Genomic DNA, 116,166 nt, shown 5'->3' on the forward strand with positions numbered 1-116,166 from the left:
CTGAAAATGGTGGGCAATGCATGTAGTGAGTCGCAGTGATCTAGTGGAAAAGTATAATCAAACGCTAACAACGATGGAGGAAGAACTAAGAGCCCTATTCAGAACTGTAGCAAAGGAAAACCCGTGGCAAATAGCACTCAATACTTCTTAATTCTTGGTTAAATTGATTATCTGATGTCCCATGATTAATAGCCATTTTCTTTAAGTATTTTTAATAAGTTTGTACATAATTCTTGAAGTTGAGTCAAGAATTCACTTCAATTGTTTATTGTAAAAGTTGTATTCTGGATCAAGATCACTAGCCTAGTCGATTTGGCCATGTCCGTATGTTTTTCCGTATGAGCATCGAGATTTCCATGCAGCGCACCCAAAATTTAAATCGTTAAAATCTACCTAGTTGATTAACTTATTAATATTTATCTACATGTGCCAAAATGACTAAAGCAATAAAATTCTGCGTGAATATCTCCATATCATTACACAGTATCCAATAGTCGCGTCCCTTGCAGTATAATAAACAATTAAGCTTTCTTATCTGTGCAATATTGGTGCAATGTGTACTCTCCAGTAATAATCTAATTGCAGAGTTTGATTTTTTACTTTTCCTTTTGTTCGGTTGAATGTACTCCGCGTGTGCTGCTGGTTGCAGTTTTCCAAGCGGAAAATTTGTCATTGTTGCCATTGCGTTTATTAATTAATTTGTCCGACTGTCTGTCTGGCGGCTGTGTGTGCGGGTAATAAAATATTTGCACATGACTGAAATTGAATAGTTTCTTGCTGTTTTGGCTGAATTTCTGCATAATTTGCAATTGCCATGGCATCGTTTACTGAATTATACATGGAGGGGTCGAGGTTTTTTAGGCTGGCTGAGCACGGCACTAAAGGGATGTGCATAATTTAATCAGAGCTGCAAGTCAACAGGGTTTGCTGCATCGCAGGACACTAATTGAAAGTCCTGCCTGCTCCGCCATCAGGCCTGTCTGCCAATCGAAAGTCAACAACCTATTAAGTCACATTGCTGCCAACTGTGGACAATGATCGCTGTTGTCATGTCATCAAAACTTGCACCGCACACATGCCAAAAATCTTCCTTCGTTCTCTCAGCATTTTTTTGCGAACGGAATGGAAGGGACCGCAAAGCAGAATACAACTAGTATCCTTGGAGTCTAGAAGTTTTCCCCGGTCCGTTCCCAGCGCCCAGCCCCATTTCCCCCTCTCTCCCCGACCGTGCGAATTGCAAACAAGCCTTTTGTTACACGAGAAGCCCCAGACACATGGTAAACATGTCAAATTGACGGCCTGCGAAGTGAAAGCGACGTCAGCCAGCCCCCGGTGGCAAAGGATCCGGTGGCCGTCCGTCGCAGGACCCGCCTCCTGCCGGTCTGCTTTCCATTTTTTAACCCATTTTTTCCACTGCCACCGCTCGAGTGTCCCCTTTGTCTTTGGGTGTGAATTATTAAAAGCCACAGAGCACAACGTCTAAATTAGCAGGACGGGGCTGCTGCTCTCAGCTGTTTCACTTTCAGCGAACGCAATCATCGCCATCCACCCCGGCGTAATTATCGTCATCAGAGCCGTGATTATCATGGTCATAGGCTGCTGGGATCCGCATCCTGCCATCCTGGCATCCCCATGTCCTTTCGCCTGTCACTCATTCGCATAAACAGTTAATTATGCATAATATGCATTTTGCTGTCATGTTGTGCAATTTTCGCTCCCCACTGGGGTCCTCCCTGCACTTTTATTACTCGCCAGCTCCGTCGTCTTTGTTGTTGCAGTCGCCCAGCGCGGTAATGTTTTTAAATGCGCTCATTTGTGTTGCTGTTGCCATTGCTGCGGGTGTTGCTGCTGCTGCTGATGCAGTATCTGTGTGCGCCCGCTTATCTATGGCCGTGTTTGTGTGCTTTGGGTGCGATAGCTAATTGGCAGCCGGTAATTTAATGTGCGACCGAGCAGCAGGAGGAGCAGCACGATTATAGTTAAAGGAGTTGCCGGCTTAATTGGAAGTGAGCAGTGCACAAAAGAGCGAAGCACATGTGATTAGAAAGAGCGATAATCGAACTCGGAGCCATCACGGATCCGAGGATCCTCCCAGAATCATTTCATATGCCAACACGCCGAAAATATCCGGCGAAAAATTCAATTTGCACTGCTATTTGCCGAAGAGGGAGCGGATACAGACGCTCGTGTTAGCATAAAATTCACTTTGGCATTTCCGATGGTTGACAATTTTTTGCGTGGACTGCGTTTAACTTGCACCGCAAAACTGCTGCTGACAATTATTACATCCGCAGGACATTCGCCAGAAATGGGGGAATGGACGCCGGAAGAGGGAGAGGAGCGGGTGATACGCCCACACATGCATATGCACACAGCGGAAGTGGAGGAACGGAAAGGAATAGCAAGGAAGAAGGTCCTGCTGACACGATATGACACTACCCCCGAAAAGCGGCATTGAAGTGGGACGAGCACATTAAATAGGAAAAGGAAGAGCATAAAAAATGGAGACGATTGAATTTAAATGCCCGACCACTTGAGCCCGGATTCGGCTCCGTCCAGACTGTCCACATGCGGGTGAAGTCCATTTCCCATCCTGCCAATGGCCATTTGAGTAAGTCACGAGCTGCGACAGCCGGCGCCCAGATTTCCATAGCTCCGGCTCGGCCATTTGGGTTGCCTGGCATTACGTGAAAGTAGGTTGTTAATATGCATGGCCTTATGCTTTCTTTTGGGAGGAAATGGGGGATGGTGGATCCCGTCGGAAGAGCGATTCCTCAAGGCACTATATTCCCATCTGCTTCTGTTTCGAGGAGTACCTCACGAATAAACCAGTCCCAATTAGAACTATGTCAAAGCAAACATGTGCTCGCACTTCCACTTTCTACGCGCTGGGGCCAATCAAGGACCGCACCGAATCAAGGTCCTTCTGCTGCTGCCCCCTCTTTCGGGGCCTTTCATTTAGTGTCGGAAAGTTTTGCCTTTTGGTCATTTCTCGTTCAGCTCGTTCAGTTCCTTTCTGTTTCAGTATTTCAGTATTTCGGTGTTTTTCTTGTTCCATTTGCATACATCGAGGGAAGTTTGAGCTGCCTGAAAGCCAATGAAAGCCAAAGGAGTGCTGCTTGAATAGATCGCACATGGAACTCAGCTCAACCTTGGCCGGACAATGCCGGCCGTGTGCGTTGGTGTGGGAGAGGCCATTGTATGAATGACTGAAGAGACATTGAATTAAATTTATTTGAAAACGCCAAGCGAAGTCTCCGAAAACTAAAGTTTTGCCTCCACTTTGTTCGCCCCGCCTGATTTTCCCTTTGGCCGCCAGCAAAAGTTGGACCATTGCTTCGACTTTTAGCCGGGATCCATACCCATACCCATACCACATCATCCGTCCTCCGTGCTTACCAAATGTGTGATGTTGTGTGCATGCCTGTCTCGGTATTTTACGGATGCAGTTTCTCGGCTTCTACTGTTGCATATTTGATGTTTTTGTTGTTGCTTGCCTGCCGTCGCCCAAACAAAATTAACTTTGACAATTTTAATTAAATTTTTTCAACATTTTGCTTAGCAGCTACAAATTCAAGAAATATTAGCCGGACATGGACAGCAGAAAAGAGCATTTGTCCCCAGAAGGTGGATAGCCCACTTTAAGAATACTTCCCGGCATTCCTGTAGGGTCCCCATCTCCTAGGTGACCCAGATTCGATCAAAATGCTAGCCGCCCGCGTCGGCAATCTAATTAACTCGTAGAAAGCCGTCGGAGATCATTGGGAGCTGCATGAAGGCTGGAAAAAGAAAATTCCCACTCTCATTTCCATAATCAGCTCAAAGTTGAAGGGCTCCAAGCAGCTCTCCTCCCCATATGTAATTTCATTACTTTGCCTAAGAAGGAAGCCAATGCGACTAGCCATCAGGAATATGGGAAGGAACTGGAGGAGGGGCTGTGGAAAGGTCTCAGTAATGGAGAAATAAAAAATATGTTGCATAATTTTGAGCTTTGTTCCGACTTAGTACCAGAGAACTGCAGCCCGCCACTCGCACTCTACGTCCACCCGATAAACACTCGGTACTCTAGGCACCCCGTGTTTTTTGACACCCTACTTGCGGCAACACAAAATACTCGAGTGTTTTACCAACGTGGTGTTATTGTTACGAGTAAAAAAACCACCCGAGGCCTGCTGCGCAATAACCATTTGGGTGAGTCGACGCACAGTCAACGATCGGCCGCACGTCATTTTTTGTATGCGGGCTGCAGTTCTCTGGTCATTTTTTGTACGCCTAAAATTTGTATGGGTGGAAGCGTGACGGGTATAAGAAATGAAGGGTAAAAGGGAATACCCAAGAAAAATTTCGTGCTCATGTCTTTGCTCTTCAATGGGTGCCACCCGTTTCGAATCATTGCCTTATTAATTTTTCACACGTCGCTAGCTGAATACTCTACTGACAAATAATCTTACATAAAGTCATTTTTGAAATGAATTTTGTGACATTATGTACATAGATTCGGCTATTAGCATTATTACTATTACTATTATTTTTACTAGAATCTATATTTAAATAATAATAACGTTAATAATATATAATAATATTTAATAAAATATATATAAGATATAATAATATATATATATATAATAATTAAATTACATATATATATATATATATTAATAATATATAATATAATAAAATATAATATAATATATATAATTATAATAATATATAATAATAAGATGAAGGGCATATTTTACAAAGTATTCGACAAAGTCTAGAGCCACGCCGAAAGTATAGTGTGTAAACGTATGGAGTGTAAAACGTATGGAGTTACGCATCTTGTCTGTGACTCGACTACCTACGAGACCACTCGAGTATTTTTGGAAACACCCGAGTATTTTTGGAAACACCCATGTGTTTAACGGTAAACCCATAAGTGTTTTTCTCACTCATCCCTTTTTAGGCAGTGTGTGATCGGCACCCGCGACGCAGAGCACCGTATTGATTCGGGTGCGCGCACAACGGGGTGTCTTGTCTGCATGTTCAGATTTATACTGTGTGTTTGTAAGTACCCGCGATGTGCGTGGCGGGTAGCACCCGCACACAAAATTGTAGGGTGTGAGTCGAGTGGTAAAAAAGTGCCACCCTTGCAGTTCTCTGCTTAGTACCTTTTCGCACACACACACACACGCAAACTCTGGCCTGAAGGCAGATCCTGGAGATCCTTTTGCGTCAACTTAACAGCATTGAAATATCCAAGGCAACAATAAGAACAATAGTTCTCCTGGGAGCATTGAGTCCCAGAGTCCTGGTAAAAAGGCAAATGGAGCTCACCCAGACACACTCGCCCACACAGATACACGCATGTAAATCCTTTTGCCTGCCAGCTGCGCTTCTTCTCCTGGCTTTTTATTTATTTCTCATCTTTTTGTTTCTTAACATTTTTATTTTATTTTCACGACGCCTTTTGTAAGCGCCTTTTGGCCTCTACTCGTGGTACGCCTTAGCGCCATCTTTTCAATTTTTCATACCCAGCACACAGTGGGCCAAGCGTCATAAGATCCTTGTTAATTTAGTATATCCCATGGCCAATAATAGTATACTTCTAAAGGTGTAAAGGTTCTGTTTTTGAGCTGAATTTCAATTTAAAGTTGTGTTAATCCGCCAGACTCCAGAGAAAATAGTGTTAGACTTTAACCGAACTTCATTCTCAATGCAAAGATGTTCAGAATTAGGTACGTTTATCGGAATAGACGCCCTTCTACCCACTGTGCGCTTCGGAAACGAATAACATTCTACATATTTGCCCTACCTTTAATAATAATTTTGCCAGCGTTTTCCCGTTCGCTTTACTCTGAACCCGCTAACTTGAAACGGAATTCGAATGTATATTTAAATGCGAGAGACGGGCTACAACACATGCGACGAGATGGGAAGTGGAAGTAAACTGCAAGGCAGACGACGACGCAGCCCAGACAAAGAAAAGGCAAGTGGCAGAAGGAAGAGAAGACAATCTCTAAAGCAACATCTCATTCGTGGCTGCGGCCATCACCGCTTCCCCAGGAGGAGGAGGAGCAGGACCCACTACTGCCTTCCCGGCCTGATGATTTCCTTACCCTATGCAAATCGCATGTGTGCTTCTGCCCAGGTTCTCCTTCCACCCGGCCAGCTTAGGCGTGCGTATGAATACGTCTTCATGTGGGTTTTGTACATTTAATATGCGAGCGAATAAAGCGAAATAAAATAGAAGAGTGCGAGCTGCAAAATTGAAAAATTCCGACCGGGCATCGCCTTCAGTTACCATTCCCACGTTGAATTGAGATAGCCCTTCCAGTTGGCGAAAAGGTGAGGAAAATAGTTCGAGAGCTCCGGTTGACCAACTAAGTCTACAACTAGATATAGGATATAGTACTAAAGTTACTAGCCAAATTCCGTCAAGCTTTCTTTGGTTAACTTCGTACTTGTCGGGACTCAGGCCGCATTTATAAGTAATGAGCAGCATGAGGCCTTTCAAAACAATAGAGGCAAAAATGCAAATGCCCACAGAATGAAAAGCGAGAGGCAAAGGACCTCCTTCGCTGTGCGGACGGGGCGTATGTGTAATATGATTATCATAACGTCTCTCCAGTCGTTTGCTGCATGGTTTCTTGAATTTATCGTACGACTATTTCCCCCATTCGACAACAAAGGAGCATCCTAGAGAATCCACCGCCAGGAAACCCATTGCCACCCGGCCAGGACTCAGACCAGAGCCAAGTACCAGGCTTCCCATCCTGCTCCGGATGTTTTCTTTCGTTCTCCAGCGTTTGCTTTCTTTTTGTTTTCAGCTGCATTATTGATAAAATATTTGCAAGTATTTTCTCGTATTTTCTTTTAATATATAATAGGACCAAAGGAATCCTGCAGCTGCAATCATTTTGCGTCCGGGCAGATGCGTTAAAAGCCTTCACATTCCGTTTGGCATTTGGATTCATATACGTTTTTTTTTCCCGTATGCAACAAGTGAGCCAATATGTCCGGAATCCGAATGGTTTCTTTCAGTAATTTTTAGAGTTCTCCCTTTTGAGATGATATGAAAAGGAATAAGTATGATTAGCTCACTTACCTTTTGGACAGTCAATTTCATTGTGCATTTAGTCTGCGACACTAACACAAGTGCAAATCAATGATTAGCGGGGACTGAAAACGCAATTGACTTTTAACTGGTTTATTATTGAAAAGACTATTGTTTTTGTTTAGATACTAGTGCTGTGAGGAACGTTATAACGCTTTTTCCACATTTAGCCATATACTTGTTAACTTGAACTGAGTCCGAATTGCGGCTATTTTATTATTTGCACTGCACTCACGTGAATTTACAGCCCTTCTTAGCATGAAAAGCCCTATTCAGTTTGTTTACTAATTCGAATTTCGGCAAATAATCGCGCTCCGCCGTCGGCTGTTTTGGCACAATGTTTGTGTTGTTTTAGTTTTCAAGTATTTCGGCCCACCAAGTGCCAGAATTCGCGGTCTAACTGCTTATCCTCGCGGAGAAGAAGCTTGCGGCTTCCTGTTTTATAAGGGAGATGCGATTTACTCGCAGTTGGCCACGTGAGCTGATTTAATTTACACTTTGCGTAAAGCTATCGCCGGAGATACATTTGCGGAAGTGCTCTTGAGTTTATTAACTAGCAGCCGCTTGAATTATTTAATTACATGCTGCGAAATTAGTTATGTGGCCAATGGGCTTAACGATGCTCTCTGTTGAAAACGTTTCGTATACGCAGTGTTGTAATCCAGTGACGTAAGGTCTGTGTATCAGATAATGAGACTCATTCATTAGGCAGCCAATAAGGGTTATTTAAAGGAATAATTCGGTAAGCGCACTGCGAATACGCACTGATTTGACATTTATTATAGCCCAGGGAGCTTTGCTATATCGTTAGTAAATTGCTGAATGCCAATGTAGTAGGCTTACCAGCTATGGCCGGAGGCATCCGAGAGCAGTTAGCAGTGCCAACTGTCCAGTGGACAGAGTTTTTCTAGCCACATGCTTGCCAAGTTGATACACAAACTCGCACACACACTCACACTTGCAGATGCGTGTCGAACTTTTTGGCGCCAAAATGTAATAATTTTGCCTTTCTTTTCACATTTGTTCATTGAACTGGACTAGAGTTGCTGCCGGTGGCACACTGGCTTTTAAATTGCGATTGCCAAAGCCCACAACTAAGCTGCAGTTGGGCTTCTGGGCCAGGGCAGCAAATAAAATTAATGCAAAATTGCATACACACGACACGACGAGCGACTGCGACTGCGATTGCGACTAGGACAATTTCGAAGGATACAGCGATGAGCAGCAGGAGCAACAGCGGCGGCAGAAGCAGCTCATTGTTGCGCTTGCCACATTGAATGCGTTGCGTTTTATGGCGGCGTTAGCCAGATGCGACGATGCGACTACCGGCCGCATTGCCAGCTCCAGCTTTCAGGACACGTCCGCAGGACGCAGATACACGCACACACACACACTCTGGCACGGTGCACGGACAATGGCGTCGTCGGGAGATGAGCAACAGTCGGCTACGAGCGAGTCCACTTCCGCGTTCTGCTCTCGTCGGCTCCTCGCGCTCGGCTCGTCGGCGCTCTTCGCCCGAATTCGGCCAGCTGTGTTTTCAACAATAAAAGTTATGCAAAAGCCGAAATAGCAGCGCAGCGCCAAAAAGTGTGCAGCAAGAGTGTAAAAGCCATCGCTCATTGTGTAAGTCCTCGGTCGACTGCGGCGTCTGCGTCGCAGCAGCCATTAATGAGCATCAGTCGGGAGTCCTGCGGAGCAGCCCTCTGCAGAGATTCCATCCTCCCTCCGAGGAGCTTTTGGTCAGCTTTGCTGTTGAGTCTCCCCTAAAGGACCTCTGCTAATAACAGGGAGCTTAGGCCTGTTGGTGAACTTTCGAAGCTTTTGGGACTAGGGGTCTAGGCTCCGTTGGAATGGAAGAGAAGGGATGTAGACAGTGGGATTATTTTACTTCTGCCAGTAAAATCTGTCTACATTTCACAATTGGCATTTATTTATGCCTTATTATTAAATAATTTTTAAATTTCTTACACTTTAAGAAAACGCTGTAAATCACTTTATGAGATTGTCGTATTTAACAGAGTTTAGAGACTATATTCTGAATTAAAAGGGTCTACCATTTCTACATTTCATTTACAGAAAGCGTCGCATACCATTCGAAAGGACTTATGCACAATAAGGGCTCGCAGGGGTTGCAATGTTAACAGAATTTATCTAACTACCCCTGAGCAGGCAGGGGAAAAGAAAACTTGACGAAGTTTCTGCAAGAGCAAATAGGGGAAGCTAACAGACGTCCAGAGAGAGTGAACATTCGGAGGAGTTGAAAGAGCAGAGCTACAACCCCTTTTGGCAAGCGAACTACAGCAGATAATTCCGAACAACATTGCCATTTCCAAACAGGCGTACGAATAACTTGCTCTTCTCTATAAATAAACAATGGGCTTTTTAAATCCACAAAAATCAGAGATGCCGAGAGAATGGTAGTTAAATGTGCGCAGATAATTTACTGGGGCTAATTTGAACTTAAACGGGAGCAGTCTTCCACTACTGCTGTTAACTGACATTGTGATTGGGATGCTTTCAGTCTTTTACGACTCAGCTTTTTCAACAACACCACCTAGAGGAGCGAAGCTTTAGCGAGCCCCAATTGCAACTATCGTAAAACGCTCGTTTTATAGCCGAAACTTGCACCATAAAGTGCACTATAACGGAAGTTGTACTGAACTATATTAGAATCCCCTTAGGGAGGAACGCTGCATGCTTTCCGAGGTCTTGGGAATCCTATCAAGGAATACCTGTGCACTCACTGGGTCAAACCTATCCTATCCTTGTTCCACGCTTTTCGCGCGCTAAGCACATTTCTTTCGCCAGACCCTTAATTTCCTAGCATTCGCTCGACGCTTTTATGGTATTCATGACTCCTCGGGCTCCCCCACTCATTCTGAGATGTCCTACATCCTCGCAGGTGGCCGTGCGAGCAGCTCACGTATAAATATTTTACGACGTCCTTCAGTCATTTACTTTTATTGCAATATTTGCTCACTCAACGTTTATGATGATCATTTTAAGCCATTTTTATGGCCAGCTGCTGCCGTTGCTGCTCTGCATGAATCACAGTCGAGTGGAAGAGATGAACAGAGGGACGCAGGAGCCATGTGAGTGCCCCGAGTCCTTCCATTTGTGTGTCTGTCTGCGGAGAGAAAGTCCACCGACGTTGCTAAATATTTGTCTGCCCCCAGCCCCTGGTTCCCGACTGTCGACTGCCGACTACCGGCACTTGGCTACTTTGCTCCTTTTTATATAAATGGCAGCTCATTAAATTGCTAGCATCGTTTTCGCCAGCCGAGGGGTCAAGAGCGCAAATTGGCCAGGTGTGTTGGGTGTCGAGGGTCATGCGTGGGGCTTCGGACCCATCGCATCTTTTATCTGCTCACTTAAAGTACATAGGGCGCAAGGATTCTAATTTGCACACAACACTGGTGGTCAGAAACTTCTCACCCCGTTTGGGCTGCTGGCCACGTAATGAGCTGCAACTTTCGCACTTGGACGTGCCTGGTCCACCGAGAACTATGTCAACGGCCGGTCCCGAATTGTAGCCCAGCAAAGCTCATAACTAAAGTCGAAAAGTGTGTTAAAGTTTTCGGCCCTTAACTTAACGCTGGATTGCTTTGCCCCGAGCACTTTTGTCCTTTAACTGGGTCTTGAGTGCAGGCAGGGCAGCCCAGTCGAAAGTGAAGGATGGGATGGCCCAAATTGCACTTCATTTGATTTAAATTGATACGTTGTCAGCTTGCATTTCATTTGCAAAATGGAAGGACTAAGAAGTGGATTGAAGCAGTCCCAGTTATAAGTTATAATGGCCTGACCACAACATCCCACTTGACGTCGACCGAAAGACCTGCTCAAGTGCTTGGCCAGCAGTTGAAAGCAAAATTTTGTCATCTCAATGGAGATTGAAAAGTCACTTTGTGCAGTTCCCGCCCCTTTTCCAGCTTGGTCCTTTTGCCCTGAGTGTGTGTGGCCTGCTTGAGATTACCAAATTACAGTTGCACAATATTTGAGGCATACACTTAGGCGCACTGAGGGCAAGAAGCCACTTTCGGTTATCAATAACCATCTACATCTACGGAGAGCTTTTCCACCGCCGCCCGTTTGGCGCGCACTCTGAGTCGGCCGAGCGCCTAAAAGGCGGCTGCACTTTTTGTCTATTACTTTCGGTGCATCAAACTGCCATTTTGTTTGTTTGCCAGCCGTGGGCGGCTGTGCTCCAGTAGACTTTGCCGATTCGACAAAAGCAAAAACGCTGGCGAAGTAACACATGATTGGAGATTGCCGTGGTTGGATGGCAAGCCAGAAAACTTGTGCGAAAGTTTGGTAGAGAGAAATAGGGCTTACTTTCTAATTCAATTTGTCAAGCGGCTCTGTTGCCGTTATCGTCCTCCAAAGTTCATTCCAAACTGTCCTCAATAATCCGAAATTGACTAACCAAATAGAAATCTCGCACAGCAGAAAAGGCAATGAAGCGTTTATCCCATGTTATTCAATTGAACATTTGCGAAAAATTAAACACAGTCTGCAGTCTGGACACAAACAAATGCAAAATGCCCCCCTGCACGCCTGTAATGTCCCTGCACCCCAAACCTCCTCACTCCTACCGCCCACGACCAACCCTCCGTGGGTTCAGTCAACAACAATTGCAATTGCAGGTCTCCCAAACAGAGAGCACTGAGCACCGGACCCGGGACAAAAGAACACGGAATGAAAAACACAGTCCATTGCACACATCGACAATGACAAGTACATGGGCATAATAAAGTCTTGGAATTTATTTTTATGTGCATATAATAGAGGGCTGCACCCTTGTCCCTGTCCCCATCCTCGCATGGCGGTCCATGGTCCCCCAGAGACGCATTTCATCTGCAAATGCGGAACGTTTTATGAGCCCAAAAAAAACACACTCTGCAAGGACTTCCCCTCGTGACCGATGCGTTTTGACCCGGGCCTAGTCCGCATCGAATCTTCGAAATTTGCCAATATTTGCTTAGTCATTTGGAGATTATCCTAATTGAGAATCTCGGCGTTAAGCTTGGGGGATTGATGGCTGGCAAGGGTGATGCCCCATCGATAAGACAGGATGGATAGATGTGTCTCTTCCAGGCACCGTCCTGCAAATAAGGCGGAACCATGAAATTGTCGCTATCACAAGTGCAGGGTATCTTTTGTGTATCTTTCTGAACTAGAGCGGATTCATCTGGGGGTGACCTGTAGTCCTCCCCCTGGCCACGGGCAAATGAAACCCAAACAAAGTCACATCTTGACCACTTGCTCCCCCATCTGCCACTCTCCTGTCACAATTCATTACGAGTCTTCAATGCTGGGCAAAGCAAACATAAATAAACTTTTTGTTTTAGATTTCGTGACAAATGTATAGAAATAGCAATTTCCATCAAACCCCCCAGTCCCGCAACGGAATTATCGCTGGAAAGAAAATATTTGCACAGGCGAAAGGTTCAAAGATTCTGGACGGACGAACCGGCGGGCGGACAAGTGACTGGGCCCACGCAGGAAGCCGAATGTCGGGGCTGAAAAGGATTACTTATCGCATATTTTGACATAAGTTAAGTTCATCAGTGAAATACGAGAGTCAATTGTTCGTTTCGACAGGCTGGAGTGAAAGGGGAAGGAAGGGGGGCCTTAAACCAATGTCCAGACAGACAGCAGGCCAAAGGCGTGTGATGGGTCAATTGTGATAAGCCGAGTGGCCGAGCCACCCCTGACTGCTCCTTTGTTCTAGACCCACTTTGGCCGGCGTTTATTTGCATTTGCCTTTGTGTTTGCAGTGAAATCGAGGCAGGACGACTGTAAAATTGGTAAATATCTATCGAACAATTGACAGTTTAGGGGCGGATCCCGGCAAAAAGCCCTACAATTGACGGACAGCCTTCTGGACATATGCAATGTTCCAATCCCAGCTTTGGTTATTTACGATGTGAGCGGAAAATAATGCCAAGATTTGACTGCAAAAAAAGGGTTTAGCGTCGGCTTTACTTCTGGCTTCCTGCGTTCCTTTTGTGCCAATCAACCAAAAAATCAAAGAGTTTCCTGAAATCTTTTGTTAAAGGCCAAATTGAAATGTGCTGAATACCCGTAAGTGTGGTGCTGATTATATTCTATTAATTGGATGACATGCTCTTTAAGGCCAGCTCCAACTAGTTTAAAACTGGAAAACATATGTCCTGTAGCCGAGCTAGTCAGCCAAGGGCAGTCGCCCCCAAGTCAAAACAAAACACGCCAAGCAACAACAGTCGGCCACTCATCTGGGAATATACCAAGGATACAGCGACGGGAGCATCTTTGTCTGCTCATCCACAGCCGCGCCTGGTTGTAAAGATATAAAGTCAGACAACTGCAACAACGGAAAAGAGTCGGGCAGAAGGAGCAGCCACCGCACCAAGGAAGCCAAAGGACAGGCGGTAGTTGCGTCCTGGTCCTCCGGGTTGTCAGCTGCAGCGGTGGCGATTTGTAGCGCCACAAGGATAATCACACTTTTAATCGTGATTTAAGTTTATGGCGCTGGGCGCTCGTTTAGTTTTCTGTTACTTGTTACTAGTTCCTCGTTACGAGGACGATGCATCTCGCAGCGCCTGCCATGATTTTTTCAATTCCTTTCTCACGGCTCTATCGGATCCGTCCTTCGCAGGACGAGGGGGCGGGGCAGCTGTCTGCTTGTTAAGTTGGCCGCATTCATTTTTATATTTTTTAATGATTTTTATTGCATAACTGGCGGCGTCTGTTCGACCTACGCCTCATTCCTGGCCTGCCAGGCAATTGCACTTTGCCACATTTTATGGCCCCCCTAAGGAGCGGAGCAAACAATGGCAGGAATACGATGCTGGTTCTCGGAAGTTGAGCAAACGTTGAGAGATCTGGCAGGAGTACCTTCTGCTTTCAGGATGGCTTTAAGCGGAAGATACCTCCATTACCTCCGATTGGAGTACACGTACTGAGCCGGGCGATGATTCAATTCCCGGATATCATCATCATGGCGATGATCCCGATTCCCTCCGTCGCTAACTGCACCCACATAAATCTCAGGACCGCACTCCTTTTCGAAGCGCTTCCTGCGTAATTTGTTGCTAAACAAACTCTCGTTTACCTCTTGCTCTGACGGGGTCCGCTCTCCGGTTCGTTTACTTTTACAAATTATAAGCACTCACATAAATTTCACTTACTGCCGCCGGACTGGGCGCCAAGTTAGAGCCATGTTCCGGCTCCTGAGACTGAAGCTGCCTTGAGCTACGGCCACCGAGCACTTTTTGTGAGACGTAATTAGAAGGAGCGCCGCCCGGCCACTGGCCAACTTGAGGTGATGCGAGCAGGGTGGGTGGGGAATTGGCCACTTGAAATGCAAATTGCGTGCAAATTATGGCAAGCTGGCATCCAACCGGGCAGGTGAACAAGTTCCTCCGACCGCTGCCTCTGATTCATTGCGAAGGTTCCGGAAAAGGAAATATTACTTGGCAGTTCCGGAAAGTTGTGTTTTTAATTGCACGAGTCCTAATTCAATTTGCAGCCCTGCATTTTATGCAACCATCCAACCAGGCAGTTCTCAATTTCTAAATTTCCTCCAAGATCGTGGAAATAAACTTTTAACTTGCTGTTCTGCATAAAATTTGTAAATAATGTTTAAAAAAAATGTACAAGTCTTTTCCAAATCATCGAGACTAATCCTATGTGACTATGTTGCATAAGTAGCGTTTAAAATTTAAACTCTTAATGGCACTTACTAAGTTATCTGCGTTTCGACAGCTGTTATCTTATTTAGTTATCTTATTAGTTGAATATCTTCAATAGCTTTTAACGAATAATTAATTAACACCCAGTATAAAGTCCATTCCCCATTAGAGACTCACCGTTATTATGAGTTAGGAAGGCGTTTTCCGCTTCCGACGAGGATGATCCCTGGTGCTCATTGTTGGCGTTGGAGGAGGACGATGAGTTGGAGAAGTCGTAGGGATGGGTCAGGCTGTTGGTGCCGCCAGCGGAGGCAGCTAGCGCCTTGAACAGGTGGGCGGTGCGCTGCTGCGTCTGCTGCTGCAGCCGTTGCTGCTGTTGCTGCTGCTGCTGCTGCTGCGGCGGAATATAGGGGTTGTTGTAGATGTTGCGACTGTCATTCGATGGCTGCAGGTTGTATTGGTTCTGCTGCTGCTGCTGGAGCGTGTTATTGGCACTCAGAAGACCGTTGACCGTGAAATGGCGGGACTTGGCTGAAAGAAGAAAAGAGTAAAGGTATAACGGGGCCTGATGGATGTTTTAGAAGGTCGGTAAGGATGGTTGAACTTTTTTCCACGTCAAGGCAGTTGCTGCCTGCTAAACTCCACCCCACCCACACCACCGCCTCCTTGCGCCTAATTGCATGCATTGAAATATGCAAATGAGCGCCGTGGTGTGTGAGTGACTGTGCGTGTCTGTGTGTCTGTGAGGGTTCGCTTCAATTAAAGCATTTTCGCAGTTAGCTCACAAAGGTTTGAGGTTTTCACTTTTCCTCCGCTCATTGTCGTCGCCTATTGTTGCTTTTCTCATATGAATTATGCATGGCAATAACAAAAACAACAACTCTGATATACCACCCCCACCCCAACCGCCCAGTGTTGCTGTTTTGCGGAAATAATGTTGACGCGGAAGCTGTGATAATGAAGCAGGCAAAAGCAAAGTGTCGCCCGGCCTAAGCCCCGTCCCCTCCGATGCCCGCAAAAAAATTATGCTAACCCTTTCAATTTTCCACGAGCAACTCGCTCGGAAAAGTTGCTCCTTGCCGGCTGCTCCTGCCATTGTGGCTGTTGTTGTAGTGGTTGTTGCCGCTCTTTGCATATTAATTATGCATGTTTTGGTTGGTGTGAAGGCATCAACACATTGTTTGAATTTTAAGCAACACAAGCGACAAAATTAGGGGTAAACTGCGCGTTGGGAGGGGTTGGCCTCCTTTTGGTCCTTTTCGGTTGGCTTTTACACTGATTTCAGTTCAGCTTTTGGGAGCCAACTGTGTAAGTATAAAGTGCAAAAGATAACGAGCTAATAACTCTGTTCACTCGGTGTTAATATGTGTGAGTTTGGTTGTTCTGAGTGGACGAATCCAAGACAGCACTAGTTGTGGTACATTTGACTGATTTGAAGCGATTCGATGAGCCACAAACTAAAACCTATTGCTACTCTACGCCCCCATCAAACGATTACATCCGAACAATTACCCATTCGCTGAACATATCCCGCTTTAAAGGTCAGTTCCACTCGCTCGTCGCCAAGCCATCAATGTCAATTTCCTGGAGATAAAAATTCAGCGGCAGCACGCGTCGCGGTTTAAAAAGCAATGCCAATAAATTTTCACTAGATCGAATTTATTGGTAAATCCCCACCGTAGGCGGCTTTATGACAGAAGCCAGGCCAACTGGAATCAACCCGATGAGACCGGGCCAAATCTGCGACGCGTCTAAATGTCAATAAAAAACACATTCGGCCACCCAGCGACTTCAGATGCGAGGAGGCGAATTTGCCTCGTTTAGCGAGGGAATAATGACACAAATCGCATAATTCGACGAGGCAGAAAGGGTTCGACTTTGGGTCGAGACGACGAGGGTCGGGGGGCAACAACAAAGAAGCCAAATTGTCGGCCCAGTGAAAGGCAAGGAAGCTTCACCCAAATGGCCTGATTCAGTAGACGCTTGGGGCACCAACTCCACTGGGGCAACAAAGTATGGGCAACAACAAAGGAATAAAGCATTTGCGTCTCCATGTGGCGAGGGAAAACTAGCGCCAGAGAACTGCAAGGGTGGCACTTTTTTACCACTCGACTCACACCCTACAATTTTGTGTGCGGGTGCTACCCGCCACGCACATCGCGGGTACTTACAAACACACAGTATAAATCTGAACATGCAGACAAGACACCCCGTTGTGCGCGCACCCGAATCAATACGGTGCTCTGCGTCGCGGGTGCCGATCACACACTGCCTAAAAAGGGATGAGTGAGAAAAACACTTATGGGTTTACCGTTAAACACATGGGTGTTTCCAAAAATACTCGGGTGTTTCCAAAAATACTCGAGTGGTCTCGTAGGTAGTCGAGTCACAGACAAGATGCGTAACTCCATACGTTTTACACTCCATACGTTTACACACTATACTTTCGGCGTGGCTCTAGACTTTGTCGAATACTTTGTAAAATATGCCCTTCATCTTATTATTATATATTATTATAATTATATATATTATATTATATTTTATTATATTATATATTATTAATATATATATATATATATGTAATTTAATTATTATATATATATATATTATTATATCTTATATATATTTTATTAAATATTATTATATATTATTAACGTTATTATTATTTAAATATAGATTCTAGTAAAAATAATAGTAATAGTAATAATGCTAATAGCCGAATCTATGTACATAATGTCACAAAATTCATTTCAAAAATGACTTTATGTAAGATTATTTGTCAGTAGAGTATTCAGCTAGCGACGTGTGAAAAATTAATAAGGCAATGATTCGAAACGGGTGGCACCCATTGAAGAGCAAAGACATGAGCACGAAATTTTTCTTGGGTATTCCCTTTTACCCTTCATTTCTTATACCCGTCACGCTTCCACCCATACAAATTTTAGGCGTACAAAAAATGACCAGAGAACTGCAGCCCGCATACAAAAAATGACGTGCGGCCGATCGTTGACTGTGCGTCGACTCACCCAAATGGTTATTGCGCAGCAGGCCTCGGGTGGTTTTTTTACTCGTAACAATAACACCACGTTGGTAAAACACTCGAGTATTTTGTGTTGCCGCAAGTAGGGTGTCAAAAAACACGGGGTGCCTAGAGTACCGAGTGTTTATCGGGTGGACGTAGAGTGCGAGTGGCGGGCTGCAGTTCTCTGACTAGCGCCAACAAAAACAAAATAAATGTGTAAAAATTGTGTGGCAATAAAATTTGCGTAAATAGTCCAATTTGCATTGAATGTTGCCCTTATTTATGGGGCCATGGCGCAATCAGGCTGCCCTGTAAGTGGGACGGGAATCGCAATCGGAATTGGATGGTCGGCCGTTGTGGATGTGCTGTTGTTGTTTGCTGCCGTGGCAGCGAAGTGTAAATTTGCCAAATTTTGTTAAAAGCAAAATAAATAAAAATCGTATAAACGCGCAATGGCTGGAAACGAGACTGGGAATGGGCCTGTTGGGGATCTGGGGACAGTGGCAGTGAATAGGGTTCTATTTTTCAGGATTATCAACGGAACATTTTCGAGCAGAAATGGGGCATAACTCATGGGGCGGGCGGAGTGTGGTGTGTGTGGAGGAAAACTTCAAGCTAAGTTGGTTGCTGGGGATGATGAGATGCTGCCACGGGGGATTATGTAATCTTGCGCAATCCACGTAATTAATTCACCAACCAATCAATCCGCTGGCGAGGCTCCCTTTGTTTCGCCACAAACTTTCGCCAGACGAAAGCACTCGAAACTTTTCACTCACAATGCCCCAATCAGGTACCCACCAACAACAACTGGAACAATTAACAATCGATGCAGCCAATTAACAATTAACAGCGAACTGCGAGCCCGAAATGGAAGCCAAGGAAAGTTGCTGGGGAAAAAACTTTGTATAAAAAAATAAAGCCCTGCGTGGGTACAACTTTTTAAACCGATTAACCCATGCCCAAAGTATTTTATAAATAAATGACAAATCCCGCATAAATATTTGATGTCCTCCGAAATCAATATTCCAGGGACACTCGCATCAATTGATCCTCATCAACGATTCATGAATACCACTTGGTATTGACACGCACGACCCAATCGATACCAACTAATAATAGTCACACTTCCTAAATTGTTTTAAATTGGACATTCAAATGGTAGCAATTATGGGAAATTAGGGGGAGGATGGGAGTGAATCACCGGGTCACAGTTCCTTAAGTTCCGTGGCACTTAGACACGCTTTCAGAACTAAGCGCATTAAAATCGCTTGAGGATTGGGACTGATCCTAAAACACTTGAACAGATGTCCTGGCATTTGAAATTCACAAAACTAAAAGCACTGGGGAAATGCGAATGCCAGTTTGAGTGCGAATGTGAATGCCGCTGACTCATCCTTTCCGTTTGGGCAATCGCAGCCAACCTAGGGCCGCAAACACCTTGTTGTCCTGGCTGATGGCAGTGAAGCTGTCAGTGACAGTTGGTTGTTGTCACCCCGACGAATCCTCCGCCGCCAGGAAATTCGCACAGCTGAGCGAAGACGGCGCAGAAGTTATCCGCCTGAATAATTCCGACCGGGATTAGAGGTGGAGGAGAAGGAGGTCCGCTGGCCTCTAATGCATGTTTGGCATTTACATAATTTCCACTGGAGCGTCAGGGGTGCACTTGACTCTCACCAGTCTGAGCCTGGAAGCCCAGCCAAGCCAAATATCAATTACATCCACGCAATCCGAACAACACTCGCAAAGGATCGGAAATGACACAACAAGCGAATTAATTGAAATCAATGCAAATGCCCAGGCAGGACCTGGCAGGACTCGACTTAAGGGTTGCATCCCTCCGCCGACGGTTTGGGTTTTTCAATTTTCATAGGCAATCGCATTTGTCAGCGGCTTAAGGCGCCCCTCCCGCACTCGCCCTTGGTTCACCATTGTTGTCAAACATGTCAAAGCAACTGCAAACATTCGGGCCCCCTTTCTTCATTTATTAGCGAGAGTTGAATCAGTTCTCTTTTTTCACCCGTCCGCTGATCTATGGATTCGATTTCGCGGTTTGCTGAGCACCGGCAGCGGGCAGATAACGCTCTGATAAATAGAGTCCTGCTCATCAGTTCGTCCTTGCCAGCGGCAACGCTCATTGTAACCCATTGGATAAGTAACCCACTTGGACGGCGGCCTCTCCCTTTGTGCAATATGTCAGCGTGTTTCCGGTGGCCTTTGCGGTCATTCAGTGCCTCTGCGGGGCATATTGCATCGAAGGGGTCCTTGAACACATGTTTCAATTATGTGTGCCCCTTTAAAAAAGGAATATGCAAACTCCATTCAGTGTTCATCTTATGCAAAAAGATTGGGAGAATATTTCAGTGTTACCAATTCCGTCAGTGGCAACACTTACGAGGTAAAACTCTTATCATCGGACACTTAATTGAGTTAATGAAGTTGTAAACAAGTCACGGAGGATAGTTATTTTCAGCAACTTACTCGAGTATTGCCATCTGTCATATAAAATGCGCTTTTAAATGAATTTGGATTTTTAAAGAATCGTACTGGATACATGTTTTTATTGTTCATTATTGACTATCGGGTGAAACTTAACTTTTAAAATTTTGCATTTTAAGGCAACAGATTTGGTTTCGCAACGGCATTTATAGAAACTGCTAGACCCACCCATACTCTTTAGATAGTTTTCTAATATAAATTCTCTTATTTTATTTTTATTAATAAGACGACAAAACAAGCAGGGCAAACAAATCCTGTTTAAATCATCTAGTGAGGAAACAATTTTTTTGTAAAAATTTACAGAACTAAACACCAAACCACAACATCTCTTAGCAAGGTAAAAACAAGTGACGTTCGCACTTTTAACATACAAAAGATTGGAAATAAGCTTTTGTGACAACATAAATTTTAAATTTTATTTTATTAATACTTTAGGATATGCGCATGTTCAAAAGATTATAAGAAAATCGTATATATTTAAAATAAAAAATAACTTCAACCAAATAGTTCCTTTTATTTTCCTGTAATATTTTGCAATTGGCTAAAATACATTATAAAAGCATAGATATTATTTAAAAAAGCCTTTTCTACGACACATGACACAAGTCTTTTAGCATCAGGGTTTTGAATTCTAATTATTATATTAATTACTGTTTTCCAGTAAACTACGAGGTATTCTGTGCTCGAGGGGTCAATCAATGCAGGGTCAATCGATGCATATGTTTAACAGGAATTTGTTTATATTTTCTTGTGGGTGTTATTACTCCCCACCAGTCCCATTTATCGCATAATTTCTAGGTGTTACTTTTAAGCTACCACCTCTACAGTGATTATTTAGTGATCTTTTGTTAAACAACAAGTAACACAAATATTTAGGATTCTATTCTCAACTATACTTCTTTTAATATATATTCCATTCTGTTCTTTCACATCATTTGTAATCTCGCCTTCGGCCGCCTCACCACTGAAAGTTCGCTTTCTTCTCAATGTTTCATTTTCCGTTTACCAAATATTTTGCGTAATTTCGAAATGCTAATGACCGCATTGCTGCCCCTGCCAGCCGCACGGCATCCATTGACATATTCAACTCATTAAACCAACATTCACCGATGCCCGAACACAATAGCTGCCAACTCGACAGGAACTAAAAAGGCTCGAAAAGGATCGCCGGCTGGCGTTTCGACTTCGGCGTGCGGATGTATTTGCCAGGCTAATAATAAACACCCATCCACAAAAGGTGATGCGGGAAAAAACCGAGCCACGCAAATGATGAATGCGGTGCGCGGAGAGCAGTGTGCGAACAATGGCCACAATGGGTAACAGGATCAAAAATCAGAAACCAGAGAGCCGCCACTACGAAGTTCGGGGTGCGCCTTCATTAAAACTGCGTCTCGCCTGGGACGCACACGGGGTGTGCTGCTTCTCGGTCCAGGATGAACTAGAACTACCCCGGAGCGGAGATCAAAGCGAGCTGCAACTGCCATCAGCACGAGCATGTTCCTTCTTTTTACGGCCAGAGACTTATTACAGAAGTTGACATTGTGTCAAACACGGCGTAACGAGCGCGCCACACCTTTCGGCAATCCCAACTCGAATCGCCATCGGAGCTACGAATCCCACCGAGCGTCGTGCGGTTCTCAGTCGCAATTATTGCGTTTGAATTGTCAACACCCCCGTGGAGAGATGGCAGTGGGAATGGGAATGCTATTCGGAATCGGAATGGAATGGAATGGAAGTTGCAACAGGAGGGGACGGTGGTCAAAACCGAAATACGCCACGGGTCATGTCGAACCACCGAACCAACGACGCCCGCAATCAACTCGGGTGTACATATATGTGTGTTTTTAACGCGCTGGGTGTCGATTGTAACAATAACATTGCCCAGAGCGCAGATTTGCGCCTCTAGCGACGATGGTGATGATGACATCGTCGATGGGTTGCTCGCATCCCTGATTCAGGTCCGGAGCTGACCCCAAGGAGGTGTGGGAAATGTGTCATTATCTCTAACAATTTTACTGCGTCCGTGTGGCTCGTAGCACCTTCTGTAATTTATGACCACGCTTTGATGGCAACTGATGGAACTAGCTGACGATAATTGACCGAAGCCAACCGGGCTCCTAATGGGAGTCAGGAGGCTATTGGCGGAAAACCAACTAGGAGTATCTGTTGACTTATACCCACATCGATTTCCATTCATGCATGATACCCCGCCGAAGTTGGTACCATTTATCAGCTTTTAATCCCACACTTTGCGTCAACTTCCTGGAATTGATAGAGCCGCAGAGTAAACCTCCGATGCACACAGAGAAAAATCCGAGCTTAAAACGTAAATGAAGAGAGGCAGCTATACGCGGACAAGCGCGGTGGTTGGAGAAGGGCAGCCAATAAATCTGATTTATTGGTTTTCAAAACAGATTTTCGGAGCGCACGGAACAGAAACCACAATGCGAGTAAAACGAAATGAATGCATCCGCCACTCGTCCCGATGTTCGCCATGACACTTGTGGCCATATGGCCATATGGCCAGAATGCCGGTCCCCGATGTCCGAGCGGCAACTATGGCTGAAAATCCATCACAAGTGGAGGACGGAGAACTCGCGCCGATGGCACAAAGCGTGGAAGGATTAAGCCGCCGCCGTGCCGGCGAGGGACAATGGAAGTTCATCATGGCCAGAGGATGATGACGACACTTGGTCCATGCTCGTCGGCAATTTGTCGCTCGTTTAGTTGAGTTGTGCGACAAAAATAGAATAAATGGCACAGATAATGGAAAAAATGGACAGCTGGATGGGAAGGGATGAGCATAAACCGCTGCCCCGGGCAGCAGCCACGTCCAGAGTCCTGCAGCTCCTGGTAATCCGACGATTAATTAAAAACGTTGGCCCTGGTAAAGGGCTTAAAAATTGAAATTGATTGCCGGCGCAGCTCGTTCGGCTTATGCAAAGTTTTTCCGCGACCCCCTCGCTTTCGCTTTTCTTTTGCAATTTCAGGAATCTTCCACCGGTAAATAACAATAAATACAAATACAATCGCAGTTATTACTGGCAAATACTCCTGGGAGCCGAAAGTCATCAGCAGGGAACAAGACGACATCATTTTCATCGTCATCACCACCTGAGCATGCGGAAAGTCGCTTAACAAGCTCCCGAGAAATCCCTGGGGCCAGTTGCCAGTTGCCAAGCATGAAAGTAAGAACAAAAGCAAAGCGAAATTAAGGAAATCCATTTAGAAAAGAAAAGTTCACAAAAGCTACACGCAATTACCTCCGCCAGTTTTTAGTTCTTATCAAATTTCCCTTCCTTGGCTGGCGAATATGGTCATTCGCTAATGGGGAAAATTCACATGCAAATCATCCTGAATCGCGAACCACCCTTCGCGGAAAGCACACGCTCACGCACTCGTCGGGCATGATTTCCAGCGAGTCAACCCCCACGTGGAATAGAATCTGGGAACTATCGAGGACCAGGCACCAGACCTTTCTCATATCAATTAGTTACGAGCGAGTACACTTGATTCATTAGCGTGATAATTACGGGCAGACGAGCCTGGGCAGTCAAAAGAACGATGCTGATGAGAGTTCGACATGTTCCTAGCGAAGATTCCCACGAAGGCGCCGAAAACAAAGCAACGGCCAAGCCAAGCCAAACATATTATGTCACGATGAGTGGGTGAAAGCCAGAAAGGCGCAGATGGAGACGACATTCAGGACTCAGCGAACGACAAAAAATAATGTCAACCATTTTGAGCAGCGAAAGTCGAGGAATTAAAGCGTTGGGTTGAAAGTGCAAGCAGCGGCAAAGGAGAAAATAAGTAAAGGAAGCTGGGTTCCGGCAAGGGGAAAAGTGAAATGACAAAGTCAACAGCCGCGACAACAAATTGCCAAACGAGCGGAGCGTGAAACTCGACTCGGATTTTCAGGTGGGACGATGCGGCGAATCGCCTGGATGGCGGACGGTCGAGCCACTGCGAATGGAAGTAATTCCTGAGCCAGAGCCCAAGCCATCCGACAATGAAGTGAATCCTTTCGGCACAAACCCTTTTAATTGGCGCACAAAGGGAAGGCTGCGAAATCCGGTCGCTTTAAAGCGCGCAATATTGCACAATGGGATTGCCGTGTCTGTTGCCAAGACAATTGATTTCAGCAGCCCCATAACTCAGCGCCCCGATCAGTCCATCCCCTAACCCGTTGACTCTCCTCAAATTTCCGCATGTCTCGGAGTTTTTGCTCGTTCGTTCCCGAATTCGTCACGCGATTTCCCTTTGATTTCCATTGAATTATACCTTACGCTCCGATCAAAATCCGCCCAAGCTCGATCCAACCCTGGTCGAGTCTCTGCACAATGGTCATGTTTACCCCTGCGTAATTGCAGTTTGTTCAGAGGATGAGGCTTTGAGTATTTGCTCAGCGGATTCTGTTGACTGGTTCCCGGTGCGTTGATGATGTGAAGTGATCCAAATTGAAATGTAATTTTGTGCCCAAGCAGGAAGCTGGATAATCCCCTTGGCAAACAGCAAGGCCAGATGAATTCGATTCCCATAGATGCGCCACCTTTGGCCCACATTGCGGCTAAGTTCTGGTGCAGATCGATAGAATCGCTATACCCAATTATCACATAACAATTTCCGCTGCAGCTCAAAGAGGGCTCATTTCCCCCCACTCAATGTTTAATTTCCTTTCAATTTATGCTGGGAATCGAGGTCGCCTCCCGATAAAAGAGCCATCCAGCCAATTGGCCCAGCTCAGGAAAAGCCGTATGTGTACCTAGAGATGGCTCCCCGGCAGTGGAGTTATGTACGGGTGCTTATTAGATGAAGCCTGGCCTCGACGTCGCTCAGAGTCGAGTGCTCAGGACGCATATCAATGGCCCCTGAGATGCGGGTGCGGGCAGGGAGTTGGATGTGGAGCAGCATCAGCAAACAGCAAACAGCAGGAGAAAAAACGCTTCAAGTGTCAATCAGTGACAACACAGACACCACACACGATGAAGCACGGGCTGATAGAAGCTAATCGATTTATGCTGTAATATTCAAAAAGTTTCCCATAAGGACCTGGCCCGGAGGACGACCTAATCCAGTGCGACTCCCTTGTGTGCCACCGCCGCCGTAATTTTCCAGTCACCGCCCCCATGTACACCCCAGTTCGGGCCACGTGTTCCGAGGTGGAGGATGCGCGTCCTGGTCGGGGCCAGGGGCTTCGGGCCATGTGTGTGCTCGAAGCTGTCGTCTGTTTATCTGCCTGCATTTGTCGCATTAAAATTGAAAAAAAAATCAATCTCAATTCTAGCATAATTTGATTCTTGCCTTCGATTATCGGAGCGGGAATGCCGTGCGATGAACTGGGGGCAAATGAAAAGCAGAATGCAGGGAAACAGAAAATAAATAAATGATAATCTGTAAAGGCCTTTGCCTGTTCGACGGAGATATTTATGTGGCAACTTTTTGGGGCCGAGAGGAGAAATGCTGCTTCTGAGGAGCAGCCATCCCCCTTTATATTTCCATCCCCCCGCTGATGCTTCTTCTTCGAGTGCATTAGCAATCCACTTTTTACTGGCATCGAATCTCTTACTTGAGCTTAGCACCAAATTCACTTGGCTCAAAGTTTATCCCTCCACTGGCTCTAACCCCACTGCCACATGTGAGGAAGCTCGCAGGACTGTTATCTGCCGCGATCCTTCGGCTCCTTCGAGGGCTGCGCTTATTCCAATGCATTTAATAAAGTGTTTATTTCGGTTGCAACAAATTTGCCAGCTCAGTGCGGCGAGCGGAAACAATGCCAACTGGAAACCTGTGCACGACACAAAGGAAAATTGCTTTTCCGCCGCGCAGACACAGCGGCAGCCACATCCGCACATGGGCGAAATACCTCTCACGCTTGATGGCGGCGAAAATATGTGGCCATTCCTATCCGTAAGGAAGACAAGGAGACACGCGCTCCTGGCCAAGCCATCGAAGTTTTTCCCGATGACGTATGGCCCTGGCCCGCTCCTAGAGATGCGTCCGTGCCACGACGAGTCTTTCCCGGGGTTATCCAACCGTAGTTATTGGTGCCTCACGACGCCGTCTCGGAAAAACTTTTCGCTCCCTCCGCCAGCATAGTTTTGTTTTCTTCCCAACTTCCCTTTTACTTTTCTTTGCTTTTCTATTTGTCTTTCGGTGGATTCAACTGCGATTCCTTGGGCTGAGGGGAGGGGCGGGCGATTCGGTTTGAGTGGCACATTATTTGATGATGCTTTTCGCGATTTTTTCGCACTTGAATGCCTGATTTTTATTAGTTGAATTCTTTACGGTTTTGCTGCGTTCCGCCTGCCAGCGAAAAGTTTCAGTTCCTTTGCTTTTCCGCCACTGTCTGCGAGGGAAAAGTTTTACGTACAGAGATTTGAAATATGGCCGGAGAATCGGCCGCCACAAGTCGATAATCGAAAGTGCCTTTGTCTGCGCTCCTGGCCAGTTGATCACTTTTTGCCCGCGATTGGCCAGTGTGAGTCAGTCGATGGACACAATCACTTCTCGGAGAAATGCGCGACACTCGCCAAAAAGCGCAAAATCCTGATGAAGAATGCCAAAAGTAAAACAAACGAACCACCCGACGAACAAACGGAAATGAAAGTCAATTTGAATACATTACCAATTCTAATTACGATTTTCAAGTACAACGAACGATGGCGGCGGACAGATGGGTGATCCGAGGGGGAGTGCGATTGCGATGGCTTGAATAATATAATATTGGCTGCTGCGAAAGACGTCCTTAGCCAAAGCCCTCCTCCACTAACAGCCACGAAAACCACGAAGCATTCAAATTGGAAATTTAAAAAGCGAATGGACAGCAGGGCTACTGTCGTCCAAGGGGAAGAGGGGGGTGCTCGCTGACCAACAGATTAGCCGGGAAACCAGAAGGGAGGAAAAGCTGTGAAGTTTCACAGCCAGTGACAGGAAAATGGCGGCCACGAATCGTATTTGAATACATCAGCATTGCCGAGTAGCCGGGAGCCATGGAAAGGAATCCTGCATGGAGCAGGGTATCCGCCATTCACCACGGCGCCTTCTTGTCTAGGTCTGGCGAGGAGTGGGAGCCCTTGTTCGCTGAGATCCGCATTTCGTTATATTAAAAATTCAAATACTTTGCGTTATCGCTTTAGACGCAGCTTAAGCCACCTGCCAGAATCTACACCCAGCTACCCAGCTACCCAGCCACCCAGCCAATCAGTCCCCCAAACACTTGACTTTGGGCCACAAACAGAAAAGTTTGGCTGCGAGCCTCGCTTATTATGCAGCAGGCTCTTTCCTATTCCTACTCCTCCCCAATGCCAAGGTCTTGGTATCGGTCCGCTCGTCCTCGTCCTGGGAAGCCATATCATATGGCACTTGGGGAAGGGAGAGTAGCGAATTAGAAATGAAAATTAAGTAAATATTATAATATGTTGCCACCTGGCTGGGAGTGGAGGCCGCTCCCCCACTACGGTTTCGGTTTGGCAAATAAATGATAAGCATTACATTTGATATTCATTATTTGATAACGTGTAGCGTGGAATAAAAATGAAAACGCCAGCGGAAATGAAAATATAGCCCCGTGTTTGCTTTCAGGACGTGGTCTGTGCACAGGCGGAGTTCAGAGGGCCAGACAAGATGCCGGGGATTAAATGTTTGCCTAAGTGAAATATGTTAAATGCTATAATATGTGCGGTTGCCCTTGGCGCTGCTCGACTCCTTCGACTCCCTCGATTTCATGATTTATGACATTAAAGATGGGTTTTTGTGCCTACAGAATGACTTGCAGCTCATCTCCGCCCATGAGCTCCACGGATAATTATGAAGGGTTCAGTAGACTTCAGCCGCATCCATTTATCACATTAGCCGGCTAGACTAATTCTGTTAAAAGCATATAAGCTCCCCAAAAATGAATCCATTCAATGGCCACGAGCATGCAATGAGTTTCTTTTTTTCATCTGTTTCTGACCCGTCGAAAGTCAAATCGCAACATTCATCAGAATGTAATAAAGACAACAGCCAAGTGGCGGGATTCGAGGTAGAAACTTTTTCTGATATATGTATCTACTTGGCCAGAGGGAATCGATGGATTTCCCACATAAGACATTCGTTGATTCTCTTTTTAGTTTTGGTTGGGGCAAGCGAATCCGCATGTATCGAATCACGAAGAATGGTCAACCAAATCAAAAGGGGCAGACTTCAATGGAGCTCTCAGCGACTCCGCACTCAACTTTATTGCATTTCAGCAATACCTCCGGCGTCTCCACTGCAAAGTCTGTGATTCCATCAGCACGAGGGCGCAGACAAGTGCCGGGAAAAGTGAGGTGCCAGTCGCTCCGGTGAAAGCCAAGAGCAGGCCCAGGACCCACAAGGAGGCGTGTGTGCTCGCTTAGCGTGAAATTATGAGCGCTTTTAGAGCACAAACAGCAGCACGGGCGAATGTCAACGACAAGCTTAAGCTGCTTAAAACAAGCCATTGCCTCAAGTGGAGGAGGGGTGGGGCTGGGAAAGGTGGGTGCGCTGGGGGTGGGCAACTGAAAGTGAAAATGAAAGTATCAAGGATGCGGCAAGCGTTTCATAGCCAAATTAAATTGCTCCCTGGAAGGAGTCAAGCGAGAAGGGGGAGCGGAGTGCCAAAGTGAAAGGATAATGCGAACATAAAAACATTTTTAATGAAATCGAGACGACGACTTCCAACGGAGAAGGCATCGTCTAAGACAGTAGCAAGTGTGTTTTAATTTAAACCTCGGATTTACCTTGCACAACCCGTTCGTCTTTGCTGGCAAAGGAGAGGAGATATTCCCCTCGGCTGCGCATTAATTTCATCCCGCTTGAAAATTTTAATTAATTTTCAGCTTGATTGCGTTTTAAAGAGCCGCTTGGTTTATGTTTTGAGGGGCTTGCTGATGTGTTGTGGCTGCCTTGGGCCTGGGAATTTATAGTTATTGCGGCGAGCAGCGGGGAGGGCTAAAGTTTGTGGGTCGGACCTTTGTTTCGGTCGCTTTGAGGGGCAGAAGAAATTTCGGTTTGTAACCATCACAGACTACTTACATCTCCAGTGGCTTCTTAATTAATTTTTGATCGGAGTGCAATGCTAAACGGAAACTCACCTTTACTGGTGTGCCTGTCCAAGTTTGGATCCTTGAGACCTGCAAGATTAAAAAGGCATTCTGTTACTTTCTAGTTACCGATCTGTAGATATAATATACTGTGGAGATTAAATGCGCTGACCTCTTAAAGAAAAATTCTCAAATTGACAATAAAGCCTACTTAGTTGGGAATATGCAAAACATGGTTCATAAAAAAGGGAAGGTTCATTTGAAGAAGAATTCATTTGACTATGGATTTGGGCTCCAAAACCATTACTCATAAGTTATTATAAGCTTAAAAAGAAGGCCAAATAATGTTATTTGGGCCTTTTTCTATGGGCAATCGTATCGTTTTGAGTACTTAGTAAGCAGCTTTTGGCATTTTCATTTTAATTTCATTCGCCGCGACATTTAATTAATTTGCAGCTATCACCACCAAGGCAGTCGTCAGCTCTTTGTTCACTTGGAGTACTCATTCTGCCATCTATTAGTAGATGTCTAGCCAATGTAGAGAAAAGCCACAAAATGTAACGCTCTCAGAATCGTCGGATCTTTTAATGCCCTCACAGTATGGTAAATTTATAAAGGGATCAAAACATTTCTTTGTACAGTGATATACATATAAAATATATAAGATACCTTTTTCATATTTTACCTATATTATTTATGAAAAACAAATATATATACTTAAAAAATAAAGTATAATATGGATAGTTTTTATTATTTATTTATTGCATATAAACCCCTTTACTTATCCAGCAAAGGTAAAGACCAATAAGCAATATATTAACGTGGATCTCCCACGGAAGGGTATCTTAGCCAAATGCTGATGTGCTCCTTTAAATAATTCGCTGGACAAAATTGCAGTCTTATGGGAAAATTCCCCACATGCCGCAGACTTTGCGGTATTGGTCGACCGAAAGCGAAAAACTTGTAATGGGGCTGTTGGAAGACGAGGAGACGGAGATAATGTGGTTAGGGTTTAATTGCAGTTCAGCTGCTGGGTTCAGACAGGTCTGGAAAAAGGAAATAAGCGGGGAAAAGTGGCAAATAAATAGAATGAACGCTTAAAAAAAAAGAGTGCAGTCAGGAGAGGATTAGGCAGGCATCTTAGGAAAACATCGAGATATCATAAAAGTCAAGTTGAGTTAATATTCATCAGAAGTTGCTCAAGTTTTATGAGCCCTTACTCTCTGCAAATCTCGATTAATTATGGCCTAGACATCATAAAATTTGATGTTTTCATCTTGTAATCTTGTAAACTGTCTCCGGAGCGTGTTGCCAATAGAGGGGCTGTTAAGTAAATTATCACGTCATGTGGCAAGAATGGGCGAGCGAGTGGAGGGCACCACTAGATCCATGTGAAAGTTTTATGTCAGCTACGTGCTCATAAATTTCGCAGCATTTTTCGCCCTGAAACATTTGTGGCCTGAATCGTTTTATTGGCGTCTGAAATTAGCAGCAACTGCGAATGAGAGGCGCACGCCAAAGGGGGCACGCAACTCGGATGGAAATGGGGATGGAGTGGCTGTTGTTGCTGGGTTAATTAGAAAAGTTGCCAATGCTCGAGTTCCACTCCGTCCGGGAGTTCATCGAACTGAGCAGAAGCTTTGGCAGGTTCGCCATTAGCTGCAAGTCCTTCAACAAACTTTAAATATGCATTGGCCTCGCCGGAGAAGCGAGCTGTGCTCACCCAGATTTTACAATCAGCTCATCTCAATTGCAATCACTTAATTCCTGGCGCCCTCCGCATCCTCCTGTGCCGCCGAATCCGCACCAAAACCAGGCAACGGGCCCTGGGCAAACATTTTTGAGAGAGCTCTCGCAATCCGCACACTTAAAATATTTACGCAATCAAAATTAATGCAACTGTCATGTTTTCCCTCCCGCAGGCGGAATCCACCCCTTATTCCCCCTTCGCTCCCCTCGTCAACCCTGTCGGAATGCATTTAGCGTTGAATGCAAATACACTTTAGAACTGTAGGCGACCGCTGGCAATCCCGATTCCCGCTCCTCCTTCCTCCGAGCACGTTTAAATTTAAACAGTAAAACCAAACTCATTACCAACAACAAGCGCAGGATCAGCCACCAGTGGTGGAATGGGCTCTGTGCGGTTATAAGGCGCCAATTAGCATCACATTACTTACTGAATAATGTGTATCCAACTACCATAAAAAGTAGGTACGACTTGGAAGTTTGATTATTTCACCCCCTAGAAGGCTAGTGAATATAGGGAATATATCTCGCGATATTATAAAGTCCTTCAGCTGTGCAAACTATATGCAACAGGCCTAAAACCTCGGGAGATTCGAGTCCGCTCCTGACTTGGGAGGATGACATCGTTGAAATTACCAAAATGTCCTTTTGCGAAATTTTGTGGACATTGAAAATCGCTTTGATTGAACCGCATGCCGGGCAGACAACAGATACAGTTGCACGTCGATGGGCGCTGGACAATTGCCACACATAAAACAAACACGAGCCCCTTAGTCCTGCGGATCCTGACCACAAGCCACCTCCACCGCTCCATCCCTCCCCAACGGGCCGTGGCTGCAGGAACAAGTCCGAAATCCACTCGGCAATTGCAGCTGCAAATGCGCTTCACTGCACTTACAATGCACATCGTGAGAGGGGAGTAGGTGTGGTGGAGTGGAGGAGGGTCGCACAGTCCGTAAATTGTCCAGCGAATGCGGATTGGGAATTGGTTTTATGTCGCTTGCGCCTCAATGGAGATGCATTTTACACTGCCCTGCTAATCTCCGAGCGTGGCGAAAGCGAAAGCCGGCCTGCTCCTCCCACAGGACTCCCGTCCTCGGCGCTCCATCTCCATCTCTATCTCCACACCCTGTCCATTCCCCCTCCGACACTGGAGGACGCCAGTTGACTTTGAAAATCAATTAACAACATCAAACAGAAGCCGGATGCTGACGTGGACAGCTGTCGGCCAGCCCCAGAGCACCTCCTCCATCCCTAGCCGAGATCCTGGTTTTGGTTGTTTCTGGTTCTGGTTCTGGTCCTCCTGCTGCTGAAGTGCGTAAATTGCAACTGTAAATCAAATATGACAACGCGAACGGCGGCAAAATCTGCATGTGTGTCAGTCCCATTAATTGTCCACGCCCCCTTTCCCGGCGCCGGTGGCGGGTGGGCGTGGGCGGGGCGATTGTACTTTATTGTTGTGTTAATGAGTGTGCATAGGCAGCCCGGTGGATGGATGTGCAGCGGATTGCAATGCGCTGATGTGACATAAAAATATGTTACAGTGGGCGGCCAGGGTTGAACATTTAATTAATTGTATAGAAAAGTTGCACAAAATATCGAATATTAATTGGATATTAATAACGTAAATAATTAAGGCTCCCTTCCCGGTTGCTTTTCCTCCGATCGATGACGTTTTCGCCTGGCAACATTTTTATTTCAGCCCCAGTTCGAACAGGACTCCGGTCTTCAGCGAAGGAAAACTCCGGAGTCGAGACGCGACAACAAACAGAAAGGGAAAGACAAACAAGTGACGAGGAAAAGCAGGGAAATGCTTTTAAATCGTGCAGCACGAGCACAGTAAAATATTCCTGCTTGTTAACTTTCGCCAGATACTGATGCAATGTCAACCGGGCGATCAATAATCGGTAAAAGCCCAAGCGGAGAAGAACTGCTCCTCTAATTTTCCATTTACCGACAAATGCAAATTTATGTCGCAATTGAGACTTAAGACCCCGTGGTGGAGCACACCCCACCCCCTGGATTCTTCCTAGATTTTATATCAATATTTGGGCGAGCAGCTTGCCATTCATGTTTGCCTCTCGCTTATGAAATATTTATTTTGCGACATTTATTGAACATTTATCCAGAGCAGACACTAAACTCCGAATTCGGGTTCAGGATTTATGGACATTTGATGTTAAATTGATATAGGTTGACCTTGTTCTCCGGCGTCCGCCCAGTGATTTTACTGCTCCTCAATATGCAAAGTCATGTAGCGAACTCCACTGCGTATTCGTGATATGTATTCCTGGATTTCTTCCTGGGTTCGGTCTGGTCTGCCCGCCTTCCTTGTGTTTTGCATATTGTTTACATCTTTCGAGTTGCCGTCTCCATTCCTGCTCCTGCTCCAGCTTCTGCTTATGCAATCAGCGCAGGAGGCGGATGATACCCGATTGACCTCTGGACCCTTGTCTTCCGAGCAGTCCGATGTGCAATATCGAATTTATCTCACGGTTACAATATTTAATTTGCTCTTACACAAATTGTTGGCTTTTACGTTTTGTCCTATAGCAATCCAGTGGGTGAACTGTTATTGCTCCGTCCCTTCACTGCATTCAATTACGCATCCTGTATTCTAAAGACATTTTACATTTGCATCTTAAGTAAATAAAATAAACGCAAATTGCTTCATAGCTCAAAAATAATGTTTTATTTTCAAAAAATGACTTTTGTACATATTCACACATGTGCACGGCGGACCGCGTAGTGACGAAGCGCAACAGGACTACTACTATTACGACATAGGCTACTACTATATTTAATCGAAAGGTGGCGCCAACCTTAAAGGGATTGCATACCAAATACCAATATTAATACCAATACCAATAAATATAATCTTTCAGGAAAACGCAGTGAAAGTGTAAAAGTTAAGAAACAAGGGTCTGATCACTTAGTTTGTGGCCAATCCTCGCTAGTTTTTACCTCTTCAGAAGGGGTTTTTGTTTCATGTGAATGTACTGTTCAAAACTCAAAATCAAATTCTTTAAAATAACCAATTTTCCTTGCAGAAAATATGTTCCATAAAAAATAAAAAGAGCGAGGTACGATTTCCCTTTAGGCATATCGACAAATAGGAAAAACTAATAATACAATACAATGAAATCAACAAATATTTTAAAATTATGGACATGGATGTTTTGGGTTGTTTGTGATCTTTGGAATGGCCGTGGCAATGTTCTTAAACAAACTTGCGCAGATTAGGCGTCATTGGAATCCCAACTTTCTAGCTTCTTAAATAGAAATCATCAGGACAGACGGACATCGTTAGATCGCCTTGGCTAGTGATCCTGTACATGTACATTATTGGGTTGGAAACGCTATCTTCTACCGTGTCATTGAATCCTTAATTACCGATTTACCAATGGAGCTTTCGTATAACTTAAATATCCACATCAACCACGAAGCAATAGAGAAGCCGGAGACAGCGATCAATTTTCGGATTGTTTCCCCCTGTGAACAGGAAGCAGCTCGGTGCGCGTAGAACTTTTCCCCCGGCAGCCTGGCAACTTAGCAGGGATGCGGAGGAGACCGGAGGACCCGACCAGGCACACAGCATATTGCGCAGGTGGAAAATTTATAATTTGTGAAATTGCCACACTCACACACGGGCACATACGCACGTTGGCAGCATGTTTAATGGGCATTCAGTGGTGTCTTTCACCCCGTCTGCCACCACTTTCTACCTCTTGCCACCCGGAAACAGGTCCTGCTGCCTTAAATTATGTTAACCTCAAACGAGACGATCCCGACCTCCGGCCCGGAACGACCCGTGTACAAAGTTCGATTTAAGGCCTCGTTTATTTTGCCATCCTGGCCGAGGACGAGGAGTGGCGGGGATCCAGCCAGTCGTCGTCTGGTTGCATGTTGCAAAAGTTGTTGCTGTTGCACAACCGCATGCCACAACATGCAGCCCGACTGGACGACCTGGGGGACTGGGGTTACGGCCGGGTCTGGGCAGGGACTAGGGTTACGTCTGACATGCCCCACTTGGCAATTGCCAAAACTATTTGTTTACATATTTAGAGCAGGCCAAAGAAGAAAGCCGGCAGGGCATGTTGTCAAGGCATGTTAACTTTGAAATATGCGCATTTAAATGGCAGTAGGAGATCGGGAGCGAGGTATGCCAAACGGAGGAAGGTGCTGCAGAGAATCATTTCTTAGCACCTACACTTAGCACCCCCTAGGATATTGATATGATAAATTCCCTCCTGGGTACTCACAAATCCCACAGTATGAACAGCATAAATGCAATGTGCTTGTGAAAATACCACATAAAAATATAAGAATAATTTGTTGGCAAACCCACTCCACGCAGGCTACAATCAAAGCTCATCTCTTAAGACGTAATTAAGCCATTTGCTGCACGTTTTGCCAATTCAAAAATTGTGGCCCATTCCGCGCATCCATTCCGAGTCTTCTAACATCCAACTTCTTCGCCTTATCGGCGCCTGCCACCAAATGCAAAGCTGAAGAGGCCGAAGCCTCGTTTAAATCGCCGAATGGGGGAGTAATGTGAATCGCACTAAGGCACAAGGCGGGATTCACCCCCCTGTGGGTGGGGTAAGGCCAGGGAAATGGGTGGTGCCCTCTGGGCACAGAATTCGAAGAAAAATCACGCGCGCTTATCAGACGCCGTAACCTTAACCAAACCCACGCAATTAACGCCCATTGGGCTGTCGCTATGAAAAATGAGCGATGGGGAAACCCCCGGGGAATTGCCGCGGAGGCAGTCTTGAGCAACTGCGAAATGATTTGCAAACGACGCGCGATGGCGGCATCGAACTCGCATTCCGAATTCCAAGCCTCCACTCCACCATTGGCAACAAATTTTAATTGCTTCAGCGATATCTGGATGGGTGGGGAGTGCAGGAGAGGGGGGTAGCGGGGCGGGGCGCCCTGAGGATCCTGGCTGCGTCATGGCAATAGGTCGCATTGATAAGAGAGTCACGTTCTGGTCCTGGCAAAGGAAAGACAATGTTGTTGCTGTCTTCATTATCAATGACAGGGGCGAACGGAAGTGGGCTGGCGCAGGAAACAATGGTTACTCTTTATTGCCACTGCCTATGCCTCTGAGTCAAATTGATAAGATGCCGAAAACGACTGGGAAAACAATAAACGTGGGCATGAAACGAGTGAGGAAGGTGCCCATTCCGATTGGATGGAGGCACACAGTTCGCGGTGCATAAACAGTACGTTTGAGACGCCTTAATGAGGGCAGGAGGCATTCTTCGATAGGTTCCTTGCACTCTGAGGATCTCGTGCAGAAATGGCAACCGCCTAAGGGTGAAAACTTTTGTGCCGAAAACACTTTCGAGCACTCTCCATTCGCAGAGGGAAACTTTTTGTGAAGATAACTGGGTGAAGGTGGGGAGCGAGCCCTGGAGCTGAAATATGAACTGCATCATCACTGCCACCTTCCACTCACCGCAACATTGTTACGGCGCAGAGTTATCCCCAGCGTCATATCTTTAAGTTGACCCATTTGCTTAGTCAGCCACGGCCAAGGAGGTCCATCGAGTCGAGTCTTCCTGCAGAAACCGACTAATTTCACAGCTAAGTAAAGTAGCCAAGAACTTGACAGTCATTTAATAAAATTTTATTTCCACCCATCATTTTGGGATCCGCAGCAAGTAGAAGCAACGCACAAGGAAAGTCGGAGACGCTGCAAGTCCCACAATTTTGATGCGCAACAAAATTTTATGAAATACTTGGAGAGCAAATTTTATGTCAGTTGGCGGCCATTAAATTTTAGCGCTAGCAAAAGTCACTGAAGAGCTTCTAGCGGTTTCGCCGGACTCCCCCTCAGCTTGGCTTGTCTTTGGGTCCCTGGGCTCGCCTTTGGCTAATAATACCGGAGCATTTACACCTTTATGGGGCGTACTTAGAAACGCTTATTTATGCTAATGGCGGAAGTGGGCCCGGGATGAAGAGGGGCCAAGTCCCGTCACTAATTCCACCCCGAAGCACCGTAAAAACAAGGGATAGTGAGCTTAAGATTTGAGCAGGTAAAGTTGGCAGGATGTGCAGAGTGTTCAGAGTGTGCAGAGTGTGCGTATATTTCATCACACCACTCGCAAAGTTTGGGGCCCACCCTCACCTCTTGACCTTCCCGGCTCCCCTCCCCGAACTCCAGATCTTGCCCCAGCCCGGCGGACAACGACTTTCGTGCTTCACATTCTTGTCTCGAATGTGTTTGTAATTTCCCTAGAGTGTGTTTGACTTTGACGACTTAAGTTGTAAAACTTTAACATTATCATTTTCACTACGACCAGGACCAGAACCAGCACCAGGCCGAAAGGACAGATCCTTGGAGCATGTGTGTGCTGCCGTGCTGCCGGACGAGTCTGCTCCTTCAGATGCTTGTCCTGGGCCAGACAGACATTTTGATGATGTTGACCTTCGCTGCTTTTACTTTCACCGCACAGCTTCGCTGCTCCGCATCTTTTAAAGTTTTGTGCGACCTCAGGATATTGTTGACATATCGTATTACAGCCAAACAGACGGAGAAACGCCGATAAAGGCCATTAGAGAGCGGGAAAGTTCATGAAGACTGCCACCTCTGGCCTAGCTCTAGCTCGAATTACGAAATCCCAAACCGATATTTGGTAAATTCTTCTCACATGTGTCAATTAGTTCAATCAGAAGGCGAACACACATCGACCACATGCACCATCCCATCCCCAGACGATCCACCCCATAATTTCGGCCCGAATCGAATGTCACTTTAAAGGTTTCCATCTGGCGGATGTGCGTTTTTTCCAAACTAAAAGTAACAAATAACCACGGAAATAAGGTAAATCTCGACTGTGGCAGAACATCCCTTAAGCAAAACAATGTCATCAATATTGTTTTTCTAATTTCCATGGAACATAACCCTGATTGTATAATTGAGTTTTGTTAATCCCTTTAGTAAATCCAGCTATACATTCATAAGTGATTTTAAAAAGTCTGATTTTTATTTGTAAAATAAATTTAATAATGCAGTAATAATAATAATAATAATAATGGAGTAACTCTTTATAAACAAATCAATTACTAAGGTTTCTTCTGTTATTATAACCGTTACTCATAGACTAGAAGAGTTTACTACTTCTGCAAAAAAGTTTTTAACAGGAAGACGGCCACTCTGAAAAAAATGTTTGATAAATGTTTTTGTTTTTTCTAATTTTATCATTTATAAATCGATATTTAAAAATTGGTTTTTCATATTATTTTCAAATAATTTTCCTGCTGTTCCATTGACAGCTCTATGATATAGGGGTTAAATTTTTATAATTTTTAAAGGCAGAAATTAACAAAAAATAACACTTTATCGATAAAAACAAGTAAGGTAAATTAGCTTATGCATTAATTTTTCGATTATTCCTATGACAGCTATATGATGCAGTGGTTCGATCCGACTTATACATTCCCTACAATATAAATTACACATTTGTTAAAGTTTCAAGCTGATAGCTCCAAGCCCGAGCTAATTGGTATTCTTCAAGATAACCTGACTCTATCTTTGTTTTAGGACACGACACAGATACCAATTTCAATTTCCAATCGCGGATATCTAGGAAAAGTCGCCAGTTGCGCATCATCGATGCAACTTGAACCGTATCCAAGAAATAAACAGTACTTTGTGGAATGGCAAACAGTATTATCTATATCACTGCTTTCAAGCTGGATAATTTTACACATATTTTGGGATTGATATCTTTTGTTTGCTGTTTTCAGTAGAGATAATAATTGGTTCTCATTATGTAACAAAGGAGATTTGAAAACACAGAAAGGATAATTACCGAATAGGTTAAATCAAATTTTATCGGCTATGAAACAGATCATTCCGAAAAAAGATAAAATGACAGCACTGCTTTTAACTTCATTCATTGTGTACATAACACAAGGCACTTCCTCAGCTTGAACATAATTTACGGCAGATCTATTTTAAATAAGCATTTTATTCCTCTGAATTCATATTTTTCTCACACATTCAATCAATTTCCCCGGATTTTTCCATCTCAGATAAATGTTAACCTGATATTTAGCCCGCTCAGCTTATCGCGAGCGATTTCCGCGTGTGCCGTAAATTGTAATCAAATTGGGCGAGGAGTCAATCTGATTTATGCATTTCCCATAGCCAATGGCTCTGCTCTCTTATGGGCGCAACTACCCCAACCCAGATTTTCCTCGAGAGCCAAAAGGTAAACACATCAGCAGCGTTCGAAAATTACCGGGCCACCCTTTCACACGCGTGCAAGGAGACTCCGCCTCGCAAGGACGTAATCAGCTCTATTTCGTAAATCTCGACAAGCTGCTTATCTGATGCAGTGTGAGCGGAGTTTCAAGGATCCGTATCCTGATTAGCATCTCCAGCCCGTGTTCGCAGGCAGAAATCCGGCCTTGGGCCGCTGCGTATGTCAGCCTGACAGCCGGACGTGCTGTACCGCCCTAAGTACAGTAAAGCCCGACGCGTGCTGCTGTCACACTTACGTCAGTGGCGCATGGGGAGGTGGACCAGGGATCTCCGCCTGATTGGCATCGGAAATTGAAGTGTTTTTATTAATGCTCATGTCGACTTTTTGCACTGTCTTCGATGACACTGCCAATGTTTTCATTTTTGGCCAAGCGGTGTTCCCCCCATTTTAGCTGCTTTGTTTCTCTTCTGTGGGCTTAATTGAAATTCATCGTTGGCAGATTTCGATGCCGAGTTGACTGACAGCTGAGTGCGTGGAAAGATTGACGCTTATTGAATTGAGTCATCCGCCGCGGGGTGGTCCCGTCCCACTCGGAGATTGACGCGGCAACTGTTGCGTCAAGTCGTGTGGAAACAGCGGAAGGGATTGCCGTGCCTGAGCACTCCACTAAGCAGTTGACTTTGAAGTCACATAGGCCTCGTGTCGAAATTCCAACTTCTCGACCAGGCCTCACTCTAGCCAGAGATGCCTCCGAAACCCAAGCATCGCGACGTAGCCGGCTTTCTGAGCCGGGTGCGCAACTTCCTGCTGGGCCGCACCCACACGACGGCCCATCGCTTCGCGGACATGGTCTCTCCGCGCACTCAGCCGCCTCCAAACATCCCTAGTGGTCCTACCCAGAGTCTGTTCGCCAACTACTACTACACCAGGGATCCTCGGCGCTTGGTGAAGCCGTTCGTCGACGTGGTGCAGGAGCACAAGAAGATGCTTGCCGCCAAGGCGAAGGAGGAGGAAGCAGCCAAAAAGGCGCAGGCCAAGTCTGGAGATGCGCCGAAAGGTGGTAGCCCCATCCCACCTGTCGAGTCCAAGGCTACTGATACGAATGGATGCGATGAAGGAGATTCCGGCGCGAAGAAGCTCCCGACTCCAGGAAAGGTGCATTCTTGGGAGGGGCCACACTAACCTCCTTCAAATCCCCTGCTTATTGAGAAACCCTTTGGGGTTCAGCTAATTGCTTGTTCCATTTCGAATGCACTTTGCAAGTATTTACGATATCAAGCAGGACCATTAAACCGATTCGCAGTGGAGCCAATGCAGGCAGTCGTAAAAATGTAAATCTAATTAGACGTCAAGGGTGAAAATCATTTATGGCACCTGCATGAAAATTTAATTAAGCACACACAATTATCGAAGTTACAAGCTGGGAAGGCGCAAATCGAGGTCCAACGGGTTTGTTACAGGCCACAACAATAAATTTGCATGCTTAATAACGTTTAATGCTATCAAAATTTATATTTACAATTTAAAACGAGGCAATTTGCCCGACGTTGAGTGGATTATGGGCCATTGTTAATGATGATTGCAGGTCGATTGTTAATTGTCTGGGCATCACAATTTATGCTGATGACTTTCGCCCATCGATTTATTGATTGAAGTTTGATTTTGGCGCACATCGCCGCCCACTCCGCCCCAAAAGCGACTGCCATCATTCAAACAGAAGCGAAAATGTAATCAAGTTTTGTGTGTTATGCAAAAAAGTAATATTCTGCGCGCTGAGGGTGGCGCCCCTCGATTTATTGGAATTACCCTTATAAAGAGAAGACCCAGATTGACTGGAGGGTTGACTGTTCCACTGAAAAGGGTGTCAATTGCCAGGAAACTTCAGACTGTCAAGTCATGTTGCCGGGCTGCTCTTCATCCGCCAGCAGTTGGCGAAATATGAGATTTGATGCGAAGAGTGGCACACTGTATTGCCGCTTTCTTTTGGAGCCGGTTTTTATTGCCTCATATGAATGAATGGCGAAACTCGGCCTGATTTAACCGTCTAATTTATCCATAAGGTTGTTCCAGCAACGGCGGCAGCTTGGAGCCTGCGTTTCCGCAATCGGCCTTCCGCACTCGGCTGGCAAAAATGAATTCTGCTGGACGCACTCAAATATACAAATATTCAAAAAACCCGATGCCCACAAAGCAAACACTTCCGCACCCTTTCAACCCGCATCCCCGAGATGTCAACCACTTGGGCTGGCCAAAAATTGCCTTTCGGATGACGACAGCTGTGGCGCGGAGTCGCAGGGCGTCGAGCTCCCGCCGCAAATGCTTCCCAATCAGAGACGCGTAATTAAAATATGTACAAACAGACCGAAGGGAAAACTCTCATGTAAGAAAACACTGAGCAGCGCCAACTTTGTTTGCTTTGCCTGTTTTTCTATAAAACCAAAAGCAAAACCAAAGCAACAAACACAACGGCGGCAGCGGGAAGCGCGGCCAGGCAATAATACCAAGAAAAACATTTGCATAAAGCAACAAACAGGGAAATGGATGGATGGAGTGGGGCCCAGACGACCAGGACCTTCAAGCGGAAGTTAATGAGAGCTGGGCCTTAGAGCTGGCATCGTGACACGGGATCAAGAATGAAGGTTTCCAAATGCATGCAATAACAAATTGTCAACCTCGACACAATTCGGATTTTGATGTTTTGTATTAAGTGTATTATTTAAGAGCTAACTTCATAAAATTACGGTTGTGTCACAAAATATAACTTAAAATACCATATCTATGAGAAATAACTTGATGAATTCAAAATTGTGACAATTAAATGATCAGATGGATCGTATATCTTTCGGAGTTGGTTACTAAACAGAAGCTCACGGTCACATCCGCTAGCTAAGTATGAGAAAAACAAAAAAACTAAAATGCTCCCAGAGCCAAATCACTTCATTAATGCGGCATTGGTAGACGGAGCCCGTCCAGAGTTCGGCTAGGACATCGCCATTTGCCATTCGCCATGTCTCATTCGACACACACCATTCGCCATGTGCAACATGGACCCGCTGGCAATACGGATGTTGTCTCCATGAAACTTTGCGCTGAACTTGCCATCGTGGAATTATTCGGGACGGGACTGGGGTGACAGTCATGCAAAAGTTGATTATTTTTTAGCAGGCGTTACGAGGAGAGTGAGCCCTCAGCTAGTACAGTGAATAATGACTTTTGCCACCGTTCGTTCGGCGAGTGAGATGCCTCCGGCCAAGTTTACGTGCTTTTTTTATCTGTCGCCCTCTCGAAATTGGGGGAAAGTCCTTAGCTCTTGGTTTCCTGGGTGCCACCACGCCTCCACGCAGCTTTCTGCTGTTGTCGCAAAGTTATGCAGGCTCATTAAGTTGTTGTACAGTTTAGAGAAAGAAAATTGTCAGCTTGCTTAATTTGCCCAACTGACTGGGCTGAAGGACGCAGGACGCAGGACGAAGGAACGGAACTCGAGTATAAACAAAAGACTTCCTTGCTGCGGTGCTCCTTTGTCCTCGGCCTGGTCTGCGGGACGTAGCTCTTGGCGAGTGTTTAATGAAATGAATTTTAAGAGCGATTTTATTATATTTCCCTAAAGTGAAATGGAAAGTGCGAGACGCCCAAGCTCTGCATTAAATTCTCAGCCCAGGAGCGGATGTAATTAGGGAAGCTCTCCATTCGATGGAAAAGCCGCGACTCTTAGCACGTGTCACAATTTTTAAAGTGTGACCAACAAATGTCAGGAAACTAGGTAAGCTGTTCCTCTCGGTTTCATAACCTAAAATTATCAACTCAACTTTTTGAAGACCAATAAACTATCAAAACTATTATAACTATGATCAAATGACAACGTTTCTTAACAAGCTATAATGGAACTGAAGCTATATATTTTGTGAAAATTAAAAACATTCATATTTTCTCTAAACAGATTCAACACATTATAAAAGTAATTGGACCAAATTACTAACAAAATAAACAGTTATTGTTTGTAAAATAGAGTAAATATTTTTAATTCCAAATTTCACATACAACAAGTAATGCAATAGTCGATTTACTCGACTATAAGATACCCGTTACTCCGATAGATGAAATTGGCACGACGGACAGACTCCATGACTCGGCAAGTAATCCTGACGAGTTATATTCTATTGGATTGGAAACACTTCCTTTTAGATGAAAAGATGCAACTTTTTTAAGCAAAACCAAATAGTGATACAACTTATTGCTCACTCATGGCAATATTGTGGGGTTCCTATTTCTGTTACGTGTTCGTACAATTGTTAATCAAATGATTTCACATACTTATGATCTACCCAAATAATCCGCTCACACTCAACGTGAAGGGTATCATCTTTCACCAAGTAACTTGGGCTAAAATCCCACTCCGGAACATCTGAGCTGACCACATCAACTTATGCTCTTCTGCTCTGACACAATTTCACCTTCAATTAAACTTGAGGTAATTGACAGCGATGCCGAGGAAAGAAATCCCCAATTGGTAACCGCAAGTCGGGGGAAAAGTAATACAAGCAACCCTCCCCTCCCCGGCAGCCAAGATAAATGGCGATGCCTTAAACTGATTGTGTGGATTAAATTGCCATATTGGCGAAATTGGCAAAGACACCGTCTTTCTTTTCGGCTCTCCTTTAGCTCTTCGAAGTATCGAAAACTTATTTTTGATAAGCGCAATTATAATTGGATTTGGAGAAGTTGCTTCAAAGACGAGTAGGTAATCGAAGTTGGAGCAGTTTCCCGATTCGGAGTGGGATGATTAATCTACCTGCGGAGTATTTAAAAGCCAGATTACAGTCGGCACCGAGTCAGCCCAAAAGGAAAATTGGAAATGCGTTGTGCCGCTGCGATAAAGACGTGTTTGAGGCCCACTCGCTCCCCTTTTGGTGTTTTCTTTTTGTAAATGTTTGCTGTCAAGATAAGCATAACACAGCGTGTGGTTTGCCCTGATTCGCCCCTGCCCGCCTTCACCCAGGCACCCAACACCCCACCTTCCGCCAGATAAGGAGCAAGGAGTCCGTGCGACGGGGGAAAAGGAGTTTGTCAGGACTCCAGGCTGCTAAGCCAAGACGGGTCTTAACAGAGACAAATGAAGTTGTTAGCGGGTGGCCCCAGGGAGATGTTTTCGTGGTCGACCCGTTTGATCGGGAAAGATGAGGACGGGAGGTCGATGCATTTCGGTGTAGCCTTTGATGTGCCCTCTCTGTGCCAGTTGATTGGTCATTTGGCCATTAATTGAGTTTAATTATTGGGGCGTTAATGAGGGGGCTTGGTCCGGCAACCAACTGAGGGGGAGTGGAGTGCAGTCGGGCGGTGGACAGATGATGGATGGGCATGGGTGAAAGGAGTCAAGCCTCGTTAAAGCCAGATTAAACGATTCGCAAGCAGGTCCTGAAACTTATGGCTAAGCCTTGATTAGTTGCATGGCTCTACGAACTGTCAAGCGATGTTCGATGTACATCCCCAACTCCCAAGGACACCAGCAAACGCACCACCCACCAGTCTCGATAGCTCATTAAAACCCTGCCACATAATTCAAGGCGAGGGGAGCCCCCTGGACAACCCAACCCAAAATGATAGACATTTATTTGCGCCTATAATTAAACGCAGGCAAAGCCAGCGAACAATGTTTGGGGCTGTGCCACGCCCCCCTTGTCAAATATTTCAGGGCTGCGTTGGCAACAATTTACAAAATGCAAATGGACGTTGCTTCCGCCTCCGTCTTCGCCACCCCGAATCCTCTAATGAGCCCTCAGCGAAGCCGAGGCATAAATTTGGGAGATTCGGAATGCCGCCTTGGGCACATGTGACTCAAGTGGGTGAACCTTATTGTACTTCTTCTCTATTGTGCTCCTTTTAATTGTTGATTTTTCTAAATGGAAAAGCAACAGTAGAAGTTTGCCCAAATATTTCCCAATTGAAGTCAATTAAAAAGTGCTAAGGAACATCCCAGCCATATACCCCGTCTTCAGGCCATCCGACCCTTCAGGCTGACCGACCCTTTTTAGTGAACATTAAGGGACATTTCCAGTCAGCGCCTTTTGTTGTGCGAAAATTAATGATGGCAATGATTTCAACGAGGGTGTTTAAATTATGTTGCTCTTGAAATTCTGTTTATTCTAAGTTTTAATTGTACTTGTCAACCGTGAAACGGGAAGGGGCAGTTGAAGCCGGGGATGTTTCGGAGCTTACTGAATTTAAAGAAGTAATTGAAATATCTTCCATAAGTGTCGTGTTCAATCTTTAATCCCCCGCTCCCCGAGCTCAGTGGAATCCGTACTAAAATTTCCGACAGCAGAGCCAGCAAAGTTTTTCCCATTCCCAGCCCACACACCCATCAATCCCCATCAAGACAGACATCCACGTCAAACTTGCACACTGCGCTTTTATGCAGATAAATTGCCGGTTATTCCCACCCTGCTCCCCATTTCGTTTGGTTGCCGCGTCAGTTGCTCCGGGCCGAGGCTCAGGCGGGATCTGGAGGATCTGGAATCCGGGCCCGGATCCGAGCGGACCCAGTGGAAGCAGCCAAACCCAAGACCCAGCCCGACCGGAGGGAGTGCGACGGAACAGGGCTGCCTTTGCCTGATTGTTTCATAAAAGTTTCTGCTGCAAGCCCGGTCACTATTGTTGTGTGTTGTGTTCGCTGCTCCTGCTGTTGTTGTGATTTGTGCAAATTAATTTGCTTATAATTTTTACGCTTAGTTAAACACAATTTTGAGTGATTTTCACACAGAGCCCGATGCCTGGGTGCTAAAAAGTTTTCCCTTCTTGGGGATGGCGCACAGTGAGCACGGCGAGTGGAAGGCGGCTGAAAATGAAATGCCATCCCAGTTGGGGAATATGGAAATTTCCACTGGAATCCCTTTAAAGCCGGGCAAGCGCAAATCCTTATTTAAACGGGAGAACCGAAGCCTCCAGTTGCATTCCCCGGGGCCTTCGTTAGGCGCAACTGGCGGCCATGCAAATGTGGGCGGATGTGGGGCTGGGGAATCAGCTACAAAAAGGCGCATTTAAATGTTATTTCCGGGGTGGCCCCGCAATGCCGCAGCATTTTCCACCCGTTTGAGCGTTTTTCATATTTTTATAAATTGCTATAAATTGAGATATTAATGCGATACGCGACAAAAGTCGCGGGATCCACTCGTCCAGGCCCGACTCAAATGGCGCTGCTGTTGTTTGGCGCTTGGTTCGCTGATTCCGCTGCAAAAACGCGGCAAAAAACGGCGTGCAGCATTAAAAAAAAAAACGTGTGCAAGTGTGGCTCAAACAAAATGTGCAGTTATTTGTATAAACTGCGATGCGACAACTTTTTCGGTGGCACCATTTGGCTGCAGGAGTTGGCCCTGCGATAATGACAAAGTTCGCCGTACTGGCTTAAAGCCTTCATTTAAACGCGACTCCAGCTGCGGCTGCAGCAAGTGCGTCGTCGGCCTTTGTGGCAGCTTAAATATTCCAGGCACACACTCGCCACACATTTCGTCAGCCGCTTCAATTGGACTGATTTAATTGAATCAGTTTGGTCGTCTACTACTGGTCCCTCCCTTCCTCCAGCTCCCACACCTATTGGTCTACCAATTCCGTGTCTTCGGTCTTTCAATTTACTGCCCCTGCTGTCATTGTTGTTCCCTGTAGTTTCGGGTCTACGTTTGACTATTCACTCCACTCCAATCCACCGGGCTCCTTTTTTGCACACGTTTGCGTGCCATGCACGGCATAAAAATTTTGACACAAAAGCCGTTGCATACAATTGGGCGCAGAGCAGCACAGCAGCGCACACCGATAGCCCATCTGCGTGTGTGTTTGTGTCTTTGCTGTGTCTTCGCCTGTGTATGTGTCTGTATCTGTGTGGAAGGTTCAGGAAGGTAGCCTGGGCATAGGGCCTGCGAACGTGTTGAGGTCGTTGAGACGCTCTGATTTTGTATGCAGCAGCCACAAAAGTCTTTCGGGAGAATCATTTTTCACCAATCTTGTGCAATTTTTTAGCCTAACAACCGATTATTAAATTTAATAGTTTACGTGCTGGAATATCAAAATAATCAAGGGATATTTAAACTAAAGGCTTGTCTATATACATTTCATTTCCTACATTCAGATATATATTTCATGTACTATAACTAAGGACCACAGACCCTACGGTAAGCAATAGGAAAACTTTCTCCCCAATTATACCACTCCTCGTTCGGCTAAAATCCATATAAATAATGCTAAATAAATTACCCCGCATAGAAAAACAATCATTACACTTGTGAACCATGGCCAATTTCGATTAGAGGGAAAGACTCGGCCAGAAACAAAAGTGAAACTAACTTTTGGTTCATTCATAAAGCAGATGAGCTCGTGGGCAAGGGGGCTAGATTAAGCTGTATCTCATGAGAGGCCTACGCACGTATGAGATTTCTTATTTACGATAGGGAGACACAGAAGAAATAGCAAAACAGCAAGGACAAAGTGAGGAGCCACCCGGACCACCCACCATTTACTCGCTCCTTGAACCCACTCCGGCAGCTATTCAGGCAGAAAAAGGGCAGACGACGCAGAGACAAAACACAAGCCAGTAAAAAGGCCAAATATTGAATCGTGCGTAATTTACGATAAAAAGGGGAAAATTGGAAAAGTTTTCCCCCAGTCCCGTCCCAGATTTAGTAGTAAGTAGGACTGGGGCCTCGTCGTTCGCTTTCGCTTATTTATGTAGTTCGATTCGAGGGCAGAAAGGCACGTGTTCCTCCGAAGAAAAGAAAGACCTCGCTCAGCCATGTAAATAAAAATTGTGATTGCCTGAATTCAAGCATGTGGGTCTCCAGGACCAATTGAACGTATTTGCTAAATATTACGAGTAGCTAAATAAATTGGGCGAAGGACTGGATGGCTATTACTCCCGCTGAGAGCTATGATTCCCGATACTAACTCTTTCCCCTCTCCAACCCAACGGCATTGGCCAAAGCTCGTAGGCGTTATAATGTTAATGTGTATGCCTTAATTGCAAAGTACTTTTTGTTGTGGACACATTGAACTGCAGCTGTTCCAGCGGACGCCATTAAATCGCAGTTGGTCAGCCAGCAATCGCTGGCGCTGGGCACTTTGCATCGCGATAGGCTTTCCGCCTCTCCCCCTGCCCTTCTCCCCTCACCAACAGGCTTTTGCCATAAAAACATTTATGTAATTGCTGTTATCGACAGCGGCTGGCTCTGCAAAATGGTCTCGTGGTCGCATCCCGGATCGGCTAGGGAACGGCGATGGCGATGGCGATGACGATGGCCCCGTAAACGGGCCTTTAATACACTTTTGATTGGATTGTCGCACAAGTTAATTGAACGGCGCAGCATAGGATATTGCCGACATTGTCGGCCTCCGACCGCCTAAGCCACTGAGCCATCGCGCTTTTAGCCCGGCCGGGCCAGGCGAGCACAAAACTGGCGGCAATTAATTTCGAAACTAGCTGGAAGGGCGTTTCATCCCACAGCCAACTTCCGCGGCTCCCCGATCGCCAACCGATTCATGTCGATTCATGGAAGCTCATTAGTTGGCAGACTGGCCAGGACCAACCCCCGAAAGTATGCAGCACTCTCCTTTGTTCGATTGTATCGCTGCCCCCGCCCAGCATCCACTGCAAGTACACTGCTCTCTGCGACTCGGTTCCTTTTTAATGCTCGAACGCATCCTTATCTTTTGTTGTGCTCGTCGTCGAGCAAATTGTTTGGGAATGACCCGCGTAATTTTGCTTTTAGCTGATTTACTGTAAATTGTATTGTGTCGTAGATTTGGCCAGTCCTATAAAAAATCGTACGCATCGTGGCCCTCAAAAAAGTATTCGACATGCTTACAAATTGATTGACCCGTAGATGAGGTCCCCAAATGCCGCTCCGACCAGCGTTTTCGATCCGAGTCTGCTCCAATGGATGGGTCAGCAATTTGGGATGTGTCACGGACAGGAAGGTAATGAATGTATCCTGCGATGGGCGACTTACCTTTCTGATAACTCATCATTGCAAATTAGTTGCGCATAGATGAGAGAAATGATGCCAGGTTCAATGCGGCAAAGCCAGTGTGGAGAACTGAAAGACGAAGGAATGAAATGATCAGATTTATGGATGACTTAAGAGTTTCTAAGATACTACTTGCAACCCGGATGCAATCACCATAATGGGGCAGAAACTCCAAGCCAGGCCCTCCCTCGGCAAACATCGCCTTCTGCCACTTTAGCACATTTTTACTTCTGAGACTGCTGGAGGCAGTTAAAAACCTTTTGCATTCGTTTGTTTGACTTCTCCGCCCAGGAAAAAGATGGCAGCGTTCTCGATGTGTACTTAGAACTGAGCCCGCATCCCAGGAGCAGGCTCTGAGCACTGGAGACCCAAAGACGTTGTAGTGGCTCAAGGAGCAGGACCAGGAGGAGCGAGCAAACAATCTCAAGTTTTGTTGGCGTTAGTTTTGTAAATTGCAGGTTGCAACATTTTCATTAAATTAAGTCAAATAGCAAACAAGTGGATAGGAGCTTGGCACGGCTCAGGGAAACAATCAGGACTTCTGGCTCCTGACGAGAGTCCTGTAAACAATACAGTTAACTGCCAGCCGGGTAAGCAGCATGGCATTACCGAAATTAAGACCCGAAGAGGTGGGTCGCTCCTCTAAGTGGGACTTTGGGGCATGAAGATGTCATAAGCCAGGAGGATTCCGCCAAAGGATTGCGGCGTTGCCAGGCAATGGCTTGATGGTATTTCCAGATAACGATTGCAAATGCCCTAAAATTATATTTCCCTCCCAGGAGCAGAGTCCTGATTAATCTGCGGACTTTCCACACACAAGAGCTGCAGACTCGCTTGCCGAAACACCAAACGTCAGCTGAAACTGACAGCGTGTCCTGGTTGCACATTTTTGCCTGGCTCGACAAAAGTCAAGAGCTCGCAGCCGAGCGGGGCGGTAGTCTCCTCCCCGACATAGCATTAATTAAGTTTGTAACGACAAATGCCAACACGACACGAGACGTAAACACTCGCACAGACACACAGACCCATGCCCTCCCATAAATCAGACTAGCCCCACACAAATGCAAAGCGACAGCAGCAACAGCAGCAACAGCGGGCTCAAAGGATATTCCGAATGTCCTGGGCGGGGGGCCGAGTGCAGTGCCGGCGTCTGCTTGGATGTCATGACGATGTTAATTTTATAAACTCTTCAGTTTTTATCCCCCTCCATCCACACCCCGCACCCCACACCCCGCACCCTTCAGCAGCTTAAACTATTTCCACTTTGTTGTTGTTCCTGCCGTTGGTCCTGCGTGTTGGTGTCCACGCTAGTTAGCGCCTGCGGTGGGTTTGTGTCTATGCTGTGCGCTGTGACGGATGTGTGTTGCACGAGTGTGAGTGTGTGCGTGGCGGTGTTTGTTCTGGTGTGTTTATGTCTCCTGCTGTCTCGTTAACAGGATTAGAGGGTCGCTTAAGCGTCGCCTCCGTTGCGGCTGCTGTCATTCAGTGGCTACCTAAGATAAGTTCGAATAAATTCTGGCCTTAACTTGTCTTTACAAATCTGGAATTTGAATGCCATTGAATGACCATTTACAATATTACTATTAATTGGCTTCATAAATATGTATATTGTGTTTGGAAAGCACCTGACTATTGGACTTTTCAATCGTTCTACAATTTGTTAAGCCTCTGTTCTACATACTTATTAAAGTCGGTGGATTATCATTTGGAGCTTTTGGAAATTGTGTGCTATCTTGTGCTATCCATAGTGGCCAAAACTGTCGAGTTTGGTTTTTCCATTTGACTTTCCATTTAAAGGCAACATTTTTATTTGACTTGCAGTCTTTGTTTTCCATACATGAGGTCTCAGTATGCCTCATAGCCCGTCAGTTTTCTCCAGCGCCGGCTCTGATTTATTTTAATTTCCCGGCCACGTGCAACATTTTTCTATTTGTTTGACGCGCCGCATTTTGCAGCTCGCATTTTCCAGCCAGGCGCTCCTCGCATGGAGAACTCGAGGAGCCAGCGAAACGTAGCCTAGCAATTGAGCCTTGACAGAAGGTGGAGCGGAGGGCGGTAGGAAACGCCGACTTTGCTTTGTGCAACAGCGCGTGAATCGGTGTAGGAGGTAAAAATGCAATGTCTAGGCAAACACAGAGACACGGAGTCGAGGTGGGGCAAGTATGTATGTACGCTTTTCGTATATGGATGGGTGGCTGTGGAAAAGAATTCTATTTGTTTACGGCACAGGAGGCGGCCAACAAAAAGTGCAACGCAGCTGCCGCTTAAAAGGGCGGAGGACTTTTAGAACCCACCAGGTGCAACAGACTCACTCACACACACCCACACCCAAGCCCATTGTCAATATGGGGCGTGGAGGAGTCTCTATTGTCTGTCTGTCCCATATGGGTGTCTGTGTGCATTACGGGGCTCTGTTTTTCGTAAGTTGGCTGAAAAGTGAAACGCTCTTCCAGGAAAAAACAGGGTTTGGTAAATTCTAAATAATAAGTGTGCATTCTCTTAGCCAACATCAGAAGGTCTAGTACGAAAATTTCACTCATTATGGCTTTAAATCACATTCGTGGAAAACTTTATGGAACTTTTAAAGACAAATCGTCATTGAAACGCTTATACTGGGATTAATTTATATGCTTAGTATAGCATAAATCCACGCCTGCTAGTTGCCTTAGCACTCTTGGTGCGCAATGCTAACTACACATTTGAATCAGAATTAATGATGAAATGTTGATAAAAACTGCGGTATTTTTGTTTGACCAGAAAGAACGAAAGTACTGATGACCTGGCTACACATATGTTGCATCAATTTCAATCGTATTTGCTGAACTATTTGTAAACATTTTCCATTGTAAGCCCTTTGCAGTCATGGCATCGATTCCGCTCGGAAAGTGCAGCACATAATTTAAATGGCAACTTTAAAATGTTTACCAAACGCTTCATCGTAGATGTAATGTGAATTTACGGGCCAGCAAAATCCAAACAAACTCGCTGCACCACCGCAGCGCACCACCCCTCACCCACACACCCGCACACACACACACCCACCACCCATACACACAGCCATTCAGCAGTGTCTGCTGTTATTTGCGCTTAACCCACGAAAGGAGGGTCCTGAATAGCAGGCTACCTTTTTTCTTCTCAACTCGACAGGCGCGAAAAGATATGCGAAGGGGGCGGAGGGGGGCTGCGCCGGAGGATGCCGGCAAGTTCACCATTCGACACTCAGTCAGTCGGATGGACGGACTTTCGTGCTCATTACTGTGGCAAATTTTTTTTCACGTCCCCGCTGGATTTTAATTAAAATTAATTACATTAAGTGCACCGAGCAAACAACAAACATCAGCATAGAAATCCGCAATCGCCGCCCGAGAAACAGAAAAACTACCAAAACAGGAGAAAATCCAGTAGTCGAACTGGAGATACCTGTTTCGAGGAGCAAAGTACACTTGAGTAACCCAGTCATCTCGGATTCATATACTTCATTTGAACAAGATCACCGGCACGGGAAGCTAAGAGTAGTACCACCTTCCTTGTGGGGTGCAAGCCTTTCCATAAACATATATACCCATTTTGGACTCCACTGACGCTTTTCAAAATAAAAGATTCCCACTCACAGAGCAAAGAAAAAAGTAGAAAGAAAGACCAAGAACTGTAAACTGTAAAGAACGTAGTCGGTGGTTAAAGCCTTAATGCGCTTTAATCGGCTCTGCGCTTTGATGGCTAGCATAAAAATGTTAATTTTTTCTGCAGATTTTTGGCACACATTCGTTGGGTCAAATGGTAATTTTTTCACACAGCATTCTGAACTCGAATGTTAATACAGGATGTTTCCTCGAACTGTCCAAATGAGCCCTTAAATGTGGTTGTCCGTGATTTTACATTTCAAATGTTGCATTTTAAAGTGAAGCATACTGATACGAATGCAGTGTATTTGGCTCTATTTATTTTATAATATATATATATATTTACAATATAGTTACCCAATATAGTTACCCCTTACTAATAATGACTACAACCTTATTAAATGATCAAAACCCTCATGGAACACAAATTAAATGGGATATCCAGAGCGGTAAGCTGACTGAAAACATCCCACTGCCAGTCCCAAAACTCTCCGATGGAAAGTATAAAAACTTTTTAACTAGACTTCAGCTGACAACAAAATCTAAAATACAACAAATTGCTCGAGTGCTTGTCTGAAATCTCGCCTGTGTTGGAAACTTTTGGGCAACATCATAAAATACAACAATTGACAACATTTTTATTATTTCGACTTCATCGTTTTTGATTTTTTGGAAAATATTTTTCTGAGCAATTAAATGTTGCCACTTGGCAGCCAAAGTTGTGGTGCACAGCAAAGTTGCCCAGCCGAAAGTTCCAGCGAAAAAACTCGTCAAGCGAGGGGGAAAAGTAAAAGCAAAAATCGAATCCAGCCTCCCCGGAGCACGCAGATCCAAAACCGACAATAAATGACAATAAAAATAAGCCAAAGGGAAACATTCCGTAATACCAGCGAGGAAAATCATAAATAAAACGCATGTAATCCACGATTGAGTGCTTAACTTGATGCCATGGAAGTCGGCGGTCTATCGCCAGCGAAGGAGTGGAGGCTGAGGCTGGCGGTCCTGCGATAAGGACGAGGGGCAAGTATTTACATTTGTGGCTGATGCGGTTGCCATATTGAAAAGCCATCAATCATTTGGCCTCGCGCAGCCAGCGAAGCAAGAAATTTGTCAGTTTGGCAAAAATTCATAGCCACCCGTCGTGTTTTGCCCACTGGATGCAATGGCTCAATCTGGCGCAGCTTTAAGGACCTTTAAGTGGGTCGACCTGGGGTGTAAAGCTGGGTGGGAGGTTGGTTGGTTGGTGTAGAGGTGGCAGAAAGGAGCTACAGAACATTTGAAAGCGCAAATGAATGGCTGAACAGATAGAAGTGAGTGTGGCAGCCCAGGGAAGAGTGGCCATAGAGCAAAAGTTTACATAACATTAAACAAAGCGCACAATGGCACGAAAGCAGACTTAAGGACCCTGCTGATGAGTGCGAACGGACAGGCGAAGGGCGGGGGGCTGCGGCCAAGAAAAGAAAATTTGTTTAGAGCTCCTGCCCCGGCCAAGTCAAACAAAAACGAGTTGCGCATAATGAAGCCCAAATGCACAATGGACTCCAAGGACTTGGGCCGGACGCGGGATACAATTTATAAATGTAGCCAGCTCTCGAGTTGCTCTTTTTGCACTCAAGGAGCCGGGAAAGTGTAAGGAGCCCGGGGGAGGGGAGGGGGAAATCTATGCCAAATTATCGGCAAGGCAACCGCAAACTTAAACGCTGCGTTTCACTTTCCCGGCCTGCTGCTCGGCGAAACTTTGCCGGCCGTTATAAGAAATTATTTCATTAACAACATCAATTGGCAGTCGTTTGTGGCAACTTTCCCTCCGCCCCAGCCAAAGTTTTCGGCGAAGTTTGCGAGTTTTATTTGCAGCAAATGTTATAATCGTGTTAGTAGCCTAACTTGCGGATAACTGTTTACCAATGGCTGAGCTGCACCGCTTCAATTGCGAGCGAAGTTTGCCGCCAATCCAAGGACCTACAATGGGTCGTCTGGCAGCAGATCTCGCAGGTCCCGGAGCAAAGCCCCGATTTGCATAGTCGGCGAAGTCGGCAAAAAGTGTGCTGCGTCGCGCCCTACTAATTCCTCTTTATGGCCGACTGAGCCATAAACCGTGCGCACTTAATATAAAACATGCTTAAACGCCGCTGCTCCCTCCGGCGGCCATAAATAAATTATGAAAAACGCCTAACTACTTTCGACAGCTTATAAACGCCTACAAAACGGCACGCCCCCACAACTGCTCGGGTGTTGATTTACAGTTGCATATTCCCTGAGCTGCCCAAGCAGCTCGTCCTTTCCAGCTCGTCCTTTTCGTCGTTTGGGACTGCGGTTGCTCGTAAAGCAATTCATTTCCCTTATGCATTTCGTAGCAGTATGTGTGTGCCAAGGGGCCAGGTATCCTTGTAGCCGCCCTCCTTGTATCCTTGCTCCTTGTATACGTGCTCCCGACCCTCGGACCCTCGAGTGCTGCGAAACGTCTGGAAATGGCGCAACGGAAGCGCTTTTCAATGAAATTTATGACGCATGGAAACATTAGACGATCGTTGACGTTTACAAGTCCGCGGAGGTAGGCCACCTCGTGGCTCCATGTGCTCTGCAATGGCATGTCGCTGGATGGCTAATGCGCTGACACCCGAGCGATTTATGAGTTCAGCAAAGTTGGCCGCTGTCTGTCTTGGCGATGTTCGCTAATTTCGAGCTGCGTTGGGGGCCGAAAGAATTTCAATTAAATATAATTTATGTGGTCCCGAAAAGTTGTCAACTTGATGTTAGTATACATGTATGTAAGTAGCAAAGCAGAAGCTCCAGCTTTAAGGATTCAAGCTCAAGGAAACGGCAAAACCGAACCTATTTCACATTTTTTGCTATCTCACTTGGTGCGCAGGAAGGCGATGCAGGAAGGCTTTGTTTTTGCTGCCGTTTACCAAATGGCCCGCCCATTTTGCAAAGGGAAAATAAGGAAAAGGGGTCTGAGCACCGTGCGCTGGTCGTGTAAGCAGCCAAGCAGCGGAAATGATTCGTCGTAATTTTCCTTTGTGTAATCAACTCCTTTGTAGGGAATATTTTGTATGTTCATATGCCCTGCCGACGCCGTTGCTCTTGAATCCTGAATCCTGATTCCCAACTGCCGACTGCCGACTGCCGACTCCCAACTCCGGACTCCAAGGAGTCGGAAAAGTTGCCGCCAGGCCGACTCCCACGCGAATCCGCCTCCTCCGACGCCCTGTGAAGTGCGCTTTTAGGCATGCTCCTTTATAGTTTTATTTTCTCGTCCACTGAGAACTTTTCTGCCGCTAGATTTACGCTCTTTTGACTTCTCCGCAATTTAGTGGATCTGGTCCAGTGCGGGGCTTAGGCGCAATTTAATGAGATTCCCTCTGGCAAGGGGAGTTAATAATTATGCAAATATTTCAATTATTGAATGCCAGGACAGTCGCCCTCCAATTCGCCTTCAATTCCCCGACCAGAGAATTTTCAACGCCTGCCAACCCACGTCAAGTTGGGCAGGTGGTTTTTCGTGTCCCGAACAGCAGAGAGGCAAACTTATTAACGCACAGTCTATCTGATTTTGATTATGAGGAATTCTGTCTGTCCGTGGAACCAGGAAACCCACTTAGTTTCTGAGATCCTGCTGAGGACCCACCCCGACGCCATTAATTTGTCATTACTCTGTTTTCGAGGTGATTGTTGCTCGTACATGTTGATTGAGTGTAATGAAGGCGACTGTTTAAATTGGCGAAAGATTGAGGAATCAGGGCATTATCATTCAGTTGTAATCTTACTAAGGGTATTTTTTTTATAAATTACTCTTTTAGCATTGGCTTATCTAAGAAGTTGAATTACAATTTGAATGGTTTCTCCTAGCTAGTTCTCCTTAGTTAAAATCTAACCAACAAATTATTCCAATAACCAAAACGTTTTCTGCTTATCTTTTATTCATTTGCATTAGTTATTGTATTATAATATAATAATAATAAAAATATATATTAAAATAATATAATTTATTGTAATATATGTATATATCGAAAGCTCTCGTAGCAGAAGTCAATTAATATATTGTATTCAAAATTTTTCAAATAATTGGTTAAAAAATTGACTGCAGACATTATGAATCCCCGATTGTAACATAAGTTAGAGAGCACTTGCCACCTGGCCCGTAAAAAAAGAACATGGCCAACAACCCGAGATAGCAGAAAAAAGTGGAAAACGGAAAGCAAAACGGCTGGTGGCCAGCAGCATATGAACATCAAAGCGTTGTACAAACATTTAAAGATCAAAAAGCCAAAAGCCCATTTAACCAAAGCGACACCCACACAGGCGAAGACCCACGCATACATGTGCTCCACCATCCACCAGCCAAACAGCTGCCGCCCGTGTTGATATAGACCTAAAGGACGTTCTGGGGGGCGGAGCGGGCGGCGGCAGGTCTGACATCTCACTTCTTGCTGCCCGGCTTGTCGGTTGCATTAATAAAAATTGTTCACCATATTGGTAAATCCATTATGAATATTACGGGCGAGCAGAAGGCCGACGACGGTCTACCTCGCTTGGGCCTCCGGAAAGGAGACCAAGGAGGGGGCGTGGGGTTGGCCGGTGGGCTTCGGTAGATGGGGGGCACGGATGCGGGGGGCTGCGATGTGCTTATGCAGGAGAGCAGCATGAAAAGATTGAAATTGAAATTTGTGTTCCTGCATTGGAGCCTCGGCGACCCCTATGCGTTTTCCCCGCGCATCCTGCGGTGGCTCTGCGTCCCTTCCGCCGCGCCACCATTTGATCCCCTCCTTCCGTCGTAATTGTGTGCGAAAAGCAAAGCAAATGTTTACGTAATAAATTTACGTGATTGAAATATGTCGAGTTGGCAACAAAAGTGGCCAGCACTGACCCGCTCCCCCTATTTATCCCCTATCTGTGCCGTCTGGCTAACGAATCCGGAATCCGTTCTTTCCCGGCTGCGGCGTCAATTTTTACACATTTATGGAGGTGGGAGTTGGGAATGGCGGTGGTTGGGAGTTTGGTGCGAATGCCAGGGGGTCGGGATGGGCAAAAGAGTTGGTCATTTTTATTAGTTGCCAAAGCGTTTGGCTGTTGTAGCTGCTGGCTGTTAGCCGTTCGCCATTCGCCATTCGCTGTTCGTTGCCTGAAAAACCGCAATTTGTGCAAAAATTATGAAACGAGACTTTGGGCAAACACAATCAGCGCTTGGGTGAGTTTTTATGCATTCAAATTAGTGTGTTACTTGCAGGGCGGCAGAAAGGCAGGCAGGATGTGCCGAAGGATACAAAGTCGCTGCATCCATGAGCGGATAAAGGGCAGTGGATTTTGGTAGAATCCAAAAAATAGGCGTAATTATGTTGCTAGCTTCTGGAGGAGGGTTTTGGATTGGGAAAGCAGCTGCGGAATCGCCGTCTCAGTTGCATTTTCCTGTAATCGAGTCACGAGTTTCCCGAGTTGACAGCTCCTTCCGCCCACCCGTCAAATCCACACCATTTGCACCTTGTCAGCTGCTCGTTCCATCCAATCACCCGTTCCCCATCCACTATGAGTACACATGGCAAACTAAAATGGATAAGAGCGAGCTTCGAAAGAAAACCTAACCACGCGCAATTTGTCGTGTGTGGATGTGGAAATTGATCCAAGTGATTCCCCAACACACACACCCTCCGCTCCGCCGCCGTCTGAAAAGTATTTACTGCGTCGTCAGTCATTCAATTTATCGCATTTCTTTGGCTCGAGTCAAGCCCAAGCAAACTAAACCAACAGAGGAATCTGTCAGGACGCTCCCGCCACCTCTGCTCCGGCTTTTGGATTTGGTCCTGGCTGCGACTTCGACTTCGACTGCGTCTTCCTTCGCCGGCAATGGCGACAAGTTCATACGTCTTATGACTTCCCGTTGACGGAAGTGAGCTCCGGGTTCGGGTGTGCCCGTAAGTGTGGCCTGGAGTCTGGGGCTGCGTCTTCTTTTAGGTCTCGGGTGCAGCTTACATCGAAATCACTTTTATAATTGGCACGCAGCCAGCCAAAAGAAAAACTCGGAAAGAATATCCGTGTGGGGGCCAACCGAATGGGGGGCAGACGGGCTTAAACTGTCTGCAAGGTTTTTTCGTAGATCTCAGGATGCGATGTCTGCACAGACCATTTGTCAGATATGACATTATATTAATTGAAATTACTTTCGGGCTGCAAAAGTGACCCCGGGAGGAGAGGCTTCAAAGTCAATTCGATTCGTCTATGAAATAATAAACGACAAAACAGGGCGATGCACAAAAACGGTCACCCTAATTGAATTGGTAAATATTTAAATAAATATAACCGCAGATAATTAAAACAACAAAAGCCAAGCGACAGCGATGGATGGACACGTCTAAATTAAGAGCTCGACAGCAGGAACGAAAAAAGAGCGAAAAATGGGAGGGCGGTGGATGAAGTTGGAGGACGAAGGTGAGCCAGGACACACAGGTGAACGGGCGCTCATGTCACATTCCGACCACAAAAGCAATTAAATTTCCAATTAAATTGCATTCACTTTTCTACATTTTGGTCCGCTGAAAATGCGACGCGATTTATTTAAATTGTTAATTAGGAAAGGCAATTCCAATGACAAATTGATCAGGTTACGCCTGGGCTGAATCGCTGGCAGGAGCTTCTTCGCAAAAGCCCCTGCCGCTTCGTTAGGAACAACACTTCCCACCAGATCCTACGAATGTGTTTAAAGTATCCACTTCATGAAATATTTCGCTGCCTTTACTGCGTCCCATTTGCAAAGAGTGTTCACATCCCGGATATATTCAACAAAGACTCCGGCAATTACACAAACTCCGAGAGGAGAAACGAACCAGGGAGGAAGCCCGCCAAAAAAGACATAATTTTTCGCAAACGTTTTTATAGTGTTGTCATGTACGATTAATTGCGGCTCATTAAACTTTATACGGCTGCAGACGCCCCAACGATTTCCGTGCCCACTCCAGCCTTCCGTTTTGGGGGCTTAGGGGCTTGGGCGTGAAGGTCCTGGGTCAGGACTCAGACAACCGAAACGGACCCTTGTTTGGGGCTTTGACCACACCCGCTGGATTTGCCGAATTTATTTACTGTGACTATGACTTCATTTCTTAAATATTCGAGCAGCCGATTAAGCAGTAAAAATTAAGGAAAGAAAATGGGAAATTTTGGTTTTAAATCGCATTTAAATCGCGAGCAGAAGATTACTGTGTTACACTATTACTTAATCACGTACACACCTCTCTTCTAATTGAATAGGGGGCTCTGTAGTGTATGAATCGACTTAAAGCCGAAGCTTATATACTCTTGCTGCGCTTTTGCCTAAAAAGAACAGATAACTATCATTTATTTTCTATTAATTTCCTAGTAATTTTACGCGTTTCTCATGGCAACTTAAACGAGCAACGTAATACCAAATTATTACGCTTTGTAATTGAAAATAACGAAGCTCAAACATATTTTTTATTAAATTGATTTTTGGTTTATTAATAAATTTCAGACAGTTTCCTTAAAAACTAAAAAATAAGCAATGTATAATATATATAGTGCTTAATAAATGAAACCCAAAATTATAAGCTACCTAATAAAAAACTGCTGTTGATCACTTTAAGATCAAATACAAAGAATTTACATGATTTATTTTATTAAAATATTAATATAACGATCTGAGTTGGCTAGTTCTGAGTTTCGATAAAGTTAAAGCAGAAATATGTATGTATATACATTATATGGTCTTCTGACTAAATCTTCTGAATAAAATCAATGTACCATCTGCAAGGGTATAAAATGTTGTGGCATTAAGAATAAGTATATAATTTCTGGTAATTTTCACAAGTCGTACGAACAGCTGTAGATAATGCTATGATTTTTTTTGTTTTTGTTACTATAACATTGTTTTTTAAAAGTTTCAGGTTCTTAGGTAAACCATTTCAAATATTGCAAGTTATAACTGCAAAATAATTATTGAATATTAGTGTATATTATGGATTAGCCTTGGGATCAATAAGAAATATGGGCAAGTTTATTTCTCGTATCCTTACAATAATGAAAATTGTTGTTGATTTCTTGTTCTTTTTTTCATTGAAACTGCACCAGTTTGACCAGTTTTTTCAACACAATAACCCATTTCCTAAGCGTGTTTTATCCAACTAATTGCGACTTTGCATCCAAGTATGCTCGAAACTTAAGGAACAAAGGGCGGGGTTTGGACCTGGAGTTCAACATCCCGGCTCCTTTATACCACAGATGCTTTAACGAAAATATTCTCTATTGAGATGCACCAAAAATGACTAACTGGTTCTACCGGATAAACTTTAATATACCTATGTATATTTAATGCACAGAATAGAAATTTAATTGTGATTAAAATAAGAAACGACCAAATTTATCACTACCTCAAATGAATATTAAAAAACGATAATTATTTATTATTTGACAATAATTAAATTAAATTGTATAGTATTTAAGAATTTTTTTTTTTTTTAAACTGCCCAATTTATAAGTACGTCTTTCTGAAATGATCCTAAAAGTATGCACCACCTTTTTGCAACTTGTAATGTACCTAAAATGTACCTAGATACAGAGATTCTGTAACAGAGTATTACAGACTTAATTTTCCGCGGTAAAGCGCCATCTATGATACAGTTTGAAAAGCTAGGCTCGGAAATTGTGCCATAACATCTGTGATTATAGAGTTTAAACTACGAAGTTCCCTTAGTAAACTCACCATAATCCCATACCCGAATCTTCGAAAAAACAACGATCGCATATTTAAATTTCTAAATAAAATGATTTTTTTTTCTAAACAAATGAAATTTTTTTCTTTTTTGTGAGTGAGTAAAAAAATATAATTTGTATACAATATTGAATTATTTTACAAATGTGCCTTTTTTATTTCAATCACAGATTTTTACCAATAATTCTATCAAATCCTTTGAGTATTTAATTAAGATGCTGCAATCTTAAATTAAATTTTTAAATTCTATTTTTAATGACATTTTTAGATGATCATATAAAGAAACATATTGATACCTCTAATTTCCATTTTAAGCCGTTAAAAAAAATTGCATATATATTAAAAGGATATATAACAATACAGGAAACGAATTTCGTCATTTATTTTTTTAGGTAATACTAATAATATCTTAACATATATAATAGAATATATGAATACCCCAAGATTAAATCTTACATCGATATACAGATTTCCAAATATCTCAAATAGGAAATTATACAATTTATTGTAAAATGCTTGCAAGCATGTCAACTTTTTTCGTTGACTTGGATTGCAATAAATGTCAGTAAGGGGAATTGCCAATCCTATACAATTTCATTGTATCGAATGTTGGCCTTATTTCAATAAAACGGGAACAGATATAAGATTGTCGTTCTTAAATTTACCCATCATAATTGGGACTGAGGCGCCCCTGTGCACTTGTTCTGCTAAGTCTAAAGTCTCGCATCGGCTTTGAAATGAAATACTGCCTTCCAATTAAAACATCAAGTGACAAGCGCCAGGAAGAAACGACCAAAAAGGAACATAAGTATCGAAATGTCTGCATCGCATTTTAATTGTTGTGCCAATGGCTGCCATTTATTTATTTGCAGCGATCCTTACGGACAAATGCGGCTGCTGGCGACGACGAGCATCCAAAATAGAGGGAAGCTGCATTTGGGCAGCGTTTTCGGAATGTTTTCAAATCAAATATCGGTAGTTGTCAAGGGGGACGAGGGTCTGGCTAGCTGACGTTGATTGCCTTTGACTGCGTATTTATTTGTATGGGCCGTCTGTCAGTGGGTCTTTCAGTCCGCTGGACAGTCGGTTTGGTTACGTTTTTTCCGAGTTTGTTGCAGGCGGCTTTGTTTTGTTTCTGCTCTTTGCATGTTGCGTCATTTTTATTTTGTACACTACGAAGTTGTGTGTTTTACGCTTTTTGTCAACATTTTGTTTTCAGATGCTTTTGTGTACTTTTTCACAGCATTCGCTGCTGCCTTTAATGAAATGTTTTGACTTCAACACCGCCCGACCAGCGAACGTACATCAACACAATGTGTAAAAATCACTTGCGGATCTTCGAAATGAATTTTAAAGAGCGGTTAAAGTAATCGAGGGTAGGCTGTTTGGTTAGGTGTTTAGCAGCCTAATCAAAATAACCTTTCCATAGGACTTCACTTCAATTTGACTTTCCACTCACGGCACGATAAACGTAATAAAGACGTTGTCCCTAATAATCTATGCATCTACCATCGCATCTACCAGGTTCGTCAATTGGTTTAATGACGCAGCGAAGTATGCAACAAAATAATGCAAGCAGGCCGACGAAGGACCAGGATCCGCAGCCCAACCCAGACACCGTCTCATTCAGAGCCTTTCACTCGAAATCACTTGAACAGCTTGCACATTTATGCAACTCACTTCACACAATCGGATTGGGATTTGGTCTCGGATCACTGCAAAAATCACTTCCTGCAATGCATGCCGCCCACCTCCTCCTTCCGCCGCCCATTGCAATGCAGTCAACTCTGAAATTGCTTGGATTGGCGTTTGTTTAGCAATTGTCGCAAGCCTCTCAGTTTTGCACCCTCTTGCCCTCCGACTGTGGAAATCTGCCGATGTTGCACTTGACCAACTGGCAAAGAGCAATTTTAGTCCAAAAATTTTAATTGAATCTGAAGTGTCGAATAGGCGGCAAGAAAATCAATAGTAGTATAATCCGGGTGAGCACAGCGAACAACGAGTCTGATAGGCAATTGCTGAAAAAATCTTGGTAACGCTGAGAAAAATCTAAACGGTCTGCCATCAAACGATCACACTTTACATGCCTTCACCTTTTTCGTGATAAATTAATATGCAGATTTATTTCATTTCTACATACAAACAATGTAATGAAAGTAAAGTATGAAGATTGGGTAAAGAAATCTGATAGCTTGTTAAGTACGACAAAATGACCATCCTGATATCCTTTTAAAAGAACGAATTATTTACAAAACAACATATTTCATTAATAATTAAAGCTTGGGTTACTTCCTTCGCCTTTTCCTCAAACCTTTTTTTGGGACCTTGAATACCGATCCGATTTTTCCTTTGTCTCAGAGATGATAAAATATTAAAAAATCAGTAGAAAAAATGACTAAAGACATGGCGTTTGAATTCGTCCCAATGATCAAATTTTTATTTGGTGGATATACTGCCGTTTGATGATTTTATTCACAAATTGTACAGTTCACATTTATCACATGCTAGGTTTAGCAACAGTTGCAACAAACTTTTATTTATAAAATTTTTTATCGGATAAATACGTACGGTTGTGCTCAAAAGATTCTTAAGAGTGTATTTAGTGTGCAAAAAAGATGAATGTTCCAATTTAAGTAAAAAGTTTATTCCCATTTACTCTACACTTTTCTCTTCTAGATAGACCTTTATTTAAATATTATTTAATAATTTCAACATAATAGCCTAGAATTTGAATATGGATATGCTTACCATTTAAACAGTTTTTTAACTCAATACTCGCACGTTTTCAATTATGATTTCAATTTTTTCACACTTTCCAGCACTTTTAATAATTTTGTATGTTTGTATAGCGCACTTTCTTAATTTTTCACTGCTCACTGTTAATATTTAATTTCTGGCCAGACAACTACAGTCTTGTTTGCATCATTTAATTTGTAGACGTAATGCCTATCTTAACTAAGGAATTTTTGGAGAAAGCACTGGTAGTAATGGTATAGTCAACTACAATTTCCTATTTAAAGTCCTACTCAAACACTCTACATTTCACAACCATTTATAGTTTAAGCGAGCGATGTTGGGAAGTATGCATGGTTAATTTGCCTTAGCTTATGCCCAATTGTTGCAGGAATCTAAATACAATATGCAATTCTAACTGATATTACTAACGAAAAGTTTAGCGAAGACTACGACTAGCAATTGACGGAATGATTTATTTTTCGAACGTCTTAACTAGCGATATTGGGATCCATTCCGTTGAAAATGACTGGGTTACTTATTCATTATTAATATTGTCCAAGACCTGGGCTGCTTTTCTGGGGATTTACTTAGGTCAGTTACGTCCTCGGATTTCCTGGCCTAGGTCAGTTTGTGTAGAGGATATGTTTACATTGCCTATTCAAGGACTCAAGTACAAAATCGCGGACCGTACACACACGCACAGGTAGGAAGACTGGGGAATATTACTGGGAAAATGTTTGTTCGGATGCCGGCTCTTCGTCGTTAGCAACCTTTCATGACCGTAATTCGCGCAAAACTGATCCTTAACGCATTCCGAAAAAGTGTAAGCTCGCCATCGCTGGCGAATTGTGCAACGAGCACGAACCTATCCAACTGCACGAGTCCTTGGGGCAGCCGACGACGAGGCGAAGCCAGGACGACGACTTCGCACGAGGACCTCAACGAACCGTTAGCCGGCAAATAAGGAGACAACTGAGCTGCGAAGTAGTAACAAGAGCAGCAACAGAAACACCGAAAATCTCAACAAATAAACGACGACTGCTGCCATCCGATAAAGAAATATTCTGCCACACATAGATGCAAGTTAGTGAGCGAATAATATTACAATAAATTATAAATTGATGAGGGATATTTACAATTTAAAGCGAGATAAAGTTGGCATGTTCCCGTATTTCTAATTGAATTCGCATGGCCCAGTATGCAACAGCATTTCCAGTAAGCATCAGCTTCAAACATGTTGCCTTCCGAATTCGCCTCAAACAAAATCACTGGCAACAAGGACTCGAAAGTCTACACTCTCCGTAGTCAATTTGAAGCTCACACATAAACATTAACTGGGAGCTTTTCAAGGGCTCACTGGGAAAAAACATTTAATTTTGCCCTTACTAAAATCAATGGAGCTGATAGAAATAACTGGATACATTTGCACAGATAAAGCCTATTACCCCCATTCGCATATTCCAACTATCGCAAAAAACTGAATTTATTAATAGTGATTTCCTGTACTCTCCCTCACTCTTACGCAATTCTGCAATAAAAGAATTCTAACAGGTTTTCGTTATTTATATTTTGTTCAAATGAAGTGGTTTAACGTCTTGCAGAAATGTCATTTAAATGTAGTGGCAATCAGAGCACTGCAGCCCGCCACTGGCACTCTACGTCCACCCGCTAAACACTGGGTCTCTAGGCACCCGTGTGTTTTTTGACACCCTACAAAATATTCGAGTGTTTTGCCAACGTGGTGTTATTGTTACGAGTGAAAAAACCACCCGGTGCCTGCTGCGCAATAACCGTTTGGGTGGGTAAACGCACAGTCAACGATCGGCCGCAGGTCATTTTTTGTACGCCTACAATTTGTATGTGTGGAAGCGTGACGGGTATAAGAAATGAAGGGTAAAAGGGAATACCCAAGAAAAATTTCGTGCTCATGTTTGCGCTTTTTGATGGACTCAATGGGTGGCACCCATTTCCAACACATAAAGTAATTGAAATTAAAGACGGCATTTGTTTATTTTTACGTTTTTTAATGTCTTAATCTAAATAATAAAAACAAAGTGGGCTTAAAAAGTATATATTAGATATAAGAAACTTCATTTCTTTCACATTTTTAGGAATGTTTTCGGCAGTCGATTTTGAAAATGCATAGATTTTAGTCCCAAAATCATGTCACAAAGTTTAAATTCTTCTTCGTAATGGAAAGTGATAACCAACAAGTTTCTTTGGACATACTCGTCAGTCCACATGTCGACGGTCGCACTTGCTCCTCCGCTATCCACAGCTTTTTTATCTCGGACGAGATTAGACTCCTCTTCTCTTCTGCATCCGATTCGGCCTTCCGACTTTATGTTGTTGGATCAGGTAGTAAGTCATCGACGTCTACCTGATCCCCATAGACTGCGCCGATTTTTATGAAAAACTTTACCAAATTTTTAAATCCGGCTCCGGCTACTGCAGAAAACGGCCGACAATCTTGGACAACCCATTGGGTGCATTTTTCAATAGCTTCTTTCTTGTCGTTTTTGGAAACAATTTTTAATTCCGTTGGTCGTCTTAATATTAGACAACATTTATGACGGGATAAATTGGAGGTGTTGTTGTGTACAAATTTGAGCACTTTCTGGCATTGACTGCAGAACAGCCATCCGTCCAGAACAGTTTCATCTTCCTTTAAAATGTCACATAAAATGCTCCAAATAACACTTTTTCCTTTATGTTTATTGGCAACTGAGTAAGTTCCATTGTTAATTTTATTTTTAACGATATCTGCCGCTTCTGCCATTATTGTGACCTTTTCCTTTGGCTTCCAAATAAGACTGAATCCTAACACGCTAGTAGGTGCATAGTAAAAAACAAAAAGGCGCAATTAACAGCCGAGACACTCGACCAAAGACACAAGAACTCAACAATCATTATGTATGGCGCCATTTGACTCGACTGTCTACGAGACACCCAAGTATTTTTGGAAACACCCATGTGTTTAACGGTAAGCCCATAAGTGTTTTTGTCACTCATCCCTTTTTAGGCATTTGTCTTTTTCTGACTGTTTGTCTTCGCTATCCTCCGTTATGAGTGCCGAGTGTGATCGGCGCCCGCGACGCAGAGTACCGTATTGATTCGGGTGCGCGCACAACCGGGTGGCTTGTCTGCATGGAAACACCCATGTGTTTAACGGTAAACCCATAAGTTTTTTGTCACTCATCCCTTTTTAGGCATTTGTCTTTTTCTGACTGTTTGTCTTCGCTATCCTCCGTTATGAGTGCCGAGTGTGATCGGCGCCCGCGACGCAGAGTACCGTATTGATTCGGGTGCGCGCACAACCGGGTGGCTTGTCTGCATGTGCAGATGTATACTGTGTGTTTGTAAGTACCCGCGATGTGCGTGGCGGGTAGCACCCGCACACAAAATTGTTGGGTGTGAGTCGAGTGGCAAAAGAATGCCACCTTTGCAGTTCTCTGGTGGCAATATTCCGGATATTAACTTCTTTGACAACCTTTGCGAAAACAAAAGCCGCTGACTTAAAAAATTGAAAAGTTCACTGGATTCTAATGTGGCACCACTAAATAAAAAATAATAGATTAATAAATCATATATGTGAATCACTTTGAATTTTATGACATACATTTAAAATAAAGCAATACCAAAAATATATATCATTCGCATGTAAAGTTATCGCAAAGTTGGCGAACTTTGATTTAAATTTAAGTCGCAGTTAGGGAAAATGTTTCCTTTATTTTTCCGTGTGTTTAAAAACAAATACAGACTTCTCTACAAAGAAAATGGGGTTAAAGATATATGTACATATATACACACAGTTTTTAGTTTGCAGTGATATGGACTTCAACAGAAAACAAGAGGGAATGCTATAGCTCCCAGACTATCAGATACCCGGTACTCTGCTAGTAGAAAACCGAACGCGAAATTTTATAATATTTCTGAAATATCGATAGATTTACTATACCCGGTACTCTGCTAGTAGAAAACCGAACGCGAAATTTTATAATAGTTCTGAAATATCGATATCGACTATACCCGTTACTCGTAGAGTAAGAGGGTATACTAGATTCTTTGAAAAGTATGTAACAGGTAGAAGGAAGTGTATCCGATTCTATCGATTTACAACAAATTTTTTGCCACGCCCACTCTAACGCCCCAAAACCGCACAAAACTGCCACGCCCAGATTATGAAATTTCCCGTTTTCGGTCACACTATCTGAGTAACGGGTATCTGATAGTCGGGGAACAGGACTATAGCATTCTCTATTGTTTACTTTATTTATTTATAAAGAGTTAACAATTAATTTAAATTAAGAGCTGGCGAATTAATTTTAGCTAAGGCAGCAGAGGCCTTCAGCTGAACTAACCGATCCTGATAATATTTGGTGTTTTCTTGTTTACATCTAGATAGATAGAGTAATCTAGTTAAGGTTACATTATATATGGTGGTAAAGATTGGTGATTTTAATGTATTTAATGATATTTAATATGATTGGGTTGGGATGGTTAAAAATGTTGCTAAAAAAAAATGTTCTTGGTTGCTAAGATGGATACAGGTGGACAAAAGGTGTTCCAGTAATATGTTGTCGTTGCAGAACGGGCAGCGTTTGTTGGGTTTGGTGAAGGTAGTGCTTGTGGGTGTCCGAGTGTGAGCCGTGTGATTTTTATTTGGTCTCTTCGTTAAATCGAAAAATTTTTAAAGTTAAAAATTGGTAGCTGTTAAGCTAATTTTGGTTGGATGTTTGTTTGATAACAAGTTAAGGTTTTTTCGATATTGGTTTGGTATTTCTTGTAGTGTTCGTCTGTTTTTATATATGTAAGTATGTCCAGGGTGTTAAGGTTTTTTTTTGGTTTGTTAGTTTGTTTTATTTTTATGAGTTTCTATGGCCTCTTTAATGGCTCGAAGCTCGTTTGTAAAGACTGACGAGAAGTGGGGTAGGATGAGCCGTCTGGTTCAGTTTCGTAGGTGATAGCGAAGCTGGTAACGGGTATAATAAGAGAGAATGCTATAGTCGAGTTCGCCGACTATCAGATACCCGTTACTCAGCTAGTAGAAAAGCGAAATCTCATACATTTTCTGGCATATCGATTGATATTGCGAAATAAATGAGAAAAAATTAAAGAATTATTCAAAAGCGAGGAAGTATTGTTTTTGTTAGGATGCGCACGGCCAAATTTTTTTCTATTTCAAATTAGCAAGACAAACAAAAAAACTAGAAAAAATATAATTATTTTTCGGAAGTGTAGGCGTGGCAGCTTTGTGCAGTTTGTGGGCGTTACAGTGGTCCCACACTTTTACACAATGTTGAGATATTTTTTCATATTTTTATTCTATTTTTGAACTTTCTTGACATACAACGACATTTGACAAAGTCTGGCACCCTGGGCTTCTGTACAATGCGAAGAGGTTGTTTCCGTCGCAGCTGTCCTTGGTTCCTAAAAGTTTTTTGATAGAACGAAAATTCCACGTCTTTGCTGATGCGTACAAATCGCCAACTAAGCCAATTGAAGCCGGAGTTCCGCAGAGAATTCCTTGATTCGGACATGGCTACTAACACACCAGCCACAAAACTACTCTGTCGATACTGCTGTGCTCACGCAAAGCAAAAGTATCTTGGCTGCCTCTTTCGGTCTAGAGGAATACCTTGATGCATCCCAGTATTTTGTATTTGGGAGCTGGAATGTGCGCGTCACCAACCGAAAATGTACATATCTGAAATGAGAATGTGGAAATGATCAAAATCAACCACCATCAGGTCTATAAATATAATAGTCCTCGATAGGATGCTTACCATGGGCAGGCACGATCAGGACCAAGGTTGCCTGAATGTCATGGTTAATTCACCACATAACAAATGTTAGTTTGGCTGCAAGGTAAAGATATATATACAAGTCCATATGGGCCCCCAGCCAATACCTGCAGGTATAAGACGTTGCTCCAAGCAAGAATCATTTTTGTGCTCCTTGGTTCATGGGAACCAGGAACATTTAACGCGATCTCAAGGTGGCCGAGCTCGGAGAAGAGCTCCAGGACACCACTTAACAATTTATGGAACGAGTGTACACACCCAATCAGCCTGGCCCGAAAGCTAGGAACCGCAGCTGCAGTCAATGCTGACCTTCGGACTAAAGAGTCAAGCGACTTTGTTTTAAGTCCTCACATCGTTTGGTATGTTCCTCATCCCTTGTCATAAAAATAATTACAATTATTCGTTTAATAAAGATATATTTTTAAGAAAGCCTGTAAGGAGTTAAATACACACATGATGGATAAAGTCAGTTCGTATATTCGTTTTGTAATTTTATTAAGTGTAAGATAATTTTCAGAATTAAGAATTAATTACCTGTATTTACTTTGCCTTTTGTGACAGTTTATTTTTAAGTTGTCAACAAAATACATAGGACAGTAGCATTGTATACATTGATCGTCCTTATACGTACTAATTAAGGAGATTTGTTTACAATGTATGAAAGCTTTCGTCTCCTTTAAATGAAGGCGAATTCGACTCCACTTTGTGTAGACTTTACGCGACAGAGAAAGAGTGAGTCGGAAATGTGGCAGTCGCAGAGAGAGATGGCTAGCGAAGTCTCCACAAAAGCTTTGCCCAAGGGTATTACTTGGGGTTGAAACATAAAAATGAAGGCAATGCCGTAAAAATTGAATTTAAGTGTCGAATGGTATGAACAGAAGCAACAGGAGCATGCAGATCGTCAAATACACCACACAAATTAATATCACAGTTAAAAGCCCAATTGTTTCATTAAAAAAAACAATTTGAAGCTTACACTTCTGTAGTCATATAATTCAGGCTGCCCCAATGATATAAATTGCAAATGCAATCAATGTCAAACACTCGAAGCCCGAATGCAAATACAGACACCCAGATACAATAACAACGAAATCGAGGGCGGCGAGACAAAAACATTCCAATGCAATTAGTTCACACACACACACGCGTGCAAGTGAACGAGTGCAAAAACCACCACCACTCGAGAGTGATTCCCCGTCCATTTTCACCACGCACGGAGCTTTAATCGTCCTGCCTCACACACACACGCGCACCCTCGAGCGAGCGAGCATACAAATAAAATACCATTGCATACTGTGGGGCGCTCCTTCTATTTGCTGAGCACGTCTGCTTGACTCTCTCTCGCCGGCCATGCGCACTGCCAGCTGCCCTTAACGGCGTCCTCGACCAATCCGAGGCGCTGCTGAAAACTTTATGAGCTCGAGCTGGAACTGCCAATCAGGACGTTGCACATTTCCAGGCTTTCCGCTGCACTCGTGCCCCAGCACTTGCATGCCGGTAGGCGCAATCGCGGTGCAGGGAACTCCAAGGGGGTTCGGAGTCCTGTTTGCCGCGCCCAAGTGTCGATTACTGGCATACTCGTTGGTTGCATATCTGTAGGCTCAATTACACGGGAATCCACACTCACACTCAGCCGATGCATGCGGAATCGGATTCGGAGGTGTTTGCTCTGCTAGGTGACAAATTTTCATGCCAGCGCCTGTAAATATGCGGGGATTTTTCCGGCTTTTCACTCCTTTTCCCATGCACACTGCAAAACGAGGGTAATTGGGGTCGTTCTTCGTTTTCGTCGCTGTGCTGTGTTGATGTTTCGCCTTGCATATTTCCAGGCGCCTCTGATTGCTGCTCCTTCCGTCTTCAGGGTCCTTCCTGGCCATTTATGATGACGTTTTGCTTCGGCTGACTCGCATTTCGCACGAGTGCCACTGCACTGCCATCTTGTTTGCTCTGAGGGTCAGGTCAGCATATTTGCCAAGCAAAATATATTTCTTTCATGCCAAGTGTGAAAATTGTCTTCCTCCGTTGCACTTTTGATTGCCGTTTTCCATTGGAGTGGCAGCAAGGGGCCTGGTAGAAGCCGGGCCAAATCAGAGCGAAGTGGTTAAAATCGTTGACAAGACATTTTCTATTCCTTCTGCGAGTCGAATGGAGATCTGAAGGCAATCAGGCTCACCAAAAGCAACCCTGACTAGCAGGAACATAGGGTTTGGAGAACGAACCCGGGGTATTTGGCACATTTCTGGACGGATGGGGCACTGTGTAAAAAACACGTTAGTTGATTTAATATCTAGTTTAATTGGGGACTGAAATAAAACGTGCTGATTAACTGACTAAGAGGGACTTCGAACGCCTATTCATATTGATGTATTGTTCATTGTATGTATGTTTAGATTTGAATGATTTCACTTCCTTCGAAGCCAAGTCATATCACAAGAAATAGTAATGAGCAGTCAGTGAAAGTATCGCATTGCAGTAAATGTACCGAATAAAGTGTAGGCATTAAAGAACGAGCTTCTCTTGAGGCAGCTCACATAATCCGCAGAACTCAAGAAACCAAAGTCACACATCAGGGCAGTGGCGATGGTCACAGGCCAGCGTCTGCATCCTGGCGACCTACAGAATGGGCAAGTGTCCTATTTGCCCAGCCCGCAGGAGCCAGAGCACGTAACTGCATCCGTAAATACATAGGGCAGTACACAGCCACAATCACAGCCGCACAAACACTCGTACCTGGCCCATGACAGCTGCAAGGACTAAAGCCCCGAGACGGAATTGAGTTAGAAGAGCCAAAGAGCTTAAAATCAAAAGTCAGACCGGCCTATGTAAATAAATGCAGTATGCAGTATGCAGGCGAAGACGGGAACGGAGGGCGAGGCCGAGGCCGAGGCAGCCGGAAATGGGGAAAGGCAGTCAGTCACGGAGTGAAAGCAGAACGAGGAACAAACAGAAAACAAAAGGAGCCCAGAAGAGCACAGCACCCGGAGGAGCGAAGGCAAGACATTTATTTGGCCAACACCAGGACCAGGAAGTAGGCACAGACCTCGTCGAACAAAGCTGGATGGCGCCTTAGTTTCGACAGACCCGATTCTGATTAAGCGCATAGGTCGTCGTCTGACTCGCAGCCCGAACCCAAGCCCATCCGTATCCATCTGTCGGTCTGTCACTTCGTCCGGCCATCGACTGTCGCAACCGCAGGAGGAAAGTGGGGGAAAATTCAGAAAAACTGAAAACGCCAACAAATGGCTAGGCGGTTGCTTTTTGTCTGCTTTTTTCGCCGTGCATTGTTGCAATGTAACGGCGTAAGCAGAATTACGTGCAATTGTTTTCTGCAGTGGTTCGTGCACATAAATGCGGCATTGGGGACTCGGGACTTGGAGCTGGGCTCTGCGCTGGGTAAACATAGACACGTTGACTGCATCTCGGATGAGCGCCACGAATGACTGACTGCCTTGTTGAATGCTCGCAGCAGAATAAGACTGTGGATTCCCTGCCTGGGCAACCAGGGGATTAAAGGCTTTAAGGCCAAATACGGAGTGCCAATGTATTAAGCAAGGAACTAAAGATAGGTTAGACAACTAAATCCATTTGCCATTTAAGTGCCTCTTTTTCAATAATAATTCTCGAAAGTCAATGTAGCGTTCATGATATCCAGATAGGATCCTAAATTGTGGCATATATATATGGCATATCCCATCTCAGTGGCTAAAAGATAACTATTCTGCGAATATTCACGTAAAAACAACAATACACCCATAAATAAACAACCACACTAAAATCCATTCAGTTCGAAAACCAATTTAGAATCGCTCGTTGCGCGGAACCAATTACAAGTGTAGTTCGGCTTGTCTGAATAATTAAAGCTCAGAACGGGTAGCTCAATTTTGTTAATGTGCAGATTGCTCACTCGATCCATTCAAATATTTAAAGTAACATGCACTGATGAGCAGCTGCAATTAACATGATCATATCAGGAATCTTTTTGGGACAAATATGCAAAGGTTTTAGAAAACGTATATTATTTTTTAATTCAATACTGGCGGTCTTTAAAATAATGACACTTATCACAATCACAATTAAAATGTGGCTTTTAAACTGCGAAGGTGGTATTAGGAGCAAAATTAAAATATGCGCTATTGATAGCTCTTTAAAATGTTTTGCGCTGATCATAAATATCGATATTGACACAAAGCCGACACTTAAACGCTATGCCTCCGATACAAACCTTAGTAAAAGTCAACACTCCAGTAGTCAGAGATTCCGGTTTTAAAAATGGCAAAGGTAGTTTTTAGTATTTCAATGTCATTAATGTGTCTTATAATCGTGCCAATACCCGTGGTAAGTACTCCTTGATCTAAGCTGCCCTTAGTAAATCACACTTTGAAATGTTTTAGACCAATAAAATCCTTTTGCTGGAGAGTCAGTGTGGCAACTTTAATCGCAGCTATTTTTCTAATTTTACGATGTTGGTAAAAAACTCGCGGATGAATATGGAATTTTTCTTGTTACGGCTTTTGGTTCCGGGTATCACAATGGATTTGGAATTCTTTATTAGCATGCAGAACTCCTATAGGTTTCAGAAAATATTCCAGTATACGCTGGATATGTGCAGCCTTCTGGCACAGAGAAGGAACAACATGTTCAAAAAATGGTTTGCGACATTCTTCGAATCCGGTAACTTTAAAGAATACTGCCCGGTCGAACCCAACTTTTACTACCTGAAGAACTACAACTATAACACACTGTTTATTCCGAAGTTCTTGTATGCAGGCAAGTATAGAGTAAAGTTGGACATGAACCAGTTAAGGAAAATAGATGGTGTCCGGTACTTTGTGGTGGGGTGTGCCTTTGAAGTTGTAATAAAGTAAGCAATGACTAATTCCCTTAATTTAACATGTTGCCATCAATTAAAATTAGTTTAGTCTGGCTGCTGTCTGGATGAAAATGTATTTTAAACATCATTATTCGCTCGACATCAGCATGGAAATGTTGAAAGTTTTCACCATTGTCTCCCTCATATTTGTCCACAAACTGGCTATCACAGGGGCAGTGAGTATTTGTAAATTAATCGTTAAAGATCATGCTTAAGTAATTGTTATAATCTTCGTGCGACAAAGTCATCCCTCATCTTCCAGGCGGGGAAGTGCAAGTTCAGTCCGACGTATTTTGAAAACTTCACCTTAGAAATTAAGAACAACACATTGTTTATGGATATGACCACCTCCAAGCCGATTCACCGCGGCCTCAAGGTCCTCCTCAACACCCAGATCAGCCTTGACAAAGGCAGGAGCTATCAACGCCTTTTCGCCCATATCCTGGACACCTGTGGGGTGGTTTCCTCGGTGAGAGGAAACCTATTCAAGAGCTGGTTCGATAGTATGCTGAAGCACGGAAACTTCATGGTCAACTGCCCTGTTCTCGCTGGTCACTACTTTTTGAGAGATTGGAAGCTGGACTCGCACTTGGTTCCTCACTATTTGCTACCCGGAGATTATTGTATCACTGCTCACTTTTTCTTTGGTAAGCACAAGTCGAAGCAAGAGGACTTCTTTCTCGACTTGGAGGTCTATGCCCTTTTAAAAGCCTCCTAGGTATTTCATATAGTTCAGCCAATTAATTCGGGTTCATAAATAAATGAAAAAAAGTACCAAGTTCTAAAAATTGGATTTGAAAATGCGCCATTTTGAAGCAATTTAAATTCAATTAGCGAATCAACTTGTGCAATCGAATAACATGGCACCGTTCGGAAAACATTGTCGCTGCACTCAGACCTCGCATCGGAAGTACCAATGTTGAAAATTGCGCGTATCCTAATGGTTATACTCGTATCGCAGGCTGTGGTAAGCAAATATCTGCAAGAAAGCCGATCCTGAACGTAATTTACGACGCCTCCGACAGTCCAGCTCGGTGACCGTGACCCGCGTCCAGTGCGAGAAGAACGCAAAAGTCTTCGCCACCCTGAACGTGACGTCTGTAAATAGTACGATCTACGCGGATATAGAGCTACTCCAGGCCCTCAAGGCGGGCTTCCGAGGACACGTCGATGTACAACTCCGTCTCAGCAATGCCAAAAGGTTCCAGAGTCTGGTGCAAACGGACACCGACTACTGCGAGCTCCTCTCGACCCTCAAGGACTCGCTCTTCCGGCGCTGGATCAAGAGCGTATCCAAAAACAGCAATTTCATGGAGAACTGCCCTGTTCCGGCGGGGCACTACTATCTAAAGGGCTGGCACGTCGACATGGGCCTGGTGCCCTCCTATCTACTGAGTGGCGACTACCTACTAAGTGCCCTGGTTTACTACGGGAAGTATCGGACCAAGAAGCAGATGTTCCTTGTTCGGTGCATATTTGAGGCAACTATGCATAACAAATAGAAACGAGTTCAATGTTTGGCTTGTGAGTGTGTAATTATATGATTCAACAGCTTGGCCGAATAATCAATCTATTACGCAATTGAAACAGAACAACAAGCCCATCAAATGGGCTTTAATTGCAATAACCAAAAATCAGTTGTGTTGGTGTGTGGCAATGATCAAGTTGACATCACCACGCAATGTTTCCAGGGAAACTCGTACCCTTTGTTCTGGGCTGTGTTATTGTAACTGTTGTCATAAAGCAGAGCGTGGTGAGTCGATTAGTTTCCTTCACATGATCCTTTCAAGAACATGCTAATTAGGGCCCCAGAATGACCTTTAAGGCCGGTGACTGCACATACAACAAAACGACGTTCTCCAACTTCAGTATCCAAATAATCAAGACAAAAGTAGTCATGGATATGATTTTGGTAACCACTCTGCGGCAGGGCCTGAAGGCGCACTTGAGCTTCGAGTTCCGCCTGACCAAGGGCAAGCCCTACCAAAGTGTCTACCAACACGATATGAACTACTGTGCCTTGATCAAGGGATCCCAGGAGTCGATCTATCGACGGTGGTTTACGTCCATGCTGAAGGTGGGAAACTTCGCTACGAGCTGTCCCATAAGGGAAGGTTACTATTACATGCATGGCTGGACCCTGGATGCGAACAATGTGCCATCCTTTCTCTACCTCGGTGACTACCGAATCGGCGGATCATTCTACTACGGCAGGTTCAAGAAGCACATCTACAGGCCCCTACTGGAGTGCAGTGTTGAAGCGGTGTTGAACTAAAGGTTACTTTAGTTACTAAACCATTCGAATGAACGATCGCGGAGTGGATAAATGGATAGTCAGGCTCCGATACGCTGGATAATTAAAATATATGGATCAGTCAAAAGCATTTATTGAAGCACTCCTCTTGTTTTTGTTTACCGCGATGGCTCGGCCTATGTGGATCTTGCAATTAGCCAGGCTGAAGATACCGTTGTGCCTGGCCATTGCCCTTTTCTCCATCAGGGCGGTAAGTACTTTGTACTGTGTGGTACTCAAATTCTTAAGACCAGGCTTGCTTTTCCTAGGAAGGCAGCGTCAAATTCGTAGCCGGTGAGAGCCGGTTCAACCGGAAGTACTTTGAAAACTTTACGTTCACTATTCGCAATGATAAAATCTTTCTGGACATGTACCTGCGAAAGCCTCTGGTTAGGGGCTGGAGAGCCAGACTGGACTTCAGGACTCGCGTGGGCAACTCGAAAAGTTTCCAGAGTCTCTTTTCCACCAGCATCGACGTGTGCAACATCGTGAACGCCGCCAAGATCAACCTGTTCAAGAAGTGGTACAAGAATCTTCTCAAGTACGGGAACTTCCTCCGCCAGTGTCCTCTGAATGCGAGCCACTACTACCTGAGGGACTGGCAGTTCGGGGAGGGCTTGGTGCCTCCGTTCATAACCAGTGGATCGTACCGATTGGAGACGTATAACTTTTTTGGAAAGTACAAGGGCAAAGACGAGGACTTCATAATGAGTTGTACGGCCGATGCTATCATATATATCTGATGCACTGATTCCGATGGCTAATGGCTTGGAAATAAAAATGCCATGCTCGTGACCGTCATTTGTAATTGATTTGAGGGCTTTCATTTGGGTTTCATCGAGGGCATTGAAATGTGGAAATTGCTTACGCTCTTTCTCCTAGTACAATTGGCATTTAACACCGAAATTGTCGTCGGGGTAAGTCAATCCGTGGACCGTCTACAAAATTCCTCAGAAAATTGTAATTTAAGGAGCGCAGTGTACAGTTTGTCACCGGCAACAGCAGCTACAATCCGAAGTATTTTAAGAACTTCACGATAACCATAGCTAACAACACAATGAATATGGACATGCACCTGAACCGACCCATTCAGAGGGGTTTCAAGGCCCATGTCGACATTCTGCTACGTCTGGCCAACGCCAAGAACTTTCAGTCCATGTTCAACCAGAAGAGCGACGTGTGCGCCGTAACATCCAGTGTCAAGAACAGCCTGTTCAAGAGCTGGTTCAAGGATATGAGCAAGAACAGTAACTTCATGTACAACTGTCCGGTGGAGGTGGGTCACTACTACATGCACGACTGGCGCATGGGGAGCTCGATGACCCACAAGTTCCTTATTCCTGGCGAGTATCGCGGCAAACTCACCTTCTTCTACGGCAAGTTCGGAACCAAGTCATTCGAGGAAGCACTGAGCCTGACGATCGACGCCATCCTGTCCAACTAGACCAATGACACCTGGCAATACGCGTAGAATCAGACTTCTGCTCCCAGATCATTCAACAGCGTAAATGAACTACTAAAGTCGAATACCACCAATAGCATTTTGATTTGTGTTGACCAATATGTAATATGAAATATATTGGCGTTGGCGACTATGAATTGTTAACTGGAGTTGAGGAAAATCGTTAGCAGGGGCATATAGACATATAAACAAAGCTTTCAAATTTCCTTTTAATGGTATTGATATGATCTATTAAAATAGGTTTTAAGAATTATTTAAATATTCTCCATCACTTTATTTCTAAATAAAATGATTATTAAACTAACAGCAGCGAACACTTGTGTTTTGCGCAGGATGTCTACTCGATGCAAGGATGATGCTAACAACTTCCGGTCTCACGCAGCGATAACCATCGAATCATTTTCAGAAAGTCTGCACAAACATTAGCTGCAATTTTATGGCGAGAAATAATAATATCCTGAACAAGACGGCAACATGTTGCACGGCGCTCGCCTGCGTTGATTATCGATGCAGCGGAAAAAGAAGACACTGAGCATTCAATTTGGCTCCAATGTCCTTGCTGTCGCACTGGGAAGGCAGATGTCGCATGCAGCAAAGAAGTTGTAAAGAGAATGGTGTAAAAAGAAATTGGATACTTTAGAATCGTTTCCCTACGTTTTGCTTAACATGTGACTTTGCGCTTGGAGCGTTTATCTTTATTGCTTCCTAATTGCGGCCGAGCAGTCAGTATCCTGCGGCCTGAGTCCTTCTTCCGTGGCGCATCCAAAATGATTCGCCCCAGGCCTCATGCTCGCCAATTTGTTCGGATTCCCGCTGGTATAATTATACGATGTGTGGTGTGTGGTGATGATTGCTTCCTCTAAAACGCATCCCCCGATTTATCCGCCCTCACTCGAATCCTGGCCCTGACAACCCTGCAGGCATGTCTGATGACTAATGAGTGTGGACCAGAGGACGAGTGAGAGCCAGGTGAGCTCTGGCCTAATTAGTTCAACCGCCCATCCAGCCATGTAATTGGGTGCCTTTGAATAGAGCAGAAGAATGGCTTGCAGATGATTTAATTTATAGAAAACCCATCCCGGCTTGCTTAAATCTCATAAGTCCCACCGAGTGGCTTTTGGGCGGCCAATGGGATGCCCCTTTGTAAATCAATTTCATGGCAAACAAACATTAAACGTTATTTAAGACAAAGCTCAGCAACTGCGACAAGTATAATGATGGCAATTTCCTTGAGTACACGACTTCACCTCTTCAGTTTTCCTCACCGTGCGCCCATCTCCCCCGGATGGCCCCTTCATTTGTTTCAAAGGAGCTCCGACTGCACTGGTCCCAAGCTCGTTCTTCGCCGGGCTCCTGCAAATATAAGAAAATGCTCGCTGCCCCCCACTCAATTCCGGAAGTGCAATTGATGGGAAATACGACGAAAAAGTACCCGTGGCATCCTTGGGAGCGCGTGCGAACGTGTCGAGAGGACCTGGACAAAGGACGCGTCGGGCGGTCGAGGGCAAACTTGTCGATGGAAAAATACTATGTCCCCAAACTATTATTGACAGTGTTTAAATTATTTTGCGCTTAGACGGCGCCCTCGTATAAATCGCAGCTTGCAGCGCGGCCAGCCACGTTCCGGGCAGAAATCCGTGTCCGTGTCGGTGGCTATATCCGTGTCCTTGTTGGAGGACTCATTAATTTATTTATGCGAAATGCACGTGCAACGATTTACTCGATTGGAAGTGAGAAATTGTGTTAGCCAGTGGAGATTTGAGCTCTTCAATGATTCATTGCCTTTTAATGTGGCCAGCTGATATCGGCGCAGCCTTCCTGAAAAAGCGAATCCGGGTCCACTCACTTCATTTTTATGTCGACGTAGAAGATTGTTTCTGTCAAATTGACGCTGTGCCAGTCCCTCACATAAAGACTAGAGTCTATGCGAAAGCTGCCAGAGCGAATGAACCGCGGAATAGTCTCCTTTTCCGATCGAATGTTGCGCATGTAGTAGTTGCCCTGGAAAGAGGCAGTTAAGCTACTCGTAATTCATTCATTGCTACGATGAGATACAGTACCTCCCTGAGTGGACAGTTCCGGGGCATATTGGACTGCCTGAGGATGTTGTTCAGCCAGAAGTTGATCAGGCTGATGCCCTTGCCCCTGCCCATCACCTGGCACAGATTCACGTTGTAGGTAAAGACGTCCCGGTACGATTCTCCGGTTTTTGACACCCGCTGAGCTATTGTAGCCTTAAGCCATACATCCGCCGTGATGTTCCGCGCCAGGTTCAGGGTAAAGTTGATCGTGGTGTAGTCCTGACTGATCGCAGCCTCGTACAAGGATATGTACTTGCTGTTGTGGTCGGCGACGATTTTCCGAAAGAGCACAAAGTTCAAGGACTGAGGAAAAGTAAACGGAAGAGTAAGAAGCTCTGCTTTGGCGAGATCTTACCTTTTGGCCTTCAAGAAATCTGCACACCAAACAAAGTATTAGCCCAAACATAAGAACGCTGCGGATGAGCAACATTGTTTGATATGGAACACCTATATCGCGCTGACTAAACTCGATTCAACTCTCGCTCTTCAAAGCTTTGTTTATGATAAAGCCATTAAAAGCACATCAGTTTTCCATTTGCGGAACCGCGCATTTTTTTGATCTAGCCAAGTTGGAATTCGATTTCGGGAAAAAGTCCGTGCTTCGCTAATCAAACCGTAGATCCACACAGGTGGCTCTCGGCCAGGATTCTCAGCGTAATTAAATTGCAGGATTGTTCAAAAGTTTACCCAACCCACTCAGCCCCACCCAAAGTCCTTTGCATCCCGTGCTGCCCATATAATTCGCTGGGAAACGACGCTAAAAATATGATAAATTACCGCTTAACGGGCAGCTGCAGTTGCCTGCCCGACAAGGCAGCATAAATTCAAAGAGGGCCGCTATTTGCTGCTAACCAAATCTTAATTATAAATCTAAAGGAAGCACTTGCAGCCGAAAAAAGTAGGATGAAATTACCGCAAGCGCAGTGCGCCCTAGGATGTCCGAGGAGCTGAGGGAGGAGCGAAATGATGATTTAATAGAATGGTCTGCGGGCACCGCCAGCTGGCTGCCGTGTCCTGTCGGCTGAGCCGAATGAATGGGCACCCGAGAGCAGTGGGAGGAGCGGGCGGAAATGACTCCATAAGCTGCTGCAACCATAAACCGGAAGTTAACAGACTTTCGCTGATGTGGCACTTTCATGGCACTGCTGCAGAACACCAGGGCCCGGACAGCAGGACACCAAGACTCGAGGACACACGGACTCGGAGCCGCCTGGCCTGAGCCGACACGCTCGGCGGGCAGTCTGCGAAATTGTGACGGCGCATGGCCGCAGGATAATCAAATAATTTTTTCTCCGCTTCCTCCTATCTTTTGCTGGAGGACCTCGGCTTTTTTGTGAGTTTCCTCTGTAACAGCTTAAATTATTGTTGCAACATTGCCACAAAATGCTAATTGCCGCATACGATACGATCGAGGGGACTTGGTGTTCCGTCTGGCTCGATCTTGGAACCGGCAAACTTTTTCGAACTGCAACTGTCATTGATTTTGCCTCATATTGGCAGTTCCCATTTTCTCAGCTGCCTTTTGCTGCTCTTGGTCGGCGCTTATCGCCATCTGTCAAAGGCTGGCAAATTGGCCTGAACATTAATAAATCACCCGCAAAATGTCGGACAAAAGTTTGATATCGAACCAAAGGTGCACATGCCTTCATGAACAATAGAGCCTTTAAAGTTACAGTGAATAAATCCGTTTGTCCAGTGATTTTGACGCCATTAAACACACTTTCTCGATTTCGTAACACAACAATGGTATGCTCAATTTCCCTTGCAAATGTTTACGCGCGAAGGAATTTGAACAACATGGATAATTGCAAATGAATCGGAAGAGCTACACAAATTACACTGAATTTTGTTTCCCAAATTAGGGTCATTTGGGGAGTTAAGCACGCATTGTGCCCCAGGCCTGATCCACATGGGATCATGTCGATGACTTTAACCGACTCACAGGGAGTCAATAATGAATCAAGGGAGGGCTCTGAATAATTGTCACCAGCCCGAGTCCCAATCCCCCCGCTGACTCCACTTTGGAGCGCTCCCATACACGTAGAAAAAGTCGTGGCAAAGACGCGCCTGCTGCTCGGAATAAAGACGATGATTCTGTTGATTTGAATTGTGATTAAAATGCAGCGTATAATTTCCACCCCTGTTCCTGTACCCGGACGCCGGTTCCTGTTCACTGGGTGTCTGAGGCGCTGTCTCCGAGTTGGCAGCATGTGCGCCCAAGGAGCGGGAGCTTCTTCTCCAGAAGAAGTTTTGTGCCTCGCTTCACACTTTGTCTGACTGTGCACAAATTCCTGGGAGGGAATGCGGCGAAGAAAAATTGCAAAAACCGCATTTCGTGTCGACTTGATGTTAGAATAATGAAGAGGCAAAACTTTTGCGCAAGGCATGTAATTTTTCGCAGTGACAGCCGGCCGTAGACCCGCCCTTCTACTCCATACAAATAGCACCCGCGTTTCCCCCACCGGAACCGGAAGTTGTCATTCGTTTTGTGCATTTGTTAAAAAGTTACAGCTGAAAAAATGAAAAAGAAGCGGGAAGAAAGCCACAGCAGAGCGAAACAAAAACTGCATGGAAACTGCTGTTGCAGTCCCGCTTTTCTTAATTTTCCGCATGCTAGGCCTACGCCTAGCCTTGTTTGGATCCTGGCCTGGTCCGGACCGCCCCAAACTCCCACATAAATCACGGCGGGCCGGGACCCAGACAGACCCCAGGTCCGTGTCGGAATCAGAACCAGAATCGGAATCGTTGTGAGGGTCACAGTCGGAGTCCGAAAGGCCGCGTAATAAATGCGAACAATGACACAATTGATTGGCCAATTACGTGCGCTTCGGGGTGATTATGACGTTACGTACCGTTAGCCGACGCACATCAAGCCCCACTCGGACTGCACGGACATCGAACTGTGGGAGGTGGGTGGTGGGCAGTGGGCAGTCGGGGGAGTCCTGGAGTCGTGGAGTCCTAGGGGTTGAGCCTGCCATGCCTGACTAAATTTACACAATTAAATGCGTGAAATTCGTTTGAATAATTGAGCAATTTTTAGGACACTGCGTGGCAATGGTGAAGCAATGTAGCATAAGAGGGCTTTAAAAGTTCACAGCTTTAAGGACGTGCGAGGTTACCCGCTGAGCAATGATTGGTTAAAGTCTCCAACGATAAAATTGCCTTAAATTCAAGTTAACAGCGGAAGCAAAAAATCGCCGAGAATGAACACTTTATGGCCAGTGGTCGAGATGCGAGCGAAAGCCGCAGCTAATTTATTTGCAGGCTGGGCCATTTATGCGACACAGCAACGTGGCCATGACCAGAGGAGCGTCCGCAGCAGCCAGGAACAGCCAGAGGAGTAGGAGCAGCAGAAGGGCCAAGCACTCCATTGTGCAGTGGCTCGTTTAAAACGCTGATTCAGTTTCATCATTAACCAGATTAATATGGCAACGCGTCGCCTCTGACAGCCATCGGATCTGAGGACCCGATTCCGAGACCCCGAACTTGTAACCCCTTCTCGATGACAATCGATGCGCATGCAAATGCGGATGTGGATGTGGATGTGGATGCGGCGGACCATGTTCTAGTCATTGTCCGTCCAAACGATGGCCATGTGGTCGTCCATTGCAGGGCACTTGAAGTTTATCGCTATGCAGAGCCGTGCCACGCGGCGTATGCGCAATATTCGAGGACATCAATTTTTATGCGCCTCCAGTGTGTGCACATGGATCGCTTGCAAGCGGGGAGGGGGGATTTTGGCTAATTTGTCCGTCACATTACGCTGGTTAATTGTGCATGGAAATGGGATATAGCTGCTTTAAGCCAACGTGCCCAGTGGCTGCCATAATGGCTCAATTTGGGACTTTATCGATGGCACAGCTTATCGAATACATGATGACTTACCCAGGCCACGCTCTGTGCTGACACTTTGCCAGGTTATGAATACCGCCCGGCTCCCGCAACCCACTCCCATCACATCCCGCACTGATTGCAATTGCAGGATATTTCCTGCTGCTTACTTTTCGGCTGCGACCCAAGCCAACAGTTTATTTAGTGTCTCTGGCAGCAGCCGCGTGGAATTGTGATAATATTTGCCAGGAAAAGTATTTACATTTGCCTCAAAGTTGGGCGCTGAAGCAGTTGCGTTTCCTCGGAGGGGCGTGCCGGGCCAGAAAGGCAGCTGAGTGCCAAACGAGCAGGAGGAGTTAGCCCTGCTTTCTTGCTGGCTTGACTGCCACGCAATCACAGTTTTCGACATTTTACGAAATTGTATCGGCGTCGAAGTTTTCTTTGCCGCTTATTTGTTTGTTGTTGCGCACTCGTTTTCTTTCCTGGAGAGAAAGAAAGAGCCCAGCGCGAAATAAGAAAAGTTTTCCTTTATTTAAACAAATTTTTGGCGTAGACATACGTGGCAACTCTTTAAAAGTTTTCGAGCTAGCAATACTTTTGATAAAGATGCAGAGCCCGGTAAGCGGTCAAATGAATTGTTTCCGCAGGAGCAGATCCTTGCCGAGCAAATTGGCATTCCCCCAGAGCTCAAAAGTATCCCCATCGCCGCAACTCGACTCAAGTGGTCTAATGTGCCAGGAAGCGACTGCTACTCGTTAGCCTGGAAAAATATTGTCTAATAAGGAGCAGGATTCTCGACGAGGGACGGACACAAGCTGAGCGACCAATTAAATTTCACCCGCATCAATAATCATGAAAGCAAAAATTGCCAAAAGCCTCGGCGTGCCTATAAAAAATATCCTCTTCCCCGTATTACGCGAGTACATCCAGCAGAAATGCCACATAAAACGGAAGCGCGGAATTAAACGGCGACAAGGGGAGGAGCAGGTGGATGCCACCGGTCCCAGGCAGACTTGAAGTCGACAAGCGTGTAAATGATATAAATTCAATTTAATAAAATTGTTAAAATCGCAGCGACGAACGGAACGAGCTGTGGAAATACTTTGCGCGCAGGTGAGCTGAAAATTGCTGTGAAATTTTAGTGCCCTGGCTAGGAAGTCGCTGCCAGGACTCTCAGGACTGCCTGCCTGCCTTCATCCTGGCGGAAGGCAAAGGCGGAAATACGCGTGAAAATTCCTAGCAATTATTTCACACAAAGTATTGAAGTGAGAGTCCCAGTAGGAGTAGGAGTAGGAGTGCGATGGCAGTAGCGTGTCCTGTCGCCTCCCCGTCTGGCTCGGCGACTTTTCCGTCGTCATTGAGCATTGTGTTGTCAGTTCAGAAGGATAGCGGCAGGATTCGAGGAGGGGGGCTGCGGAAGAGCAACACGAGGAGCTCGACCCAGACGGAAGCCCTCGACCAATACGGCTTTGATAGCATTTTAAGCGGCTTGCGTGGGTCTTATTCTCTCGCCTTAATGTCACGATAATCGCATAATTTCAGCCCCTGGACACTTTCCACAACTGCGAGAGGATTGGCCGCCCTGAAGCAAAAGAGTTCCGTTCCGTTCCTCCAGCCTATTAAGATAACTGACAGACACTTCGCCCTTTCGCCACTATACATATATCTTTCGGCCAAATCGTCTCATTAAATTGTTTTTGAATGGTGCACGTGACTGCGGCTTTAATTTCCAAGCAGTGAGGTGGCAATCACAAATGCTTGTTGGGTTGGGCTTTCTCCATAACAGTTTAATTTAATAAACGTTTGCATTGATAGCCATGCCAATAACAGCGGAAATAAATATCAGGGCAGGAGATGAAAAGTGCCATTCGGACCATTGGCTTGTGATCGCTTATTTCCTTTCTAATTAAGCTCATATAACACATTACATGCCATTCAATTTTAAGCTTATCAAATACAATTCGATATTCTACAACACATACAAGGGCGCTTGTGTCATATAGATTACTAGAAACTATTCACTTATTTTAAGTTACATCCATACAGAGCTCAGGAAGTTGGCCAGCCCTCCACTTATCCCTTGAAGCCAAGTGTTCCGACTCGAACTGCCCACCCATGATTTCCGTAGACGACACTTGCGGCTCCTTCGCCCCTTTAACTGCGGTTGTCTTCATGTCTAATTTAGCGACATTTTATTGTACTTTTCACCACAATCGCTTTCCATTGTTGTAATACAATTTTCTTGTCGCATTTCGGCCAAGTTATTCTATGCCACTCTATTTTAGTTCATTTCATTTCGGTTCATTGTTGTTGCCACATCCCCATCCCGCTGCCCACTTCTGTTGGGCTTAATGTTGGCCGCAAAATGTTGTTTTTCTTTGCCAGGACCCTCTGGCTGGGCCGCCTAAAAGCGTGCTACATATTCCCAAATGTTGTGTGTCGCTTGCACATTTTGAGCGCCCACCAGAGTGCTATGGCCACGGCTGTGGGCGTGGCAGTGCGCCCTCCGGCCGGGCCCGCCCATAACTCAACCGCAATAGCGAACTGTGACTGCGGCTTTGTCTGCACTTTTCCAGCAAGCGATGAGGTCGGTCCCTCGCCCTCGTCCTCGTCCTTCGTCCTTCGTCCCTGCTCAAGATAGTGCGAGAGTTATTGGCAAGCGACAGGCAGCACAGCTCTGGAGTCCTTGCCGCTGGAGAGTCTGGCGGATGGGGGCACGACACCGCATATGTTTTATTAAAATGCGCTCACATTTCGCTTTCAATTTGAAGACAATTTTCGACTGCTTTTGCATGTTTGGGCACTGGCATGGTTTTATTGTTCTTTATGGCATGTTTTGCGGCCCACACAATCATTAAAAATGCTTAAGCCAGACAAGCAAAGTTTTGGTTCGCGCCCAAGTAGTTGTCTCAACTAAGTTCGGGCCAAGGAAATCTAAGAACTTGAATTGGCATAGCACCGCAGCAGGGAAACACATTTCAAGCGGTAATTACAACTTTTTGCAGCAATTAACGCAGCCAATCTCGCCACATCCCGAAATTCTCGGACTGCCTGAGCCCGATTCAAAAACTATGCCGATATATTGTACGCCGCCTGTTTTTCAAGCGCAGTTCATTAATATTTATAACAGCATCCAAATGCGCACAAAGGACTGCACAGTGTGTGTGTGGGCTGGAACAAAGAACAAAGCAGTCGAATTAATTTAGCACCACCGACGCCACAACTGAAAAAATCGAAGAAAGGCCAAATCGAAAGCCTGCTCAGCGAAGGAAATCAACTGTGGCCAGAGATAAAAAGAACCAAAATGAAGTATCCTTTTTCCTCACTCAATTTCAACAGATTCGAATGATAGACCGCCATAAGGACGAGCCGGGGTGGTAGTTACCATCTGCAGTCTGAGGATAGTGTGCGCCCTGCCACACTTGATTGATTTCATTCTATATACGGAGCGTTTTTCCAATTACAAAAGCGCTAAAATCAGCACAAAATCAAAGGGCACACGCCGTGGAACTCGTCCCAGAAATATTCGCATAAAATGCGCTCTTCTGTGCTTCCTGTGATCCTGCTGATGACAGGATCTACCACCTACATGACTATGCTATTAACTTGTATTAATCAGTGAGGAAATAAAATTTCATTCCTAGATACAATTTTCAAAACGTATAGGTCGGACAGCTTTTTACATGGGCCACTGGTCATTAAAATTGATGTAGAACTTTAGGGAAAAGTATAGTTTCGAATATGCCAAGCTTCGCTTTATCTAAATATTTGTAATGATAATTTACATATATACATATGTATATATGCACTACGTCTTATAACTTTCCTAAAAATCATAAGATTTCTCTTCCACTTTTATAACCCCAACTTAAATGTTCTTTACTCCCAGAGAATTTGAACCACTGTGCCCACCGTAGTCGACCATCGATGATGGCGTATTAAATAAACTGGGCGAGGGAAAGGCACAAAGAATTGATGTGGAAGGCGAGGGAGGGCAGGCCTAATTGCGGAAGCAATGCGCCAGGGAATTACTTTCAGAATCGTACGCGGCGTATACGTACTGGATGATTTTAACTTTTACTTCTAAGGAGAGTCCGAGTGGCCTTTAGCTGCCGGCTGTAAAGCGGCTTTGAAATGGCAATTAGCATCAAGGATTCGCTAAGACAGTGGGTGGCTCGTGTTGAGGCTGAATTAATGAATTAACATGGCCAAATGAGTTTGGACAACATTACAAATGGAATTCCTTGCAGCTCCAGTGCAGAGCCAAGTTGCTTTATGACCAAAGTTCGGCTTGAGCAAAGTTTCGCAATAAAAATTCAGAGGATCTCCACGTGTTCAGCATGGAGAGCGCAGGCAATTAGCCAACGAGAAGGGTTCCACTCTTGGTTCTCCGTTTCGAATGCATCCACGCAATTTGGAGAATCAAATGCCGTTAAATTGTACCATAGCGCATAACAAATTGGTTTTTTAGCCGGCAGCATGTGCCTGGGACATGCCCTTCACCCCGCCTCCGCGACAGCCACAGAATTCTGTTCGGAAAATTGTCAAGCCAGCCGCGACAAAAGCCGCCATTTGCCGTCGCCTCCTTGTTTTGTTTGCTTGGGGAGCAGCCTTAATGTTGCTGTCGTGTCTGCTTGATATATTGTTATCATCCAGGCATGGAAATTATTTCATTACATTGTTTTAGTGCCCCTTTATTGTGTCAGACATCTCCGCACAGGCACTGGGAGCGATAGTTCTTCAGGTGGAGTCCCAGCCACCTTAAGTTCCCACTTCCAGTTTATCCAATCGTGTGCCATTCGTCGCCTATTAAAAACTTTCACTGACTAAACAAAATGGAAAGGAAAGGCCGATTCGCAAATTTAATAAATCTGCTGAGCTCCCTTTGAAGTTTTTATTTTGCCAACTGCTCTAAAAAATAATCGGCAGGGGGACTTAATCTATCAGATAGAAGGTACTCCTCAGCTCGCTGCGAATTCGTGTTCATTTCATTTGCATTTAAAATGAAAAGAAAATCAGACCAGCATGAAAATATACCCAAGCTGAGCCGATATATTTGGACATCATTAAAAGCGTTACATTCGAATGGAGACAAGTTGAAGATGACAAGCACGAGGACAGAGACGATGACGCTGCCAAAGTCGTCCTTTCGTACTGTCGTCCTTTTGCTTGATATGCATAAATGTCAAAGTGATTACAATGCAGGGCCCGCAATGTGTTTATCGTTTTGTCGCATGCTTCACTGCCCGAGTCCCTTCCCCAGCCCCCAGTCATACCCCCTCCCAGCGTTGAGAGGAGCGAAAAAAGGACAGCGCGCTGAGTGTTACAACGCCCTGTCCTGAATGGGTATTCAGTCATTCATTCGCTCACTCGCTGCTTACACGCCCATCGAGCACGAGGACGACGATGCACAGTGGTCCCCAGACCGCAATTGAGCATCTGCCCACCCCTGCCGAAATCCCTGGGCCCGGGAACAGGACCTGTCCTCTTAGGACGGCATCGGAGATACGTCTTGATGTACGCAGGTGCGCTTATTGACGCTCGACTGCTCTTCGTTTGAGTACAAGCCGAAAATCTCAGCCAGATCAAAGCCAACGGACTCCTTGTTTTCCGCCCTGGTGGCAAGCTGTGTTCGCCCCCTTTCAGATTTTGACTGCTTCTTCATATATTTGGGACTATCAAGAATCCTTTCCCAGGACGTCTTCTGGTCCGCCCACAGTTGTCACAGATGCTACAAGCCTTTCTGGTTGTGCTGCTCGATGACGTGCAGTTTTTACGGTGAACTGAGGCGATAACTGTAAGCGAAATGGGTGAGGACTCTATTCAATGACCACATTCGGTTAAAAGAGCAGCCGAAGATGCACCGAGCAGCCTAAAAATATACCATACCCAAAGGAGAGCTCCAAAACAAATCCGGTTGGCGGACCCAGTCCCCAGTTCCGACCCCCCAAACATACATCGTCTGCAAAACACTTTGAACTTTTTAAATTTTTAATGAATCAAAAATGTTTTCACACATTTTCGCACTTCCCGGCCATGTGGGCTTGCATCCTGTCTGCTCCCGGGCTCGAAAAGTGTTTCACATGGTGGAGTCGATTTCCATTTTCAGCAGCGGAGAATCGGCAAAAAACTGTGACAGTGCCTCATCGACTGGTTTAGCCCTTTCAACCTTCGGAGTTCTCCTCCCATCGCCGGATTTGTAATTGAACTTAATTCTATTTGGAGCGAGACAAGTTTTTTGACAGCTGCTCAAGTTCCCAAAGCTCCCAGGGGAGAATGCACTTCCTTTGTCTCTCATTAAAGCCTCACGAATGCCCTTTAAGCGGATCCAAGTGAAGCGAAGGATTCCCAATTCCTGCCAGCAATTACATGGCCGTCTCCGTAGCCCTCTTCCGATCCAATCCAATCCAATCACTCAGCTCAGCTTATTTAGTTTATGACTTCGCTTCGCCGGCTGCTGGACTACACCTTTTCCGGAGTGACCGCCCGGTCAAGGAGGTCCTGGTCTTCCTGCAGAAGAGTCCACTGGAGGTGGTCAATTTTTTCGCATATGCTGCCTTGAAGGAGCACTCAAGTGCGGCAGCTTGAGCTCCGCACAACAGTGGCAACAACAACGGCCTTAACAATGCCGAGCACAAACAACAATTTTACATTTGGCCAGAAAGGACGGGCGCTTGCAAAATAAAAATCGAGAAGTGGAATAAAATCATCCAAACTGCACCCCAAGGCGACTTGGCTGGCTGCGTCCTAACAAGTTCATTTTTCTGCCAGTCAGCCACACAATTACCCGCAGAGGAGTGGAGTGGTATAAATACTTCCCGTGCAATATATGAGAAATGATTTGATTTTACAATTACAGAAATGTGATTTCATCTCGGAGTAGTTAGAAAAGGTCTGTGGGGGAGATGCAGCGGAGGTTACCTTCTTTTTAATTGGTAACAAAGAAAGTCCTGGGATCTCCGGTCTGCACTGGAACCGGCAGCTGCAGCCATTCATCGACGGAAGCCACGAGGGCACCCATAGTAGCCATAAATCGAGAGGTTGTACTTAAGTTGAATTTATTTAAATACCTAAAGACTTTTGTCTGCAGACATCTGCCATTTTGGTGCGGTGTCCCTACTGCTCCAACCCGTGCAATCTGGATGCGAGACCCAGAGCACTATTTTTGCATTTGGCAATATTTTCAAGAGCGTTGTTAATTTCATGCCCGAATAGTCAGTGTCTTCAAGGAGTAGCTCTTCAAACTCCTCGCGGAGGAATGGGAAAAACGCAGGATTCACGGACCGAATTGGGAGTCGGAGGATAAGGCGGCGAACGATGTGAAAATTGCGCATAATTTTGCATTACTAATCTGTAATTCCCTGCAACTTTTTTAATATTATCCTCACCTCTGCCTAGGAAGCGCCTTGCGGGGTGTAGATAATAAGCTTCGCCTAAATTAAAAACTTTTCGGTGCGTCCAGGCGATGTATTTTTACTTTCGTTTGTTGTTTTGGCCAGCACTAATTGCAATAAATTTTCGTTAATAAACTGAAACTGAATTCGAAATCTTGGCAAAAGGCCAGAAACAATGGCCCAATGAAGCACATAGGACCAAGGACTCTAAATACCAAATTGTGGTCGTAATTAAAAATATATATCAGGCATTTTAAAAACCGCTTCGAGGTCTAAGTAAGTCTCAGAAATAAGTCACACTTTTAATGAGATATGATAATGCTAGGGACTTTCAATTGTTACAACTGAATGAGCCAATCTATTTTTGAATGCCCAGAAACCATTCACTTTCAGGCACGGTTAGAGCTTGATAGCTATAACCACTGGGCCACTGACGTCGATTAGTTGACTCTTACGCCGATGCTTTCAGAGTGATTAAAATCGCACAATGGACGTCCATAAGATGACCTGCGAGGCCTCAGGGCGGAACCCTGGGGTCTGGGTACTGAGTGCTGGCTGCGGACGGTGAGCGCCTTCCGGCCAAAGTAAAACCACACAATGCCTCACATTTGCATACCACTCCGAACTATTCAACCGGGTAGCGCAAGTGGGTGCAGTGGAGGATGGGGAGTGTTAACCCGTTGACTCGACAATTTTGCGAAATTAACCTCAAACTCGACAACGGCCTTAGGTCACGTTGCAGCGTCCACGTAAGTCACTTGGGTCCGTCGTGCCCCACCTTCCGGACTGACAGACTGCCGGACTGCCGGACGGCCGAACTGCCGGACGGACTGCCGACTGACTTTCGGACTCTCGGCTGCGTCGTTGGCATAAATGCAAGGGCAGACGTGGGGTGAACTGAGGAACGTAGCCTCGTCAGCTAACTAATGGTGCCCAAATTGAATCTAATCATCATTAACAATTACACAACGTAGCTGACTCTGGTGATTAGTCGGACCATGCGGGTCCGAGGGCCGAGTCCCACCCCCATCAAGTCTAATCATATGCAAATAATTAAGCGCAGTGTGACACGAGACCGGTTCACCAGGAGGGAGGCCAGGATTGCAGGACACTGCCCGGCTCAGTCGGTGAAATATTTTCCCCAGGTCCCCGACGTGAAGCTCTCGCCTATACTTTCTGCGATTTCCCATCCCGGCGAGCCTTCAGTTCCCGGTTCAGTATCTGCGGACTGCGTGCTCGTCGAGATAGGGAAAAGGACAGGCTGCGGTCTGGGAAGTGCCTGCTGATAATGCATACACTCGGTTCATAGGTGGCTAATAAATTTGAATATTAATTGTCAGAGTCTGCTGCCGCCTCTGTGGTGATTCCCATCCTGTCGGGATTAACACGAGCCCGCGAAGGGGAAGGCCATTCAAGATTGGTAATTACAATCGAAATGTTAAGGTGAACTGATTGGATTGCTGGTCGCAAAATGATGATTGCAACAAGCGAATGGGTTTGAATTGCCATGGGTATGAGTATTAATTTCTTGTTCTTGGGCTAAATAGCAATATCAGGTTATATTAATCTCGGTCCGAAAATAAATATGCACTCAAAGACGCAACAATTTCCGTAATTGCCGTTGCTGCTTCATTAATTAGCTGTTAATTGTTGCAAAGTTGAAAGATCATCCCAAAAGAAGCATTTTCGCTTGCCCAATAAAGATTTATGCGAGCCCACGTTAATATTTTAAATTTTGATTCCACCCCAAGGACCCAAAAACGAGAATAAGGACGAAAGATAAAAGTGCAGAAACTGCAGCAAAACCAATAAGCAGGACACGTCGGAACACAGCGTCGAGGTGGCTCGTAAAAAAAGCCGAATCGCTCAACCCATCACAACGCCCAATTCCCTGGACGCCCACAGAAATGGGCTGCTGCCACGATTAATTTTACGCTCCACTGTGCCAAGCTGTTGTTGCTGGCCAAGCCACAGTCCTACACTGAAAGTCAACTAGTACCAGTTTGAATACTCCGGGCAGAAGAATAATATTATTTATGTGTAGATACTTCAAATATTTGCAAACATAACAATTAAGAATAGCTACATGTGCTAGATCTGTGTGAAGGGAATTTCGAGAAGGTAATTTTCCTGCACCCATGACATTTTTCGCAGTGTACGAGCAGAGCACTGCCATTAGCAGGCAGCTGTTTCGGAATTGCGGATTTTTGGGATGCAGTTCAAAGTGGTGGGCGCTCGAGGGGTAACCAATAGAACATTTTCCGTTTCCGTTGCGTTTGCAAAAGTAGTCCCCCGAAAACTCGTTTCCTCCGCACGTGCGAAAACCCGGGCTTGGGCCACCAGAGCGGGCTTTCGAATGTGGTGGCCCCGAACCCCAGCTCGTCCCTCTGTGCTCACTGGCCTGCACCCTTCCACGAGCTTCAATAAAAATACGATTTAATAGCCAAATTACGCATACGATTTGGGTGGGAGCTGTGTGTTTGGGCCTTTCTGCTGCGTTAGGCAACATTTTGGCGCCTCCTGCCCCGCGGCACATCGACCTCAGAAGTTTGCAGCTTTCGGCTGATGGTATTGTTGCACCACCCACTCTCGATTGTTGAGGACGGGAGAAGGTGGGTAGAGATGGTGTCAGGATCCTGCACAGGCAGCACATTTCCAGCTCGGTCCGGTCCTGCAGTCCGCTTAATTTTTTAATTGCATTAAATAAAAGCCAAATAATAATTGCATAATTGAATGAGCTGCGCACGGGTGTGGGCACAATTTGCTGGCTTGTTTGTTTTTGCCCGTTTCGGAACTTCGAAACGGTGTTAAATAAACGAGGCTGCATTTGGTAAAGTGATCGAAATGCGGGGAACAATGTAATAAAAAAACGTTGTATCGGTTAAAATAATGAAATTGTATTTCATTCTTTATTTAGAGCACCAAAAACCACCTATTAAAGTGCAGCTGCATATTTTAGTACGGAAATACACAAAGTAATCAATAAAATAATTATCTAGTAAATACACGTGAAGAGGATAATATGCTTCACTTAAGTGGCCGCCAATTGATTGAGTCATTCACGAATCACTCCTTGCCCCGTTCCCAGGGATATATGATTGCATCGTCCTGGCCTGACTTACTTTATGATCTCACTTCTCCGAAACTTTTCCCATCCGTGTTTCATTATCTGGTCCCGTCTCGTCCATTCCGCCCACTAAATTGCGTTCGCTGCATGCCACCGTTATCGCTGCTCTGCATTTTTTCACGTTTTAGAACAGAACAGAAAAAGTCTTCGGGACGAAAAACAATCTGCAAAAACACTTATAAAAGTTGACAGGCGTGCAGCGGACAAGTTTTTCGGTGAGCCCCACTCGTTGGGGGCATCGCATATTTTCAACGGGGGCCGCTCCACAGCTGCCACATCACCATGAACCACGGGACGTTGCTCTCCCACACGGACGGCAAACATTTACAATTTATTGCACATTTGCCTACAAAATATCACCCAATTCCGGACCAGAAGGGAGCGCGTTTAATGGAGTTAGAGGCGAGGGTAGTCCCCCAGATCCGGAGCGGGTGGCACGGATGAATGGGGCCGTGGGCGTGACATTACAGCATGTTTCATTGCACATTTGATGAATTTATTGCAGTTTAGAATTTTTTGCACACTCTGCAGCCGTTGCAATATCGTCCTCCACTCACCCCAACTTCCAAAAACGGGCACAGGAAGTGCAAAAAAACTTTGACTCTGGTGCGACGTCGAGCCCGAGGCGGGACTGTACTTCCACGGTGTGGTAGGGTGGCTGCACATTGCAGATGGAGCAGATGAAGCTGTCAAAACGAATGTTTAGAAGCATATTTATAGTTTGGCGCGTGATAAGCGTCCCATGAAATTAAGTTCGGTCTCCTAGCTCGAGTTCCGTTGGGAGGTGGATACTTTTACGGTAGCACTTCGGCTCTGGAAGCAGGCGCTGGGCAAGCACAGTCATTAAATCAGGTTGCACAAATTAAGCAATTCCAAGGTGTTCTGCTCACTTTCCGCTCCTCCGCTTAATTACCCACTGATTACAGGTAGGAGCCAGAGCGGCCACTTGCTTTATAGCCCGGCTAAGTGGTATTTACGTTTTAATTTAGCGCTTCTGATTCAGCTCAGCTTCTCTCATCCTGGGCCCCAATACGCTTTCGGTTTCAGGAAGTGCATCGGACAAAGGGTCGCATAAAAGCAAAAGCCGAAAGGAGCCAAGCCAAGGCGAACCGGAAGCCGGATCTGAAAGACTTTAAGCCGAAATCGGAGATCCAAAGGGCACGGACGAGCAGCACTGGGCAGGGCTGCGGGACATTAACGTCTGTAATTGCTGCGGCTGGCCAGACTTCCCCTAACGACAGGACACGACGGGACGGGGCAGGACACCCGGGGAGCGACTTCTGACGCCTGCTTCCGCCTTCGTGAATGCCCCTTCAAGTGGTTTTTGATGACAAAATGAAAGGTAATTTCAGCGAGATTTCGCTCCAGAGTGTCCAAGACAAATGACAAGTTATGCCAGCGGCAGGAGCCGCAATAAGGATGCCCAGACGGGCGGCTTGAGTAGGCCTTTGTCTCGCCAGGCGCCTGTGCACACCCAAATTGGCCGCGCCGAGCATTTCCCATTAGAAATGAGCAAATTCTTGCGAAAATGTTTTTCGGCCAACAGGAAATTGTGGCCGCATTAGGGATAAGTGGATGTGGATGGCCAGTCTGTGTGGAGGAGGTGGCACCAGAGAGGGCCACCCAAGAAATCGTTGCTAAGCCTGTCATTTCCCTCTGTATACTTTTAAGTAATTACTGCGTTCGACCGTATCCCATATTGGAGGATACCAGTTCCATACACTTCCCAGGATGGCCGCATTCCACTAACCAGGACACCCAGCAATGCAATCCCTGACTTTAATCAGCGAGCCTGCGGCCAAGCGGAGGGCTCCCATTAAAAGCGAAACAAAACGGAGGCCACTGGTGGGGGACTGGAGTTGAAGCACTCGCATCTATATCTCCAACTGTCTAACTGCGCTGGGCTGGGCTGTATGTGGGGCTCTATGGCGGTAAATCTTTATAAGCGCGAATAATTGGTTTCCTCATTTAATGCGAATGGCTGGCGCTAGCAGGGTGAAAGGGCAGGGAGGAGGCATTGCAATCGCCATAGAAAATGCCTCACAATAAACATTTCTTTTGCCGCTTTTCCCGCCATCCCGGCTCAGCCGGCTGTCGGAACAAACAGCAGGAGTCATAATATTGCAACAGCATCGGATGGGTGAAAATGGGCCGGGTTGAGTGGGGTCCAACGAGCACAGACGTGGCGTCAGCTTTGAGAATCGGGGATTGGGGCTGAAAAAGAAATTGCTGGAAAAAATTAATTGCATTTTCATTATGTTGACTGACAAAGTCAAAAGGGAGCGAGCTGGAGCGACTGGAGCAGACAGACAAATGACATGGATATAGGCGCTTATTTTTTATCCGTCCCAGAGAAGATGGCTTCATAGTGGAGGCATAAACTGTCGTTAGCTCCAACTCAATGCTTAGGGCATTAAGTAAACGAAAGTGGGTAAGTTGGGGTATCTGAATATAGGGATAAGGGATAGCTATTAAGAAAATAGTTCCTCGAATTCTCTCAATTTTGCACAAGCCACCGTCCATCAAAAGCTAACAATGCCATTAAAATTAGAGCGGAAAGTGTCCCGATTTCTTATCACCAAAAGTAGCGAGGAGCTCAAGTTGATTTCACCAGCACAGGTTTCTATAAAAACTCATAACTAATCAGTGATAAGCGGACGAACCGTCACATGGTCTCCAAAGGGGCTATGTGGACGGCAATGAGATCAGCGCGAAAATTGGGCCTCCATGGTTTCGCAGCCCAAGTTCCCAATTCACCGGTATTCGCCCGCCCAGTTTTGGGAAATGATGATTCAGCCGAGTGGTTGGACTGATAGGCAGAAAAAGAGAAATACTGCCGCAGAACAGATAACAAACTTACGATATGAGCTACGATATAACTTAGCTGGTATAACTCCACTGGAAGTGCACTTGGCAGTCGGGTCGGGTGTGATGTTAACGGGTGTTGTCGAAAGTAGAATAGAAGAATCTCACAGCAGATTGAATTGAACATGTGATAAGCCTGCTATTCTACTTGCCAAAGACACGCCGATCGTGGAAAATCCTCGAGGATAACTGAGAACACTTTAATCCACCATATATATCAACCATGCACTACACTTCGGATTCAACAGGAGCCACACAACTGCCACTCGAGCGCACTGCGCACTTCGGAGTTCAATAACGAAATAATGACATATATTCATAGATATTGCTTTTTATACGATACTCCTTATCTGGCGAGCGATTTTTATTTGCTTTACCTTTAGGTGCGAAAGTGTGAGTGCGGCCAGATAACTGGATTTGGATTGGGACTCTTATCGATATCATGGCGAGTGAGTGAGTGAGCAGTGGGAACCATCGACTGCTCTTCAGGGCAGATATGACGAACTAGTGACGAATGTGAGCTGGCTAAACAGGTCTAATACTCCCGGTAGATAGGGCAAACAGGTTGAGTTTCGCTGGCGGGGTTTCGGATAAACGGAAAGGGTTAGGGCCAGCACTAGGGAGAACAGAGCCCCTCAAAGTCCGCATCGTATCGTGGCGGGAACCCCGCCCGATAAGCGGGGTCCGAAAACCGCGCTCAGTGGCTCTCTACATCTTGATAGACCCGAGCGGTCGGAAGCGGTCGAGCAAATATAGGAACCGGAGAGGGACAGCTTGGAGGCAATAGAAATTGTGTAAAAAGGTCGTCGATAAGGAAACCCAAAACCGTATGTTTGAGGATGTGTTGCCGATCGGCGATGTACATGCTTCCACTGAGGCACCTTTCGAGATAAGATAAAGACGGGCACCTTCGATACATGCCGATCGCATGAGCGCTAGCCGGGAACGAGATGGCTGCGTTCGCATTCGGGAATTTAGAATTCGATTTCATGGGATAATCAAATATTGTAAATTTTCAATATGCCTAAATGTCTATATGGTGCCAGTGGAGATCCTAATCACATTGACAGTTTTCAAAGTAAGAAAAGTGCTAAGCCAGCAGTTGATCGTAAGAGTTCCATCGATCGTAGGAGCTTAGCTCTTTACCCACTCGCTATTAACCCACATTTCTTGTCTTATCAATCGGTTGGTTACCCAGCTATTTCCGTCTTAGACAGTAACTAAGTATGTCGTTATATAAACCAACAGCGGCCACATGGCCATCAAATACTAATTCTAGGTAAGCAGGCGACGAATTTCTTATTTTACGATTTCGGTGCACCCCACTTTTGGGCGTACTAAAAGTATGTGGCCATATCTTATCTCGATTCAAAGTAAAAACATATACCCACATCGGTATGACCCCTTTGGCTCCCCGACGAAGTTTCTCCGCGCCGATAAGCCATGAGTAAACTTCTTGACATGGAACCTGTCCCGGGTCACAAGTTTCACAGGCACAAGTTTCTGCACGAAAGACATTTGCACCAAAAACTCTATCATCGTACTATATTTAGTGGGTTCCTAGTGCATTTCACTGGAGTGTTCTGTATTTATTTGTCTCTGCTGCCAGTTGACAGTGTTTTGGATAATTTTTCATTTATGACATGCCGTCATAGTTTTGCAACCTTATAAGTATTTCCCCACTGATAGCACACCGATAGCTCGAGTATTGAGCTTGCACATGTTACAAAACACGGAGAGACCGAAGCACGAGTGCAGCTTATGAAAGATCTGTATTCTTGCCTAACATTTCCTGAATGACCACGCCAAATTAGCCACCGCAAAGAACTTAATGAAATTTTCCATTTTCAATTCCATTCTGGGGTATTCCCACATAAAGTTGATTAAAATCTACGTGCCCCGATTGCCAAACGTATTCAAAAATGCAATCTCTTGAAGGCCGAACAATGGCACATTCAAAATGGAGGTGAAAACTTGACAGATTGGAAGGGTAAGGAAAACTCGTCAATAAAGAAATAATAATTTCCGCTCCAGGTGAGTTGATTTTCAATTTCCGGGCAAGTGGAGAGAAGCACAAAAATGTTTCACCTCCCGCAACACAAATGCGATTCAAGAGATTAAAGGGCCAAAGGTCGTGGACCGCTAAAAAGTCACACACAGCACGAGCACATTTCACCTGCGGCAGCTTGCAATGAAAAATCGTTTAATGACACCATTCACACAGTCGGTTCAGTTCGGATCCGGTTTTTCCCGGGGGCTGCGACTCCCATCCACGTCTTTTTGACTAGGCTGCCGGCTGCCTTGGCGCAGTCATTTCAACAGAGCCAGTCTGGCGTTCTGCCAGTTTGTCACTCTGTCAGTTTGTCAGTCTGTCTGCCAGCCCGGCGAGGAAAAGGCCATAGGCAACAATTGCAGCGTGAAAATGGGGCCAGCATCGTGGGCCCACCCTTAGGGGCAGGGGCAGGACATTCCCCGGCAGGCAGCATCATTTGTCAGGCTCCTGGCACGGCAATTAGAACTGCCGCGCGTCTATTTCTATTCCTACTGCAGTTTCAATCAAGTTGCAGGCGGCAGTCGCTGAAGACACTGTCCGCCGCTCAATCATACTCTACACCGAAACTAATCCCCATCAATCATCTGAGAGGCCTCTGATCTCCTAGTATAGGCCATCACTCAATGCAAATGTGGATTATCACATCGAATCCTACCCAATCCTACCCAACTAACCCAAGGCGACACCTGTCGGCCAAATAATACCTCAGCGACTGTAGTGACTGTACTCTCGGTACGCCGACTTGTTTATATACCATTTCAAATTATATTATATGCGATCGCCAGAAGGCTGTTTTAATTTAGAGCCGTCCATAGGCCCCGATAAGATATATACCTGCGTACAATGTTGTTGCCGCGTTCCACTTTTAAAGAAAGATTTCGATTTATGATTAGGCATTTAGACATAGGCAAACAAGCTATGCACCCAGCGCAGAGATAACGTCGCAACTCGAATTGAGCTAGGGGCGGCGATAGACGGCCAGGGCAAAGTTCGGAAGGTGTAAATACTCCTCATCCTGTCTGGACTAGCCCTGCTCCCTCCGTATCACAGACTCGCCCTCTCCAAACGTTTGCTAATTGTCCATGCATCTCATGTGTCAATTTCGCATTTGGCCAGCAATTTTAATCAATACACAAAAACCGCACGAAAGTCAACCAATGTCCTCACCGAAGCTAATAGGCGTGGTCCAGCCCACCACCCACAGCCCACTCACCTTAGGACCAGTGTCCCCGGTGTGCCGGATGACCTCGGGATGGGGGTGTCCGTGGCGAAGGGCGGAGGGCGGTGACGGCAGAAGAGGCAGGCACTTTTGAATGCCGCAGCACGTAGAGCTCGTTAGACATTTTCTTAAGCTAATATTTTCACAGCGCACAGCGAACACGGACGTCGACGGGATCGGGGATTAGAGCAGGAGGCGGAGCTGGAGACGGCGGAGGAGGACGGCCAGCCAGGAGGAGATTATTCAAATGATTGGAAATTATCATGTGCTTGCATCCATTTTCGGGGCTGCCAGTTGCCGGGCTCTATGCTCGATGCTTCCTGGCCCAGGTTCGGTGTGCAAACAACAAATTGCATTTGTCATCTGCTGCATAAATAACGAGATAATACCGTAACATAATAACTGTCAATGGGAGCCCTTCCACAGCGATGCAGTCGTGAATGGTGAGTTAGGAAGCCATGTGGACCGAACTCGAGGTACTACCCCTCTCATCGAGGTTAAGAGTGAAGCTACCAGTGTACATTTTGAGTTCCGCACCCACAATTAAATTCTGTCATGATATACATCACCTAAAAATCAAAGGTCCTTTTATGCTACCTACGATACTATTAGTTCAGGAGTTTTTAATGATATTGCAAATAAAGAAAAGGATAATATTCAAGATTTTAAGAAATCCCCAAGATAAGAACTCCATTAAGTACTATATATACATATTGTTTTTATTTTCCCCATACTTAAAGTGCACTTTGCAAAATGAATTTGTTTTTAAGCCCTGGAGCAATATACTAAAAATGCACTCCTATATTGAAGATCAACTAAAAATCGTTGGAATTGTATATGAGAATACAAGCCAGTGCCTGCGTGTCACGCGCTCATCTCTTCGAAGGGCGAGGCACAGAGTCCATCACCGGGTGTTCTTTGTCCTCCATCAAGGTAATCTACTCGCACGTGAGCGGCTCTCACTCTGTCAGTGGGCGACAAATGAGAATTTGTATCGTCGATTTGCATATTTAATCAAAATTAACATGACCGATAAAATCAATTACACTCACAGACACAGGCGACTGCTTACACGGCTGCATCTGCATGTGCATGTGCACGCACACAGGAGCGACAATTGCATTAGGGCATTTCGTCCTGCGCCGCTCATCTCGCCTCGTGTCGTGTACGCCTTTCGGTTCGTTTGGCTCCCCAAATCCTTTTTGCTGGCAAATCTACGACCATGTCTCGCTGGCAAACTGTGTGTAAACTGCAGTGCCCTGCACGCCCCTGCTGCAACCGCCGCCCAACGCCATCTGCAGTGCTGCATTGTCACAGACACCTTGCCCCCAAAAGGGGCGCTCTCAGAGGGCTTATCCTGTCCAACATGCTTAAATTGTTTCTTCCTGTCACACTGATTTTACTCGATTTATTTCATTTCGACTTGGCTGCTGCTGCTCTGTCTGCTGCTCTGCCGCTCCGCTCTGAATTTATTTTTATGCCCTGCACTTACGGGCTTTAAAATCTGAATAAATATGCCAAGAGTGCTCGAGGTGAGCTGAGATGGCATTTAAATTTATTTAATTGCATTTCACATGCAACCCCAAACTATGATATTCTATTCGAAATCCTTTAACACGCATAAATATTCATTGGGCTACCGGGCTACCAAAAGCCCCCGCAGCCGATAAACCCAAAGGCGGGCCAAAGCGAATTCCGTGCATTTAATTAAGTTTTCAGTGCCCTTATCCTTGCCCTTCTCTAAACAGGTCGCACTTCCATTGGATCCGAGAGGCAAAGTTGATTTTTCTGTTCGATATTTTCTCGACAGACAAATTAACGCCAATTGCCGGGGAGCCTTTGGACCGGCTTGAATCGGATGCCTGCCGGTGGTGGGTCGGATTGAGGGAGGACCTTGTGGGAGTGGGTGGGTGGTTTGGTCTGTGAGCTTTCATAAATTCGCATTGATTGCGTTCAATTAAAATTCAGTTATGCTCCGACGGCGCTTGGCAGTTACAAGGGAATATTTTAATTAATTTTCACGCGCTCAGCATAAAATTTCGGTGCCAAACCAGATGCAAATGGTGTGCGCATTACGATGTTGCTGTCGTCTGAATTATTGAGCTCACCAAATAGGTTTCTGACAATTATTTATTTGTGCTTTTCCATTAAATTGTCTTACGTCAAATTTCCCAACCAGTTATGTCAATAACATTTTTCTAGAAGGATGTGAAAAGCAATTAACAAGATCGCACGCGCAAGAAGTGTTGCAAAGTTATTTCTGTTGCACCTGATTTACAGGCATTCGATAAAAATCTTAACAATGACTTAAAGCTAAAACTTGTTGTTGATTCAACTCTTGAAACAATGCTCCCCTTGCTCGGCAGGGAGCTACCCCATTAATATCCATCTATCTATCTGCGGCATTCATCGACATCATCACCGGCCCCGACAAGCCTCACATAGATACTATACTTTGTCTAGCATTTCAATTGGCAAACACACTTAAGCCCTGGCAGCTACACGAGCTCGGAGTCGAATGGCAGCGAAAAAGATACCGCACCCGTCGCTAAAGTAAACAGCAACCCCGATTCGCGGTGAGGTCTATGTCCTGGCAGAGCCCAAAAGCCTTTCATCTACTTCAGATGAGTAGCAACAACAGCTCGATACGCAAACAAGGAAGGGCCAACAAGGCGGAGAAGTGCGATTTTCGAAAATGGCAAAAGTGTGTTTTCCAAATCGGACTTTTCAAGGCCAACGCATTCCAACAACAATCGCCCTGGGAATGGGTGGATGTGGGTGGCGTAAATGCATCGCAAACTTTGTCGCAAGTCTTCAACGGACGCAAATTGTCGCCATGCGACGCGACTGCTGAATGCCACATGTTGATTTTTCAAATTATTTGCCCGGGCTGCACGAAAATGATGATGCCCCAAAATGGCGGTGATGACTTCGGCAAGACAGTTGCCACAAATGTTTACATAAAAGAAGCACACATTCATCTGCTTATGGGAGCACAGATATGCGGACGGTTGGCCTGTCTACAATTCGAGATGTTGTGGGTGTTTATTCTAAACTTTGCCTGGCTCAGTCCGTCATCTACTCCATCTTGCTCCAAGGGGAGAATATATAGTTCAGCTGCTATGTTCGGCCCGACGGTTTCAAATGGCACACAACTAATAGGTTTTCCTTCGGCGTAGACTTAGCCAAACTCTTCTGTTTGGCCTGGACAAACTTGCTTGGCTTTCTTGTCGTGCTTCTGCCCGGAGAAAAGTCGTATAGGCTGGTTGTTTGGTTATAAATAGTTTAAATATACATCGCGGCATGCGTGAATGCAAACTTTTCAGACTTTAGAAGGCAATACACTTTGAGGTTTCTGAAATCTTGAAATGGCCTCAGTTTCGTATGGCCCTCTCAAATGAGAAGTAAACAAATTACCACGAAAATTCTGGGATCACATGAAAACGTAAAAAACCACAGTGATTAATTAAGCGCTCGGAAAAAGTTGTCCCCGCTGCTCGCTAATTAAATAATTCACCAAAAGTCAAGCGTGGCGCAATGCCACAGGCCACTTTTTCCTTTCAACGCTCTCCTGTTTTTTATATTCGTTTGCAGCTAATCTATGCAAAGTTGGCAGCGCTCACAAAAACTATTATGGAATTTCATTGAAAGTTGCAGTCGAAAAGTCGCGCATAAAAAATCCTAACGAAGGACAACAAGAGATCCGAAAGTTTTCCCGGTCATAACGAGTCAAAGTTGCAGTTCAGTTGATGAACTCGCCGGGCGGCGTCCGGCGTGGTCACACATGCTGTCGATGGGGAAACAGGACCCCTCCCAGGATTCCCCAGGATCCCCCTGCAGAAACCTGTCAATTTAAGCCGCTTAGACGGGTCTTTCTGGGGGAATCTGCATTTGCCGACAGTGCGTATGCGTTATATTTATGTATATTATTTTCCATTTCTGTTTACTGCTCGCGTAATCACAAATTTACATATTTGGGCCACCAAAATTAATTATCATGCCACCACAATCTCAGACACAAAAAAGGGCCAGCGGAGAATAAGGACGTTGAGAAATGGGAGATGTATTATTATCAGGGCTGCGAAATATAATTTTCCGGCAGGATATCTGGTTCATATAATTATAAATAATCAATATGGGTATCAAATAAAATGTATTGTATGAACATTTCGAAGGGATTTCTAACCTGTGATTAAGACAGGTGAAAGTAATCGATGCATCGATGTTACAAAAATCAGAAATGTTGTAAATTGTTTTTAATAATCTTTCTGAATGATACATTAGGCGTTTAAAATTTAGGATGCATTTTTCACTGGAACAAATTGTGAAAACATTTTCCGGTCCTACAAGGACAGGCAAAAAGTTTTCCGTAACCCTGGCACTTATGTTTGCAGATTGCGGGGAAAAGGAGGGAAAGTCATGAATACAAAATGTGCCGCAGCTTTTGGTTTTGCGGCTCAGTTGGCCGTTCCTCTGCCCATTTCATGGGGCTCCAATCCCCTGCCCCTCGTCCTGGCATCACACATGGCAAAACTCATTTCATGGGTCACGAGCTACAATCATGTCAGCGATTCGGAGGGAAAGGAGGCAAGTGGCCGACTGAAACGGCCCAAAAATTGATTATGGCAGCCACACTGCAATGCCAGAAGGAGGACTCCGGCAGGGAAAAAAGAGGAAGCACAACCGAGCAACTATCATCAAAATCCTATTAGTTGGATCTCTGGCCACGGCCGACCCTTTTGGATTGTCCTTGTCCAGTTGCCTGCATTTTGTCAGCGTTTATTTGGCAAATTAATTCCCCAAAAGGTAAGCCAAACTTGCGATTTGAAACAATCAGCGAGCCCCTTCCCCGTCCGCCACTTCACGCAACTCCGAAGTCCTTTTTGTCCTTTTGGGTCCTGCTGCAGCTGTTGTTTGGCCCACCAGTGAGAAAGCCAGACCGTTGGAGAAACAGCAGGAGCACCAGCCCAACCTGCCACACAAGGGGTGCATGGCTCAACGTTAATGGAGCCCTTCGAAAGGGACAATGGCTACGCCAGTGGGAAAAAGAAAAGCCCGGACACACAATTTGTGACAATTCCTTTTTGCGGATTAATATTTGCTCTTCCCCACCGGGGAACTCTCTCACCGGTTGCGCCTTTATTTGTCTCGCTGCCCTTTTCCTGTTTGCCACTCCACTTCATGCAAATTAACTTGCCAGAAATTTTGCAGGATTTTGCTGCCTCGGAAGCCTGACTTCCAATTGGAATTAAAGCCAGACATTCGGACGGGCTATGAGTTTTAAAGGACAGCCAAGGGCAACCCTTTATGGACCTTTTGGGAAGCAGCTCTGATTACCACCCGAGATTTTTGGTTTCATTGTGTTAGGACTTAATTATAACGCAGCGTTCTCCACTCCCCACTGGTGATTATATTCGGATAAGCCAAATATTTAATCTTCTTTTGAAGTACTCAAAGCCGAGTGTATGTTGCTTAGTTTCACCAAGTCTTATGAGTTAGCTGCCAAGAACGGTTTATAAATGGCATCAATAAATTGTTTTGCTTATTCTTCACATCTTAGCTGATTGCCTTTCAAATCGAGACAACGAAAAACTACTGGCTTGCTCGGGAAGCTTTTCTTTCCAACTTTTTTGAAAGGCTTTCAAGTGGGCTAGACGGTTGCTGACAACTATCCTGATATATGGACTTTAGCTTGGCCACGTCCGAGCAAGTCTTGATTTTCTCGGACCCTTGACCTAAGACCCCCGTTGACGGACAGTAATTCCCTGAACTTGCTGGCCTTCTTCGCCTCAGCCTTTTCCGTAGCCTCTACTTGAGGAGAAAAGTTAAGGTTAGTTTGCGGGCCGTCAATAGAACTGTTTGTGCACCTGGTTTCGCAACTTGTCCATTGCCCATTCGGCAGTCGTGGTCGCAGTCAGTAGTCAAGTGTCAACATCGGCACAACTCCACACTTGCGTGATTTGTTTTCATTGAAGACTTCTCCCCGTCTTTCCCACCGCAGCCATCCGATCTGATCCGCGCCGCTGCGAAGCTGGAGATCGATGACGAAATGGAGCTGGCAATTCGACTGCGAGAGCTCAGCTGGCGGACTACTGTTCTCTTGGCTGCCCCACAATTGGCCAACTAACCAACCGTGCGCGATAACGATGACGATGGGATTGCGAAATATCCAAGCAAGCAAGCCACTCAAATCAAGTTTTTCCGCCAAACGAATGCCGCGCAGAAAATATGAAAATGCAAGTGGTTTCATTCAGTTTTCATTTGCTGCTCGCTGACGCTGGTCGCTTGGTCATTCCTCGCATATCGACCACTAATTTGGATTCGGATTAATATGGCGATGGCCCGCTTGGAACTGATTGTGCTGCTGGTGGCATTTACCACTATCCTAGTTCGAGCCGAAGATGGCTTTTTGAAAGAGCCGCGTAAGTGCGCTGCCTGATTGCTAGATCGGTCAATGAAAATGGTGTTACTTCTGCTGCTCAAGTCTGCTTATTCTTAGACCCAAGTCCTGAAACAGTTTTAACACCCCCCGTTTTTGGCTAACACATATGTGACTAACCCGCTTAGCAGCTGGAACTCGCTGTTCAAATAGCGCCAAAAATATTGCACCACTAAACCGGATTTGTTTTTCTGAATTCTCTTCGGGTATATTGTTTGCCTCACTCGCACTCGCACTCGCACCCGCGCTCGATCCGAAACCAAATCCAAATCCGAATCCAAATCCAATATGAACTGAACTGAACAAAATTCTAACCGAACCGCAGCAGATTACATCAAAGAGTGTAGGATAGCCGACAAGGACTTTGTCAACTGCTCGACGCACAGCATCCAGCAGCTTTTCGATAAACTCAACGATGGTGGGTAGATGATCCTGGGATGAGGGTTCTGTGCTGACTATCTGCTACCGATTCATAGGCATTCCCGGGCTCACCAGCATCAAGAGCTTCGATCCCTTCTATCTCAACCGCATCCGGATCACGCAGGGCAATAGCAACGCGATCAACCTCAAGGTGGAGCTGGCCAACGTGAAGATTGTTGGGTTCGGGCACACGAACGTCCTGGAGAGTCAGTGAGTGCGAGCTTACTGAGTCACAATGAGTCGTATTCTGTAAGGCAGTCATCTTTTTTAGGGTGTTTAAGAAGGACTACAGCTGGAAGACCACCTTTACACTGCCCGAGATGAAGCTCCAGGCGGACTACAGTCTCTTCGGTAGGATCCTGCTCATCCCGCTCAACGGAAAGGGCCAGGTGTTCCTGGACGCGGAGAACATGACGGTCACCATGCACACGAAGACGCGGCTCTACTCCAAGGGCGGGTTCACTTTCTACAACGTGACCAACCTGCACGTGGACTTTAAAATGGACGGGCTCAAGTCGTACTTCTCCAACCTGTTCAATGGCAATAAGCAACTGGGTAAGTAGCTGCAATCTCCAGAACCCAACCTCTGACCACTTTTTGAACACCTTCGGCCGCAGAGGACAGCACCAACAAGTTCTTCAACGACAACTGGCGGATGCTGGCCGATGCCCTGTACACGGTCATCACCCAGACCATCGAGGACATTCTGCTGGATGTGCTGAAGAAGATCTTCCACTTCATTCCGGCCAACTTCTTTGTGAGCGACATCCCGACGCCGGAACAGCTTTATGGAAGGGCCAAGCCGAAACCGAAATGAGGAAATTGTCCGTAGAATTTGGGAGTGGGAATCCTGTGAAAAGTAGCCAATAAAGTTTGTGGAAAAACTTGAAGTGACCCCTTACAGGAGCAGCACACATAGATTGCTGGAAATGGTGAAATGGTTTCCTGCCTGCTCTCAAAGGCATTAGTGTCGGTCAACTGTTGCCTTAGTCCTGGAACTGCCGTCTGGTAGGGTAGAGTGAAACCTAATGGCGGCACCTTAATCAGACATTGTTCGGCCGTGTCCTGGAAAATATATCAGGATTGCCGTCACTGCACAGACAGTCGGCAAACGATGGCTAGGATCGACCCGACTGGGTAAAAAGTACACAAACCTGTATTACACAATTGCACTCGGCAAATAAAGCCGTAACCCGGCGGCAGGAGGCGGGGATTCCCGCCGAGGGTAACCGCACATATGGCAAAGTCAAAACCGGAACCAGAACCAGAACCAGAAACACAGAAAAAGGCGGAGCCGCGTGTTCAAATTAATTGCCGCAAAAACAGTCCCAGACCCCAAATTAATTTACATTTTTTCTGCCTGCCTCTGCTTTTTTTTCAGCCAATGTGTTTGTAGCCTGCCAATAATTTGCTGCAACTGCTGATGCTGCAGCCGCAATTAAATCGTTTGGCGCAGCGGTAGCCATTACAAATGCCGAACAATTAGTTTAAATTTAATGCGCAATGCATTTCGGCGTTTTAGTTGCGCAATTCTGCGGTTTCTGGCGCCCTTCCGACCTCGGAGCTCTCATTTTTTGCCAACTGCAAGACGGGCCAAAGCCAAAGCGACAAATCCCGTGCGTGATTGCAATAAATTCGGCGGCCCCTGGACCGAAGGCATCCCAAAATGCAGTTTGCACACAAGGTAAACAAACAGCAGCACGATCCGCGGCCCAAAGAATGGAGGGGCAACCGCCCCTCCACCAACCAAAGGGACCACCAGTTGACGGGCAGAAAAACCCGGAAGACAAACACGGATGGAAAACTATACCGGAATGGGGTATTCGGGCCCGTCACCGAAAGTATTTCAATATTCCCAGCCAATGTTGTTCAATATTTGCTGTGACTGTGCATCGCGGACTCATCCCCTTTTCCACGCCTCTGCAATCCACATCGGCGATCTCTTATATATTCAGCCTAAAAGTATGTGGCAAGTGCTTAAAGGGTCCACACTAATAGTATCTAAAATGTTAGTTCACTTGTACCTTCATTTTGTTCTTTCCGAATGCTTTTATCTTTAATAACGCTACATATACATTCGGTATACCGTTGTCCAATTCGGTAAATTTGCTGGCATTCATCTGCTATTTATTGGATAATGTAGAATAATTTTACAACTTTACATGTAGACTTACTTAGCAGGCAAGTAAAGTAGAAATACTTTTAAAATTCTTTCCCAATGGACACATTTTTCACTTCCCATCTGAAAAGGGCTTAAATAATTTAAAGTTTGAGTTACAAACGCAGTTTCAGTTTGTTTCCATAACTTTGTTATTCTAAGAATGTCTGGTTGCCAAATGGTACTTCAAATATTCTTAAATTATAATTGCCACATAGTAACTTATTTTCATTTCACATATTATAAGCAGTACAAAACATTTAAGAACCTCATGATTGCCTGCAGAAATAAAAAAAATTACATATGTTAGAAAATCAGAATTAACAAAGGAAGATGCCGAAAAATGTATCTAAATGTTAATCGAATCTAATTGTCACAGAAAACTCTTCGTTATCCAAAAATCAGTGTTGCTGGTAACTATCCCATATAGTCACATATAAATCCAGTTCGTCTTCCTTAGCTCTCCGATGTCAGTATCATGCAGATACTCGCTTGACTAACGGCCCCATTAGAAGCCATAAATTAAACATTTAATTATAACGTCGACTGCAATGGGCAAATTAATTAATACATAATTTCAAATTAAATGCTGTCATTTCAGCAGGGTTAATTCTCCGGCAGTGCTGCAACATGCCAAACAATACCGCCGTAAAAATGTGCCACACAGGAGTGCATGAACTTTAAAGCCGGAATAATACGAATTTATGGCCAAATAATTGCAATCTCATTAGGACACTCGGCCGGCAAACCGAAACACGGACATGACACCAGCTCCAACCGGGCCAATTTGCCATGTTAAAATAAATATTCGCATTTTGTGAAATATTTAACAATAATTGAGCGTAAAATAATCGCCCAGCTCCAGCCCCGCCCCTTCGACGGAGATAAAGCCGTGGAAGAGCTCAGACACGGTCAGCTCCGATACTGCGCTCCCAGCCAGCAACATCCTGCATCCTGCGTCCTGCGTCCTGCGACCAGCAGGCAGCTCCCAAAGGCCGAGTGCGTTAATTGCAGTTGCCGTTGCACAGGACACGGATTGCGGCGACAGCGACAATTGTAATTAAATAGACACCGCACAGGACCGCTCCCCACTCCCAGTGCTCCCCCTCCCCCTGCGTTGTCCCTGGTGAAGTGCAACGGGATGATGGGATCGGAGGCCAATCGCTTGTGCGGAATGGAAGTGCCAGGATAAGGATTCGCTGACGATTTCAGAGCATATGCCAAAATTTGAGGATTATAATTGGGGGCGTAAGGAACATTCTGTTTAATAATTCTATTTATACTCGAGCCTCAATGAAAATGTATTTTTAATGACTCCGTTGACCAATAAGCCCCACTGTGCAGTCGAGTTGGTCGTTTATTGTAAGTTATTGAGTTGTCGGCATTAATTTTGCATATGCACGTAAGCGGAAAATAGAACGCCGACTATTTTGGAGCCCGTTTAACGAGGCCCACCGCTTTAATGCTAATCTCGTATAAATAAACAACATTTCGGCCCAATCGATGGCCAGGCCATTAGGCCAATTGCTGGTCATTGTCATTTGGATCGCAGCGGATTTGAATGAATAGGACGATGGGGCGAGCACCCCGCTAGCCCCATCACCATTCCGAGTGTTTGGCTTATTTGCGAAAATTTGTTGACACTCAGACCTCCCCAATCGCAAACGGAACAAGCAATCAGGAGCAGCAGCAGCTTAGCAGACTTCCGCCAAGGATAACGGGAGACGCCAAAGGATGCCGGCGGCAGTCGCATCGCCTTACAAGATTTTATTTACACCTTCTGCGAAAATGTTTACACTTCAACAGGCAGCGGCAATAAGAAGAGGATCCGACTGCCCTGCCACGCCCACCGCTCCCCGGCGAAATGCTGAAATGAGCAATATGTAAACCTCCAGGACGCCAACGGCAGATCCCCAAACAATTGAAAGTGGATTTCCACCTGGCAAAAAATTACTCAAACAGAAAGCCAAAAAAAACTCATAAAAACAGGGAGAATGCCAACGGCCCTTGAATAATTCCAGGATGTAAGAGGGATGCAAACTAGGACACGGAAGAGGAGCCATAAGGAACGTTGTCATGGCGTAAATTTATGTAAAAATTTGTAGCAATTGCAATAAGTTCGTCCACGCCAACCCCATCCCCATCCCCATCCCTGGCGGCACTAAGGAGCATAAAATTTGCGTGCAAGACCAAATAAATTCTTTCGATTTCAGCCAGTTTTTATGCGCATTTTAAGTGTGGAATCGAGGAGTCGTGGTGCCTCAAGGGACTCGCTGAGCTGAGTTTGTAAGCCCAGAGATATCACTTTATTTTAAATGCATTAAGAACTTTGGCAAAAACTGATTACGAAATTCGCTCAGCCTTTGTTTGCCGAGCCCTTCATGATGTCTGAACCGGAGTCAGAGATGCCAGGACTGTGGAAATTAACTCTCAGCTGGCAAATGCCTCGGAGTGCAAATATTGAGCAACGCCGAAGGTTTTTGACTGGCGGCCCAGTCTCCTTAAAACGCCCTACCCCAAGGATTCGCAAGGAAGCGAAGGATTTTGTATGATTCACTTGGGAAACTGTTGCCCACTGTCGTCGCCTGTTATTTTTGGCAATCTGTTTGTTTGTCGATTGTCTGTCAGTTATGCTACTTATGCCTCATCCTTTATTCTATATTCCCAGCAAAAGTCCCTCGGCTCGGCCTGATTTAATAAGAATCCCTTTCGCCCCGTTCCTCGCAATTAACATAATTTTATGAGTGGATTTTCATAGCTGAACAATCTTCAGCCCGCGGCATTTGCGAAAACTTTAAATTTCAATTCACTTAAGCTCTTGAGGGGGGAGAAACTTTCGCCAGGCCATTGAACCCAGTACGGTCCCCATTTTCGCCATAGGTCTCTGAATATACAAATATCCCATTCAAAGACCCCGAGAGACTTCAAATATAGTTTAACACCATTTCCCCTTTCTTTTTGCCGACAGTGATTACCGCCCGAGGGCGTCATTAGCATTCCATTCGAGTGCGGTGCAAAAGTTGTGATTTCGATTGCAGATCCGCCGACCAGCGAATCCGAACAGACAGCGCTAACCCACAGAACTGAGACCGGATTCACTCGATTTCGGGGTTAAGGTCTCTGGGTAAGACCATATTAAGATGTAGGAGGCGTCGCTGCTCGAAAGAGTTATGATCTAATCGAGATAGAAGACCCCGCTGTAAATCATGGCTATCAGCAGGTCATCGAACCCACCCAATCATAACTGGGTTCTGTCATTCATAATAGCCAAGAATCTATAATTGCGCCAGCGATGTCATCAATATTCCCCCCTTCTTGCGATCGATTTGCATATCCAACCCAATTTTCCAGTCCCCAATTCGCGTTCCTTTGTTGGGGGCGATCGAAAATTTTGGGACAATGTGTGCGCCGGCTATTCCAGAAGAACTCTATTTAAATGCAATTTGGAAACGGATTTCAAACGCCAATGGCAATAGAATCGGCTTTTATTTTGGAACCTGATTGGAATTCGAGATTTGGGCCAACTAAAGCCCCAGTCCGAGAACCCAAATCAATCTGCGACAATGTGACAATAATAATTGATAACCTTAAAGCCGAAAAAGCGCGAACTCGCTTCCAATTCATTCGGTGGACAAACGTCGAAGGTGAAGCGAACCAAATAAATTCAATAAAAGTCACTCAAATGTCGATAATTGAAATGCGTACACAAGACCAGCCACAGCAAATGCAGAAAATAAGCACCTCAACTGAGCAGGACAGCAAAAATTAACATTTTTATATAACAAATTTAATTTGGACAATTCGACCGCATCGAAAATTGCATAAATTTCATTTGCAGCCATCCGCTGGCGGAAGGTCGCCAGGTGGGAAGTGGGGCGGTGAGAGGTGGTCAGAGGTGGAAAGTGGGAAATGGAAGATTCCGACGGCGAAGGGAGCTCGCTTTATGGACCCTAAACCGAGGCGAACGGCCCGATGAAGATCCATACTCCCATCCGAAAGTATCCATTATTCAAAGTAACGCTCTGACGTGTACTGGTGTCGCAATTAAGTTCGCGCCCCGAAATTACGTACTGAACGGAGGCTCAAAGGAGCCGCTCTCTTCTAAGTTATTGCACTTTCCTACTGAAGATTTATAGCTCGATGCGAGCTCGCTTAGATATATGGTGTGGGTAGAAATTTTTGGCTTATTTCCCTCTCATCGAGTGACTCACGGGCCTCAACGCGACTTTAGCTGCTGTCAACGACTCTCGACGCGAGCGATGCGCACTGCATCCTTAATTACAGACCCGGCGGGAAGGGACGGGATGGGATGGGATGCGGGATCCGGGATGCCAGGAGATGCCCCTTCTAGGCCTGTGCTTCGCGAAAAATGTTAAACATTCGCAAGTTTTTATTATCGCGCTCAAAGTTGTGGGAAAGTTCCTGCCCCTGCAGTCGTACGCCTTCTTACGTGGCCTGTTTGGTTAATTCGAGATAGTTAAACAAGGGGCAACCATGCGGCTGTGCACTGAGGGGAAAATACCTAAATGAGGAACAGAACACTTGATTCAGACTGACTTTCATTTCAAAATTTAGTTTCATTATCGCAGCAATTAGGGAAATCCAGTTTCCAAACGTAAGCCATAAATATGAATCACTGAATTAGATTTCTGTAATTATCACGTTTCCATTCTATAATTGAATATTCATGAATATTATGTTCTATGAACATAAAGCCAATAACATTTTATTATCCCAATTTTATTAGCCCAGTCTAGTCTAGTGCAAACCAATGGCTCGGGCAGACCTCGACTGGAAGATGAAGACCCGCATTTCTTTCTCTGTGTGGGAATGCCATACCTACGACTATCGCCCCTACTGGTATCAGCCCAATCAGCTCGTCGGAATATGCATTTGCAGGGGGCTGCTCCGTGCTCCACACACACCCTAAATCATTGTCGTCTGTTGCTCATCAGCAGCCCCTCCGACGCCATTATCGTCGTCATCAATTGCGCTGCCGGTGGCTGCCTGCAGACAGCTTGTCACCGTCGGGTAAACATGCGAATTTCGCAGTCGAGCAGGCAAACACGTGACAAGCGGCTAAGGAGGATTGCTAGCGGCGATGGGTGGTGGGAGGACAAGACGAGGCGACAATGACGACGTCAATGGTGCGACAAAAGGCAGTTTGAATACCAAAACGAGGCAGTGTTGGACGCGCATCAAAACTTTATTGGGTCTCCTCCGAGCAGGAGATACCATGAGGAACATGCAGGGGTATATGTATCTTAGCCGAGACTGAACCGCTTCAGGTTGTCGAAGCCCTTGGACTTGTCGATGCGGCCGAAGGTGGTCGACCGTACGATCATGCCGCCCTTGCTCGTCGATATCATCATGCCGATGCGGAATTTGGCCTCCGGCAGGAAGCTGGGCAGCATCTCCTCGTCCACATTGTAGTTCGTCAGGCTGTAGGTGCCGCGCCGGATGGGGCACTCCTTGAAGAGGGTGCCGTGCTTGAGAAGGTCCTCGTAGATCGCGCGCACCAGCGGATCCGAGTTGCGCTGTTTCATCAGCTTGCAGAAGTTGAGCGTTCGGTTTATTAGGGTGGAGTAGTTGCCCTTGTCCGTCTCCAGACCGAAGTCTACCACCAGCTGAACGTCCTCTATGTCCTGGTGCGTCTTTATGTCGATGCTCAGACTTGACTCGCCCGAATCGTTTTGCAGATCCACCTTGAGGTCCACGAACTTGTCGTTGGCCTCGAAGTCAATGCTCGTGAGGATGACCTTGAAAGAGCGC

At 45.2% G+C, this 116,166-nt stretch overlaps 11 protein-coding genes across 11 annotated transcripts in view; 8 read left to right on the forward strand and 3 right to left on the reverse strand.

The window, feature by feature from the left end:
* Positions 1–14,590: 14,590 nt before the first annotated feature.
* Positions 14,591–64,420, reverse strand: LOC117141499 (myb-like protein AA). The gene is made up of 5 exons (XM_033304986.1): positions 64,391–64,420; positions 49,289–49,375; positions 29,383–29,421; positions 14,947–15,300; positions 14,591–14,658 (listed from the first exon to the last, which is right to left on the reverse strand). Exons 2-5 carry the CDS (start codon positions 49,305–49,307, stop codon positions 14,591–14,593), a joined length of 480 nt encoding a protein of 159 aa, XP_033160877.1. The 5' UTR covers positions 49,308–49,375; positions 64,391–64,420.
* Positions 39,828–40,855, forward strand: LOC117141500 (NADH dehydrogenase [ubiquinone] 1 alpha subcomplex subunit 7). Its single transcript, XM_033304987.1, has one exon. The coding sequence runs from the start codon at positions 40,044–40,046 to the stop codon at positions 40,479–40,481; it is 438 nt and encodes a 145-aa protein (XP_033160878.1). The 5' UTR covers positions 39,828–40,043; the 3' UTR covers positions 40,482–40,855.
* A 10,031-nt stretch (positions 64,421–74,451) lies between the features above and the next one.
* On the forward strand, positions 74,452–75,047 carry LOC117142030. The gene is made up of 2 exons (XM_033305894.1): positions 74,452–74,514; positions 74,574–75,047. Exons 1-2 carry the CDS (start codon positions 74,452–74,454, stop codon positions 75,045–75,047), a joined length of 537 nt encoding a protein of 178 aa, XP_033161785.1.
* A 70-nt stretch (positions 75,048–75,117) lies between these two features.
* On the forward strand, positions 75,118–75,770 carry LOC117142029. The gene is made up of 2 exons (XM_033305893.1): positions 75,118–75,228; positions 75,315–75,770. Exons 1-2 carry the CDS (start codon positions 75,118–75,120, stop codon positions 75,768–75,770), a joined length of 567 nt encoding a protein of 188 aa, XP_033161784.1.
* Positions 75,771–75,968: 198 nt separating this feature from the next.
* LOC117142028 lies at positions 75,969–76,554 on the forward strand. Its single transcript, XM_033305892.1, has 2 exons — positions 75,969–76,019; positions 76,078–76,554. The coding sequence occupies exons 1-2, from the start codon at positions 75,969–75,971 to the stop codon at positions 76,552–76,554; spliced, it is 528 nt and encodes a 175-aa protein (XP_033161783.1).
* A 179-nt stretch (positions 76,555–76,733) lies between these two features.
* LOC117142031 lies at positions 76,734–77,327 on the forward strand. Its single transcript, XM_033305895.1, has 2 exons — positions 76,734–76,802; positions 76,857–77,327. Exons 1-2 carry the CDS (start codon positions 76,734–76,736, stop codon positions 77,325–77,327), a joined length of 540 nt encoding a protein of 179 aa, XP_033161786.1.
* Positions 77,328–77,472: 145 nt separating this feature from the next.
* Positions 77,473–78,088, forward strand: LOC117142027. The gene is made up of 2 exons (XM_033305891.1): positions 77,473–77,556; positions 77,615–78,088. The coding sequence occupies exons 1-2, from the start codon at positions 77,473–77,475 to the stop codon at positions 78,086–78,088; spliced, it is 558 nt and encodes a 185-aa protein (XP_033161782.1).
* A 108-nt stretch (positions 78,089–78,196) lies between these two features.
* LOC117142024 lies at positions 78,197–78,789 on the forward strand. Its single transcript, XM_033305887.1, has 2 exons — positions 78,197–78,274; positions 78,331–78,789. Exons 1-2 carry the CDS (start codon positions 78,197–78,199, stop codon positions 78,787–78,789), a joined length of 537 nt encoding a protein of 178 aa, XP_033161778.1.
* Positions 78,790–80,649: 1,860 nt separating this feature from the next.
* Positions 80,650–81,318, reverse strand: LOC117141981. Its single transcript, XM_033305790.1, has 3 exons — positions 81,244–81,318; positions 80,868–81,191; positions 80,650–80,808 (listed from the first exon to the last, which is right to left on the reverse strand). The coding sequence occupies exons 1-3, from the start codon at positions 81,316–81,318 to the stop codon at positions 80,650–80,652; spliced, it is 558 nt and encodes a 185-aa protein (XP_033161681.1).
* Positions 81,319–107,688: 26,370 nt separating this feature from the next.
* LOC117140752 (circadian clock-controlled protein) lies at positions 107,689–109,108 on the forward strand. Its single transcript, XM_033303834.1, has 5 exons — positions 107,689–107,799; positions 108,142–108,234; positions 108,293–108,446; positions 108,508–108,791; positions 108,854–109,108. Exons 1-5 carry the CDS (start codon positions 107,709–107,711, stop codon positions 109,051–109,053), a joined length of 822 nt encoding a protein of 273 aa, XP_033159725.1. The 5' UTR covers positions 107,689–107,708; the 3' UTR covers positions 109,054–109,108.
* A 6,529-nt stretch (positions 109,109–115,637) lies between these two features.
* LOC117140212 overlaps positions 115,638–116,166 on the reverse strand; it is a 728-nt gene continuing 199 nt past the window's right edge. The window contains exon 2 of the mRNA XM_033303000.1: positions 115,638–116,165. Within this exon, the coding sequence (XP_033158891.1) occupies positions 115,659–116,165 (507 nt within the window). The 3' untranslated portion in view covers positions 115,638–115,658. The remainder of the gene's footprint in view (position 116,166) is intronic.

Source organism: Drosophila mauritiana, chromosome 3L (assembly GCF_004382145.1).
Source record: "Drosophila mauritiana strain mau12 chromosome 3L, ASM438214v1, whole genome shotgun sequence".
In the NCBI taxonomy this organism is placed as follows: Eukaryota; Metazoa; Arthropoda; class Insecta; order Diptera; family Drosophilidae; genus Drosophila; species Drosophila mauritiana.

Bases quoted from the DNA above. Each gene is read 5' to 3' on its own strand.
- LOC117142029 (XM_033305893.1), top strand. From the start codon at position 75,118: ATGAAAATGTATTTTAAACATCATTATTCGCTCGACATCAGCATGGAA. The intron at 75,229-75,314 runs GTGAGTATTTGT...CTCATCTTCCAG, and splicing joins AACTGGCTATCACAGGGGCA to GCGGGGAAGTGCAAGTTCAG.
- LOC117141499 (XM_033304986.1), bottom strand. The intron at 15,301-29,382 runs GTGAGTTTCCGT...TTCTTCTTTCAG, and splicing joins GGACAGGCACACCAGTAAAG to CCAAGTCCCGCCATTTCACG. The intron at 14,659-14,946 runs GTGAGTCTCTAA...ACGATCTTGGAG, and splicing joins CTTCCTAACTCATAATAACG to GAAATTTAGAAATTGAGAAC.
- LOC117142030 (XM_033305894.1), top strand. From the start codon at position 74,452: ATGGCAAAGGTAGTTTTTAGTATTTCAATGTCATTAATGTGTCTTATA. The intron at 74,515-74,573 runs GTGGTAAGTACT...GAAATGTTTTAG, and splicing joins TTATAATCGTGCCAATACCC to ACCAATAAAATCCTTTTGCT.
- LOC117141500 (XM_033304987.1), top strand. From the start codon at position 40,044: ATGCCTCCGAAACCCAAGCATCGCGACGTAGCCGGCTTTCTGAGCCGG.
- LOC117142028 (XM_033305892.1), top strand. From the start codon at position 75,969: ATGTTGAAAATTGCGCGTATCCTAATGGTTATACTCGTATCGCAGGCT. The intron at 76,020-76,077 runs GTAAGCAAATAT...CGCCTCCGACAG, and splicing joins TACTCGTATCGCAGGCTGTG to TCCAGCTCGGTGACCGTGAC.
- LOC117142027 (XM_033305891.1), top strand. From the start codon at position 77,473: ATGGCTCGGCCTATGTGGATCTTGCAATTAGCCAGGCTGAAGATACCG. The intron at 77,557-77,614 runs GTAAGTACTTTG...TGCTTTTCCTAG, and splicing joins CCCTTTTCTCCATCAGGGCG to GAAGGCAGCGTCAAATTCGT.
- LOC117140752 (XM_033303834.1), top strand. From the start codon at position 107,709: ATGGCGATGGCCCGCTTGGAACTGATTGTGCTGCTGGTGGCATTTACC. The intron at 108,235-108,292 runs GTGGGTAGATGA...ACCGATTCATAG, and splicing joins TTTCGATAAACTCAACGATG to GCATTCCCGGGCTCACCAGC. The intron at 108,792-108,853 runs GTAAGTAGCTGC...CTTCGGCCGCAG, and splicing joins CAATGGCAATAAGCAACTGG to AGGACAGCACCAACAAGTTC.
- LOC117142024 (XM_033305887.1), top strand. From the start codon at position 78,197: ATGTGGAAATTGCTTACGCTCTTTCTCCTAGTACAATTGGCATTTAAC. The intron at 78,275-78,330 runs GTGGACCGTCTA...CGCAGTGTACAG, and splicing joins TCGTCGGGGTAAGTCAATCC to TTTGTCACCGGCAACAGCAG.
- LOC117141981 (XM_033305790.1), bottom strand. From the start codon at position 81,318: ATGTTGCTCATCCGCAGCGTTCTTATGTTTGGGCTAATACTTTGTTTG. The intron at 81,192-81,243 runs GTAAGATCTCGC...ACTTTTCCTCAG, and splicing joins GATTTCTTGAAGGCCAAAAG to TCCTTGAACTTTGTGCTCTT. The intron at 80,809-80,867 runs GTACTGTATCTC...GCCTCTTTCCAG, and splicing joins GGAACTGTCCACTCAGGGAG to GGCAACTACTACATGCGCAA.
- LOC117142031 (XM_033305895.1), top strand. From the start codon at position 76,734: ATGTTTCCAGGGAAACTCGTACCCTTTGTTCTGGGCTGTGTTATTGTA. The intron at 76,803-76,856 runs GTGGTGAGTCGA...CATGCTAATTAG, and splicing joins CTGTTGTCATAAAGCAGAGC to GGCCCCAGAATGACCTTTAA.